This window comes from Muscardinus avellanarius (assembly GCF_963383645.1).
Source record: "Muscardinus avellanarius genome assembly, chromosome: 1".
Taxonomy (NCBI): domain Eukaryota; kingdom Metazoa; phylum Chordata; class Mammalia; order Rodentia; family Gliridae; genus Muscardinus; species Muscardinus avellanarius.
In genome coordinates this window covers 137,059-279,961 of record NC_137786.1, presented here as the reverse complement: position 1 = coordinate 279,961, position 142,903 = coordinate 137,059, and the positions used below count along the sequence as shown (strand labels likewise).

The window sequence follows — 142,903 nt, the reverse complement described above, 5'->3', positions numbered from 1 at the left end:
CCTGCATTCTGACTCCTACAGGTGTGTGGTGGTGTCTTGTCTTGACATGCAATTCCCTACTGATGCGTGAGGCAGAGCCCCTGTGCTATGCCCTCTGTGTACCTCTGGTGCAGTGCCTGTTTCAATATTTTTAGTTGTCTCTTTTATTAAGAGTTCTTTGTATATTTTGGCTATAAGCCTTATTAGATTCATGTTTTGCATGTATTTTCTGCCATTCCAAGTTGTCTTTTCAGTCCTTTAATAGTATCTTTTGTAGAGCAAAATATTTTATTTTTTAATGTAGTCCAACTTATCTTTTTTTTTTGAGTTAAGCTTTTGGTGTTATATCTAAAAGTCCACCCACCTCTCTTCTATGAATCTATGGTATTGTACTTTGTGCTTAGGTCTTCAGTCCATTTCAAGTCAGTGCCTCGTGAGGCTTAGCCTCTGTGCTGAGATTCACGCACTGTGTCCAGTTGTTTTAGCATCGTTTGTTGAAAACTCTTGGTTTGCTATTGAATTTCCTCGGTTCCTCTGACTCCTTTGGCTCCGAAGCTCAGTTGATTCTGTGTGTGGGGGTCTGTTTCTGGGCCCCTGTTCTGCTCCCCGGATGTTTGTTCTCTCACCAGCCCCACTGTCTTGTTTGCTGTAGCTGCACCAGAGGTCTTCAGATCCGCATATCAGTTCCTGACTGTGCCCTTATGTTTAAGACTTGGATTATCTATTATGGACTCTTGACCTCTTCATAAAAACTCTAGAGGCAGTTTCTTGATATCCACAGAGTCGTTTTCTTGGGATTTTGTTGGGATTACATTGGACTGAATGCATGTGAATCCAGTTGAGGAGAACTCACATTGAGACAATATTACGCCCTCTTATTCATGAACGTGGACTATCTCTGCATTTCTTTAGTTCTTGTCTTGCTTTGCACCTATGTACAAAGCAAGGTCCCACAGTGCTGCTGACACCTCAACTCCCAGAAAATGAGCTCAGACCTACTTGCCTGTCCTTTCCTAGGCTGTGTGTCCCCGGCCCAGGGGCAGGAGTCTTCAGTGAATGCCCATAATGCACCAGACACTTTGCCTGCTAAGGAGGGCACTGCTTACACATCAGCTAGTGGTGTTCCTCATTTCAGCCATTAGCATCACTGGATGGGGACTCAGCCGTTCTAGGGTTCATTTGCAAAGAGGTAGTCCCCCATCATTCCTGGTCCCCATTCTCTGCAGTGAGAGAGTGAGGTGCAGCTGTCCCCGTATCCGGGTGGGTCAAGACCAGCCCCTGATGTCTGGCCAAGACATACGCTCTGTAGGCCCCGGGGTTCCCACCAACATCCAGGACAGGACTCCACGGGCTCTCTCCACAGCCACTTGACAGTAGCTGCTTCTTCACTCCCACACAGCTTGGTTCGGCCTGACATGAACAACCATCTTTTGTTGTTGGCCTGGTTTTCTATATGCTTCCAAGAAATTCTCTCAAACCCTGCAGGCTGCAGAGCTGCTCAATGCGTGATCGTTTTTCTTTGAGATTCGAAGTCTCCTGAGCCACCCGGGTGGCCCAGCACTCCTCCCGAGGTGTCTGCCTTCTTGCAACCTGTGCTCTGTGTTGGGGTCCCTCTTCCCAGAGGACTTTGTCCAGAGGATTCCCTGTCCCTCTGAGGACGTGTGTTCATTCTCAGCAGCATTGTATAGTCCAGCCAGGCTAGCAGCCCTGGCAACCATTGGTGGTGCTGTGATGGGTCCTGTTGGCTCCCGAGGTATACAGACGTGCCAATGGGGTGATTTTCTTTCTCCCTGAGGGATGTTGCTCCTACTCCTGCAGTGTGGGTGCCCCGTGCCTGGGAGCCTTCCTCTAGGGCATCTTTGTATAGGGTCTCCTCCCTCTCCTGGTAATAGAGACTTTCTCTTTCTAGACAACATGTTGTGAGATAGGTCTAGCTTCCCTGTTGAGTAGGGTACGTGTGGGTCATCCTGAAGCATGTAATCATGGAGCCCAGGACTGTCCCCATGCCTCTTGCTCACCCGTCTGCAGGCCCCAGCCTTTCCCTCAAGTTCTCTCTTCTTTGTCTTTCCTTCTTTGTCTCTTTTTTAACGGTGGGAATTTTGTCTTCTGCCCTCATGCTGTTAACATCCAGGAGCTCTGGAGGTCTCAGGGCATGGTCCTGCCCAGGGACATACACCTTCTCTTCTGGAGCCTCCCCACTGGGGTCAGACTCCCCTCCTGAGAGGCTCATCCCTCGATGGTTTTGTTTGTGCCTCCTGCATGGGGGGGCAAAGCCATGCAGGAATCTGAGCACAGGGCTCATGGAGCTCCCGTGTCCATGGAGAACCCAGGACACCAGGGTTCTTAGCTCCCTCCTTCCTGTTGGCCCAGGCTGAAAACCTGAAGATAAAGATGAGTGAGCCTTTCCCTGTTGTTTTCTTGGTAAGAGAACAAAACCTCTCCACCTGCCCTGCAGGATCTGACCTTCATCTCCACAGCAGCCCAGAAAAGCTGAGATTATCATCTTACCAGGAGGAAACCAGGTCCAAGAGATAAAGTTTTATCTGCTTGCTGGGAAGTGGTGTGCTGGGATTGTGGACTTCTGGCTCTGTAGATAGGGGCCTTTTGTGTCCTTGGGTGGGGGTAGGGACAGCTTACTTAGAGGAGGTGGTGGCCCTGACCAGCCTGCATCAGGGGAGAAGCCGAGCCACGAGGTGAGCCCTCAACATCTGGAGCCCAGCCTTGCAGAGGGGGCCTCGGGCTCTGGGCCACCCATGGCACTTTCCATGCTGCCCTTGATCCTCCCCACTACTGCATGAGTATCAGGAATCGCTAGCCACATCACTTCCTGCTCTGTTCCCAGGAACTGGCTGGTGACAAAGTCCTGGCTGGGAGCTCTTGGCAGTGGTGGTGGAGTGGCGTGTCCAATCTGAGTAGACACAGGCTGGGCACAGCAGCCTTGGGATTCCACCCAGTTGATCTGCACAGACATCCTCAGAAATGGCCCTGCTGGAATTTCCACATGAAGTTATGAAGGTGGTGAGATTCACACCTGCTGCCCTGTGGAAAGCCCATGCTCAAACTCCTGTGGCTTTCAGGGCACCTGCCCTGTCTGGCACCCCAAAACAGTCCTTTGCCTTGGGGTTTTGCCTGACTGCCACTGGCTGGAGCTGCTGGCTGCAGATTTTCCTCTCCTGGTGGCTTCTGTGATGGAAGGACCCTCATGCTCCTAAGCACAGTGTTTAGTGGAGGGCTGCTCACGGCTGCCCAGCCACCGAGGCACTTCCCACAGCTTGAGCAGGGGAGGCGTGGGCAGTGTGGGAGTGCTTCAGTGCTGGGCCTTGTGGCTCTGAGGCAGCCTCCCTGCTCCTCCAGGCCCGCTGTTGCGAGCCGCGGTATCATGCTGAGCGCAGCAAGCCCTTCTGTCCCTCCCTCTCACCCTTGACCTCCAGGCCCAGTGCTGGCCTCCTGCCCAGGTTTCCTGCCCTGCCTTGACTCCGCCTTTCTTGCACCATATCTGTGGAGAAGCAGTTGCCAAGCCAAGACATGCAAGGCCCCCGCCAGGCCCCCTGTTTGTGGGCTCCTGCTCTCCAGTGGCTGAGAGCCCCCTGGCCCTCAGCACGAGGGTGGGGCCTGTGTGACAGAGGACCAGGGATGCTCCCCAAGGGCTCTTCTGAACAGAGGGATGCTGGGCAGCATCGCTCTGGCCACAGACTGCTACTGACCAGGAACTGGGTCATGGTCTCGCTAGGTTTTGAGTCTCACTTTCAGCAATAAAGCAGCCTCCTCAGAGTAGGGTGTGGAGGTCCAGATCCCTGTGGCTCCCAGAAGAGCACAGCCTTGGGGAGCTGGGGGCTTGTCTGCAGTCCCTGCCTGAGCCTGGGCTGTCCTGGCTACTTGCTGTCCCTGGGGGCCCAGTGTGAGGAGCAGTGGGGGCTGGGCTGTGGGCTCAGAAAGCACCAGGTCGGCCAGGATTGAGGGCTAGGCCTGCAGGCGACCAGTGCAGGTACTGCCCAGTGGCACCAGGCGCCCTCCCGTGTGGCCAGCCAGCACATGGGAAGGGGCTCTCTCCCTCTGGAAGGACTGAGTTTTGCTGTTATATTTTGTGGTTCTTGCTTTACCAGGCAAGCACCCGAGTGGACTGAGACTCCAAAAGCTGTTCCCTCTCGGCAGTGGCACTGAACTCTCTGGCCATTATTCTACCAGTGTGGGACCTGCCTCACTCCTGTGATTCACTCAGGGAGTTATGGGAATGGCTAGAGATTTGGAGTTTTGGGGTCCCTTCTGGCTGTTCTGTCCTGAGGTTCAACTCTTCCTTTTTGGTATTTGTGATCACTGGATCTGTGGCCTCTGGTTTTTCAGCCAGTGAGGCCAAAGGTGCTGCCCATCCTCCCTGAGACCTGCATTTTGACAGAGAGCTGGAAAAGTGGGCACATCTCTGGGCTACGCACACACACACACACACACACACACACACACACACACACACACACAAGTTCCCCTCCACCCTGTTTCTGCTTTGGTCTTTCTTAACTGTCTTGAGAGGTTTTTGCACACTTTCCAGCATTCACAGTTGTTCATTGTGGGTGAGTTGGAACAGGAGCTGCTCCTTTATGACCCAGCCATCACATGCATTCTCTTAATTTTAAGACATAAAAACGCAAACCTTAAAACCTGCCCTTCTCCAGAAGTAGGCTCAAGGAGTAGGATGACCACAGGGAGGCTAAGTGAGGTGCTGCCGCGCAGGAGCCCATGGCTCAGGGCTCTGGGCCACACCATAGGCCCAAGCCTGCACCTGTCAATGAGCAGTTGGCATGTAGTGTATAATTGTGAATACTATTAGGAAGTCCTGCCTGTGGTCTCTGCCTGCTCTGCTAGGTCTGAATACAGTGTGAAGGTTGTCCAGGATGAAGTGCCCAGGCCCCAGGGCTCGTGGAATCTGGAGCTCCAGGCTCTGTTTTACTGCGTTCCTCCGACACCATCGGGGTCATGGGCCCAGGAGTCACTGTAGTGACCTGGTGGCTGCGCAGTGCCCGCCCTGGGCACCCGGGCGCCATGTCTGGGTTTCCACCCCTGGAGCACACTTTCGTTGTAGCTACGTCGCAGGGAGACGGGGGCTTTATGGAGCTGCACTCAAGCCTGTCCAAGCAACATACTCCAGAGAAACATTGGTTGGCGGAGATGCAACAAGAGAAATAAATGGTAATGAGGATGTAAAATAATCAGAACAGTGACTTTGCAGTTTCCATGGTCAGTGAGGACCCCCACAAGCATGGCCAGGCACAGGAGCCTCAGGCTGGACTCCCTTCGGCTCAGACCTGAGGGCGCCCAGGCTACTCACCCTCTAGTGACCACAGGGGAGGGGCTTTCTGCCTGTCTGGACCAGAGGCCATGGCCGGCGCACAGAGGCCGTTCCCAGCTGCTGTGGCCTGGCTGGCTGCAGGAGGCTTGGTCTCCGCTCCGCCCTCCCTCCTACGCTTAGCTCATGGAGCTTGGGACTGGCTGGAGCAGCCGCTACCTCCTGGAGAAGTCATCAGCACTTTTCTTTCTTTCTTTTTTTTTTTTCCAATTTAAAAATTGACAAGGTCTGCTTGGGTTTTGTAAATGAACACTGTCCAAAATCTCTCGTGATGCGTGGGTAGTGGGACCAGTCCTGGAAAGCCATCTGGGCCAGGCAGGAGGCCCTTCCAAGAGAGGGGCTTCCCATGCCACCTGGACAGGCTGGCCTCGCCCTCCCAGTAAGCACAACCCTCGGGCACTCGCCCAGAGCAGGGCACCGCAGGGGCTGGGCTGGTTAGGTAACATCCGCTGGGGCTGCAGGTGGACTATAAATACCTTTACTTCCTGCTGGCCCGCGCCTGACACACTTTCTGCGATCCCCCCCCCCCCCGCCAGTCGGCACTGCAAGGAAGTGGAGCCATATTGAGGTCAGAGGAATGGGGGTGCTCTGTGGCCGGTGGCCCCCCCCCCAGGGGCACAGTGAGGACCTCGTGTGCATGGTGTGGCTCGTGTGTCCCTGTGCCCACATGCCAGGAGCTCCAGGAGCTTCCTGCGGCCACCTGTGGCCTGGTGCCTCCCACTCTTCTCTGCATGGCTTTCACTACTCGGTCTAGTTGTTTTGCTAAGCAGAGTTTAATTCACGGAGGCTTGTGCATGTTAAAGTAAAACCAGAGGATTTACTGTGCTGCTGCGTTTGCGTGGACTCAGCGAAACCTCCCATTACCTTGAAAGCTCCCTGGCAGGGGAGTGACTCCAGGCCTGACCGAGGCTGGCCCGCTGCTCACACTCCGAGAGGTGAGGAGGGGGCCCGTGCCGCCAGAGCCCCGGGTGGCCCACGAAGCCCTCTCCTGCGCTGAGCACGGAAGCGGCTGGTTATCTGCCCAGGGACCTTGTGCTCAGCCAGAGGGTTTGTAATTAGAACTAAAGCCTTTGTTGCCCGGTTGTTACCTGCTGGTGCTGTGGCATTGTGTGCCTAATTGGGTGTGACACTCTGGCTCTAGCAATAAGTTACTCGTGGGCTGGGATGTCCCCTGGCCTCATGTCCCCTGGCCTCGGCTAGTCCTTCGGAAGGCCGGCGGTATGGCGGAGGCCAGGTTCTTGCTCTGTGCTCGCAGCCGCCGGCCACTTGCTCCTGGTGTCTCCTTCGGTGCTCTGAAGGGCTCTCCTGCCCCGCCTCCTGCGGCCATGAGCACTGGTTTCTGCAAAGCTGCCTTATTTTTGGCTCTGGCAGTGGCACAGCTGAGCCCAGCCCAGCATGTCCCAATTGGCTCTGGCCCATTCCCTGCCCTGTGTGGAGTGTGCAGAGGGCTGTTAGCTCTGCTCTCTGTGTGCACTGAGGCCTCAGCCATGGTCTTCTGTCACAGCAAACACCTGAGATAATCAGCCACAAAGAAAGGACAGTTGATTTTGACCCACATCTTGGGGGGTCCACCATGGGCACCCAGCCCCCTGGCTTTGGGATGTGGTAGCTCATCATGGTGGGGACTGCGTGGGGAAGCAAAGCTGATCACCTCCTGGTCAGGAACAAAAAGAAAATAAGAAGAGACAGGAGTCCCACAATCCCCTTCAAGGGCATAGCCCCAATAACCTAAATACCTCCCGACAGGCCTCACCTGCCAAAGTTTCCACCACTTCCAGTAGTGCCACCCTGGGACCATGCCTTCGCCATGTGGCCTTGGAGTACATTATGATCCCAACCACAGCCTCTGTCCTCTCAACCTACAGACCAGGATTCTCCACCTGAACACAGTGGACTTGAGTGTTTTGATGCATAAGTCTGAGCCGCACTCTGGCGCCCAGTCCCACATGTGGGGCTGAGGCAACCTCCCCATGGGGTAAGCACACTCCTTCCACACTGCGCCACATCCCTGTGGCCAGGCTGGCTTGGGCATTGGCCCTGTGCCTGCCCCCCTGACACGTTAAGGAGGTGCCATGTGCAACTGCAGACAGAAGCCAAGAGCCCCCTCTGCCACCCTCTCACAGGCTCCACCAGCTCACTCCTTTTCTGCTTTCCGACAAGGCCCAGGCTGCCCAGGAGCAGAAGCACTGGTCCTCAGACTGGAGAACGCCACATAAGTCCTCAGGCAGCCAGGCAGTGTCTATGCTAGGGATTCAGGGTATAGGGAGCAAGGAAGGCCTGAGGTGTGAGCTGCTTCACACAGCCACCTGGGCTCAGACCTCAGCCTGTGGCAGAAGAACTAGCCCCACAGCAGAAGGAGCAGCCCCTGGGCCAGATCGAGCCACGCGGGTGTGAGCACCCTACCAGGTCCGGCCTACAGCCATTACGGATGCTTACACTGTCTAGTAGCACTGGGCAATAACGGCTGGCGGTGTGAGCCCTGGCTGACTGACTCCTAAAACACCCATTATGCTCATAATTGCTGAGCCACTAGCAAGTTGCCACTTCAATCAACCAAGTCTTTAGTTTAAGTAGCTAATTAAAATGCAGACTGTGGCTTGAGAAGTGGTCATGGGTTCCTGGCAAGAGCCGGTGCAGGCCGGATCGACCCAGGCTGGCAAACACACCAGGAACTCCCATCCACTAGACACACAGCTTCCACACGAAGGTGGCCCAGCCTGGCCGCAGACTGCCACTGCAACATGGTCCAGCCAGAGGCTGGGGCCAGACCCTGACCATAGGAGAACAGGCAGGAGGTAACAGCTGGCCTGGAGCCCAGCTCAAGTGAGGACACTTGGGCCCAGGGAAGGCGGGTGGGAGAGAGCCCCGCTGCAGGTGCCGGGCAGGAACGGGACTCAGAAGCAGTTCAGCAGTATTGGGTGACGCCATGGAACCCAGGAAAGGGGGTAAGCTGCGGGGAGAGGAGCCAAGCCCCTGGATGCTTCGCTACAGAAACAGGGTCAGCACCCAGGGCCAGGGAGCAGAGCTCCAGCCAGGCACAAGACCCATAATACAAAAAATTTCATCAGCTAAGGAAAGAGAAGAAGACGCCGAGCAGCATCAGCCCTAGGACAGAAGCTAGGAACTGCGGGCGCTGGGCAGGCAGCCGAGGGACCCCAGTGAAGGCCGAGGAGGGGGGGGGAGAGTGTGCGAGCCGGGGAGCCACATGGCAGAGACCGGGACTCCCCCAGGCCAGGCACAAGCCCTAGAGATTCCCTGGCAGGACCAACTACGTAGGTGTGGGGCCCGGGGAGACGGGGCTTCAGGATGGGTCCAGGAAATGGAGAAGAATGGAAGCCGAAAGCAGAATGTCAGGCTAAGATCCGACCTTGTCACCAGGACCACCTGAGGGGTGGGAATTCTGACAAGAGAAAAAGCAGGGGTAGCCCCACAGTGGGACCAGTAAACAGGCTGGCCTGGTCCCTCCTGCTGCCCCCAGTGCCAGAGATCATGTGCTTGCAGCGTCCCAAAGCCCAGAATGCCATCCACCAAGCCCTGGTTGGGACAAAGAGGCCTCTGGCCCACCTTCCAAAATGAGAGAAAAGGCACACCAGCAGTCAAGGAGTCAGGGTTTCACAACTCAGAACAGAGAGGCCAAGATCAGCGGGTGGCAGAGAGCGTCAGGTTTCTGCACTCAAGGAAACGGGTTTGCTGGACAGACTCATCCATGTGAGAGGAATGAGGATGCTGGACATCAGCAGGCTCAAGGAGGCCTGGGCACGGCACCACCCTGCTGCCAGGCCTGCTTTTAGGCCTTGGTGGGCAGAAGTTCCAGGGACTCTGTGAGGTGGGGCTCTTCATCCACCTGTGCCTAAGCAGGTGACTGATGCCAGTAGAGAAAGCAGCCAGTGCAAGTCAGCAGCTCACAGGAAAGGGAAGAGATGCCTGTCGACCTCACTCACAGGAAGAAAGCTAGGTTGGCCTACCACCCGGTGCCCGGCTGTGAGGCAGGCAGGGGCAGCGGAGGGCATGGGCAGCCCATAGCACTGGGGATGCGGGCACCACACACGGGCAGCACCCCTTCCTGCAGGAAAGGAAAGCTCTGCCAAGACCTTCCTTCTAGTGTTGAGACAGCAAAGAGTCTGAAACAACCCACACTCTGGTCTACACTGCACATGGGTCTCTACTGCCCGTGGGTCTACACTGCCCATGGACATACATTCTCAGTGAGGAAGGAGGTCAGGTTGCTTTGTCTGTGGTTTCAGGGCATACTTCTGAGCAAGAGGGCTTGGTCTGAAGCCAGCCTACCCCAGCCCATCTATGCTCCAGATCAATAAGGTTTATAGTCACCAGCTGCCACGTGGGAATGCACGGGGAATGAGCCAATCGCACCATGTGTTCACCAAGTGCGGACTTCTGCTACTGTTGTCTTAGAGATAAGCCTGGCTCTGCTGCCTCGTTGACCCGCGCTGTCAGAGGTAGCATCAGGAAGGTGCAATCTGTGATTTCCAATTTGGGAGAAGGTTGTAGTGAAAGAACAAAGTCCTGGGCAGAGGTGGCCAGGGCCCGTGGGGCCTGCAAGGCCAGCCCAGAGGCCCCGCCCGTCCTTCTAGAGTCTGACCTGTGACCACTGTGCAGCCTCTCAGAGAGGCCCGCACAGGGTACCAAGGCGCCTGGGCATCATCCCCCCGGCCGTGTGGCCTTCAACAGGAGAGTTGTGCAAATGAGGTCCAGTTGGGGCCAGCCCAAGACCTGAGGAAGGCAGGAAATGCACACCTGCAGAAGAGCTTGCTGTCGGGCAGCATGCCACACAGCCTCCAAGAGGAGATGATGTGCTTGGCGCTCAGGGGATTTGGAGACAGGAGCTACCTCATAACTTCATCATGGGAGCATGGGGGCCACTGTCAGAGCAGCCGCTGGCCAGCCTGCTTCAGGCAGGCTGCAGGTGGGGGCTCCAGGCCTTTCTAAACCCGGTTCCTGGACACCAAGCCCAGCTGGATAGAAGACTTTATAGTCGCCAGCTGCCATGTGGGAATGTGCGAGCAATGAGCCAAAGAGACAACCTCAGCTTTTCTCTGGACATTGTCAAGGACTCTGGAGGCTTGGTGCAGAGAGCCCCACCACTTCCCCCAGCTGCACAGCCCCACAGTGGACTCCAGAGCCTTCAGAATGCAGGTTCCTGGACGGCCCAGGCCCTGCTGGTCTTGGAATGGGGCCTCAGGAACTGCCGGGGCACTCAGGCTGCCTTAACCTATCACTGTGGGGACCAGTGCAAGGACCTGGCTTCCTCTGCCAGGCTAAAGAACACCTCCCAGGTCCTTTGCCAGATCTCCAGGAGCGCAGGTTCCCCAGCTGCCTCAGGGCCCAGGACAGCCCACAGGAAGAGGCACTGCTGGGCTCGGGCTCTCCGGGTGGCTGTGGCAGGTGAGCAGGGCTCTGTGGAGGAACCTATTTTCCTAGCGTGGAGAGACAACCTTCCAGAGGGTCAGAGCCTATGATCCCCACTAGGCCAACCCCTCTAGAGATTTCCCTGCTGGTGGCTCTGGACCTCACCTCACCTCAAGGGCCCTGCTCTCTGGGACACAGGATGTGTGGCCCGGACAGGGCTTGGCACTTTGCAGGTCCTCAGCTCCTGAAAGCATTGTCCCTCTGCCTCGGCAGGCCCTCCCTGGAGCTGGCTTTTGGGATTTTGCAGTGGGGACTGCAGGCCCATGGCCCAGGAATGGCAGGTGGGCCTCCGTCCTGGCGATGGGACCAGAGGGCTACAGAGTGGTACTCATGCTGAGCGGCATCTCACTCACCTGCCTCTCGCCAGGCCTGCAGGTGAGGGCCACAGAAGGGCTCTTCCGTCCCCTGGGCACATGCCTAATCCCTGCAGTGTCTCCACATGGGGACAGAACAGGGAACCCAGGCAAGCCCACCTGGCTAGGAAGGGCGGGTTCTGGCCACAAGCCGCCGCCCACCCAGCCTCACTTCAAACCCTTCTCTAGGATGGGCCCGGTGTGAGGGGCTTTTTCTATTCCTCTGCTCTGCTCTGTGGCTCTGTGCTGAGGTGGGCTCTTGGATGTCTAGGGGAGGGGCTTCCTTTGAATATCAAATAAGTCATTTTGATAAACCAAACTGAGTGCATGAAAGATACACACACCAACCTTTATTAAGCTGAAGGGTCCACCGCATTTGTCAGCATTCTAGTATTGAGGTCCAGCTTAGGATAGGAATCCTGGTCCTTACTGCTGAATCCAGATGGAACAGAGGAGATGTACCTGCATGGGTCTGGTGGCAGGGCAGGGCAGGATGCTCTCTAAGACTCCAGCAGGGCTGCTGATTGCTCGGGGCCCATGAAGCAGAAACGCAGCTTCAGCAACTCCAGCATGGAGAATGAGCCACCTCCTACTGGGGTGGCATGGGGCCCACCTTACAGGCAGCTGCTCCTGGAGACTGAGCCTGAGGGGGGCCGCTAAGTGTTCCCCTCGGTGACTAAAGTGGATTAGCCATGGGGCTCAGGAACATCTGGGGTCAGGTGGCCTCAGGTGTAGAGTGGGAATGGCTGCCCAGAGACTGCAGTCAGCCTGGCAGGGCCTGGGGACGTGGGAGGGACCATCCCCCTTGGCCACCTGGCAGCCTCCTCCTGCCCAGAGCCTGTGTGGGGTGCTACCCTCCTGGAGTTTCTTTCTTTCTTTTTTTCTTTTTTTCTTTTTTTCTTTTTTTCTTTTTACGGGTCTGGGAATGGAACCCAGAGGCATTTTACCTCCGAGCTACACCCCCTGCCCAATTTTTTATTCTTTATTTTGAAACAGGGTCTCACTGAGTTGAGGAGGGGCCTCCCTAATTAGCTGAGGCTGTCTGCGAACCACGATCCTCCTGTCTCAGCCTCCCAAATGCTGGGATTACAAGCGTGCGCCACCATGCCCGGCTACCCTCCTGGAGTTTCTGCCAGCCTTACCTCTGACCTGTGGCAAGAGATGTCAGGAGGTGGGGCCTGGCCTGCCCTGTTGCCCTCTTGCTAGCCTCAGACAGGACCAGCTTGGTCTTCAAAGGGACCACCCCTCTTCCAACCTGGCTTCTAGCTGGCTGCCATCCACTGTGGGTGGACAGAGGGGCAGGGAGGGTTCCGAATCTATCCCCTGGACTGGGCAGGGGCCTGGGATGGGGACCTGGTCCCATGGGTGCCTTGTGGGGAAGGTCGCATTCCCTGACCCCCTCCCCTCCCCATGGGCCCTTCCCTCGGCCCTGCTGACCCCTCCTCGAGGCCCCTTCCCTCTGCCCAGCTGACCCCTCTCCTCCTCGTAGTGTTCCACCTGTCCCACAAGGTCACCAGCGTGGTCCCCGAGAGCGCCCTGCTCATCGTCCTGGGCCTGGTGCTGGGTGGCATCGTCTGGGCGGCCGACCACATCGCCTCCTTCACGCTCACGCCCACGCTCTTCTTCTTCTACCTGCTCCCCCCGATTGTGCTGGACGCCGGCTACTTTATGCCCAACCGGCTCTTCTTTGGCAATCTGGGCACCATCCTGCTGTATGCCGTCATCGGCACTGTGTGGAACGCGGCCACCACGGGCCTGTCGCTCTACGGAGTCTTCCTCAGTGGCCTGATGGGTGAGTCCATGCTGCCCGGTAGTGCACAGGCGGCCTCCGTCTCAGGAGGGCAGGACACAGACCAGGGGAGGGCAGTGGGGCACAGTGCTGCTGGTGGGCTCACACACATCCACACTGAGAAGACGTGGCTTCCCCAGGCTGGGGCCTGTCGTGCCTGGGTTGGACTCTTGTCCACCTGCTATTCTGCTCAGCACGACCACCTCACTCCCTCCTTCACTTCCTGGTCCTCGCCTCAGATTGGAAGCTGAACAGGCAAAGCCTGTAGCCCTAGGGACTGGGAGATTCCGGGTCTGGTGATGGGGAGGCCACAAGAACCCCCGTATGCACCTGGGCCCAGGCTCTGCCTCCTGGGCAGCCTGCAGCCGGGCCTTTTACCCACGCCCGCTGCTCTGGCAGGGGAGCTGCAGATCGGGCTCCTGGACTTCCTGCTCTTCGGCAGTCTGATAGCTGCAGTGGACCCGGTAGCTGTCCTGGCTGTGTTTGAGGAAGTGCACGTCAATGAGGTCCTGTTCATCATCGTTTTTGGGGAGTCACTGCTGAATGACGCAGTCACCGTGGTAAGGACAGGCGGGGTCCCCGGAACTACAGAGCACGTCAGTTTCTGGGAGACACTGGGCAGCAGGCCTGGTGGGTGCACAATGCCTGGGCACGTGGCCATCACTCGCTGAAGTGACCTCGAGTGCCGGCCACACCCCTTTGCCCCACACACGAGGTCCTTGTCCCTGCTCCCGCCCACTCAGCACTGTGGTTTTATCTGACTTCTCTCACTGGTTTCACAATCTTGGGCCCACCCACTTCATGTCTTGGAGGTCAAGGCCATTGCTGAAACCCACAGCTACCATCCCCAGGACAGTGGCCTTTGACGTGAGACCCATGGTGCTGCCAGTCATCCCTTGTTTCCTAAAACATGGAGGAACAAACAAACCTAGGAGCTGTGCTGGCATCCTCGGGCCATCATAGCAGAGGCACCTGCGTGGACCTGAACAACAGGAGTCCCTCCGTCCTGGACGCTGCAGGTTGAGGCCCGCTGGGGCAGGCTGGCACCTGCCAGGAGCTCCCTCCATGACTGTTCCTATGTGTCTGTGTCTGGAGCTCTCTTCTCCGGAGGACCCCAGTCAGAGTGGGTCAGGAGCACCCCAGTGGCCCCATTTTACCTTGGCCTCCTCTTTGAAGGTCCAGTCGCTACATGTAGCCCCATGTTCAGAGCCCTGGAGTCAGGACTCAACATGCTAATTTAGGGAACACATTCAGCCCCTCAAGGAAGCCAGGACTCAGAAGCAGCCTGCTACTGGCAACTGCCCCAGGAGATGGCATTTGGGCTTCTCAGGCCAGGCCTGGTAGCATGGTGCCATGGTCACAGAGCCCTGCACCTGCCCAGCCGTAGTGGCCTGTGGCTCTGGAGCCCTGCAGAGCGTGGGCCTCGGTGAGCTTCACCACCACAGCGGTTGATATCTGTTCCTACCTACGTCTCCATACAGAAGCTCAACCTTACTGAGTCCCTGTGAGGGACTCAGGGTCCCCCACAGTTGTGCCCCGGGCTCCACATTACTCCAGGGTTCCCTGAACATGTTTCAGAGTGGGATGGGCGAGGTGGGCTGCATCCCTTAGCTTGAGTGCCCTGCCTCAGCCCGCGAGCCCGGGCACAGGGAACAGCCGCCTCCTCCAGCACTGTGCAGGGTAGGGCACTGGGCTTTACTGCAATCTTGTATAGCCTGAGGTTAGATGTAAACGATCCCTCAGCCCAGCGCCATGCCACCCAAAGCCACTGCCAGGACACTCTGGGTTTGCCTTGACAAATGAAATTGTCAAGAGAATTAAAACCTGGGGATTAGCTTTGCGGTTGCCCCATCTTGCCAAGGGTAGGAAAAGGCCAGTTTTGCCCCTGAAGCTTCTCTCTCCCTTATTTCCCTCCTGCTGGCTGCTGGTCCTCTGCTCCTGATCTCCTGTGTGGGCTTCCCTGTCCAGCGAGGCTGGGGCACTGAGGTGAGGAGAGGGTGGCTCTGGCCTCAGCCGACCGGAGTGCTGGTCTTCTGCCCCAGGTCCTGTACAACGTGTTTGAGTCTTTCGTGACGCTGGGTGGTGACAATGTGACCGGTGTGGACTGTGTGAAGGGCGTAGGTGCGTAGCCGTCCTGCCTGGGCCACCCAGGTCTGCCCCAGGAAGTGCGGCAGCCATCGGGGATCTGTGGTGGGGCCTGCCACCCCCATGGGGAGAGGCAGTCTGCTGGGGCGGGGGCAAGTCCCTGTGTGTGCCCCTCCCATGTACCTTGTGGACACTTCACATGGGCCCTAGGGAATCTGTGCATTTCTCTGGCCAGCAATGAAGATGGCAAATCTGGGCCTCCTAGGGAGGGAGCGGGGACAGTGTCTGAGGACACAGGGCTGCTCCTTGCTGCCAGACCAATCGCACAGAGCATTTGTCTGGGCAGTTTCCACAAAGGGGCTGGGCTGCTGTGGGCCGTGGCGCCATCCTTTATCCCCTCTCATGGAGGCTGGAGCCTGGGCTGACCCCTCGAGAGAGCAGAGACTTGGCCTCTTGTTTCCCGAGCTCTGGGCTCTCTGTGGGCAGGGTCCCAGGCAGCCTCCCTGAGGAATGGCCCAGAAGGCCAGTCACCAACTTCACCCACGCGCTGGCCACAAAGGGCCCTTCAGGCGGCCTCAGCCCAGCATGCCTTCCCCCCAGTGTCCTTCTTTGTGGTGAGCCTGGGGGGCACGCTCGTGGGGGTCGTCTTCGCCTTCCTGCTGTCCCTGGTGACCCGCTTCACCAAACACGTGCGCATCATTGAGCCCGGCTTCGTCTTCGTCATCTCCTACTTGTCCTACCTGACCTCTGAGATGCTGTCCCTGTCTGCCATCCTGGCGTGAGTTCCCTTGGGGACCTGCAGCACGGCCTAGGATCAGGGCGGGCACCCTTGAGTGGCCTGGTGGGAGGCCGGGGGCCTCAGTGGGCCCAGGAACAGCACATCCACACTGCCCAGGCTGTCAGCCCTGCCTGGCATCCGCGATCGGGGTGTGACCATTCAGGGCACATTCCCAGCTGCCCCACCCCCAGGCTGGATGGAAAGTCATTATGGGGGGCGGAGAATTTGACTCATTTAATTTTTAAATTGGGGTTGGCATGTCCACTGGTTGCCCATGGCTGGACGCAGCGCCTACTAAGTGGGGTTGGGCTTTGTGGCTAGGGTCCCAGGGAAATCTTTCCAGAAACCCCCTGCCAGCTGTCTCCCACCTGCACCAGCCCACGCTCAGGTGGAGGCCACTGGCACGTGTCTGCCCTCAGCTTCCCTCAAAGCCAGCTGGCCTAGCCGGTGGACCACCACCAGTGCCACAGCCTGTGGACAGACACAGAGGCGGTCCCCAAAGCTTGTGACAGAAATCCATCATGCATGTCCAGGCTGAGTGGGGGCAGATGGGCCAGGGCACCAAGCTTCAGAGGGAGCCGGTCCACACAGTGCGGGCTGGCCAACGGGGGACACGGTGCAGAGCCCTGAGGCACCGGCACCGTGGGGCCTGGGCCTCCACCCACCAGAGTCTTGACCTCACGGCTGCCCCGCCCACAGCATCACCTTCTGTGGCATCTGCTGCCAGAAGTATGTGAAGGCCAACATCTCGGAGCAGTCGGCCACCACAGTGCGCTACACTATGAAGATGCTGGCCAGCGGGGCTGAGACCATCATTTTCATGTTCCTCGGCATCTCGGCCGTGGACCCCCTCATCTGGACCTGGAACACAGCCTTTGTGCTCCTCACATTGGTCTTCATCTCTGTGTACCGGGCCATCGGTGAGGACCAGGCACCAAGCCTCCAGGCCTTCCCAGCCCAGTGACTGCAGACTCAGGGGCCCCAGGGCAGCGCTCCTGAGTCTGGCCTGGCCACCACACCCCGTGAAGGCTCAGGCTTCCTCAGGTCTTGGGACCAGAGCATGACCTGGAATCAGGTGGATGCCGTGGACCCCAGGGGGAGCTCACTTTATTCCCACTGACTTACTCTGGATGGGGCCCCCAGAGACAATCTGGGGTGACCGAGTGTAAGGCAAGAACCCTGGCATCTCAACCTACAGGGAGCATGAGCAGTAGGGGCCCTGGGGTGGACATGCCACCCCGGGCACCGGCAGTCAGCCAGAGACCCAAGGACAAGGCTGTGGGCAAAACCCATGGGTCACCAAAGGCCAGGGGCCAGTGGAGGAGACAGCCAGGGACAGCGGGGGCTAGCGGGGTACAGCAGGGGGCACCAGAGCGTGGGGACCATGGGGCCATGCCAGCTAGGTGTGCCTGTCTCCACAGGCGTTGTCCTGCAGACCTGGGTCCTGAACCGGTACCGCATGGTGCAGCTGGAGACCATCGACCAGGTGGTCATGTCTTACGGCGGCCTGCGTGGGGCTGTGGCCTACGCTCTGGTGGTACTTCTAGACGAGAACAAGGTCAAGGAGAAGAACCTGTTTGTCAGTACCACTATCATCGTCGTCTTCTTCACGGTCATCTTCCAGGTGCGGCTCAGCTTCCGAGGACCCTGGTCCTGAGCCCCACAAGCCAAGGCCGTACCCACCTCCCACCGCCCAGCACCGTGGGAATAGCCTTCCCACGTGCTAGACCCTAATTGGATTTGTAATTTTAGTAATTAGGAGCGTTTTGTAAGTTTTCATGTGGCCCCACGGGACGCAGCCCAGTTTGTCCTAAGAGTGTGGTTCCCAGGCCTGGCTGATGGGTGAAGCCCCAGTTAACGTTCCCTGGCTGCTCTGCTCAGCCAGGTGTTATTGAATTTGCAGGTTCTTTTCTTTTTCAGGACTATTCACAAACAAACAGCTCTGGGGGCAGGTGGGAAATTCAACTCCAAGGGGGGAAGGCCTGGGGCCGGGGCTACCAGGGCTAGACACGGGTGTTTGGTATGCATGAGTCACAGAGCTTTTCACCAGGGAGGAGAGCCCCGGCAATCAGGGCGCCACCTCTTTCTTTCCTCATTTGGGTGTAGTTGGATCTGTATGTGCCTAGGAATGTTTTTCATCATATTAATGAGATTATAATGAGCCACAGGCTGTCTGGGAGTGCCGACGTGGCGTCGGGACCAGATGGGGCTGGTCTGGAGCCACCGAGGTGGCTAGGAGTGTGTGGCTCTGGTCGCAGCTGGGAGTGTGTAGTTAGCAGCACCAGGTTCCCACCTTCTCAAGCACCAACACAGGCACCAAGTGGTTTCGGGTGCAGTCTGGTGGCAGGAACCACTCTGCCTCTGGGTTCAGCTGGTCAAAGGCACGATGGCCAGGTCTGGGCCTCTGTGTGAGCCCTATGGTGCAGAGGCTCACAGAACCCTGGGGCTCTCTGGTGTGGGGGAGGTCACATGTGGGTTCAGGGCCCAGGAGCATGGGGGCTGCCTGGCCCCGGGCTCAGGGAGGCTGGTCCTCCTCCAGGGCCTGACCATCAAGCCCCTGGTGCAGTGGTTGAAGGTGAAGAGGAGTGAGCAGCGGGAGCCCAAGCTCAACGAGAAGCTGCACGGCCGGGTAGGGGAGAAGGAGGGCCCAGACAGCCAATAGGGGTGGGAGGGCGGGAAGGGCGGGGCCTGGACAGCCAGTGGGGGTGGGAGGGCGAGAAGGGCGGGGCCCAGACAGCCAATGGGAGTGGGAGGGCGGGAAGGGCCGGCCTGGAAGCTGGGCCTTCCTGGGGACACTGAGGAGGGTCCTTTCCTCTGAAAGGCTTTCGACCACATCCTCTCGGCCATCGAGGACATCTCGGGACAAATTGGACACAATTATCTCAGAGATAAGTAAGTGGCTGGAGCTGCCTGGAGTGGACCGAGATGGCACTACTTGGAAGGCCCTGTTGGCTTTCTGCAGTTCCTCCTTCAGCCAGTGTCCCCAGATCTGGGGCTGTAGGACCCACTGGGACCAAGGGCCACCAGGGATACTTTATCCACCATGTCACCACGATCCATTGTGCATGGAGCTGTCTGGAGGCCAGAGACTGCTGGCTGGTGTCAGGTTCTGGGCCAGTTCTGGTGCTTGGGCGGGGGGGGGGGGGGGGGGGGGGGGGGGGGCACGGACACCTGGTCAGAGTCCACTTGCCCTATGAGGATGGGGTCCAGGCATGCACCAAGCCCACAGTTACCCACAGGTGAAACGTTCACACTGGCAAAGGGATGTAACTACATGCATTTGACACTTTAGCTATTATAAATCACATAACTATACCACCAAATATCCACATGGAGCTAGGGTAGGTGGTACCTACCTGCAAGCCCAGTACTTGGAGGCTGAAACAGGAGGATCACAGGTTTGAGGACAGCCTTGACAACTTAGCAAGACCCTGTTTAAAAAAAAAAAAAAAGCTGGAGCTGGGCGTGGTGGTGCATGCTTGTAATTCCCGCGCTTGGGAGGCTGAGACAGGAGAATCGCACATGTTCAAAGCCAGTCTCAGCTGGCGTAAGAGACCCTGTTTCCAAATAAAATATAAAATAGATTGGGAGTATAGCCTGGAGGTAGAAGGCCCCTGGGCTTCATCTCCAGTACCACCACCAAAAAAAAAAAAAAAAAAAAAAAAAGCTGGGCATGGTGGTGGAGGACATTTGTAATCCCAGTACTTGGGAGACTGAGACAGGATCTCACAGGGTTGTGTCACCTACTTAGTGAGGCCCTCCACAACTTATTGAGACCCTGTTTCAAAATAAAGAGTTTAAAAAAATAGGACTAGGGGTGTAGCTTGGAGGCAGAATGTCCCTAGGTTCCATCCCTATTAGCAAAAAAAAAATAAATAAATAAATAAAATAATTCAGGACTGGGCATGTAGCTTGGAGGTAGAATGCCTCTGGTTTCAATACCTAGCACCCTCCCACAAAAGTCCACACTAGTTGTTCCCTGCTTTGTGAAGAATTACCTATGTCCATATGAGGCTTCAAAGTAACCAGAGCCAAGTACTAGGGGAGTGGCCCCAGGGGTGGGAACTTGGCAGGCGGCACCCTGAAGCAGCCTTGTCCTCCTGCCACCTCTGAGGGTCAGGCAGGCACCTGGAACCCTTGCAGTGTCTCCCAGGATAAGCATGGAACCAGTATCTCAGGTGGTCTAGTGACCAGCTCCACCAACAGAGAAAGCACCAGAGCCCAGCACTCTGAGGCAGCAGGACTGTGGCCTTTCATTTTAAAGCCACCTCTAGGATGTTGCAGTAAATAAAGCCCAGGAGGAGAAGGAGCTGCCTATGCTGGGCCCAGATCTGGGAGACTTGTGGGCTCACCTGGCCAGGACCCACCCACCCCGGGTGCTGATGGCATTACCCTCTGCCCCCCAGGTGGTCCAATTTTGACAGGCAGTTCCTCAGCAAAGTCCTGATGAGAAGATCAGCCCAAAAATCTAGAGATCGGATTCTGAATGTCTTCCATGAGCTGAACTTGAAGGATGCCATTAGCTATGTGGCTGAGGTACTGGAATGTCCTGTATATTCATCTGCTATCCTTAGTGCTAAAGCAGGTCTCCAACACTGGATGCTGGCTGGGGCGAGTAGGAGGAGCAGGGAGGGGTCCCTGCACCCTGTGCATGAGGGTCCCACCCTAAAACCTCACAGGAGACTCAGGGTTCCTCCAATACTGGGAAGTGGGGTTTATCAGAGCTCCCTCTCACTCAGTGGAAACTGAGGCCCAGGCAAGGGGTGCCCGTGTGTCTGAGCACAGAGGCCAGGCCTCTGACCCTGAGCTCTTGAGATAAGGATGAGCCCTGTTGTGGCTCTCAGGTGCACAGCACCAGCCCCTTGCCATGCAGGATTTAGGATGTATCAGATGGGAGTGATGTGCAGGCCAGGGCAGGGCCCAGCCAGCCCCTCTCCCCCTGCAGGAAAACAGAACCTGGGCCACCCAGCCTCATAGCAGACATGTGACCGTTCCGTGGCCAGTACACTCGTGACCCACCTCCTGGCCCCAAATGTGTTCCATGGCATTTTCTCTCCTGGGCCTCATGGTTTCTGCCACCACGCACAGGCCTAGGTCCAGACACGCTCCATATGGCCCCTTGCAGCTGCTGCCCTCAGCAGTGTGGGCCGCAGGCCTCCGACACTGCCAGGCCTCCTCTAGGCAAAGCTCCTACAGAAGGCAAAACTCTAGCCTTGGGTAATCTTGGCTGCCCTGGGGACATGGCTGGATGCGTGTGGGTTAGGAGGGTGGGCTGGGCATGTCTCGGGCACTCAGTTGCTGTGTCCTCTCTAGGGCTCTTCACCTCCATGCAGGCAGCAGGTACCCTGCAGGGCACTGGGCCTCACCCTTCACCATAGCCAACATCCCTGCCCCATGTCCATGGCATGGGCTCTGCTCCCACCTCCTCCTCATTCTGCTGGGGAAATGGCCCAAAGGGGGTTTGGCCACAGGAACAGACCCACCTCCCTCAGTGCTCCGAGGGCGCATCTCCTGGACTGTGCGGTCCAGTGTGTGTTGAAGCTAGTTAAGAATGGAGGAGCATGCCCGCCGAGGCCACCCACCCTTCCTCCCCCAGCACGAGGTCCCCTGGGGACCCACCTTAGCCCTAGCCCACCATGACCTGTGCTCCTGCGGCCTTGTGCTCTCCTGACCCCGGCCCCAGCCTGGGACAGCTCCTCTGACCTCCAGAAGCTGCTGCTCTCTGCTGGACTGGTCTCTGTGTTTTTCTGACCTGAGGCCTGTGAGCTGGAGGCCCAGCAAGGCAGAGACCACCTCCTGATCTGCAAGTATACACGATGCTTCCCCAGGCTCTCCAGGAGGGCCTGTCTCCTCTGCACAGGGTGCAGTCCTCCCAAGCCCTTTACTCTGCTCGGCCTGACCAGTACTGGCCATGACCTCCCAGGAGCGAACCTCAGCTCCTGGTGTCTGTGGTCTCAGCTCCATGCCTTGACCTTCACAGGCTGCAGGTGTCCTGGGTCTTTGGTGAACACTGGGACAACACTCAGGGTCTTGGGCTCCCTGGTCACCATCTGCACCTTCTAGGGTCAAGGGGACCCTCCAAGCATGGGCAGCAGGACCTGCTGCCTTCTCAATGGGCAGTGTTGCCCAAGGCCCTCCCAGTCAACTGACTGGTCTTTTCCTTTTGCAGGGAGAGCGGCGCGGATCTCTGGCTTTCATCCGCTCCCCGAGTACTGACAACATAGTCAACGTGGACTTCAGCACACCACGCCCATCCACCGTGGAAGCCTCTGTCTCCTACCTCCTGTATGTGCCCATGTCCATACACTTCTCTGAGGAAGAGGCCACCCCTGGTCGGCACCTCCCAGGACCCTGGAGCAGCTGATGGGCAGGATTCTTCCCTGACCAGCTCCTCCCCTTGGCTCTCAGGCAACTGAGTCATAAATGGGCCAATGGGGCTTAGTGCCTGGACAGGGGTGGCAGGAGGAGGATGAAGAGGGCACAGGCGGGGAGGAGGATGAAGAGGGCACAGGCGGGGAGGAGGATGAAGAGGGCACAGGCGGGGAGGCCAGGGTTCCCACCTCCACAAAGCAGGCAGCAAGGCTGTATTCCTGAAGTGACACATCATGGGAAGGAGGAGGGCAAAGGGGCAGGTGCACACCTTGACCCTTTGCTCCTGGCCACCAGGCCTGTCCTGGTCCAGGATGTTGCACCGGCTGCTCTGGGAAGCTTATAGCCAGTCTTAGTGGAAGTGGATGACAAGGTGTCTGAGCACTGGGCTGGGGCAATGACCAGGCTTGCCCAGGGCCTCACAGCTGGGCTGTGGAGGGAGACAGATGGGGAAGGACTTCATGAGGAGCCAGTCTGACTAAAGCCCCAAGGAGAGGGGAGCTGGCCAGGTGTCCAGGCGTGTGGGCCTGGTCAGGAGACAGAGGGGCATCTGGCCTGGCCTCAGTTCCTCCTGGCTCAGCGCTGGCCCCTTGCAGGAGGGAGAATCTCAGTGCCGTGCGCCTGGACATGCAGTCCCTGGAGCAGAGGCGGAGGAGCATCCGGGACACGGAGGACATGGTCACCCACCACACGCTGCAGCAGTACCTGTACAAGCCCCGGCAGGAGGTGGGTGCACCTGCTGCCGGGTGGGGTCCCCAGACTCTCCCCGAGACCAAGTGGGGATCAGCCCAGAACCTTCCTGACACTGGGGTGGGGGCCTGCCCAGCCCCTTCCTGCTGCTGGGTCAGGGTCCACCCCAGCTCTCTCCTCAGCTGGCTGGCAGGGGTCCCACGCTGAGCCCTGGGGGCAGCACCCTCCTCTTCCCGAGGGCAGAGCAGGGGGGAGGCTGGGGGCACCCTGCCTGACCACCAGCTTCTCCCCCAGTACAAGCATCTCTACAGTCGGCACGAGCTAACTCCGAACGAAGCCGAGAAGCAGGACAAGGAGATCTTCCACAGGACGATGCGGAAACGCCTGGAGTCCTTCAAGTCCGCCAAGCTGGGGATAAACCAGAACAAGAAGGCAGCGAAGCTGTACAAGAGGGAGCGTGCACAGAAGCGGGTGAGGGGCAGGTCGGCCCAGCCCAGCAGGGCGGGGCAGGGCCAGGAGGGCAGGGCAGGGCCAGGAGGGCAGGGCAGGCAGGGCCAGGAGAGTCTGTGGATGCACCTGGGCCTCACTGGCCAGGCTCCCGGGATGGAGACCTCAGATGCTGGGGCTCTGATGATGGGGGGCTCGGGTCTGGATGTGGGTGCATCTGTAAGTACTCGCACTTGTCCGCAGAGGAACAGCAGCATCCCCAACGGGAAGCTGCCATTGGAGAACCCGACGCACAACTTCACCATCAAGGAGAAAGGTAAAGGGTGAACTTGTCACAGGTGGTAGGGTGCTGGGGCTGTCCCTGGCGCGCCACCCCTCTGCAGGTGGCTGCAGGAGACTGCTGCCAGGACAGCACTGCTCCTCACACCCCCTAACCACCCTCCAGTGGCCGAGCCACGGAGAGCGCCCCATGACCCCCATCCTGGCCCTGTGGCCCCAGCCCTTCCTCTCCAACAGAACCCCCTCCAAAGGCCAGGTATGGTTAGGGTCCTACCTGTGAACCGCAGCGGTGATTCTGCCTTTGTCCAGTCCCTGGAGTCCCTTGCCACTGGGCTGTCCGGGGCTGCCACCGAGGACACACACCACGCTACCCCAGCCTGTTTCCTCCTTCCTGTTTCCCCCCTGCTCCAGAGTTAGAACTTTCAGAACCTGAGGAGGCCCCAGACTACGAAGTGGAGGAGACCAGTGGGGGCATCGAGTTCCTGGCCAGTGTCACAAAGGATGTCACCTCTGACTCCCTGGCAGGTGAGGAAAGGCAGGAGAAGGGGCACCCCTGCTGCCCAGTGAACACAGTCATCGAGGAACCCAGCACCCGGGGAGCAGGGTGTGGGTCCTGGGATGTGCCTGCTGCCCAGACCCTCCCCTGGGTCGGAGGCTGGCTGGGGCTCCGTGTCTGGAGAGAAATGAGGAGTTCTCCACCTGTCTGCAGCATGTCGAGAAGATGTGGGCGAGGGCTGCAGACTAAATGTACAACTGACCTTCCAGGTGACCTTGCAGGTGGTGGCCACAGGACCAGCTGGCGTCTGCGCCCTGAGCAGCACCCTTCCCCACTACTTTGGCTGGGAATGCTCCTGCAAGACTGATCCACCTCTGCCCTCTCTCCTAGGAATTGACAACCCTGTGTTCTCCCCGGACGAGGACCTGGACCCCAGCATCCTTGCCAGGGTGCCACCCTGGCTGTCCCCTGGAGAGACCGTGGTGCCCTCCCAGAGGGCCCGCGTGCAGATCCCCCACTCTCCCAGCAACTTCCGCCGCCTGGCGCCCTTCCGTCTCAGCAACAAGTCGGTGGATTCTTTCCTGCTGGCCGATGGCTCTGAGGAGCAGCCCCCCCCTGCCCCCCCTGAGTCCACGCACATGTAACTGTCTCCCTGGCCCTAACACCTCTCTCTCCTCAGCTGCTCCCTTCAGGTCTCTCTCCTGAACCTGCACTCCACATTCTCTCCAGCAGCTTCCTTCCTCCTCTAGATCCTTTCCTGCAGGCACCTGTTCCCGTGCGCATTTCTTAGGAGATGCTGATGAGCAAGGCCCGCTTGAGTCTCTGCTTCTCCAGCCAAGACATAGGGGTTCAGAGGGGTGTGAGGATATGACTTCTAGTAGCCTGTGGTCTTACGAGAATATGTTTTTAGGTGGTTTGTTGGATCACAAGCTGTATCTGGGTGGTCAGCCCTGAATCTCAATCCTGGGCCCACTGGGCAAAGTGGTACAGGAAGGGGGTCCAAGAGGGCTGGCTAGCAGCCAGGGGCTCTGCCCATCAGATGGCTTACTGACAGCCTTGCTAGTCTCCTGCAGGAGGTGGGGTGCCCTCTAGGCTGGAGGGAGGGGTGAGGTGCCCCCACAGTGTCCTTAACCTTCAGCCAAGACATTAAACCCACCCTGGGCAGGGCCTTGGGTCATTCTGTCTCCATCAGGTGCTCAATGGGCTTAGTGGTGGAGACTGGTGCAGACTGGGTTCAGCTCCATATCCGATAGAGGACGTTTTTCTCCCAGGGGGACACTTGAAGACGGTATTATTTCTCTAGTTGGGGAAATGCAGACCATTTCACTGGGGACTTCATGCAAGAAGATGGCTCTCCCCTGAGACTAGAAATAACGCCCCCACGTGGCTGGAGACTATTCTACCTGCTGCTAGCTTCTGCTTCTCTCTGGACCTGTTTTTACTTCCTCTGCAGTGTTGCCCTTGAATCTTGTTTGTTCTTAGAGGCTTCTGGCTGGGTTTCCTGGGCAGGGTTGTAGTCCCGGGGTGGGCACGATGCTGAGTACCCTTCTGTAGAAGGGGCACAAAACACTGGGTGTTCCAGATGGGCTGGCCTTCTTGCAAGGGCTGCCTTCAGTGACACCTTACCCACCGTTTGAGCATTCAGCTCAAAAGGCCTCAGTAGTCAGTGGAGGTTAAAGGGCACTCTTGTACTTGACCCCTACAGTCCTCTGCCTACCCTCATGCATCTGCTGCGGGTGATAGAGGGTGAACAGAAAAGGCAGGGGAAGGGAATCCCGGGCTGTGCCCACGGCTTCGGCAGAAGGCCAGCGACTGGGCCGGGGGTGGGCGGAGGCCGCTGCCACTAACGCCCCTGTCCTCTTGCAGGTGACACTGGCTCTGACACGCCGCTGATCGGACGCTCATCTCCGCGCCGGGGCCCGCCCGCCGCAGCCCAGCAGCCCCCGCTGCCAGCGCGGCTCCCGCTCCCGCTCCCGCGCGCCCCGAGCCCCGCACCACCTGAGAGCGCCTCATCCCCGGCGCGGGACTCAGCGCAGGAGCGCAGGACGCTGCCCAATGCGCATGCGCGGGACCCAGCGCCCGAGCTCAGGGCGCTGCCCAATGCGCACGCGCGGGACCCAGCGCCCAAGCTCAGGGCGCTGCCCAATGCGCACGCGCGGGACCCAGCGCCCGAGCGTCGGGCGCTGCCTAGTGCGCACGCGCGGTCGGCGGCGGCGCGCCGCGTGCACAGCCGGCGATCGTTCCAGAGGCCCCGCGTGCGCCGCCGACCCGCTCTGCTCAAGATCGCTTCGCTGCCTTCGCCAGGCCCTGCAGAGCTGGAGCAGGAGGAGACGCCGCTGTGACCTCTGTGCCCTCAGCCCCGGCCTCCCCTTCGCGGCTGGGCCCTGGGACCTCCCGCCGCCAGGCGCTTGGCTCCCGGGATGGCCTGCGGCTGGCCGCCAGTCCTGGGAGGCCGGCAGGTGCTCAGCCGTTTCCAGCCGAGTGGCACTTCTGCGTTAGTATTTTGTTGTCGCCCTCAGGGATAGGGAGGGTCCCAGAGGCCTGGGGCCATCCCTCATCACTGCCAGGCAACTGAGTCCTGAACAAAGTGGAATTTGCCAAGCCAGACCCAGCTGACCAGCCCCTTCATAGCCAGCCTCAAAGCAATTCTTGGGAATAACTGAGGAAGCAGGAACTGGTTCTTCCACATCCCAGACCTACGTTCAGGCCCCCTGGCTGCTGGCAGGGATGTGGTCCTGAGACCCCGTCTGCGGCCCTAACACCTTCCTGTCCACCGGCCAGTTCTCCAAGCTGCTGGGGCTAGGTGGCACTGTGTCCTGAGTGTAACTGCAGAGGACATTGGTGTTGGGTGACATATGTTTCTGCTCCTCTAACCTGGACTGCAGCCCTTTGGGGCTGCCCTGTCCCCCACACACCAGAGATCTCTGGCCTGAGCTGTCCCTCCTGGCACTGGGATGGCCCAAGTTCACCAGGCTGGGTCAGGTGCTGAAGGAGGCCCCACAGGCCACCCTCAGATCACAGCCGTTTGCCTCTGGCCCTCGTGATCACTGCAAGTAAGAGCCCAGGGATGTGGAGGGACTCTTGGTTAGCCTGAGGCTCAGTGCCCCCAAGGAGGGTTTGGCTGAGTACCCTGAGCTGTCCTGGACCCCACCTACCCTCTTCAGGGCTCAGGGATGTGGCCTTGGACCTGGGGCACTTCCATTCCGCAGGCATGGCCTGAAGTTCACTCCCCCAAGATGGCCTGCACTACAGGCAGGGACTCACTTGAGGAAGCCCAGATGGACGCATGGGGCCCCTGGAAGCTTTTCTCAAACAAACCACTCAGCCATCTGCTCAGGAAAACTAAACCCCCGGTGTCTCAGGATCGAGGTTGAGATTCGTGTTCTCAGGGTGGCAGGAGGCAGCAGCAGGGTCCTAGGCTGAAAAGCACTGTCCACAGCTTTCCTGAGGAGAATAGGTGAGAGCAAAGCAAGTGTGCTCAACACGAAACCCTCTGTGGTTTTGTTTAGAGCAGCTTCCTGACTGAACTAGTGCTCAGCGCTGAGTCGCTTCTCAGCCTCAGCAGTCAGGTGCAGAGTGTCTGGCTTCAGCCATTTTAATGCACTCTGAGACTGAGTCCAGTACTGACCCCGCAGGCAGCCTGAGGCAGCCCTGCTGGGATTTGTTTAAGGCAGGCTGGGCCACCCAGGGGTGTGCTGAGAGGCACGAGCAACCCACTGGCCCTCAGCCAAGCCCCTGAGCCTGCCTGCTTGGGGAGCATACTTAGCAATCCACCTGGAATGCTGGACAAGGGGTCTGGTCCTACCGCAGCCTCAGATGTCACATCAGGAGAACAGCTCAGGAAGTGCTGCTTGCCCAGCACTGGACACTAGAGACACCAAAGCCAGCAGCCAGGCAGCGAGCCGCTAGACACCTTGACACTAGGCCCCAGTATGTGTGGCAAGCTGTGGTCTCTGGGCTCATGTGACCCACACAGCAGGGCCCAGAACACAATCGAGGAAGCATGGCTCACAAGCTCACCTTGTCTGCCCAGACAGTGCAGGACTTGGTCCAGAACACTGCTGTGACCCGCACTGGGGCTGCATTTCACAGGTGAAGTCCTGCTGTTCCTGTCCACTGTCATAAAGCAGAAGGTAAACAAAGTCCCGTGAATGTATTTCCTTAGGAAAACTGTTGTAAAAATTTTTATTAGGACTATCTATTTATTTAATACTGAACTTTGGCCTACTTTGTGGTACTACCAAGTACACACGTTTAGGAATTGGTATTTCGTATTTCTCTATTTTCTTGAAAATAATTTTGTTATGGTGTTCAAAATACTGTGTACTACTGATCCATTAAGAAAGGAAACAGAATTTCAACAAAACTAGAAATGTTTTTTGCAAGTGGTGAAAACTGTGTATGATGATGATGTGAATGTAATTGTAGTCAAGCTTGCTGGACCTCTGATCTGATCACAGAATGATGTGCCTTAAAGCACCTGCCTGCTGTGCTGCAGCACCCTGGCGGGGAGCCCGTCACAGAAACCCTGCGGTGACTGATTGCTTACCGATTCTATTAAAAGCATCTCAAGGCATGTTGGGTGCGAGCTGTTTATAAATGAAAGCCATATCCAAGAGACTCGGGGTGCAGTCTCCATAGGCAGGCACTGCGTCACATCAACCAGTGTGTGAATGCACGGGGGTTGTCATGCTGTCCTTTGAGATGGCCTACCTGACATGAGGAGGTTCTTGGACAGTTGTGAAGTGACCTTGCATGCTGGGCACAGTGGGGTTCTGAGCACTGGTCCTTCCCATGAAGAGTATGCCCAGCCAGGACCAGATGGGAAACGGGTCAGAGGGTTCCTATAGCTGGATAGGCAGTGGTGGGCTTACCAGCGTGGGTGGTCTGGGCTGAGGGAAGGTGCAGGGATAGCAGGGCCCGGAGCGAGTGGCCAAGGAGGGTCTCTGTAGGTCCAGGTGAGGAGCGTGGGGCAGAAGTTCTAGGCACTGAGAACCGCCCATGCACCTGCGAGCCACCACCAGGTCACACACAGTCAGTGTCACAGACACATTTTTTAATATTTATTTATTGGGTAATGAGGTTGAACCCAGAGACATTCTACTTCCAAGCTACATCCCTAGCCCTATTTTATTTTTTATTTTGGAACACGGTCTGCCAAGTTGCTGAGGCTGGCCTTGAATCTATGATACTCCTGTCTCAGCTTCCCAAGTACTGGGATTATAAGGCATTTACTATCATGCCCAGATCATCCTTTTATTTTAATAAATTTTAAAATATTTATTACTAAAAACCAGACACATAAGAGAAGTGTAACTAGTAAATTCACATCCATCTCAAACAAATGTAAATAACAAGTGGCCCGGAGTACCACTGAGGGCCACAGACTGGTCTGCTCCCAGATCACTGTCTCAGCCCCGAGGAAGAAGGCAGACCTGAATGCCTGCCAGCAGGGGCGTCCTTTCCGGTCTCTTCCTGGCTTGGACACCTCCCTGTCATCTCCATGTGCCCTCACTTGGACATGTCACGTGTGCAGCGATCCTATTTCCACATAGCTGTGTTCAAGGTAGTGGGAGTCAAAACCTCAACCTCTTTCCTTGGGGAGACATGGTTCCGCCCATCAGCGTTGTAGAGAGGTGAGCCAAGGTGGCTCTTCCCAGCCTTGCCTTGGCGCTGGGTGCGGAAAGCAGACACTAATCTCTGGTGTGGGCAGCTTCTCTGCCCCACTGGGCTGTAGCCTGCCCAGGCCGTGCGTAGGCATCCTCTACAGAGTGACTTGGAGAGGACCTTCACCCTGGTGTCAGGACAGACACTGCCCCCCACGGCTCCCTGCACTCCCTGGCCGAGGTCCTGCCTCCAGAGCCACTTACCTGTTGCTCAGGATGCGCTCATGCCTGGGGTCTGCTTGACCTGGCCAGAGCTCACTGGCCTGCACCATCACCAGAGCAAGGGCAGCACATGGCAGGTAGGCACACTGGACACTGATTGCAGGAGCCTGCAGCGAGACTTCTCAGTGGGAGGACAATGCACTTCCATTGCCATTAGGGCAACATGAGCAACTGCTGACCCCTGGCCTTAGCGCAGGATGTCCACTGCCCACTGCAGCCAGACACACACCCTGACAGGATGGACAGCGCAACCCTGGACACCCCTAGGAAGCCCAGGAGCTTCAGGAGAACTGTCTCCAAGTTGTTTAGGGGTACTGGACATAGGACACAGGGGCATTTTACCTCCAAGCTACACCTCCAGTCCTGTTTTATTTCAAAACGGCCTCACTAAGTTGCTGAGGCTGGCCTGGAACCTGTGGTCCTCCTCTCTCAGCCTTCCAAGTAGTGGGATTATAGGTGTGAGCCACCATGCCCAGCTCCAATGTTGTTACTTAATTTCACTTAGGTTTTGATTCTTTCAAGAAAAAGGTCTGAGAACTTTACATATCATGTGAAGAGAAGAGGAAGTAAAGGCAGCACGTTGACTCTGCCGTCTTGAAAGTAAAGAGAAATGCAGCGTTCGCCCACACTAGCCCGGATGCGAGGCCTCCAGGGATGGGTGGTCCTCCCAACCCACCTTCCTGCTGACTCCGCGATCCCCAGACTCTGGGGGAGGATGGGGACCCCGTGCATGTGGAAAGCCAGGGCAAAGGAACACGAACAGGCACGCAATCCTCTGAGGGTTGCTCGGGACTCAGCAAGGACACACAGCTTGCTGTTCATCCTGGGTGAGATCCTCTCAACAAGCTTAACTTAAAGATTAATGTGCAAAGAGTTGCCTTCTAAAGGCAGTTGCTATAGAGGGATGAATAATTTAAGGAAAAGGAATTTTAGATACTTTGTATAGGGAATAAGCAAGATTTATGGGTCTTAAAATGTACTCCAAATATTGGTTTTCATATACACTCACCATTTTCACCATAATTGACACAGTATTGCTGGTCCTTCTAGTGCCACTGCAGCTCTGCCCACTGGACAGGGATTACTGGGTCCAGCAGGCCAATTTCTCCTCCATTAAGAGGGCTGAGAACCAATCTAGGGAGAGTCAGAGGGTCAGGACAGAACCAGGAGCCCAGGCTGCACCCAGCTTCTGGGCACTGCAGCTCATCCACCAGGAGCCCTGCAGCTGGGAGGTGAGGCCACCTGCCTTCGCGCCCCAGTCAGGAGCCCTGAAGATGGAAATCAAGAGTGTCTGGCCTTCTGCCTCTTTGGTTGGAAGCAAAGGTGGAAAATGTACCTGGCAGACAGAGGGGACTAAGGGTTGCCCAGCACACATTCCACTACCAGTGCCAAAGGGCTTCACAGCAGGAAGGTCCTCACAAAGCACGTCCACAATGGCAAGAGAACCTGCAAAACCCCACACTTGGAAGCCATGCCTGGCACCTCATACCTCATGTTTTGGCGCCAGAAAAGATAGGCACGTGTAACTGAGAGCACTGAACATGGCCCTGGAGAGTAACATTTGCTTTAATACACTTGGGAGAGGGTAGGGCTGCAGAGCAGCACCTGCAAGCAGGGACAACGCGGCTACTTGAGGAGTTTTGTCACATTCAGACTGGGCACGGTGATCTCCTTGAAGATGGGCACATAGTTGGGGTTGGTCTGCGTGGCACCCTGCTCCAGTGTCTCGATGATGGTCTGCTTCATATCGCGGCTGGCATCTCCACGCATGGTCAGCAGGGCGCCGATGTGGTCGTCTCTGCGGGGTGGGGGGGGCAGGTCAGTGTCAGCAGGGCCCAGTCCCACCCTCCCTCAGGTGAGCCACCCACAGGGCACACAGTCAGCCTCTTCAGAGGAGAGCAGTCATCTTGCCGAGGCCTTCCTGGAGGACAGACTCAGGGCCAAGACCCTGGCTCCTCCTCCTCAAGGTAGCAGAAGGAGAAAAGCCTGGAGTCTGAGCCAGCCACAGGCAGCCCTCAAGGAGGCGGCCACAGGTGCCTGGGGAGAGGCCACACAGGCCAGGCCTGGGGCCAGAGCCTCCTGTGGGCAGAGGTGGAGATGCAGGTTCCTCTCCCTCAGCCTGACACTAGGGACCTGGGTCACATACGTGGGAGGTTTTCTGGCCGTGTGAGCCCTGGGCCCCCTTCAGCACAGATCTTCGAAGATCACCTTTCAGGCTATGCCCCTCAGAGCTGAGATGTGCCCGCCTTCCCCAGCATAGCTGAAATGTGCCGTGCCATCTGCTTAAATGCCCAGCGGCCCTCTACACGGTGCGTGTGCCTCCCAGGACATGTGGCACCAGGAGGGTGGGTGGTGCTACACAGAAGCCACTCCGCAGCACCCTCCTTCGCATCCTGACCCCTGCACACAACTTGTCTTCCTGGGATGCTGGCGTGGCTTGTGTCACCAGTTCTGACAGGAGAATGCACAGCTGTTACCTGATATCTGGATATTTGCTGACCAGGGTCGAGACTTCCAGGTAGAGCAGAGAAGGATCCGTCAGCTTGATAACCTCTGCCACGGCGACAATGGTGTCACAGTGACCATCCACATCTTCCCCAAACCCCTGGAAGACAGCCGCAGGGCCAGGGAGCACTGGCTCCTCAGGAACAGGAGGCCCGGCTGGGAGAACCCCCGAAAGTCTCTCCCAGGCGGGTGCCTTGCTCTTGCCACAGACACCTCGAGATTCTTTCCCAAAGCAAAGGGAGTGTGATTGCTCAATTTCCTGGGGGATGGGATACCCAGAACACCCAGTCACCGCTGCCCCGGGTTACTAGGTGACAACCAGCATCTCACAGAATGGCTGAGGGACAAGGAGGGGCCTTGCACCACAGAGCCAGGGGCGCAAAGAGCCCCTGGTGGTGCACTTCCCACAAGGAACCAGGAGGGATCAGGAGGGCTCTACCGACAGAGACCCAGCCAGCCTGAAGGTGGCTGGCTTCCACCTGCCAACACGTCCTGGGATGGAACCTGAGAAACAGCCACAGGACGCCAGGATTCTGTGCCCTTCACTGACACCCTGACCACTCACAGAAGCCAGCTTCCGGAAGAGGAACCGGAGCTGCTCGGCCTCCTTGACCATCTTCTCGGCTCCCTCCTTGCGCTCCTCTGCATTCCGGAAGGAGATGCGCTTCTGCATGACGGCCCGCAGGTACTCCACCACCACACGCCGGTGAGCTTCAGCCGTCATCCTCTGGAGGAAACAGGTGGTCAGATACAAGCTTTGCACTAAGGGCTTTCCCACTAAGCTTAGGTCACGCTGCAGACAGCAGGGCATGCTCTTCCTGTCTCCACTGACACAGCGGGCAGAATTCTACCATGAGTACACCGAACACATCTGAGACGTCCCATAAACCCAACACAGCCTTGCCAGCAGCATGAGCTCGTGCTCAGGGCAGGCAGGGTGCCCACTGCACCCTGCATGCCCGCCAAGGCTCATACTTCATTCTAGGAGGAGAGGGACTCAAGATCCTGAAGGAGCTGACCTCCAGTACCATGTGATGTCACCCCAAGCTGAGGGGTTCTGTGGGAATGAGCTTCCAAGCCGCATGAGGAGGCGAGCCAGTCCTCTGGGGACTCTAAGCCGCCTCTCTCCATCTTTGGGCATCTCACCCACAGCTGAGCATGTTCAGCAGGGCAGTGGTGGAACACACAGGCCCTGGCCTCCCAGGCTGGCAGGGCTCAGCACACTTTGTGCAGAGCCTATAACCAGCACCTCTGAGCAGAGCTGTGCCCTCCATTAACTACTGCAGACCCTGGAACCCTGCAGGCCCTTCCCAGGCAAGAGGAGCCACAGTCAAAACACCTGTGGAAGTGTTAGAAAGGGTGCGAATGGGTAAGGAAACCCTAGGGGCTGAAGAAAGAGGGAAAGGACTGAAGCCAATGTAGAAGAGGCTTATCAGAGGGGCCAGCTTCCCTCCAGGGGCAACAGAGCTCCAAAGAGGCACACAGATGCCATTTGCCCTCAACCATGCAACTATCATGATGGCTACTGGCCACACCAGGGCCTGGGAGCCATGCTGTTGGTATGTGGCACCTTAGGCCTGGCATCTCTGCTGTCCCTCAGGAACTCCAGCTGAGCTCAGGGAACTGTCTTGCATCCCTTCCCTGGCTGAGGACAGGAATTACAAACAAGAACCTGTGATGTCTTTGTGCTACCTGCAAATATATACCAGTCATTCTGGAAGATTGTGGCTTTCAATAACAATGGGCAGAGACTGGGGTTGGATAAAAAATCCTCACCAACTTCTAACGAAGACTTGCTAAGAGCCATGAATGACCAAATTAGCTCAGTCAGATTCAAACACACTGTTTCCATCAGGATCACTTTATACAAAGAGCCAGATTTTCTTTAGAATTAGGAACTGGATGAGGAAGAGGCACAAAAGGCGCCTCAGAAATGGAAACAGCACAGGTCATGAATCAGGTGCAGAAAGTATCAGCACACAGCTCTCAAAATGACCTGGGAACAGGTCAGTAGGAACGATCAGGAACCTGTACAAAGCACCAGATGCAAGATCAGTCCATCAACCACTTACACTCTGTAAACCAGCCTAATCCCGCCGGGCGTGGTGGCGCACGCTTGTAATCCCCACGCTTGGGAGGCAGAGACAGGAGGATCGCGCAGGTTCGAAGCCAGCCTCGCTGGCTTAAGAGACCCTGTTTGTAAAAAGTATAAAATAGTTCTGGGAGTGTAGCCCGGAGGTAGAAAGGCTTCCAGGAACCCCAGTACCACCAAAAAAAAAAAAAAAAAAAAACCCCAAAAAACAGCCTAATCCCCAAAAGCAACACCTCTGATAACAGCAGCAATCAAGGGTCTGGGACGTGGAAAAGGAGCCTGCAAGATGTGGAGAAGACTCAACTGGCCGGTAGGAGCCTGTGCCTCAGGCAGGCGGCAGGGAGGACGTGGCACACAGTGGGTGACCCGATACAGTCTTTCCCCTTGTGTGCAGTGAGCAGGCCTGCGCCACCACGCTAGGCATTCCCCTGGCTTCTGATGGATGGAGAAAGGCCGGAGGTCAAGTGTGGGCTCCCTCAGGCCCCACGCCTCACTCCCTCTTCTGGGTCTCTGATGCTGCCGAGAGCCTGTGGTGGGACACCCACAGGGGTCTTGGGTCTGTGGCCATGTCTTGCCCTTGCCCTCATCAGTAGGGCTTATTGGGGTTTCAAGAAGGGCCAAATACTCCGTCTTCACTCCACCTTCTTCCTTTAGGCCACGCAGACACTGGTGCTGCTTGCACCACCACTGAAACTTGACATGAGGCAGCCCCTGCTCCCCACATGCTTACCTTCTTATACGGCTTTTTAATTTTGGCAAAATCATTGAAGTAGTCTTCCACAGTGACACAGATGATGTCCACAGCATTTGACCCTAACAGCCACTTCTTGGTCATCAGCTCATTCAGATGTTGCTGAAAGAGAAATCATAGAAATCCTCACCTGGCTCCGTGCCGCAGGTGAGGTGCTCCCAGCCTGGCCCACATCACGGATTTTCTGATTACAACAGCAATACACACTCAGGTAAGAGTCTACTCTCACATAATCTGAAAATTTATATTTTATTTATTTATTTTTGGTGGTACTGGGGTTCCTGAAAACCCTTCTACCTCCGGGCTACACTCCCAGACACCTATTTTTTATATTTTTATTTGGAAACAGATCTCTTAAGCCAGCGCGGCTGGCTTAGAACCTGCGCAATCATCCAAGCGTGGGGATTATGAGCGTGCACTACCACGCCCGGCTGAAAATTTGTACTTTGAACACAGGAGATTCATATTACATACAACATTTGTGATGAGCTTCACAAAATGTGACAGTGAGGTATAAAAATATCTGTGCATATATGTAATCTGCCTTTAATGGCCACGTGTTTATTATATGGGTGCTTCATAATTTACTTAATTCTCTGATGGACATTTAAACTTTCTCATTTTGCAATTATAAGCAATGCTACAGTGAACTTGTAAATTTTTGTAGGGATATCAATTCCTTAAAGTAGAATTCTTCAGTCAAAAGTAGGCAAACTAAAACTCTGATAACTCTGTATTTCTCAACTACCCTTTAAAAACTAAAAACTAACGGTTCAGCTCTATGTGGAACACAAGAGAGCATCTCTTTTCGCATGCCTCAACACTGCGTGGCGTTTGTGCTTTTAATCCCTGCTGTCTGCTAAGCAACAAACAGTATTCAGCCTTACGCCACATTTCCTTGATGAGAAATACAATTGGGTGTTCTGCTTCATGTTAAGACATCGGTATTTCTTTTCCTATGAAGAGGTCATTTGTATCCTTTGTCTGTTTTTGCACTAGGTCTTTTGAAAATTTTAACATAATCTCAAAAGCAAACACTTCCTTCCACCCAAACCATTTTTTAGGTACCGCCAGGTGTCACACCTCTTTGTCCTTGACACTTGCAAGTGCACTTCCATTCCTGCACAGCAATGGGGCGATCGCTTCCAAAATGATCAGTTCCAGCAGGACACACAGGATGACCATGGGGTCATTTTTGGGGGGATGGAATTCAGGGACACTCTACTGCTGTACCTCCAGCCCTTTATTTATTTTTTGAAACAGGGTCTCACTAAGTCGCCGAGGCTGGCCTCAAACCTGCGATCCTCCTATCTCAGCCTCCCAAGTGATGGACTTACAGGCATGTGCCAAACACGCCTGGCCACAGGTTCATTTTTTAAATATATGCTGGTTTCTTCCAATGCCTCTAAGTAATGCCGACCTGTGTGTATCCTGAAGTGGACCCTACGCCTTCCATATGGGTAAGAGTCATCTTGTTAGTGACTTCATTTGTACCTGTGTGTCACATCTTTATCACAGTGATCCTGGTGTAGGTGACACATACATGTGCTATGTGATGGGTTTCTATATACTTGCTCTAGCGTACAACCCACCATGCAGCTTGATGACTTGTATTTAGTGGGAATTTCTCCCAAGTTGCTAATGAAGGCTCCGTGCCATACAAAGCGGGTACAGTGGAGGTCGTCCTTGACTCCAGCGTCACACACACAGGGTACAGCTCGGCTCGGGCAGGCATGCACAGGGGCAGGTGATGGTGTCCCGAGGGCAGCAGGGAGGGAAGAGCCGGGCTCACCTCCAGGTCCAGGAAGACCTCCTCTAGCAGGCTGCCACAGCCCTCCTTGGCAATGTCATCTAGCATCCCGTCCAGGTTCGGCTGGCTCAGACACATGCCCTCCTCCACTTCATGTTTTAAGTACTTCCGTTTCAGGCTGACGATGGATTCTCTGCAAGGAAGCGTTTGGGGCTAAGGACGCAGCTGTGGTGCTTGCACACCCCTCGCCCCACACGCCCACTCACTTGAAGGTCTGGCAGTTGTTGATGATGGCAATCGTGTACTGCACGTAGCAGTGCGGGAGCTGCCGGTTCTTCAAGTGCTCCTCTTTGTACAGCTGGGCTTCTTCCTTGTATCTGGGACCGTGTCAATGGTGTTAGCAAGGGCACCCGACAGCTCCTGCTGGGCCACGTGGCACCAGACCTCAGAGGGTCATACCACCAGCCCTAGAGCAGCTGAGTCTTCAGACATGAAACAGTTTCACTGGTCCACACCAATGAAAACATAGAGAAGATCTAGATGGTGTTAGAAAATAATTTCACCTAGGCATGGTGAAAGGAGGCTGAGATGGGAGAATGACACGTCTGAGGCCAGCCTCAGCAACTTAGCAAGAGCATTTAAAAAAAAAAAAGTCTATATTTGATGTGACTGCTAGCAGACGGCCCCGCCAGCTGCATACGCTAAGGCACTGTGCCACTGCAGAGCACAGGACATGGCTGGCCACCACGTCTGGGCCGCAGAGAGCAGGGAGGTGAGGGTGAGGCGGTTAGGGTGAGGGTGGCCTGGAAAGAATGGCTACTCCACCAGGATGATGGTGAACACGGTTCTCACGCCCTCTCTTCTTCTGTCTAGGGTGGAAATCTTCAGGAACAGCTTAGCGTTTGGCAGGAGGGCATGCTGGTTCTACCCTCCCTGCTGGATGCTGTCCCATGCAGGAAGTGCTGGTGACGGAACCCAACCCCACAATGCCAGCACTATTGACTACCATGTACACCTAGGATCCGAAGGGAATGGTGTGGCCCATTCCAAAGGGAGATAATAAGAAAACCTACTCTGCCTTTTTGCCTTTTTATAGGCATTTTCCAGGCTTAAGTTAGTTTTTCATAGCAGCACATTTATACCAATAATATTTTGCTTTTACTTTTTAAAAATATGTGATTTCTAAATTAGCATACTAACAAAAGTACGTACCTGCTCAGAAAAGAATTCATTTGCTGGAGACACAAAACGAGTACCTTTGTTTTCAAATCTTCACTTATCTGAGCAGCAACTTGAAGATTCTGTTCAAACATCTAAAATGGATAAGTCATGAACTGTGATGTCATCTTACAAGAGTAGAGTACAGTGTTCCCATTCATAAAGCCCGTCTGCTGGCAGTCAGGGTCATCCAAATTCAGAGAAAAGGCGAAACTACTTACAAAAAGAACAGTTACTCAAACAACTATTAGTGCATGGTTTCCTGGTGATCTGCAGACTGGCTTCCCTCCAGGGGAAACACGTGTCCCTTATTGCATCCCTGGAGCGTCAGGGTGTGGGAGAGGGCTGACAGGAAGATGGTCACCGGGTCACACGAGTGCCAGGGATTGGACTGGAACCTGGAGTCTGGACACCCTTCCTGCACCTCAAAGTGATTCATGTTCATCACTTTCAAGGGTGCTGGGATACGGATTTCTTAAGAATCAGGAGGCAGACAGGCTGAGCCGGGGAGCTAGGCTCTAAAAGACAGAGCAGCCCCAGGCGCCCAGAGAGCACTCAGGACTCTGGCCCCATGGTGTGGCAGGATGTCTATTTCCAAAGTGAAGGAGATGGAGGATCCCGCCACTAGAGAATGGGGTCATTCCAGGCATAACACCCAGCCACTCCCACTTGAGGCCAGACACCCACAGCTGCCCCAGCTTGAGCAGAGCTACACAGAGAAAGGAAGGAGACAGGGACACTGCAGGGCCAGGTATCTCAAGTGAGTTAAGGGCAAGAATGCACACGGCTCTAACACGTAGCCCTGTAACTACTGTACAGAAAAATACCTTTAGCATGCTAACAGACTCCCCCAAGTTCGCCAGACTAAACTCGATCATCTGGCATCGTGAAGACAAATCTCGGCCATTTCAAGAGCAAACTGAGAATGGGAGAAGCACAACTAACATATAATTAGGTTCCAATTCATCCAGAAAGATCTCCTATGGAAACAAAAGTGAGAGTGGAGCAAACTACTTGGTGAGTAGGACCCCTGGTCCTCAGCGTCTCCAACCCCAAGGAGCCAGGGAGAGGGCGGGAGTTCTCAAAGAGCTGTGAGTTCTGAAAGGAGAGCTTGATCAATGAAGATCAAGGAATTGTGTGTCTGTCTATAAAACAGAAAGACCTACTCACTGCCCAGGAAACAGGCCCTGGGCTCCGTGGCCTGTACCTGGAAGACGATGGCAGGAAGTGTTGTCTGGTAGTACCCATCCTGGTCGGCTTCAGGCTCTGTCTCTTTGCTCCAGTCTTTCTTGTCTGTCTCTAGTGCTTTCCGCAGCCAGGCAACGATGTTGAACTACAGGTTGGGCATCATGGGTAAGAGAAAGAAATACAAACATTGAGTTATGCCCGACACTCTTCCAGCAGCAATGCCCAGTTACACAGGGTAGACACGGCACATCATGGCGATCCCTGCTCCCAGAGAGAGGTCCTATGGAGGGCCGCGATGGCAAGTGTGCAGCGCCACACCAGTCCATGGGCGTGGTCCAAACCTTCACCTCAGGTAGAGGGAAAATGAACCAGGAGGCCTTGCAGATGAACACTGTGCTGGAGGAGGAGGGAAGAGGCTCCTGGTCAGGCCGAGGTCACCAGAGACCAGCCGTGGCAGCTGGTCAGCTCAGGCTCCCAGGGAAGCTCAGTGCTGTCAGAACAGCTTGTGTTGCGTGGCACACCCTGACATCCCATTTCATTGAGACTGACTGGTGTCATGAGGATGGGTCAGACTGGCTCCAAGGTCCCTGAACTGCCACCTCCCCCAGGGTTCAACACTAAGAGCCGGGCTGGTACTACCATCTGCAGCCTTGACTGGGATGCTGCAACCTGTGGGAATGGCACAGGCCCCACTCCAGCAGAGGGGGCTATCCCAGGTCACCCTTCCCCAACTGTAGACCATATGCAAGGCCTAGAGACAGCACTGGGCCCTGGAGCAGGCTGTCCTGAATGGCCCACGGCTTCTCTGCCCGCTGGTGCAATCACACCCAAGCAGCAGAGGTGGCCACTGCAGCAGTGTCGGCACTACAGGCAGTCTACTCACAGTAAGCGTTGACATGTACGCGTTGAGCAGCTGAGAGACCACACTGGGAGAGAGCAAGGGCTGCAGGGCATTGACATCCACTTCAGGGGCCAGCTCCGTGTTCCCCATCATCTCTGTACTACAGTGAAAACCGGAAAGATGAACCACAGCAACAAAGAAGGAACATTCTCAAGTAAGTTTACATGCTTGAATGGTACACAGATGCCCCACCACCCTACAGACCTCAGTGCTGTGTGTTCCACAACCTGGGGAAGGCAGAGTCCAGTGGAGAATGCTGGGCAGGCAGCTGAGAGACCAGGGTGCCTCTGTGACAGCACCTCACTGGCCATGAACCTCAGCTATAGCCCCGTCCCACTGTTCTAGCTGCACAGGGTGCCAGGGGCTCAGAGTGGGAAAGAGCCGTGAGGGTTAGCCTCCCTGCTTCACTTGCCAGGCCCCAGAGCTAAGCCCAGGCCCGGCAGGCAAGAGTGCCGATGGTGAGTTGAGAACGACAAATACTGACTCACTGACCTATGCAGGAGGGCACAACCAGGCGTGGATGCCCGCACTACCAACAAAACTCAGCAAGAGGCCACGAGGAAGGCAGGGAATACACGCTGGGTTTCAGGGAAGAAGTTTCATGAGAATGCCTTAGTACTTGTGTATGTGGTTGGGTTCCTAGATCTAAGGGTTATTCACTCAGAAAACACACACCTTAGCCGGGCGTGGTGGCGCACGCTTGTAATCCCAGAACTTGGGAGGCTGAGACAGGAGGATCGTGCAAGTTCAAAGTCAGCCTCAGCTACTTAGTGAGGCTCTCTGCAACTTAGCGAGACGCTGCTTCCAAATAAAATAAAAAATTGGTCTGGGAGTGTAGCCTAGAGGTAGAAGGCCCCTGGGTTCCACCCCCAGTACCACCAAAAAAAAAAAAAAGGGAAGAAACACAAACCTTGAGCTACATTCTCTACATATATATTTAGAATAGTGCTGAGCAGTATTATTCATATCTAGAAATCTAGGATCTTCCCAAGTAAAAAATGCTTCATGAAATCGTGCAAGCATTAAGAGACTGACTACCTGCTGAGCCTAGGTTATTTACATGACAAAACCTCACTGCAGTGTGTATTTCCAGAGGAGGGTACTAGACTTCAGGGGCGGTCTGGTCTGTGGCCAGGATAAATAGCATCCCCAAGTGGGAAATGCTGGAGTGCACAAGAACAGGGGAAAAACAGACCTGACACAAGCGGGCAAGTCCCACTCGCAGACACCCACACCTCAGTGCCAGAGCAAGGTGCAGACCCAGGGCCTGTTTTTGACTCCCACTCCCTGCTTGCTGGCCATGCACTGGAGCACATTCCTCCCTCTGCCCCTCAGTCTCATCTACCACACGGAGGTGGTCACACACCTCCTGCCTCATGGGCTCTTAGCACACTAATGTGCTGAGGGCAGGCCCAAGCACAGAGGGCATGGAGCAGGTACCCACAGTACTGCCGAGGACTGGGGAGATGCAAGGTCCAGGCCTGCAAGTACAGCTAAGAAGCAGGGATCACCACCCAGGGCTGGTACTTTCTTCCTCCTCACACCTTTCTGCATTAAAGTGTACAAACCCTCTACTACTGTAAGCAATTATCAATAAGCAACAGCAAAAACACACTAAAAACCTCACTGCTGAAGAGAGAGGCTTACTCAATTCCTCTAGAGCAGCGACAAGATAGCAAAAATCAGAACAGACTCTTTAACATGTTAACAAGATAGTTCTTTACCCATGAAACTAAGTGAAGTTAGAAATAAGTGATGGTTTCAGCTAGTCTAAGACTCTTTAAAGAGTTTCAGGATATACTTTCCATTGCCTCATTTTTTAAAATGCTACCTCAAACCACTAAATACACAAAGTGACTCACGTTCCCTCATAGCAAGTAAAGACTCCTGCTAAAACGCAAAAAGGGAGAGCTCTACCAAGGTGGCGGCAGCTGCCAGCATTTGGGAGAGGCAGACAGATCCAATCCAATTCACCTTGAATTTTTGAAGAAATCTCCAGAAATGTAGACTGCTCCTCCCTCACATGCTCAGGAATTCTGGACAACATACTATGTAAGAAAAATGTTCGGGGCATGTTGGAGGAAGGCCCGCATGACCGGGCTGGCCTGCCGCACCATGCATCCTGGAAGGCCTTGGCGCTTATGGCCACCGTACTCGATGCAGCGCTTGGAGCGTGGTGCACCTGGAGCAACAGATCCTGCTCTCAGTGGTGAAGCTGTGGACCTCCGTCTTTGGAAGGGAGACAAAATTCATTGCTGCTAGGTATTTGGGCTCCCAGCTTTTGCAAAAGACAGGTATTGTTTTCTCCTACTTAAAAAAAAAAAATATGGAAGAAAAAATGGGAACCTCCGTAGACGTCCTGCCCACAGTGACGGGAGCAATTAAGGTGTCCTATCTGAGGGGATGGGAGAGGGGAAGATGGGAACTCTTTAAAGCACATGATGTACTTAAACATATCAAAGTGACTTCCTGGAAGATGGCGACCGAGAAAAGCGGGGCTTAAGAGCCCCGCTAACAACCAATCTCCATTACCACAAAATCAGCGCCTTTCATAGCCAGAAAACACCATCACCAGAGAAACAAAAAAATCACCAGGCTCCAGAGAGAAAGCGGACTGAGAACAGAGCTCAGAGCCACAGAGGAGATACACCGGCTTCATGCCCGAGAACGCAGCGGCAGCGCCATACCGCCGGCGGCAGTGGCGAGTTCACCGGACGGCTACAGCAAGTGGAGGTGAGCCGCTATGGAACAGCCAGGCGGGATTTTTCAGCGCAGGGAGCATCTAAAGCTCCCAGTGGCTGAGCTCAGCACACGCTGCAGGGACTCAGAGTGGAACTCAAAACCAAGAAGAAATAAGCCAGCCTCACGACGAGGGCATAGCAGCGGCGCCATATTGCCACGGGTGGCAGCAGCAGCGAATTCACCGACCAGTACAGCTACATCTGCGAACTCAAGAACAGTGAGTCAAATTGCGGGCCACAGAGGAGAAATCCCAGTTCTGCATTCCCTGGGACTTGACCCAGTGGGGGAGTGGCGGTGGCAGAGATATCACACCATAGGAGAACGTGCAACCTGGCACCCCCCATAGTTTAAAGCAGCCTCTATCGACTCCCTGGGTCGGAGACTCTGTGATACAACCCAGTAAAGGAGTAGTGGGGTCTGAGATACTACAGACTCGAGATCCAGAGCCCCTTAAGTGAAGTCATAGTGACCCAAGGGAAGAACCCAGAGAAGGCACAAACTTCTGAAATCATGGGAAAGAGGAATAACACTGGAGCAATGAATGCCCACAACCCCACAACATCAGAACCCGATAAAACAGAAAATCAGAGATTTCTAGAAGATCAAATCAGGAAAATAACTGTAGAAATAATAGAGGTGCTTCGAAAAGAACTCAGAGAGAGCCAAAAAGAGATAAAGGATGCAATTAATGAAGTAAAGGCCTCAATTCAAAGCACAAACAACCGATTAGACCACATGGAGAACAGAATCTCGCTCTTAGAAGATGATCATTCCAAAAATGAACGCATAGTTGCTAATCTAGAAAAAAAAATATCCAACAGCAGGAATCTGACATTGAAGAAATATGGGCCCATTTTAAGAGAGCTAACCTAAGAATAATTGGAATAGAGGAGGGAAAAGAAAGTGAAACCAAAGGGATCAACAATCTCTTCAAGGAAATAATAGCAGAAAATTTTCCAAACATAGAGCAAGAGGTTGATACACAGATCCAGTAAACTTATAGAATTCCCTTTAGACAGGATCGGAGAAGAGGATCCCCATGCCACATAATTGTCAAAATGACCAATGTGGAAGCCAAGCAGAGAATCTTAAAGGCAACAAAAACAAAGGGCCAAGTGACATTCAGAGGCAAACCAATTAGAATCACTCCAGACTTCCCAAACCAAGTTATGAGAGCCAGAAGGGCTTGGAGTAACATATTCCCAATTCTGAAAGAAAACAACTTCTAGCCAAAAATTTCCTACCCAGCAAAACTTTCTATCAAATTAGATGGAGAAATAAGAAGCTTCCATGACAAACAGAAACTGAAGGAATTTATGTCTTCAAAACCAGCGCTAGAGAAAATACTCAAAGAGATTAACTACAAAGAAGAAATAGGTAACACACACCAGAACCAGAGAAACAAGATTTTCCATCCAACAGACAACTAAGATTAGTTATCTGTGGAGATTCATTATTTATGTTAGTCTTTTACCTATCTCTAAATTGTATTGTTTGCCTTTATTGTTGTTAATTTTTAGGATTTCTAGTTGGAATATTAATATACCTTCAGATATAGCATTTGGAAATATTTTATCCCATTCTATTAGTAACTTTTAACTCTGTTTACATTGTCTTTGGATATACAATATTTTTATTTTTTAGGGAGTTTGTATACTCTTCTGTTGCCTGTGCCATTGAAATCATATCCAAGAAATCACTGCCAATTTCAATGTTGTGAGGTTTTATGACCCAGATTTTCTTCTAAAAGTTTATAGTCTTAAGATTTATATTTAGGTCTTTTATCTATTTTGAGTTAATACTTGTATATGGGATTAGGTAAGGGTCCAATTTTATTCTTTTCCATGTAATTATTATTTTTCAACAATATTTAGTTAAAAGATTATTATTTCCACCACCAAATGTTCGTGGAAACCTTGTCAAAAATAACTTGACAATATAGGGAAGAATTTAGCTCTAGGCTTGTATTTAACTCCAATGGTTTATATATCTGCCTTTAGAACAGTACTACACTGTTTCAATTATTGTAGCTTTATATGGTTTGAAATCAGGAAATATATATCTTCTAGCTTTGTTCTTTTTCAAGATCGTTTTGGGTATCTAGAATCCATATTCCATATTAGGATAGATTTTTTTCTGAAAAATAAATATATAAATATATGATAGTTTCACCTAAAAAAATAGAAAAAAAAATTCTCTGGTAAGAAAGAAAGCAAAAAGAAATATTGAAATGTTATCTTTAAGTCATCAAAAGCTTGGTATCAGACAAATGAAACTGTTATGTGAGATTATCATTTTTAATTTTAGATAAATTGCTATAATACTAGATGTCAACTACTAAGCCAAGCATGGGAAGGAGGGATGGGGAGAGAATGGGGTGGGGATCGGGTGGGGGCTGACTGGGTGATGTGTGCATGTATGTCTACAAAAGTTTGTATCGCACTATGATGTATGAATACAGTGCACCAATAAAAAAAAAAAAAAAAATAAACATATCAAAGTCAATCACTAAATCAAGCATGGGAAAGAGGGAGAGGGAGGGAATGGGATGGGGATTGGATAAGGGCTAATAAGGTGATGTGTACATGTATATCTCCACAAGTTTTTTTATTCCATTAAGATGTTTGGCTACAATGCACCAATAAAAATATATTTTAAAATAAAAATGAAAAAAGGAAGACTGATTTTTTAGAACTGTATATACTTGGGCTGTTTATTTATTTGTGGTGTTGGGGATGGAACCCAGGGGCATTCTACCTCCAAGCTACACCCCCAGCTCGATTTTTTATTTTATTTTATTTTTTTGCAGGTCTGGAGATGGAACCCAGGGACGGTTGACCTCCGAGATACATCCCCTGTCCTATATTTTATTCTTTATTTTGAAACAGGTCTCAGTGAGTTGCAAAGGGCCTCACTAAGCAGCTGAGGCTGTCCACAAACTGCGATCCTCCTCTCTCAGCCTCCCAGATGTTGGGATGACAAGCATGCCCCACCACGCCCAGCTTCTCTTTATTTTTGAAACAGGGGTCTCACCATGTTACCCTACCCTTAAACTCCTGGACTCAAGCTACCTTCCTGCCTTAGCCTTTGGAATACTAGGACCACAGGCATGTGCCATTTTGCCCAGCTTATAGCTGTTTACTTGTGAAAGATTAATTGTTACAGTATACTGGTGAGAAAAAACAAAACCAGATGGTCCCTCAACAGCTCAGTGACTCTGCAGGACATGGTACCCTCGAGGCTACCTGCTCCCGCCTGTAACACAGGGTAATACCACACATGCTTCAGGACATCACAGGGAGGAAACAAGTCCATACAAAGTGAGCAAGGAACACAGCCCCACACCAAAGTGCAAACCACGGTATTGATGCAGAGCAGAGAATCCCCAATACAACCACATCCTAACCAGAGGCAGGCCTCAGCAGTGGGCATGAGCACCTGCTTGGAGCAAAACAACCCAGAAGACTATCTGTGATGCCGGTTGGTGTGTTTTTACAGAGGTTTTTACACAAGAGGCAGGTAAGGCGTAAAGCTGGTCCTACCTTGTGTAGGTGTTCAGGACCCATGTCAAGAGGCTCACAATCTCATTGGCTTCAAGTTTCTCTGCCGCAAGCTCCTGCATCCGTGTGCTCAGGGCCTGGTGGTACATGCTCAGGAGGTTTGAGAAGATCTCGTAGTGGGGAGGAAAGCACTGCGCCAACAGGTTTTTGGCAACCCTGAGGTCATCCAGGACGTACTTCCTTATGATCTCCAGGTGGCGCACAAGCCACATCTTGTCAGACTCCCGGGTGTCTGCCTGTGTGCCTTCAATTCTAGTTGTCACTGTTCTGTCCAAGATGGTAAACATCTTCTCCTTCCAATTTTTGGGCCTCCCAGGAGGTACAAAGCCAGTTTGCTTTTTTCGGTCAAGTATACGCCTGTCAATTTTTTCCTCCCTTTCAATGATCCTGACAACAGAGACCAGCAGGGTGGGGTCCCGGCGGACAGTGACCAGTGACCTCTGCAGCACCATCCACAGCTGCTTGGCCAGCTCATCAGAAAGCCCCTGCGTGCTGCCAAAGTAGCCATGGATAAGGGTGGTGTCCCGCGTATTCCCGCTGTCCATGCGGTACTGCTCACACAGGAGTCCATCCCTGGAGCACTCCAGGTCCATCAGTTTCCGGTGGGCCTGCAGGAGCGCCCCTTGCTCAATCAGGTCCTGGGTCTCCTTCACAATCTCAGGCACTAGGGAAAAGGTACAAGTCAGCCCCATAAAAGCAGATAATAGGTGCATGCGGGATTCTGGGAAGGCGGCTACAGGAGACACAGGCTTCCCACTGGACAATGGTACTGGAAGAATCTAACGTAATTGTTTCAAACTTTGGAGTCTGTTAAAGTCCAGGGAGAAGGCTTGGATGGTAAACTTGATAAATTTTGGTTGACTTTGGCTCTGAGCATGGTAGCTACTGCCCACCCCTCACTTCTACCCCATGAGTGCTTGTGACAGTTCTCAGCAGCCAGGGTGTGCAGAAAAACCCTGTTACCCAAAAACAGGGGTCTCTCCTCTAATTGCTGATAGCAGAGTGGGCAGAGTACTGTTTCAGGCCTCTCCCCTGCTGCTGATGTGAGTTCTAGGGGATAGATAGGCGTGGCACCTTCTCCTTCCCTTGTGTTTTTTTCTCTTTTTGGAAGCCAGACATTTAAGAACAAGGACATTCAAAAGCAACTACACATGTGGGAGACATCCAAAAGGCACCGTGATGTCTGGGCAAAGATAAAATACTGAGAGGACCTTAGGCTGAAAGCATGTCTAGCCCTGCACAGAGACAGCCTACGCCAATCAATGAATAACACGCATTACTGGGGAAGGGGAAAATCTGACTATAAGATCACGATGTTCTTAGGTTCAAATGTCCAACTTTCAACAAAATAGCCACAAGGAACACTAAAGAGAAAAATGGGCCCCCATTCAAAGGAAAAATTAAAGCAATGGAAGCTGTCCCCGAGCATGGCCTGATGGCAGGCCACTGGACTAAGACTTAAAGCAGTGGCTGCAGATGCTCAAGGATGAAGCCAGGTTAGTGGCACATGCCTGTGATCCAGAACTTGGAGGCCTAGACCTCCGGAGGATAGCAGGTTTAAGACCAGCGTCAGCAATGTAGTGAGACTTGTAACAACTAGTGAGACCCTGTTTCAAAATAAAAAATACAAAGGGTTGGGGCTGTAGCTCTGAGGACGAATGCCCCTGGGTTTGATCCTCAGTACCACAGAACAAAACAACAGCAGCAAAACAAACAAAAGGCGAGCAAGGTCTTTATCTCCAAAGGCAATTCCATCCTAAATATTTTTGCTGTAAGTGGTCTGTTTTTCCTGTAATTACGAGGCATGTGCTGTTGAAAATTAAACTTATTTTATTCAACCTGAAAAAAAGTGAGGGAAGGCTAGGGGGGTAGCAATAGGAGAGTGCTTGCTTGATACGTGCAAGGCCCTGGGCTGATCCCCAACACCAAAAACAAACTTTTTAAATAAAGAAGGGAGAATTAAGACATTCCCAGATGAACAAAAGCCGAGGGGACTCCTTACCACTAGAACTGTCCTACAGGAAATGAAAGAGGGATTGTTTCTACAGGTGGAAATTACAATATGCTAGACAGCAACTCACAACTAAACAGTAACTGGAAGTCATAAAAAGAAATAAAGATCTCAACAAAGGCAAATACAAGGGCAATTACAAAATCCAATATGACTATAACTTTGGGTGCATGTGTGTGTGTGTGTGCTCACGTGGTGCTGGGGATTGAACCCAGGGACATTCAATCTCCAAGCTACACTTCCAGCCCTAGTTTAGTTTTTATTTGGAAATAAGGCCTCACTAAGCTGCTGAGGCTTGCTTTGAACCTGCGACCTTCTATCTCAGCCTCCCGAGTACTGGGATTCCAGGCACGCATCACAACACCCAGCTTAGCTTCATTTTTTACCTCAAATTTTTGTTTTTTATATGATTTAAGAGACTAATGTACACACATGCGTGCGTGTGTGTGTGTGTGTGTGTGTGTGTGCGTGCGTGTGTGTTTACTGGGAATGGAACCCAGAGGCATTCTAACTTTGAGCTCCATCCCCAGCCTTTTTAAAAATTTTTTGTTTGAAACAGGTTCTCGCTAGGTTACTGAGAGTCTCACTAAGTAAGTTGTTAAAGCTGGTCTTGAACCTGCTATCAATCCTCCTGTCTCAGCCTCCCAAGTACTGGGATTACAAGTGTGTGCCACCATGCCCTGCTGAGACTAATACATTCTTTTAAAATAATCTAAATGCTAGCCGGGAGTGGTGGCGCACGCTTGTAATCCCCACACTTGGGAGGCAGAGACAGGAGGATCACGTAGGTTTGAAGCCAGCCGCGCTGGCTTAAGAGACCCTGTTTCCAAATAAAAAAGTATAAAATAGGTCTGGGAGTGGAGTCCGGAGGTAGAAGGGCTTCCAGAAACCCCAGTACCATCAAAAAAAAAAAAAAAAAAAAAAAAAAAAAAAAAATCTAAATGCTAGCAATACCATTGCCTTACCTTAGAACTCTACATTTTCCTATATATTTTAAGAAATCCATATAGTTAAAAATAATAAACAATTATTGGCTATGCTTTTGAACATTCAATATATAAACATGTAGTTTTGTGATATCAACCAAAAGGGGGTTAGAATGCTAAACATATCATCTCCATGGAAACCACAAAAACTGCTACAAACATACACAAAAGAAATGAAAAGGGAATTAAAATGTTTCACTACAAAAATAAAAAACCAAAAACACAAGACTGTAATGCAAGAAATGTAGACCAAAAAAGTTATAAAGTATATGGAAAAAGAAATAGAAAAGTGACAGAAATCCTTCCATGTTAATAATCACTTTAAATGTAAATAAACTCTCTAATCAAGACAAAGAGATGATGGAATAAATTTTTTAAAATATGATCCAACAATATGTGTCTACAAGGGACTACCCTGAGAGCCAAAGTCACAAACAGGCCGAGAGAGTGGGAGAAGACACCAAATGCCAATAGCCAGCATGAGCAAGGGGCCTCTTCTACCAGACAAAACGGACTCTGAGCCAAAAGCTGTCACAAGACAAAGAAGGTCAGTGCATCTAACACAAGACTGAACCGCCACGAGACTTTAACAATTATAGACATTTCTGCACTTATGAACCGATGTGGTCAGAATACATGAAGCACACACTGACAGAGCTGAAGGGAGAAACAGAGTCCTGTGGTAATGTACGGAGACTTCACTATCTCCTTCCCACAATAAAACAAGCAGCAGAAGATGGGCAGGAAACAGAGGACTGGAGTGACACACCAACCAGCAGATGAGGAGCACAAGCGGCAACACATTAACCCGCTCCCCACCTCCCAGGCACGCGGACACCGAGCCACTTCTGCACTCCATCTGGGCACAGAACTGTGTGCCCTCCCTGCTCTCACTTGTGTGACTGCTCATTTCCACGCACGTGCAAACAAAGAAGCAAGCTGAGCACACAGGGCAAGCTCGCCGTCCCCTCTAGAACGGCCTCGGAAGCACATGGCGCTGAAATGCCGGGCCTAGTGCTACCCTGCCCAGAGCTTCCGGTGTCTGGAGAGGAGACGGTGAGCTGTGGACGTGCTGGGTGCTCCGGCAGCCTCCGGCCCGCCACCTGCCGCTCACCAGAGAAGATGCTCTTCAGGTTTTCCACCGCCGCGGCCAGCTGGCTGTGCTGTGCCACCGCCTCCTTCACGTCCTGGAGGCTCTCGATGGTGTTGATGCTCTGCCTCCAGTCCTTGCTGACGTTGGCCAGCGACTGCTGGATGTCTTTGACATCATTCAGTGCACTGTGGAGCTGGCTCAGGCCTGTGCGCACCCCGTCCAGCTGTGACTGGATTGCGGCCTGAGGGGAGACACATGTGGGTGAGTGGACCCAGTGACGGACACACACTGCCTCCCGATGGACAAGTCCTCCATGGGGGACAAGTCAGAAGAGCCATTTGAGGAACAAGAAACGTCAATACCATGAAGAGAATATAATTCACAGGGATCTAGATGACTCACATGGTAACTTTTTTCACTATGCTTAGGAACAGGACCATGAGGCAAAACTTCAGTGAGAAAACTTGCCACACTTGTCATCCAGTCTCATGGCCTGGTGTGCTGCAGGCCCCTGTGGCACACACGGCCTGGTGTACTAGAGGCTCCTCTGGCACACACAGTCTGGTGTACTGCAGGCTCCTGTGGCACACACGGCCTGGTGTACTGCGGGCCCCTGTGGCACACACGGCCTGGTGTACTGCAGGCCCCTGTGGCACACACGGCCTGGTGTACTTCAGGCCCTTGTGGCACACACGACCTGGTGTACTGCAGGCCCCTGTGGCACACACGGCCTGGTGTGCTGCAGGCCCTTGTGGCACACACGGCCTGGTGTGCTGCAGGCTCCTGTGGCACACACGGCCTGGTGTACTAGAGGCTCCTCTGGCACACACAGTCTGGTGTACTGCAGGCTCCTGTGGCACACACGGCCTGGTGTACTGCGGGCCCCTGTGGCACACACGGCCTGGTGTACTTCAGGCCCCTGTGGCACACACGGCCTGGTGTTCTTCAGGCCCTTGTGGCACACACGACCTGGTGTACTGCAGGCCCCTGTGGCACACACGGCCTGGTGTGCTGCAGGCCCTTGTGGCACACACGGCCTGGTGTGCTGCAGGCTCCTGTGGCACACACGGCCTGGTGTACTAGAGGCTCCTCTGGCACACACAGTCTGGTGTACTGCAGGCTCCTGTGGCACACACGGCCTGGTGTACTGCAGGCTCCTGTGGCACACACGGCCTGGTGTACTGTAGGCTCCTGTGGCACACACGGCCTGGTGTACTGCAGGGCCCTGTGGCACACACGGCCTGGTGTACTAGAGGCCCCTGTGGCATACAAGGCCTGGTGTACTAGAGGCCTCTCTGGCACACACAGTCTGGTGTACTGAAGGCCCCTGTGGCACACACGACCTGGTGTACTGCAGGTCACTGTGGCACACACGGCCTGGTGTACTAGAGGCCCCTGTGGCACACACGGCCTGGTGTACTAGAGGCCTCTGTGGCACACACGGCCTGGTGTACTAGAGGCCCCTGTGGCACACAGGGCCATGGCCGCCTGACCTCTACCTCCTTCCCTGGGTGTCCCTCAGTTTCCTAAGAGGCTTTACCTATGTAGAGAAAATGGTCAGGACATCCCCTCTAGCTCAGAGTGGGACTCCATCGGACCAAACAGGCTTGACTCGGCTGGAGGACAACAGCCCCACTTCACTCACCAGCACCTGTGAGGTTCAGAGCCACTGTGCTGGCCAGCCCAAACGCCAGTCCACAAGCTGCAGGGCACAGGGCAATGGAGGGAGAATGGCAGCAGGCACACAGGAAGCGAGGGAAAGTCTGGCAGCAGGGTCCATCCAGAATAGCTGCCACCATAAGCCTCAGCTGCGTTGAGAGGTCTGACTATAACCACAAGGACCACTCAAAGTTTCTAAGTCACTACTGACAATCATTAGTTAATCCCACAAGTTTATAGATCAGATAAAAATTCAAGCTAAAAATATAGTAGGGCCACGCTACTTTTTATATCAGTATGAAACTGCCATCTCCCTAGTGAGCAGTATCTGGATACACTGATCAGCTGAATGGCCTGCATGCTGCTCCATGAAGCCTGTTACAGGCACACTTACATGCCTCCCCCCCCCACCGCCCCGTGGTGCTGAGGATTGAACCCAAGGGCATTCTACCTCCAAGCTACAACCTCAGCCCAATTTTACTTTTTTATTTTGAAACAGGGTCTCACTAAGTTTCTATGGGCCTAAGATGCTGAGGCTGGCCTCAAACCTGTGATCCTCCTGTCTCAAGTACTGGGATTACAGGTGTGTACCACCATACTCAGCTTATCCAGTTCTCAATTAGAAAGAACATAATTGTCAGGTCAATGAGAGAATGAACTTTCCTCAAAGACATTCTCTAAATCCGTACAAACATCCTGCTGCATGTCAACTATAGCACATTGTGGTTTTAACATTTTATAATCAAACCTAATTGTGTATATTTTATTAAAATTCCACCTTCAGAGCAATAAAGGTGAAAGCCCTATGCAAATCATAAAGTAGTTTGAAGAAGAATAACTTTTTCCCTGACTCACTTTTTTTTTTTTTTTTTTTGCATGTTGGAGATGGATCAGGGCCTCATAATGCTAGGTAAGCACTCTGCCTCCCCCTTTTTGAGGCAGGGTCTCACTATGTTGCCCAGGCTGGCCCTGAACTTTGGCCAAGCAATCCTCCTGCCTTGGCCTCCCAGGTGCTGGGACTACAGGTGCCACCACAGCAAGCTATCTCTCACACACGCTAATAAAAAAGCCTGGCTCTCCTCCACCAGAACGTCCGGCACCTTGTTACCCCTCTATCACATGCACTAAAATAATCTAAACAAACACTCTGTGGTGGCACTCTGCAGAGAGCTTTAAATAAACAAGCAGTCACCATGCTCCAGGTTTAAAAAGTAAAATGTTCTCCTAGAATGTGTAGAAAGATCGTCCCTATAGTCGTCTTTGTAAAATTACTGCTTGAAAATATGTTGTTGGAAGGAATAGCTAAGCAAGATAAAGTCCAGCTCTGCTTCCTCCCACGTCACCACAAAATCTGACTTAGTCCCAGGACCATTATGATGTAAAGCAGGAAGCATGGCTCTTCCCTGAGAGTGAAGCGGACGTGTGACCTCTAGCTCCTACCTTCAACCTGGCCTCCACAGAGGCTTTCTTCCGAGCCTCCCTTCTGCGGTACTGCTCCACTTTGTCCAGCTGGTCCGGGCGCTGCAGCATCCCAGCAACCCTCTGGACCGCTGTTGCAACAGCCTCCTGGTCTGTCTCCTTCATGGTCAACGGGTAGGCAGAACCTTCACGAGTGTCATACCAGAGGCACCCTGTGTGCACAACGGGAAGGATGTTAGGAAGGGAAGCCTTTGCACAGACTCACCCACAACCACCAACAGCAGGGCAGTCACAGTGGAGCCAGAAGTGTCTGAGAATGGCAGATTGCCCCTGGGTTCAATCTCCAGTACCAAAAATAAATAAATAGGAAGGAAGGAAGGAAGGAAGGAAGGAAGGAAGGAAGGAAGGAGGAAGAAAAGTATCTGAGATGCTTGCTCCAGTCAACCTGAAACAAAGCTGAAGTCAGATCATGAGCTCCTTAAGAAAAGCTCAAACTCCTGGAACTCAGTGTGGGAAGATTCTGCCTTGGGGAGGAGCAGAGCATCTCATAGCATGAGATGCTGCCATATGAAGGATGTCTACAGGTGGACCCAGGCCACTGACCAATCATGTGTCATCACTCAGGCACTCCTCTGCCCTGGACAGGGCCCACCTCTCACCTAGAGGCCTCACCCACCCCTTGTTGATGCGCAGCTGCACCAAGCCCCTCAGTGAGGACAGCACATCTCACCTGCCCCGGCGGGTAAGGGCAAGTCTTATGACTTTCCTCATAAGTCGCCACTGATGCCATGTGTGGTGGCACAGGCCTGCAGTCCCAGTACTTGGGAGGCTGAGACAGGAGGATCACAGGTTCAAAGCCAGCCTCAGTGACTTAGACCTTGTTTCAAATTTTCAAATATATGTATTTGTTGTTAGGCCTTTTCCAAATATATATGTATATTTTTTCAAACATACATACATACATATATATATATACATACACACACACACATATATATATGTATGTATATGTATATATATGTATGTATATGTATATATATATATATATACTTACAAACAAACAAACACACACACACTTCACTGTCTTAAGTATCCAGAATTCTATTTCCGATTTGTTTGTGTTTGTGGAACTGGGGGTTGAGCTCAGTAGGGTTCTCCCAGAGCTGTACCCACAGCACTTTTTATTTTTGAAGCAGGGTCTTGCTAGGTTACCACATGCTGGCCCTCAAACCTCCAACTCTCCTGTCTCAAACTCCCAAGTACTGGGACTATAGGCATGAACCACTGTACCCAACTCCATTTCCTGTTTTTAACAGCCTTAAAAACAAAGGCGTGAGCTGAGACAGGAGGATGGCGGTTCATGGACAGCCTCGGCTACTTAGTGAGGCCCTTGCAACTCAGTGAGACCCTGTTTCAAAATAAAGAATAAAAAATAGGGCTGGGGATGTAATGCCCCTGGGTTCCATCCCCAGTACCGAAAAAAAAAAAAAAAAAAAAAAAAAGAAGGTGTGAAGGCAAAAGGCAGGTGTTCCTTAGCTCAGGCAGTGTGCAGCATTTATGCTCAGACACCAGGCACATTCCTGCCATCCCAGCTCAACCCTGTCCCCGTTATGAGCACACGGCTACTCACTGAGCACCTGGCAACGAGGGGACTCAAGTGCTTGCTGCTGCTGCCAGCTGCTCAGCTCCATCTCATGAACATGTAAAAGACCCCCTTCTAGAATTTCCAACTCCTCCATTCTCACATGCTCTCAGAGAAACAATGCAACCCATGGTGGATTTTTCTTTAAAAAAAAATAATTATTGGTGCATTATAATGTCAAATGAAACAATTCTTCAACTACTACTTTCCTTTATTTTCTCCGATTATGAAATATGTATACCAAGATACAAAATCTGGGCAGAACAGAAAAACGCAAAGATGCCAAAGGAAATTACTCTAACAGGACATTCCCTCCTGTTTGCCCCCACCTCAAATTTCTTTACAAGTTGAGGTTTCACTACATACACGACACTGTAATTGCATGCCCTGTGTTCTGGTTTTGCTTCGACTCACTATCCTCAGCATTTCCACGTTAAAACCTGCATGATCCTATTACAGGGCTGGTATCCAACTCAGAAAGCGGACACCCAGCCACTCTGCTGGGCCCAGTGCGGTCATCTGACCAGCTCAGGCTGGACTAAAGTCGGCCACTTCTCAGATCACCTTCTCTTGGTGAAGGACAGTCAGGGCAGAGGCATCAAGCAAGATGCTAAGAGGAAACTGGCAGCAACTACAAGAGAGAATCCTCCCATAAACGGGAAAACGGAAATCTGAAGGTAAGAAATGACACAGGGCTGCCCACCAGGAAGCACGGTTGCCATCGCAGCCTGGACTGTCAGATTCCAGGGACAAAAGCAAAAAAGCAAAGGGTACTCTGAGGCCAGAAACAGGCTGGGCTCTAACCTCGGCCTCAGATTTGCTGAGACCTTCCTCCTGGTGGCAGAGCCACGCATGGGGTCCCCCGAGGGCACCGCACTTAAGGATACCCCACGAGGAAGGACGCCCCGCCAAGGGGAAACCCAAAGGAGGACACCCCACTGAGCGAGCGGACGCCCCGCACCGAAGGACGCCCGCCAACCACGGGGGACATCAGCAACGGGGACACCTCCAAGGGGGCCACTCTACTGAGCGAGCGGCCGCCCCGCACAGGACGCCCGCCGACCACGGGGACACGCCGCGGAGCGCACCCGGGAAGGTGCCCGCCCAGCCCCGCGCCCGCCTCCGGCCACGCCCGCCCCGGAGCCGACCCCGCGGACGCGCGAAGGAGCGAGCGGCGGGGCGACCGGCCCGAAGCCCCGCACCTGCCGAGCCGACCCCGCCTCACCGCTTGCGCCGCCGCCTAGCGCGACCGGAAGTGCACTGCGCTTCCGCTTCCGGAGGGCGGGGCCTGGGGTGGCGGGAGGCTGGTCCGCGGGCCTGTGGTCGCCAGCGGGTGAGCATCTGGGACAGGGCCCCCGGGCCCGGGACCTTCGGGTGGGACGGGCTCTCGGGCCGGGCCGGGCCGGAGCCCTGCGCAGGGACGAGACTGCGCGGCGGGGACCGGGACTTTGCACGGGGACAGTACCTCACGGAGGGGACCCAGGGGTCGGGACCCGCGGCAGGCTGCAGCCTACCTTGGGGTGGGGTCGCCAGGGCCCTCTGCTGCTCTGGGGCTGCTCCATCACCACATGCGGATGTGCTGGAGGGCTTCTGGCCCTTCCCTCCCTTCCTGCCTCCGTCCCCTGTAGACCCCAGGCACTGGCCCGTCTCAGGATACCCGTCTAGCTTGCCCTCTCCTCCACCCTCCTGGTCTCACCCTGCGCTCCAGCTCTTTACCCTGTTGGTTTTCTGCAGCTTTCCACTAGAACTTCAAGTATTTGCGTCCTGCTGCTGCCCCCACCGCCGCGCCAGGGCTCTCTTTTGCTCTCGCCCAGCGTTTGCCTAGACCAATGGCTGGTGTAGGGCAGAGTGTGGCCCTGGGGTAACCTGTCTCATAGGTCATGGCTGCCACCCACGGACACATGGGCAGTTGCTTAGGGAGCCTCCTCTTCCCTGGAACCAAAAAAGAACTCAGCCCCTTTAGGAGTACAAACAGATCAGAAACCCACATGTAGGCTGGTGGTCTCAGGCTTCTGAGTTGCCTAGTAGGGGGACCCTTGGCAGGGTGCAGGGGTGGTGGGGCGGGCATTCCATGGTCAGCACACTGCCCGGAAGTTCTGCAGTCAGCATCATCTCCCAGCACCCACCGAGGCATGGCTGGGCAGTGACTGGGCCAGGGGGACCTGGAGATACCCCACAGGTTCATCTGCAGAGGCTGGGAAGGTGGAGTGAACACTTCTGACATGGGGAGGCAGGGCAGGGCTGGAACTGGCTGGGTTAGCCCAGCAGGCTTGGTCTGGGCTCCCCTGGGGATAATGGGGTGGAGACCCCCCACTAGTGACAGAGGCTCACAGGTGCACAAAGGAGACCTGGCCTGGGCGCCCCTCATGCCGCAGTGGCAGGTCTGGGAAATGCTGAGACCTATGGGTTTGCTGGACTTGGCAGTGCTCTTTAACTAGACAAAAGAAATGAAAGGCTACTCCCTTGCCCTCTGCCCCTTCCAGCATGCCTGTCATCCATGTCCTGTGACAGGGCCTCAGCTCTGCCTTCCTGGCAGGCCTGGGATCCCGAGGCCCCAGCCAGAGCACAGTGGCACTTCTTGTCCTGCGGAGATGGCGGGCTCTGTGTCTGCTTTACTCTCTGCACTGCCCTCTGCTTAGTGCTGATGAGCTGTCTTAGAATGTAAATTCATTACATGCTTTGAAGGAAATCAGGAGACTTCATTTGGAAAATCAAGTGGATGTTTCCATTTACACTAGACACATAGGAAAATATGATTTATATCAAATTTGCAAATTTAATACAAACTGCAGTAGAAAAAAGATATTTGAAAGCTCCTTTAAAGACACGAAGAAAACAGCACAGAAGTCTGTTATAGTGCATCAGTTTAAAAATTCAATAAGCCATTCTAGATACAGAGAACTTTTTTCTTCCAGTAGAAACTGCAAAATATAAAATATAATGTGTCTCTCTCCTCCCTCCAGCCCATTCCACGTTATATTTGATTTTGATATATTTTCAGCTATATAGGCAAAAGCTACATACTGCAAGAGCATAGAGCTGCTGACTGACATCCTAAAGCAATAGGGCCCCATCCCTCCCACAGTCTGCTGTCGCCTTCCCCAGGGCTTTTCCAGAGGTGCATGGTGAGTGATTCAGGGCACTTGCTGCAGCGGCCAGGTGCAGCACCGGCCCTGCTTGTCCAAGGCCTGCAGCACAACACAGTGTTCCCAGAGTGAAAACAGAGCTGAGTGCAGATGCTGAGCTCTGTGCGCACAGGGCCCAGGTGTCCAGCTACTCTCCCCCTGCACGTGGACAGGTCCCTCTGAAGAGCTGGGGTGGCCTTGTGGAGCAGGGCTGTCTGGGCTTCAGGGGGTCCACAGCTCTTCTTGGGTTACATGGTGCAGGAGGAAGTCTTGCTACCACTGACAAACATTCAGCACTCGTGAGTTCCATCTTGTTGGTCTAATTTTTCGGATTTCACCTGCTGGTTCCTGGATACTCGGAACATGCTGCAGGTTAGCAGGCTGCCAGTCTGCTGTGCCCTGACCCTCATCAGCCACCCGGGAGGCAGGCAAGGCTTCCGGTGGAGCATGAGAGCATGCCAAGGCCCGTTGAGAACTGGGACACTTTTGAGCCCTCCGAAGAGAGCCTGCAGGCCTGCCGTAGGCATTTGACGTGAGCTTTAATGGAGATGCGGTAGGTCTCATGAACAGGGATTTCTGGGTCAGGAGCTGGGTACTCGGTCAAAGCAGAAAAAAAAAGGTCTATAATCCCACCCCTGTCTCAGGACTAGGAATAAACTATGTTGGCAGAACTGAGCCAAAAGGGGACACGGGGCAGCTGGGTCTAGGAGGCAAACTTGTGCTGCCTGGGGGCGGGACCACTGCCCTGACTCCAGAGCCAGGACATGCCCCATGGGAGCTTGGGCAGCACAGTAAACCAGCTTTCTACCGTGGAGCAGAGACCAACAGGCTCTGGCTTGGGCAAGTGAGGAGACCCCCAGCCATTCCCAATCTGCGGTCCTCCTGAGAACCAGCAGCTTACCCAGGCCTTCCCACCAAACCTGAGCCCAGCAAGGCGAGGCACATTGAGCTAGTCCTGCTGGAGAGAACTCTCAAGGGCAGCCCCTCCTCCACAGGCAGTGGGCAGAGGGCGCAATCAGTCTCCGAGGGCTGGGATCCTGGGCTAACCAGTGGCTGTGTTCTGAGCCCCACCCGGGAGGGGCCCAACTGCACCACCGGTCAGAAGTCACTTTGTGGTGTAAGCTCTGGCCGCCCTCTCTGACTTATGCTCTGTATCCAAATTTCCCACAACCACAGTGGATTACCCTTACCCCCCCCAAAAAAAAAAAAAAAAAAACTACTGTCTGCCTGTGTCTAAGTCTTCCTGGGACAATGCTGGGACCCTTGCCTGAAAGTCTTCTTTCTAGACAGCCGGCCAGTGAAAAATGCCTTCCTTCCATAGCACAGCCTTTGAGTGGCACTCTCCACCACACACTGTCCTCAGATGCCCACGGAAATACTGGGAGGAGCGTAGTATCACCCTGCCCACCTCCAGGCCAGGGGTAGCCCCAAGCTCTGCTTCTGAGTGGAGTAACACCTGCTGCATGCCATGGAGAGGGACCTCACAGGACAGCTCTGCCACCTGGCACCCCAGGTGCCGCCCGTGGGCAGACTCCTCTACCCTCCCCACAGTGGGGTCTGTGCCCCTTGCTTTTCCCACAGCACAGGCTGGGAGGGGAAGGTCACCTGGAAGCTCCTGACAGAGGGCTGGAGGTGCCTCTTGGGGTATGGGACGCTGTTGACATGTGCTTCAAACATTCTAATTCCTCAAAGAGAATTGCCATCCTAGTTGAATAGACTTGTGTCTGCATATAAGGACTCCTGAGATGTTTATAAGATTCAGCACCACTGCCTGTTCCACATGTGGTTCCAGGGCAGCATATGCAACTCTGCCACGGTGTCCCCAAGAAAGCTCCAGGCACCTGACTCTGGGGCAGGGGATGACCAGGTGGAGGTCCTGAAGAGCCACAGTGCTAGGGCAAGAAAGCACCTTCAGAGGCTCTGGGGGGGAGGAGAGTTGCAGAAGCACTTTTGGGGAACATCCCCAGCACAGCCCCCTGGCCAGGAGTGGTCCACGGTGGCGTGTCCAGAGGCTCTCGCTTGACCACTGGGGCAGCTCTGGTAGCTCTGCAGTCACACCCCAGAGCAGGCTGCTGGTGCTCATTGTGGCTCAGTGTGCAGAAGTGCTGAGGAAGCTCTGGCTCCAGGCAGGTGCAGTGTGCAGGGCAGAACGGAGCCAGCTCCCTGCAAGGTCCAGCACTGGCCCTGCTGTGAGGGTGAGCCCCTGGCACACTGTGCCCCAGGTGTGGAGTATAGACCTGGTGCCCACAGTCTGGCTCTGTCTTCAGATGCGTCCTGGTGGGGAAAGTGACCAAATGTCTCTTGGCCACATCACTGGCTCCTAGCCACACCTGGCTGGAAGTGCAGCCATCTGCCGCATCCTCAGAACCAGAATCATCTTCCATCTTGATCGGTACTTCCAGCGACAGCACCGGATTGCACGCCCCCCTGGGGGGCATTGGCAGGCTAGCCAACTTTGCATCCTCAGGGGAGTAGCCCCCAGCTGGGAAGCGCTGAGCTCCAGGCAGAGGGGGCCGGTTGTCCAGGCTGCCCTGGGGGACGTGGCAGGTAGGAGGGGACCCCTGGTCCTGGGGGACATCCCGCAAGGGTCTGCTCAGCTGGCTCCAGTAGGCACTGGGGGGAGGGCCTGGCGGGTGTGAGAGGGGTGAAGTTCTGAAGGTAGCCATGCTGCGGGCATTGAGCATGCCCTGGGCTTCTGGGTAGGGCATGCAGGAGCTGTGGGGCATGGTACACATGGGGAACAGCTCGCTCTTACTGGGCTGCAGCTTCAGCTTGGTGCCAACAGCCGGATTTCGCTTTTCTGCCATCCAGCTCGGGTGCCTGGCGGGCTCTGGAGTCTCTGAGCAGCAGTTGTACATGTGTGTCTCCCTCCTCCTCCTTCCTCCTACAGCGCCACTGGATGGCCTCTCCTGCCCTGCTTCTGTCCTGTCCCTGCAGAGACAAGAGAAAGCTGTGGAAGCCATGGGCCTTGTCCTGGGGACCTTGCATCTGTGGAAGGGTCTTGTGTGAGGGGCACAGTGCTAATTCTAACTCAGGGGCAGCTACATGCCAGGTCCTTCCAGCCACCCACGAGGCCGGGTGGCTCTTCCAATGCTGCTCTCAACTCCCTCTGCCCTTGGCCCCAGACAGGCGCAGAGGGGCAGGCCACCCACTGCTGTGGGGCCATCTCTGGACATCCAGCATCAGCCACATGGGTCTCGAATGCGGTGGGGGTCTGTCAAGCTGAAGGGCAGTTTCTGTGGCTAGGTCCTAAGGCTGACTCCAGGATGCAGTGTGGCATCACATCTGAACTGAGTGCTGGCAGGCAGTGAGCAGAGGGCGGCTTGAAGCAGCTGGTCGAGAAGGACAAGGCAGCAGGCACAGCTTGAGTCAGGCAGGTGGCTGTGGGAGGCGGGGAGTGGACAGGGTTCCAGCAAAGTCCACTCCTCTGTCTCTACATGGACGCCACCCAGGCTGGGTGGCTGTCTGGACTGCACAGCCCACCACCACTTACCCTGCAGCCCCCTCGGGGTCCAAGACGAGGTCAGGGCCGACCCTCAGGCACAGGCATGAGGCCCTGGATGGGACCCGGGCCCAGTGGCCAGTGTCCGTTTGCGCCCTGAACACGGAAATGCCATTTTCTCCATTGCCCCTTCCTGTCAGGGTTTAGAGAGGAAAAGCTGTCACTCTGGGAACCGCAGAGGCACTTTATTCTGGGACGACATGGCTCCTTGAGGCCCTAAGATGCAAGGCTGGGAGCCCATGGGAATGGGAGCCCATGGGAGCCCGGTGCGACCACCCCACAGGCATCTCCATGGGGTATGCACAGGACCAGCTTCCCAAGGGACAGGGACGCAGCTAGCCACTCAGAAAGGATGAGGTAGAGAACTGGAGAAAGTACCTGCCACGGAACTGAGCTTTCCATGCAATTCGTATCCACATAGGGCTGTGGTAGCTTTGGCCCTGTGAAGCACAGATAACAGCAGAATGACGTGCAGGTTGGACACACATTCAGGGGGAATTTGAAGGGGCAGGCCTCGCCATCCTGCCTCAGGTGAGAGCAGAAAGAGCCCACCCTGGCCCAGCCCTTCACATCCTAAAGGCTTTCTTAGCTGCGATTCCTGAAACTTCTGGATTATGACACCTCTTGAGATGCTCAAGAGCTGGAGAGTTTGCTTGGGGTATCCTTAAGAGCAAGTTTTAGAGCTGTGCTTTTTCCTGGAAGGCCAAGGTGAGAACGGAATTGGCTTATCCTTGAGATCCAAGGTCCCCAGGGACGAGGAATGCCAACCACAGCTCTGTTCACAGGGGCTGGTGTGCTGTGCCTTGCGTCAGACTCTGGAATCCTAGCAGCTGCACTCTTTAACTCTCCAAGGAGGAGTACGGTAACTTGCCTGGAGCTTCCCAGTAGCAGGTGCCAGAGGAGGTTCAAGCCCTTTAGGACACAGGCTCTCCATTGCGTCGGGGAACATGAGCCCATATTACTAACTGGACCTTGACTTGGGGTCAAAGTTAAATTTCAGAGAGAAGGGAAAAGCATACCATGAGCTCTGGGAATAAAGGGGACAGTGGAAAGGCTGTCAGACAGCCTCTGTCCAGCGACAACTGCATCTATTCCCAAACCAACCTTGCAGGGACGGAGGCCTTGGCATGCCTGCTGAAAGTGCAATTCAGAATTCCTCTGGGAGCAGGGTGGGGATTCCTGAACACAGGGGAGGGCCCATGTCCCTAAACACCGATGTGGCCGGAATCCCTATTAGGCAGCCTGTCATTTCCAGTGGTCACTCTCTGCGTCCTGACTACTAACAGTGTTCTGCACAGTACAGTGCCCACTTACTGTGGTGCTGCTCTCAAGCACCCTGCCAGTTGGCCTGGTCACCAGGACCCACATCTGCACCCCACCATGGACCTAAGGCAGGCAGGCAGAGTGTGGACACCAGGGGGCGCTGGTGGCTGCTCTCCAGGCCCAGCTTCAGAGGAGTTTGTCTCAGGCTTAAAGATGCACAGGAGAGAAAGAAAAGCTCACTGTGAGTCCCTGATAAAGACCAAAGCAAACCAGCTTTGCAAACTCTGAAGCCAGTGCAGGAAGCTGCAGAGCAGTTCAGGGTTAGCAGAGCCAGGTGGCTCCAAGGGCCAGGTGCCATGCATCCTGACCTCTTCCCTGAGCTCCACAGGGCATGGCCCCTCTCTGTGCTGACCCGGCCTCTGGCAAGGGCTATGTTGTATCTTTATACCTTTCCCAATTTTCAGTGTTTCTCCTCCCTTGTGTTTTCGATGTCGTGTCTTTGGGAAGCTACATACATTTGATTTTAGCATATCCCAGAAGTCTATTGTTTGCAGAATGCTCGCCTGCATTGGGTCCCAGTGTGCACCCCAGGCTCCAGCTTGTCCTGGAGCCACCTCCATGCCCTGCACACAGCAAGGCCAGAGGCAGAGGCCTGCCACCCAAGCAGACTGAAAATAACAAATGCAAGAAACCGTGACCCCAAACAAAACCTCAGGTGACCATGCTGCTGCCAGAGTTTTAACTGTCTCAAGGTCCAGGAGGGTCAAAGATGAGTCATGGCATTGAAGAGGGTGAAACCACACCCACACAGGGAGAGCCGGAGCACTGGGTGCTGGCCTGGGCAGCCACAGAAGATCCTGGGATAGCTGTGCACTCAGCCTCAGCTCCGGAAGCCATATTCCTTCTCACAGGCCTGCCCCGGATTTGTGGGATCAAGCAGGAAAACTGCTAAGCACCACATCCCTGGTGGCTGCGAGGTTTCCACAGATGAGGATGGAGGGCAGGAGGGTCACTGAAGGCAATAGTGAAGCCACTGGACGTGTGGAGTCCTCAGCCCTGGAAGGCCAATCAGGCTCAAAACCAAAGAAGGAGAGTTGATTTGAGTGAGAGTTAAAGAACAAAGATGTCTATCAACAAACCAAGCCAGAGCACAGCACAGCACAGATGTGTCTAAGCAGCAACAGCCACTGCCACTCAGAGATCAGGTAAAGGCACCCATCACTACAGGGGGAGCACACAGGGCAGAGGGGCCGCCTACACCAGTGTGCCCACACCAGTGGTCCTGGGCACTGTACTCATCCAGAGGAGAGTCAACTGGGCCAGGAGGAGTACGGTAACTTGCCTGGAGCTTACCAGTTGCAGGTGCCAGAGGAGGTTCAAGCCCTTTAGGACACAGGCTCTCCATTGTGTTTGGGAATATGAGCCCATATTACTAACTGGACCTTGACTTGGGGTCAAAATTAAATTTCAGAGAGAAGGGAAAAGCATACCATGAGCTCTGGGAATAAAGGGGACAGTGGTATGTTGCAGAATCCTTGTTAGGAAAGGCTGTCAGAAACATGTCAGAAACACTCTGGAAATCATGACGCAGGAAAAGGGAGAACAGACTGAGATGTTCAGCTAGGGGAAGAGAGGCAGAAAGGACAGGGCAGGGCTTCTATCCCTGTTGGGGAGAATTGCTAGTGAGGTTCCTGAGGGCTTGCTTGCTGTGTCGATGGCATCGCTGTGTCTTGGAGGGTTGTGTGGCCTTGGCAGGCTCAGACCCGGGTCAGGGTGCCCAGTTAGAGGTCTGCTGAGGTTTCCTTCCCACCTGGTATTTACTGTCCTAAGAAGGGGGAAAGATGAGCAGCAACTCTGGTCAAACGGGGACTCCAAGAATGACTGCAGGCTGAGGGACCAAGGACCAGGGCTGCGCCATAACTAGCCACAGTGCTCCATCACTGCAGGGTGGCCTAGACGGCAACTAAGGAGGGCGACTCCTCCCAGAGGAGGGCCTCACAGGCTCATGGACACAGTGTTTGGGTGGGCAAGGAGCAGAGATGAGTGGTAAGGGACAGGGCTAGGTGGGTTAGAGCCAGGCTTTGGTGGGTTGACATCAGGGTTTAGGTTGATTAGGGTTAGGGTCCAGATTAGGTGGCTTAGGGTCAGGGTTTTGCTACATTAAGGTCATGGTTTATGGGGGAATAGGTTAGATGGATTAGTGTCGTGGTTGGATGCCTTAGCGTCAGGGTTAGGTGGTTTAGGGTCCAGGTTCTGATGAATTAGGATCAATGTTTAGGTGGGTTAGGGATATGTGGATTACTACCAGAGTTAGATGTATTAGGGCTAAGCAAGTTAGCTTCAGGGTTTGGGTGGGTTAGGGTCTGTGTTTGTTGGGTTAAAAATCAGGAGGTTTTTTTTTTTTTTTTGTGTGTGTGTGTGTGTGTGTGTGTGTTACAGCCATTGGGGTAGGGATCATGGGCTAGGGTTAGATCAGTTAGAGTCAGGTTTGGTGCTGGAAAACCATGCTGATTTGGTGTCTACCACACCCTGGGAGAAAGTCAAAGTCAGACTTGGGACAACCTGCTACCCCATCCCATCTTCTGGTCCTACGTGCAGGTGTCTCTCAGCCAGCTGGAAAACCTGTTTATATGCACAGCATTTTAAATCACTCCCAGAAGACACATATGTAGTTCATTCTGAGAAACTGTAGATACAAATATCCCAGTAAACTTAATCTGGAGTGTTTTCTACTTCTCAAAAGCTGAGGAAAACCTGGTAAGACTCTGCCTGACAGGGTCTAGGGTCTGGTGGCATCACGACCACATCACTGGCTGTCAAGTGCCCACAAGAAATCTCCCTCCACTCAACTCCCAGTAGGAGCCGTGCTTCACATGGATGGACCCAGTGAGGAGGCGGGACAGCAGGTAGAGGCTGCAGCCGACCTCCTGGCACTCAGAGCAGGACAGCTCTGTGACACAGGGCTTGGAGCATCGGCACAGCAGGGTTTGGTGCGGCAGTCTGCAAATGTGGGTTCAAAAGTCACTTTTTTCCTAAGAGTTGTCACCTACGTACTGGACTAGCTTTAAAAATACCAGTGTTTTCCTGTGTTACTAGCTGGAAATGAACACTGACACGGAGTACTGAGTGTGGTGGGCTCTGCCGACACCTCTCGTGGCCGTGATGTGGTGGTCCCTACTCACCTCGGGTCTGCCGTGGCCACAACGTCTGCCCTGTGCCTTGTCCTCAGAAACACACTCTTCATTTTCATCTCTGCCACAGAGGGCAGGAAGACTGGCACCACCGTGCAAAACAAGGAGAGCCGGGGGGGGAGGGCAGTTCCCGAAGGTGCCTTCTTCTTCTGTCCCAACAGGAATTTTAGTTTTCCTTGAAACTGCATTGTCTGGCATTTAAAAGCAGAAAGGAGGGTGTGTTCACAGAGCGATGCGGAAGACAGAGGTCCGGGGTGTAGGGCGACTGAAGCACCAATAGAAAGCAGGGAGGAGTGCTCAGAGCCCAGGGACACGCCGAGCTCACGCTGAAGTTGGTGAGCTCAGTCTCTGGGGGACCAGCCTCCCCAGGCCTTCCAGGACTGCAGTTTCCCTGCAGCCTCTTGCATGAGCAAGTGTATTCTCATGTGTGCATTCCTTGGTGTGTGCATGTGTGGGCATGAACATGCATCTGCTTGGGTTGCTATCAATTGGAGCCCGACCCATCGGTCAACTGGTAGGAATTTGCTAGAGATTATCTTTGAGGGAAATTTCAGCTTTAATGCTCCATTTCTAAATTATTCCTTCATTTATAATGAAAAGACTTATAACCAACTTGATTTTATTCATCTAGAATGTGCAGTGAGCTTTAAAAAATAGCAGTAGCTTAAAATTTGTGATAAAAACAAAAGATCCCTCAATAAAAGGAATGCATAATTGAGTTAGTTTCTAAGTAACTTTAAGGAATTCCTACCTTCAATGCAAGAATGACCTTACCATGTGGTCCCTCTCTCTCCATCTGACCATCTATCCATCCATCCATCCATCCACCCACCAATTCACACATACATACGAACACACACACACACACACACACATCTATCCACCCACCCACCCATCCATCCATTCACCCTTTCATTTGCCCACCTGCCCACACATCTATTCATCATCCATCTATCCATCCACCCACCAATTCACACATATATAAGAACACACACACATACCCATCTATCCATCCATCCATCCATTCACCCTTTCATTTGCCCACCTGCCCACACATCTATCCATCATCCATCCACCCATCCATCCATCCATCTTTCCTTTCTTCCACCCATCTATTCGTTCATCCCGCCATACATCCAAAGACTTAGTGAATGAACATTCAGTTATCCAGGGAGAAAAATCTACCCAGTTTTATACTGTTTGACAATTTCTTTGATATAAATACTCCCACCATGACTGATTTCAACTTAATATCAACCAAATCTCATAATCTCTGCAGTTCTAACAAGCTGCCCTGTGGGTAGCTCCCTGTCCAGCCTGCAGAGCAGGACTGGCCGCAGCCAGAGGGCCACTGGTGGCCAACTCGCCTGCTGCAGCCTCTGTGAGTGCTGCGGCTTGCACAGTGGTGTGGAGTGAGGGAGAGCTCTGGTGCTGAGTACAACCAAGGCTGGGTTTGCAGACGTCATTGTGACATGTTAGATTTAAAATGATTCCTCTGACTTGCTTCCTTTACTTGGTACTTTGTTTTACAGTTTTAATCTAAACCATGTTTTAATCTCTGCTCTATTGCCTCGTAACATCCTCCCCCAATTTTGTGTCATCTGAAAATAAAAGTTTTTAATTAACCAGAAATTGGTTAATTTTTAAAGATTATCAACATTCCTTATTAGCCAGTTTATAGTAACCCTCTTAACTGCTACAAAAATTAGAATAAAATATTGCCAAAATAAGAGCCTTTATTGCTTCCCAATTGCCTAGATAAAAGAGAGCTATTCTAAGCCAGGTGTGGTGGCACATGCTTGTAATCCCAGCATTTGGAAGGCTGAGACAGAAGGATTGTGCAGGTTTTAAGCCAGCCTCAGCTACTTAGTGAGGCCTTTGTAACTCAGTGAGACCCTGTTTCAAAATAAAGAAGAGCCGGGCGTGGTGGCGCATGCTAGTAATCCCAGCATTTGGGAGGCTGAGACCTGGAGGATCACGGTTCGCGGACAGCCTCAGCTACTTAGTGAGGACAGCCTCAGCTACTTAGTGAGGCCCTCTGCAATTCAGTGAGACCTGGTTTCAAAATAAAGAATAAAATATGGGGCAGGGGGTATAGCTCGGAGGTCAAATGCCCCTGGGTTCCATCCCCAGACCCGCAAAATAAATAAATAAATAAATAAATAAATAAAATAAAGAAGAAAAAATGGGGCTGAGGGTGTCACTCGGAGGTAGAATGCTCCTGGGTTCCATCCCCAGTACCGGGGAGAGAGAGAGAGAGAGAGAGAGAGAGAGAGAGAGAGAGAGAGAGAGAGAGAGAGAGAGAGAGGAAGAAGAAGAAGAAGAAGAAGAAGAAGAAGAAGAAGAAGAAGAAGAAGAAGAAGGAGGAGGAGGAGGAGGAGGAGGAGGAGGAGGGAGGGGAGAGAGAGAGAGAGAAGAAGAAGAAGAAGAAGAAGAAGAAGAAGAAGAAGAAGAAGAAGAAGAAGAAGAAGAAGAAGGGAGGGGAGAGAGAGAGAGAGAGAGAGAGAGAGAGAGAGAGAGAGAGGTTTTCTGTGCATAGTGGTGGTAGGCCTAGGGTTGTGGGCTGTTATAGTTAGATTCAGAACATCCCCTGCAAAGGTCACGCATTAATGATCAGAGCTGATATAATTAGGCTGTGAAAGTTATAATCTCATCAGTGGAAATCCATTATAATGGACTTATTGGGGTAGAGTGTGGCTGGAGGAGAGAGGTAGCTGAGGCTGGCATCGAACCTGTGCGATCCTCCTGCCTCAGCTCCCAAGTACTGGAATCACAGGGTGTGCCGCCACACCCAACAGTGAGTGCCATATTCACTCATTCACCTGTCCTCTCCCTCCGGACAGTTTTGAGGCCTTGTGCTGTTTCTGTGTATGTGTGAATTCCAGATGCAGGGCTCATTCCCCCTGCATGGAGGGAATGCCCAGCCCCTCTACAGCAGCAGGGCAGGGCTGGCATGTGGCCTGAGCTGAGTCCCTGCCCAGGCATGGGCCCACTCACCAGGAAGCCCGAGGTGCTGTCCAGCAGGCAGCGCACACGACAGACGAAGCATCGTGTCAAGAAGGCTGAGTACTCAGTGGGAGAGCCTGCGCCCCCTTCCTGGGCTCTGAGCAGCCTCCCCAGTATGGTGCCATCTCCTGCCAAGACAGTCAAGGTGTAGCACTAAGGCTGGGGGATGGTGACCAGCTGACCTTATCACAGACACAGGTGGGCACAGGTGGACAGTGTCACCACAACAGAGAAGCAAGCGACCTGCCCTCCGGGTTGAGAGCACGGGGCTGGTGACTTTCACCTTTCCGTGGTCCCTCCTGCCCCTGTGGCCCAGAGAAGGTACTCCTATATACTTTGCCTTCACTGTCTCCTGCTTTTAAAGACATCATTTGTTATGAACATCTTGAAATGGCGCTGTGTGTAAACCCTGGGGTCTGCGTTTTGCATTCTGCTCTGTAAGGTGAATTGTGTTGTTGCAGGAGACTGAGGCGGAAGATTTTCTTTGCATTATTTAGTCTGTGGATATGTATGAAAAGTCCAGGGAACCCCAAGTAGGCACCACCCCTGCTGAGCCCGGATGCATGTCCCCACCATGCCCAGAGCCACCTGTTACCTAAGGAGGAGGCAATGCCTGCCAAGTGTGTCTTTATTGGCCAGGGGCAGCAGGCTTGGTGAGGGAACCGCTCAGTGATGGTCTTGGGCACAAAGGGGCAGCTCATTCTGAAGAAGCTGCATTTCAGGGGCTTTTTCAGGTAAATCTAAGTTGGACCAAGGAACTTCCTGCCATTGTGAGCCTTGAGGGGGTCTGTGAGACGAAGGACCAGCTCTTGGAAGGCAGCAAGGGCAGGGCCCAGTGAGAGTCACCCAGTGGGGGTGCCTTGTCTCTGCAAAGGGACAGTGGGACCATATCCTTCCTCTTCCACATCCTGGCTGCCAGGTGAGCAGTTTTGCTCCATGGGCACTCCCAACATGAGGTATTCTCCCTACCCGGGCCCAAAGGCCAGGGTCCCCCAGTCACCCCAAATCACCCTTCCCCTTCATAGGTGGGCCATCTCTGGTTTTGTCATAGTGGTGGAGGGCTGACTGGCACAAGGGGCCCTGGCCTGGCACCTGGAACACCCAGGAATGTGGATGTCCTTGGGAGCTGCTCAGAGAGCCCACCTGGCCACCTGCTGGGTGGGAAGAGGTGGGGAGGAGGGCTGTGGAGAAAGTGAAGTCTAACATGGGAGTTGGCGTGGACGGCAGAGGAAAGCGAGGCACTCACGGTCTGCATGAGGGGCTAGAACTGCGGCTCGCCCACCTGCGTCAGGGTGTGGTGGCTGACCCGCCCCCTGGGGAGGGTCCATGGCCCAGTGCAGCTGCCGGCAGAAGTCCTGGCGGTCATCCACGTGGATGTAATCATAAATGTTTTGATGCATCACATCTGTCTGAAATATAGAAACACAGTTATTTTGGCCTTACCCTGAATTTCACACTCATTTTAGAGCTTAATAGCTGTAAATTTCCATGTCTATAGGTTAAACACAAATCACATTCATGAAGAGCAAGTCCCGCGGAGAAGATAGGCCTTTGGGTGTAAAGCCCGGCCATCCCTCCCTGGAAGGATGTGCTTCCGTAGCCAGGATTGCCTGCTCCTCAAAGGCCAACAGCTGCAAAGTCAGGCACTCTGGCAGCCTCGGCCCACCCAGTGGTGCCTGCTGTCCATCTTCAGAAGTGGACAGGGCTCAGGGCATGACAGCTTCAGGTCACACACACTTGGAGCCAAAGTGTCCATCTCTTTGGCCTCAGTTTCCCACCATGGTGTGTCCTGTGGCCAGTGATTTTCTACTTCCTGGCACCAGGCTTTGACATGCCCATGACTGATGCCTTGAGGCCCCAGCAGCTCAAAGGTCTCTCTCTGGTCCTCTGTCCTCCCACCTGCTCAGAAGCAAATCAGGCCCCAAGGCAAGGCTGACCCTAATAGTCACAGGGCCCTTGTGAAGCTAAGGTGTGGTGGACAGAGCCCAAACCACAGGCTGCAAAGACTGACTCTGCGAGACAAGACTGTGCTGTTCATGAAAACTTCCTCGTAATAAAGGCTAATCAGAGTCCCCCTGCTTGGAATGAAGAGTGTGGCTCGTTATCTTCTCAGAACCTGACTGTCAACATCCTGGCAGGCACTGCCAGATCTCTGTGGGACTGGGCTCTTTCAGAATGGGCCCACCTCTAGGCTCTAATAATTTCTGAATTGGATCATTGTTATAACCAGCAGCTTCCTAAATGGAGGAAAAGTCCCTCAGGAATCAAGACCTTAAAAATAAGGCTACCCATTAAGAATGTAACTAGGAAATGCCTGAAGGGATGAGGCCCACCATTTTTCCAGTAATCCTCACTGTTGCTGTAACTTCATGGCTAAGATCTGTGGGACCCTGAGGTCAAATAGTGCAGCACCTAAGGAGGTAGAAAAGGTCCATGACCAGAGCCAAGTGCTGGATTCAGTCACCTGTGCCCACAGTCTAAAAGAAGAAGCAGAAAGGAGATCCATCACGGCCATTTGCTGGGTCAGTGGAGCCCTGGATCAGGGCTCAGGGGGAGCATGGATCAATGAACAGTTCCCCTCGTGGCAGAGGTGGTCATGCCAGAAATCCCTGGTGGCTTTATACCCTCCTAATGAGCTCTAGGCATGAAGTTCAAGTGGAGGCACATGGCGCCCGGATGGCAAGCATGGTTCTGAGCTGAGAAGGCCCAGCGTAGCCAGATCAGAACAGGTTAGGGGGCCTCAAACTGCAAGCTTCTCCAGCCTGAGTCACCATGGGGCACTGCGTCCCTGGTGCACACCTGCCTGGCACCGCGGCTGTGGACTGTCCAGCCATGCAAGTTTCTTGTTTCCATGCTGTGCTGCTTGGCCACATGACCACACCACAGCAGAGTGGCATCTCCTGCAGTGGAGTCCAGGCCGCTTCACACTGTACACAGAAAGCAGTGCCACACGCCTCTGGGGACGCACTCTGGTGGCCATTGTTAAGGGCAGGAAGAAGGTCCACTGTGGGGTGTCCAGAGTGATCGTGAGAATGTTCTCACCAGTGCTCGGCATTCTTGATCTCCTCAGTGTAGCCATGGTGCTGGGTCTGTGGTGCTTCTTTCTGGTTCTGATTTGTGTCTGGAAGACTAACAAGAAGGAGCATCTTCTCATGTACTTACTGGTTTTCAGATGAACATGTGTGTGTGCAGCAAGTGTGCATGCGCATGTGTGTGCTGCATGCCGGTGAGTGTGCACCATGCATGTGTGTGCTGCCAGGCTACCTTTCCATGGGCGCCATCCAGGTAGCCTTGTCCTCCATCTGCAACCTCTGAGCTGTGAGCCTGTGGCTGGATTTGCCTAGCCGTCCCCACACCCAGCCGCCTGCCCACCCTATTCAGGGACTCTGCACATCTGACTCATGGTTTTTGGTCCTGTTTAAGAAATCTTTCCCCATATGTCTCCTAACGTTGCCTGCTATTTTCCAGAAACTTCTGTCATCGACCTGATATTTCCATTGGGTATGATGTGAGGTAGAAGATGAGATTTATTTTTCCCACTTGGTTCAGTTCACTAGGCATTATCTATTGAGCAGAGTGCCCTTCCATTCCCGCTCCTAGCAGCAGTGGTATTTACTGTGAGTGTGGCCAATCTGCCTCTGACCCATGCTGTGTGCAGGGCTGTCTGAGCTCACACAACCACACAGCCTTCACTACAGTCTTCTGTAAAGATGTGTCTCTGGGAAAACACATCCCCAACAGTCATCTGCTCCCCTTTCCCTTCTTTCGAATGGTCTTGGATATTCTTAGCCTCTGCATCTCTGTGAATATTTTAGAATTAGTGTATTGATGTGCACTAAAAAAAAAACTGTTCAGTTTGTTACAACTTTATTAACTCTTTATCTTGGCTTGGAGAGACCTGCCATCTTTATAATTATATTGAATCCCCCAGTTCATGAATATAGTATACCTCCTGATGTATCTGGATTGACCTTAATTTTCTTATTAAAATATTTTACATTTTCTGTGTCAAGGTGCTGTGTATCATTTGGTGGGATTGTTTCTTGGAATCTGGCATTTTTAATACTGTTGTAGACAATTTTTTCCCTCTATGGTTTTGATTAAAGGAAGTGTGGTGCTGACCCCCAGCAATGGCAGTCATAACTCCCAGAGTGAAGTAATAGAGGCACAGTGACTCATTCTCTATTCAGCTTCAAGGTTTTGTGGGTGAGCCTAAACGTCACAGCCCCACTGGAGGGTGGGAATTCCAGTGTCCCCAATCCTCCCCAAAGCTTTGGCCGTCATCCCCACAAAAGGGATGTGGGTTAACTCAAGGTGTGGGTCGGCAATTAACCATGACAGGGCCCAGGCAAGCCCAGGAGGGCTAACAAAACTGAAAAAGACACGTCTAAGACAAGTTCAAAGACAGCACAACATGGCGTTTTAGGTCAAGGAAACAAAGTTCTGTGCTTTAATAACTAGCACAGCACATCTGACTGCCTGGAGCCTATCTCCTGGAACCCGGTCCCAAAAGGAGAGGAAGAGAAACAAGTGGGGGAGGGTGCAAAGGGCAGGAAGACACACAGTTGCTCAGATGGTCCAGAACAAATCCTCCTTCAGCCTTTGTTTTAGCTTTGAACCGTCATTTATGGAGTTGATTCCCAACTTTAAGACGCTCTTTCTAACACTTAGCCAATTTTATCTTTTTATATAAAAGCTTGTGCACATCTGTTAGCCATGGTGTGGAACTGTAATTGCTCAGCACTGAGCCATGACCTCTGCTGGTTCACCCAGGGACGGCTTCCGCAGGTACTGTGGGGGTGGGTAGCATCCTGAATGGATGTGATGGGGCGGATAAAATGCCACCCATCTATCACAGGTAGGCAAAGCATGAGGAAGCTCATCAGGTGGCCCCAGGAAGGAGTCAGGCCCGACTCTAACGCATTTGGCACTACACACACAAGAGCACAAAGCTGCTGTAACACCTTTGTGAAACACTAAACATAAACTGAAAGCAATGGCTGATTTAACGGCATTAGGAAACAATTTCTTTACAATAAAGGCAAAACTGTTTATTTCTAACACTTGGAGGGAAATAATCAAGCTCCAAGAAACAGAAGACCCAGGCAGCCAGTTCTGACCCATAATAAAACTCTCACCTGCCCCTGTCCCAGAGCCAAATGCTACCATGAGAAGACTGATTTGGGCTGAAGGAGGTGGTTCTGGGTGTGCCTCACTCTGGGCTGCCACGGGACAGACACTGGAACTAACTCTGAACATGTAGAAGGTGGGCCAGACACTCTCTTCTAGATTAGGGCCTGCACGCACAACCAGAGGAGACTGGGTCCAGGGCTATGATGGGTGTAAAAGCTGTCTTGCCAGGCTGTGCCCCCCAGTCCATGTCCCCAAGCTCCTCATGTCAGGGGCACCAGGTGCCACAGCAAGAAGCCTCTTGGTCCCAGCTTAACTTTTATTCAATTCTCTCTGTTCTGCACTGTGTCAACAAAGTAGGTGGGCCTGAGGAAGGAGGGATGCAGCGTGGCCATCTCAGGCCCCTGAGATGGGCACTTCACCAGGAGGCTGACCGCAGGACAGCACTGGGCCCACCCCAGGTGTCACAGGCCACCCAGGGCTGCCAGGGAGAGGACAGCACCTCCTTCTGGGTGGGGTGTCCTCTGCCACCCCCAAGGGCAGCAGCCCGGGAGGCAGAGCTCTGCTGCCTACTGTGTGTGACAAGTAAATGAAGCTTGGAGTAGACAGGTGGCCGCTGTGATGGCAGAGGCCACACCCAGGGGGGCACTCGCTCTGCACATGCTGGCCCACTGGGTCCTCCTCAAAGCCAGAGGGCCAACCCAGGCTCAGTGATGTGGCCGGAGGACACCCAGGGAAGAGGCTGCCCCAGGGTGTCACTCACTGAGAGCATCAGCCCACTGGGTCCTCCTCAAGACTCTCGGTTAACCTAAGCCCAGTGATGTTCTGTGGCCAGGGGGGACCCCAGGGAGAGGCTGCCCCAGCGAGACACTCACTTGCACACATGTTCCCACTGGGTCCTCCTCGCAGCTGTGGGCTAGTCCAGGCCCAGTGATGGTGTATGGCCAGAGGGTCCTGGGAGGAGGCTCTTCCAGGGTGGAAGCCATACCCTGATGATGCCACAGTTTCCCAGGACTTAGGATGGGGAAGTAGCACCTCTGGGTAGGGCCTGGAGGCCGCTGGGTGCCCATAGCTCATGGGAAGACTGGCTTTGGGCTCAAGTGGGAGGAAGTTAAGAATTCCTGTAGCTATTTCAGTTCTGGGCAACAATTTCAAATTCTGGTTTTCTTGGGAATTAGATAAAAAGCTATGCCAGCTTTAGACTGACTAGAACTTTAACAGTGCGTCAAGGCCACACATGTTCAGATCCTGGCTCTCACTTGACTTTCCACCTAAACAGTGGACTTCAGTTAATTACTGTATGTATTGACTTGCCACTCAACACTTCCCTTCTGTGTCCCCCCAGTTCCCAGAACAGCTATTCTCTGCCAGCAGAGGCTGCGTCTTTGAGGCTCAGAGGCAGCAGCTCCTCCAGTGTCAGTACAGGCCCTGAACATGCTTGGAGGGCAGCTTCCCTGTGGCTCCCACCTGCGCTCCCAGCCAGCCGGCCTGCACCTCAGTGACCTCGCAGCCTGGGCTGGGGCTCCCCGTGCTGCAGGGTCTGGTTCTCACTCTGGGCAGGTCTCCAAGATGGGCTTCTGAGGGTCTCTGCTCTGCCCACAGCATGGTGCCTGTACCGCTAGATCAGTACTTTATACAGACTTACATCCATCCTGTATATTGCACAGTTAAGTGACTGCAGGGCTTTGCCTCCAGATGATCCTGTCTTCGTTTTACAAAGTTCCGTTTGTCCTTTTTTCTTTCTACCACCTCCCCAGCCTTCCTTATTCTAAACACACTCCCAGCTCCTTTTGGAGTGCTTGGTTAGCTCAGTCCTTCCGTCAGTGGACACTTGCTGTCCAAGGCTCCCAGTGGTTTAGCATTTTGTCCCCACCTTCAGAGGGGACATTTCCTTGGGGTGGCCTGTTTACGGTGGCCAAAGGGCCCCAATTCTGCATATCTGGGTACCCAGCGAGTTCATCACCGCTGGTTTAATTTCCAGATGGGGCTTCAGTGTGCAGCAGGAAAACATGGAATCTGCTCAGCCTTCGATTTCCTATCAGAATTTCCCTCCTAGAGGCCAAGCTGAAAAAAAAAAAGGCTTCCAGTCCGCTCTTGGCCTGGGGCGGATACCCTGTGGTGACTTCCTTTAGGGGATTCATCCTCTCAACTGATTTTGAGCTCCAAGGTCTGTGATCATCCAACCTGGGCTGGCCTGGAGCAGAAATTCCAAATGCTCTATTTGCACATCGATAGGGAATTTCCAGAACAAACTATGCCCCAAGTATCTGGTTTGGGACATGGAGTTGCGGAGTGGGGGGATGGTGCTTTCTGCCACTCCCAGGTGAGACTCCGAGGAGGAGGCCAGCCAGCATCAGGAGCACGCCACAGACATCTCAACGCCATGGCGCCTCCTACTGGTACATAGCCATGGACTCTGTCTGAGAGAGGCTCATGTAAATAGCTGGCCTCAGCTGCTTCCTTGGACAGTAAGCAAAGGTAGCAGAGCCTGACATTTACAGACAAAAAGGCTACTTAGCTTTTTACCTGGTGGAAGCCCAGATAGTCCACGATCGTCGCTGATGCATAGAATATCAGCCCGTCTGCACTCACAACCAGGGCAAAGCCATTGAGAGACTAGGAGAAAAGAATAAGAGACTGAGCTGGCGCACCAAAATGAAAAGACAAGCAACGTTCTGCAAAAGACGCCCCATCCTCTTTCCATGACCATGACCTCAGGGATACCTGCTTTAATTCTCACTTCAGCTCGAAGACTGGTTTGGGCACACTTGGGGGAGATGGTGGGTGAAAGGGAAGGATTTCAATGCCATGCCATTTTGTGTACTGGTCATGAATGTACTCAGCTTCTGCATTTTTCTTACATGAACTATTTTCTAGAAATGTATTCCTTCCATTTTTGATTTTATATTTATTAACGAATATTATTCACAATGTTTTATGAACATTAAGCCTCAGATATATTTAAAACTGTTGTGTGAAATCTTTTTTTATACTGGGGATTGAATCCAGGGGTACTCTACCATTGTGTTGCATTCCCAGCCCTTTTTATTTTTCATTTGAGATAGGGTCTCACTAAGTTGCCCAGACTGTCCTCAAACCTGCGATTCTCCTCTCTCAGCTGCCTGAATTACTGGGATTAAAAGTGTGTGCCACTATGCCTAGCTATTGGAATTTTAAGGTATATGGCTATGTTTCTCTTGACTTTTCAGTCCCCTTGTACTTGAAAATCAAGCCTTCTGCCTCATTGTACAGTGGCTTTCCAGAGTCATCACCAATAAAGATACAAAAGAGACCAGAGCCCCCAACTACATGGTCAATGAGTGTTCTACCAAGCATCTACACTCTACCATCCATCCATCCATCCATCCATCCATCCATCCATCCATCCATCCTTGTCATCTGTCCATCTATCCATCCTATCTACCTATCATCTGTCCATCATATATATAATCTGTCTCTATCTCTATCTATCTGTCTATATCTACCATCTAAATGTTGTGGTTTGGATCTGGAATTACCCTCAAAAGCTCCTGTGTAGAACACAGGGTCCCCAGTGCAGCAATGTCCAGAGGTGGGGTTTTTAGATAATGATTGGACCACGAGGACTCTGACCTCATCAGTAGATTAATCCATCAAATGGGTTAATTTGGTGGATTAATTCCTTGACAGCTGAATGGATTACTGGGAGGAGGAATGTAGCTAGGCTATGTCCTGAAGAGTCTGTCTTCTTTCTAGCCCCCTCTCTTTCCTTCTCTGCTTTTGGCTGCCATGAGATGATCAGTTTACCCCTCCATCCCCTCCCTCCACACCCTCCTCCCTCCACACCCTCCTCTCTCTACCTTTCCTCCCTCCATCCCCTCCCTCCATCCCCTCCTCCATCCCCTCCTCACTCCCTCCTCCCTCCATCCCCTCCCTCCACACCCTCCTCTCTCCACCTCTCCTCCCTCCATCCCCTCCCTTCATGCCCTCCTCATCCCTCCCTCCATCCCCTCCCCCATCCCCTCCTCCCTCCAAGCCCTCCCTCCACACCCTCCTTTCTCCACCTCTCCTCCCTCCATCCCCTCCTCCTTCCACATCCCCCTCCCTCCATGTCCTCCTCTCTCCGTGCCCTCTACTGCAATGTTTTTGCCTTGGATCCAGTTGACCATGGACTGAACCTCTGAAACTGAGACCCAAAGTGACTCTTTCCTTCTCTAAATTGTTCTTGTTGGTGTTTGGTCACAAAAAGCTGGTTAATCTATCACCTATCTGTCTGTCATCTATCCAGCCATCATACCTATCTGATGTATCATCTTCCTGTCTATCATCTGTTTAATCATCATCTAGCAACCAATCATATATCTTTACCTGTCCATCTTCTATCATCTATCCATCCATCACATCACCTGTCTATCTTCTCTATTATTTATTTGTCATCTTGCTACCTGTCTCTTTACCCATCATAAACCTGTCTATTCTCCATCTACCAATCAATCTATCATCCACCTCTATCTCTATCCAGCCATCCAGCCATCCCATATATCCATCCATCATCTCTGTCACAATTGCCTGAAGAGCTCTGAGGAACCTCACGAGTGAGGGTCATGCCAAGTGGTGGAAGAGCCTTTGCATCTCAAGTCACCAAGAAGGTGGAATGGTCATGACTCACTCCTCAGGCAGTGCAGAATCTGGGATGAGGAGATTCAGTAACCTGGACAGCAACATTCATAAACGTTTCTGTTTTTATCTTGGGAACACAGAAATTCAGTGGCCGTAACTTCCATGAAGTCTGTGGTGATGGCAGTGCATCGTGACACTCACTCCCCTTAGTTCTTGAACACACTCGGTGCTTTCTTCACTTTTTTTAACTTTGCCAATTTGCTAAGTGATAAAATACTTTACCATAAAAGTTTTCATTTCTTTGATTGCTAATGAGATTGAAAAACTTTTCATATATCCAATGGCAACCTGCATTTCTTCTTTGATAATTTGCCAATGTGAGTCATGTGCTAATTTCTTCATTAAGATTTTTTCATATCAATTTCCAAGAGGTTGTGAACACTGGTATTGAAGACTTCTAGGTTTCCCAGGATAAGGGCTGCACCTAAATCCAAATCCCCACTCACTCTGGAAGATGGTGGAGAAGGACAGCAGCACTGCACAGACTGTGCCCTGGTCATGATGGGGACAGAGAGGGCGGCATCTTTTACATCCCAGCCAAACAGAGAAGCCAACACCAAATTACAGAAAGCTGAAACAGTTGCCACAAAGGAAAAGGTGTAGAACCTTCCACAAGAAAGTACAGAAAAAGGAGTCAACTAAAGCCAATGAGGAGAAAAGTAAAAATTTAAATTAAAAAAAATCAATGGAAGCAGTTCACAACAGTAAAAAAAAAAAAAAAAAAAAAAAAAAAAAAAAAAAAAAAACAGATAGCCAGGCATGGTGGCGCATGCTTGTAATCCCCGCACTTGGGAGGCAGAGACAGGAGGATCACACAGGTTCGAAGCCAGCCACGCGCGCTGGCTTAGGAGACCCTGTTTCCAAATAAAAATGTAAAAATAGGTCTGGGAGTGTAGCCCGGATGTAGAAGGGCTTCCAGAAAAAAACAAAACAAAACAAAAAAAACAGAGATCATTAACAAGGTCAATTTTTTTTCTTTACAATTTTTAAAAAAGTGATAAACCACCAGTGGAGAATGGTGGATTATACCTGTAATTCCAGTACTTCAAAAGCTGAGATAGAAGGATTGCTAGTTGGCTGCCAGCCTCAGAAGCTTAGCAAGGCATTCAGAAACTTAGTGCAAATCCAGTTTCAAAATACAAATAATAAAATAAGGCTGGAGGTGTAGCTCAGAGGTAGAATGTTCCTGGGTTCAATCCCCAGTGACACACACACACACACACACACACACACACACACACACCAAAAATATTCCTCAATAAAAATACAAATTGACCACAGAGCTGTAGTTATTGGGACAAGGCACAAGATTAATCCAACAGGCAAAGGAGGGTCAGACAGATATGCTGGGATGATGATCAGCTGCACAGAAAAAATGAGCCTCAATTCCTGTTCTGCTCCATGTACAAACGTTGATTCAAGATGCATGATAAACCCAAACATCAGCCCAGAACCACAGAGCCTCTTCATGAGGTTGGGGCAAGCAGATTTGGATGGCACAGAAAATCTTGACTGGGAAAAAGTAGACACAGCACACTGACAAAGGACTTTTTCCAGAATATATAAAGAACTTCTACAATCAACAATAAGAAGATGAGCAGTGTAATTTTAAAAACTGTACAAAACATGTGAATGTACAAAAGGTGACACTTTACAAAAATGAAACAGAAATGCCCAATATACACATGAAAACGTGCTCAGGACCATTTGTCATCAAGAAAATGACCAATACCACAAAGAGACAGCCTCAGGAGGGAGGAAGTACTCATAAACTACTCATCAAATAAAGGACTAAAACCCAGAATATACAAGGAACTCAGAAAACTCAACAGCAATCAAAGTCAACCACTAAGCCGAGCATGAAAGGGGGGAGGGAGGAGACGGGGCGGGAACTGGGCAGGGGCTAATGGGTGATATGTACATGTATGTCCACACAAGTTTTTTACCCCAATATGATGTATGAATATAATACACCAGTAAAAATTTAAAAAAGAAAAGTCAACAGCAAAAAAACAAGTAATCCAGTTTAAAAATGGGCAAATGATCGAAATAGACACTGCTCAAAGAAAACATAGTGGCAGAAACCTATAACCCCAGTATTTGAGAGGCTAAAAAATGGAGATTATAGGTTCAAGGCCAGCCTCAGCAACTTAGTGAGAATGTCCCTAAATTCTATCCCCAGTACTCCTCCTCCCACCCACACACATGTGCATGTGCGCACACCCACAGACATGCAAATGGCTAACAGGTATATGAGACAAAGCTTAATATCATTAATCATCAAGGAAATGCAAGTCAGAACCACAATGAGATATCACCTCCTCCCAGTTAGAACGGCTCTTATCAAAAAGACAAAAGAAAAAGAATACTGGCAAGGACGTGGAGTAATGGGAGCTCGTACATTGGTGGGAATGAACTTTGGTGCAGTCACAGAAAACAGAATGGAGGATCCTCAAAACACTGAAAATACAAAATACAATCCCACTCCTGGGGGGTATCCAAAGGAAACGAACCAGCATCAGAGCAGTGTTCACAATGGCCAAGCCATGGACGCAACCTCAGAGCCCGTCGTCTGATGAATGGACAAGAAAATGTGGTGTGTGTACACATGGGATATTGCTCAGCCGCCCACAGGAGCCTGCCATTCACATCAGCATGGATGGAACTGGACGACATTGTTTTGAGTGAAATAAGCCAGGCACCGAAAGACACATACCACATGTTCTCATTTGTGAAAACTAAAAAGTCTTGCTTTCAGAGAATGAAAAAAGCAGAGAGAATGACAGTAGCTGGAGGTTGGGAGGGCAAGGGGGAGAAGAGAGCAAGGTTGGCTAGTTGGTACCAAAGCATGGTCACACTAATATAGTTATTATATATGTTATAAAACTCCAGGGAAGAGGAGTTCAAATGTTCCCAACACAAAAAAAAAAGATAAATGTTTAAAGAGATAGAAATGTTTGTTACCTTAATTCAATCAATGCACATTGTATTGGTGTATCACGTTATCACACTGGACCCCATAACATGTACAATTGTTATATGTCAATAAAACCCCCATTATTAGTATTTACTCAAGTATGTCTGAACAAGGATGTTCACAGCAGCCAATTCTAATAACTGAAAGCTGGAAACAAGCCTGGTGTGGTGGCGCACACCTGTAATCCCAGTACTTTGGGATGCTGAGACAGAAGGATCACAGGTTGGACTCAGTGACTTAGACTCTCAACAATCTAGTGAGACCCTGTTTCAAATTTTTTAAAAAAATAATAAAAATAAATAGGACTGGGGTGTAGCTCAGAGGTAGACTGATACATACTGCTGGTCACTCATAAACATGGATGGATTTCAAAAACAAAAGGAAACCACACACAAACACATATGTTCCTAGCTGGGTGTTGTGGCACATGCCTGTAATCCTAGTGGTTGGGAGACGGACACTGGAGGATCACAGGTTCAAAGACAGCCTCAGCAATTTAGTGAGGCTCTCAGCAGCCCAGTGAAACCCTGTTTCCAAATAAGAAATAAAATTGGTCTGGGGAATGTAGCTTGGAGGTAGAATGCTTCTGGGTTCAATTCTCAGTACCACAAAAACAAACAAAAGTATATGCTTCTTTGAATATTGATATAAATATGCTAAACAAAATATTAACTAACTCCAATTTCAAATTGGAAAACAATACACCTATGACCAAATATATTTATTCCAGGAATACAAGGTTAGTTTAATATTGGGAAGTCCATAAATATTCCTAAGGTAGCAATTTACTTAAATAGGGAAACATTCGAAGTGTTTCCAGAAAGATCAAGAAACCAGACAAGGCACCAGGGTGTACCAGCTGGACAAGTGTGCTGCCCACCATGGTTTCCCACACAGCCTTTAGCCAGGATGCACATCAGCGACCTCTCTTCTGTCAGCAGCTACCTTCACCCTGTGGTGGGAGAGCTGGGTGGACAGGACAGACAATGGGCCCCAAAGCCTGCGGCAGCCTCCACAGTCCGTAAAGAAGACATTTTCTGGCTGCTGTTCTGCAGTGCAGGACACCTATTAGAGGCACCAAATGGTGCCATCGGAATGAGGGATTGATGGGGCAGAAAACTGGGAAAAGTGTCAAACTACCTCTCTTTGCAGACACTATCATAGTTTATTTGGAAAACCCTGGAGAACCAACAGTGAAATAACCCACCTAAAAGAATCAGTGAGAAATGAGCAAAGTTATACAGATATATATAACCTCTATATACTGAAAAATGACTCAAAGCATTGATTATATTTGAGCAAAAGAAAAGAGCCGTAGTTTGTGTCAGACCCTCTCCAGCCACTGACTTCCTGGCTCTTCTCACACAAGACTGACCTGTGGTCATTACAGAAATGTCTGGAGACCGACTGCAGACCAGATGACCCAGCATCACAAGGCTGCCCTTATTGAGTGAGCTTATGTGCATATGGCAATTTTGACGTGCTGGCCCACTGCCATCATAGTGACAAAATACCTAAGGTGACCAGCTTTGAGGAGGAAAGGTGTACTTTGACTCAGCTGGGTCCATTGTTCCTGGGCCAGTGTTCAGGCAGAGCATCCTGGGAGAAGGGCAAGATGGAGCAAAGGTGTCACCTCATGGGGACTGGGAAGCAGAGAGAAGGAAGAAAAGAAGAATAGAAGGGACCAGGGGCAAGGCTCACACCCAGGACACACCCCAGTGACCAGCTCCTCCCACGAGGCCTCCACCACCTTCCAACAGCACCGCCAACTAGGACCACGTCTTTAGCACCTGAACCTTTGGGGGATGTTCCAGATCTAAGCCACAGCAACTGCTAAGCATGGCACCAGCCTCTAGGAGCTCTCAAGTTCATGTAAGTGTAGAAAATAAGTATGCAATGATGGCAACAAACCCCCACGAAAATAAAAGCTAGCTGAGGGGACCATATTGCTCAACATCCCAGCACACTGATACTTCTGCAGTGACCTCGGGTGAGTCTTGGATGTGATAGACAGCAAGTCAGTGATCTGGGGAGGTCCTGACACAAGCCCTGGCACAGATGAAAATCTGTAGGTATGAAAGGTGCCCCGTCACCTGGGGTCAGAGCCGGGCTTCCTGAATGGTATCCTGGGAAGACATTCATTATTGTAGCTTCTGATTAGTTCGTGTAATAAAAGCTGACTAATCCCTTATCCAGGGATTGTCTGGAGGAAGATGACTTCTTCCTCCTTCATACACTGAGTTACTCCACGCACAAGAGGTGTCCCTGAGCAGGGGAGCACCTCCTCGCTGACGGCCCGTACTGCTGGAGCAGCCGGTCACCGCTAGCACTTGGCCAGGTCTCTCCTTGAGCTGTATCCATCAAGTTTGGGCTCCAGAATCTTTCACGCCTGTCTACCCGGCTTCCCATAATTTCCCAAGCCTGCTGCCTTGTGTAGCTAGCTGGTCTATTTTATGTTTCTTAAAGGTTTCCCAAATTTGCTTCTAAAAACCAGATTTCTGCCTTCCCTCGGGTTTGAGATTCTTTCTGCTCTTCCTTCTAGCACAATGATGACTTTGTTCAGATAACACTGTACTTCAACGTCTCCATTCCAGGCTCCCACGCAGAACAATTTGGACATGGAGGCAGAGGCAGAGAAGGCTGGTGGCAGAATCTCTACTTCCTGATCCAGATGCCCCAGGATGCACCCCTCCTCATTTCTGCAGGAAATGCAAGAGAGGCTGTACAGAAAACAGGACACTTTCAGAAACAGTGGTGAGCCCCATGGTCAGGTGGAGACCCCAACCACAGTGAGCGCCCCTTGCACGCAGCGCCACTCACCCAAGCCAGGCAGGGCGGGTCTACACTCAGGAGGCTCCCCAGGCAGGGGCTTGTTGGGCTTCCTCCCTACTTCTTTTTCCCAGCTAACTGTGGTAGACTTTCTGCCTCCTTGTTAAATGCAGAAAGACACCCAGTTTCCAAGCACTCTCTTTTCTTTTTTCATATTCTTTTCTTTTTCCTCCTCCTCCTCCTCCTCTCCTCCTCCTCCTCCTCCTCCTCCTCCTCCTCCTCCTCCTCCTCCTCCTCCTCCTCCTCCTCCTCCTTCTTCTTTTTTGGTGGTACTGGGGCTCTTGGAAACCCTTCTACCTCCAGACTACACTCCCAGACCTATTTTATATTTTTATTTAGAAACACGGTCTCTTAAGCCAGCGAGGCTGGCTTCGAACCTGCGCGAGCCTCCTGTCTCCACCTCCCAAGCGCGGGGATTACAAGCGTGTGCCACCACAGCCGGCATCCGAGCACTTTTTTTGTTGCTGGGTGTCATAGGTGTGTGAGCTGGGTCCACTCCAGGGCCCAGGTCCTTCCAGAGGATCCTGTTCACATTTGATAACCTGCAGGAGGGTTATAGTGCTTCCTTCTGGAGGCAGATCTGCACCAGTACGAGCAGCGGAACAGGTGGGTGTGGGAAGCCTCCTCTCAGGTCTATCCCAGGGGATAGAGGCTCACTGGAGGCCATGAGGGCCTGAGCCAGCCAGAGAGTGAGTGGAGAATACCCAGACTCCTGCCCCGCTGCAGAGGTCTCTAGCCCCAACCCAAGACCTTCTCTCCAACCTGTTCCAACCCAGAGAACTTTTCTTTGGCGGGCTTTTCTAAAGTGCCTTTAGTTGCAACACTGAGGCTCAGACTTCTGCCACTCACATCAGTGACCAAGGCGAAACATACTTAATGACAGCTTTTTCTTGACTTTTAAAGTTGATAAAATACACACAACATATAACCATGTTCAGGGGTACAGTTCCGTGGAGTTGAGCACATTCACAGCACTGTGCAGCCATAACCAGCCACCTTGAGACTCTCCATCCTCCCAACAGGAGCCCGCAGCCCCTGAACACCAGGCCCACCGCGCCCAGCCCCAGCACCTCCGGGGCCCTCATGTGAGGGCAGCAGTGTGGGCCTGTCCTCTGTGGCTGGCTCACTCACCTGACACTGTCCTCAAGATCTGTCTGGACACATGTCAGAATGTCCTTCCTTCTGCTCTCAGCCTGGCCTGGCAGCCCCGTTCTACACCGCTTCTGAGTTCCACCTTTTCAGATCCCACATCTAAGTGGGATCGTGCAGTAGTTTTCTTTCTCTGCCTGGCTGATTTTACTAAGCATAATGTCCTCCAGTTCCATCTACGTTGCTGCAAGTGACAGGGTTTAACCCTTTTCATGGCTGAGTAACATTCCATGTGTATGTGGGTACACTTTCTTCATCTCTATCAGCGGGTGTACACTTAGGCTATTTCTATTTTGCCTGCTGTGAACAGTGCTGCATTACACATGGGGGTGCAGGTGTCTCTTCAACCACCGAACTACAGAGGCCCCGAGGCTGGCATGCAGGCTGCACCTACCTCCCACCTCAGGGCCCGCAGACCCCGCTCTGGAGCGTGGGTTGTGAAAGAGAACCAGGGAACAGGCGGGCAAGTGGGCAGGGGTGTGAGAGGGACCTCCTGGAGCTCGAGGCCGCTCCTGGGCTGAGGGCCGGGAAGGTGTGTGTGTGTAGGCCGGGATGAGCTGGCGCTCAGCACCTGGCTGCTCCGAGCTCTGCTGCGCTCTCCCCACCGCTTCTCCCAGTTCAGCGGCTGCCACATACGATGGTGTTCTACTAATAATAGTTCAAAGACCAAAGACATTTTCAAGGCTTGAGTATATAAAATGTCTTCTTAAAAAAGATTTTATGAGATTAGTCACAAGCAAAAACAATCTTAATTTTAACTCACGAGGCAGAAATTTTTTTAAAGACCATAAAATGCCATTTGTGGAATCGTATGGATTCAATATCAGATTGACTTTCTGGTCCAAAATCGTCATGCCAAATACTTTTACACATGTGGGACCATCTCTCAAATATGCATCGTGAACGTTTGTTTGTTTTCTTTCCCTCTCTTTTTAATCCTACAAGAGACTTTTTTAACATGGTACATGGAAAATGAGGTCACTTTTCCAAATGGAAAAAGGAATTGGCTCTAAAGTCAAGGCTGCGCTTTTTTAAGGAGAAAAAAAATCACATCGATTACTAAAAGTCACATGCAGCACCTGCCACCTAGGACAGTGGTTAGTGCAGGGGGGGTCAGCAGCCAAGCTGCCCCTGAGCTCTTCCCCCACTGGCCCTCTGCAGGGAGCAGGACTGTACTTAGAGGAGCTGGGGCTTCCTTTAACAAACTCTGAATATCCTGATTTCTTCCAGTCCCATGGCAGAAAAATAGCCAGCAAGTACTTCAAAGATTATTTTTGTCAAGGTCACACAGAGGAAAAAAAGAGGGAAAAAGAAACAAGTCTAAACAGCCCTTCTGGGGGCCCTCCTTGGCATGAGGGGAAGTTGGGAGCCTGCCTCTCCCCTGAGAGCTGTCGCCACAGCAACCAGCAGCAACAGGCAAGCCAGTCACGCGAGCGGGCGGCACTGGCCGGCGTCGGGCAGCTGGCTCAGCCTCCTGGAGCCAGATCACTCGCGGGGCCGCCACATGGGGTTTGCGTGCGTGCAAGCAGTGTTCTTGTTGGGGAGCGGAACAACTGGCTGTTTATAGATCCCACAAACAGTAAACTCAGCCTTGAATTTCTTCCATGAAGAAACTCCAGCTACAGCCCTTGAAAACAGCTCCCAAGAACTCTGGGCTCTCTGTGGCCACATAGGTGTGGGCCAGCCCAGCCCTGCGTCCGCTCCCTCTGGCAGCTCACCTGCCTCAGGCTCTCCTCCAGGTGAGCACCCAGGAGCAGGGCTGCCGGACACAGAGTCAGGCCTGATGGCAGGCATGAGCCAGACCAACAGTGACAGGGCTGGGCCACTAATGCCCTCCTTGCTGACAGGCAGTCACTCGAAACCCTGGAGTGGCAGGACCCCCAGCGTAAGGTCCAGACGGAGAGTCCCCCTGTATACACAGCCCTGAACAAATAAGTCACCCTCTCACCTCGGTTTCCTCACCACAACAGCAGCCCTGAGTGTGCCCAGCCGAGCAGGCGTGGGACAGGTATTGGTCATGATCAAAACCAGAATTTGAGCTCTGTGCTGGACAGGATGGGGACTCGACACTGAGAGCTGCCCTGTCTTCACAACTGTTCTCTGAACACAGACCTCTCCAGGTGAGATCAGTCTGGAAGAGCCCAGATACAGCTCGACAAGACAGAGGGTCTTGATGATAACCAGGTCCCTCTCGCAGGGCTGCAGCAGGTTGGAGGGCCACATCCCACTGACCCTGAAATCCAGGCCACCTCTCCAGGTGTGTCCTGGACAGCCAGCCTCAGCCTCAAAGGCATTCTGGATCGCATTTGCCCCAACAGCTTCCAGGCCTCTGCTGCCTGAGATCACTCCCCCAGGAGAGCCAGAGGGCCTTCTGCTGCAGCCAGGAGCACCCAGGAAAGGGAGGCTTGAGCTAACTGAACATGGCAGGGGGTCCTTCTGCCTCCTCGCAGTGTGCTGGGCCTGGGCTGCTGGGGGCTGGGGGCTGCTCCACTGTGGCACAGGCTGGTGTGGTCCCTGTGGGGCCAGTCACAGGTGTCCAGCTGTTGAGGGTCACTTTCCAGTCCCCTGGGAGCCCACATAGTCCAGTGCCGAGGCAGAAGTTCCTCCAAATGGCCAGCCCTTCTCGAGTTAATTATAGCACTACAGGGTGACCTGCTGCGTTTCGTCAGTGTCCACAGACAAAAGCAGCGTCAAGTGTAGTGATCAGATGGACACAGCATAGGTGCATGAGGCACAGCCCAGCCCACCTGCCCTGTCCACAGCAGGCCACCTGCAGTCACCCGCACGCCAGGAACCCAGGGCCCAGCAAGGCAAGGGCCTGGGCATAGAGCAGAGACCAAGTGACCACCACTGACTCTCAAGGCTAACAGTGGACAATAGGAGAATGGATGGTGGACAGGTCTAAGGTGGACAGTCAGAGGGCTGTTGATAGATGGCCAATGGCTAGTGGTGGACAGTCAGGACAGATGATGGACAGTCAGGTTGATGGTAGGCAGTCAAGGCTTCTGATGCATAGTCAGGGGCTGATGGTGGTAGATGGAGGTGGCCAGAGGCTTATTATGGACAGCCAGGGGTTTGATCCTGGGTGGCCAGGGGCTAAGGGTGGACATTCAGGCTGGTGATAGGTGGTCAGGGGTTGCTGATTGTTGATGGAGAGTCCTGAAGGTCTAAGCCCCACACCAGGAACCCAGGTCTGCACCTGGGGTGTTGGGGTCTGTGTTTCTAGGGCCCCTGGAGAGGGCTACCTGATGCCTGAGCCTGCTCTCTGACCAATTCTGCTCCTCCAAGACAGGCTGCAGACTTGGTCCCACCTCCTGGTCTGGGGCTTCCTGCACAGAGAAACCCATTGTATTGCTGTGGGCCGTGAGCACTGTGCCGATTGTTCTGAAATGCTTCTGATGTGGCTTTCCTCTCAGGGTTGACAGATATAAGTGAGCAATCAGAGGTTCCACCAGGGAGGAAGGGCACTGGCCCTGTGGCTGGCCTGTGAGTGGACATGGCCAGCCTGTGAGGCACAGGGTGTCCTGGGCCTGCTGAGGAGTGCCGCTGCCCCGTCATGTGCTGGCAAGGCTGTGCCACTTTACCATCCCCTGCCCTGCTGGTAGAGTGCACAGCTCCACCCAGATGGTGAGCAGGCCCTGCCCTGGAGCAGGACATGGGAAGGGCATATTCTAAGCCTGCCCATAGTGAGGGCATCCCCAGAATGAAGCAGGGAGCAGGCTCAGGTGTCATAGAGTCCCCTCCAGGCCTCCCAGAAACACAGACTCCAAACACTCCTAGCTGCAGGCCTGGGTTCCTGGCTATGGGGCTTTGTCCCTGACCTCCACCTTTAAAAATTCAGGGATAAGAGGGGTGATGGGATGCCCTCTCTCCACCCAGAGGCTCACCCACCCTTCCCAAAGCCCAAGGGCACCAGGCCCAGGAGGTGGCAGAAGCCGGTCTCCTGCCTTTGACCCAGCTAGAAAGGCAGACCTTTATACCCAGGGCCCCTGTCCCAGCCTCAGCCTTGAGGGGTCTCTACCCTGCTTCTGGGCTGTGAGGACCCTCCTGGTCCTGATGGCTCTGCTCTGCCTGCCTGGGACAGTTCCTACGGCACCCCTTTTCTGCACCCTGGAGCCCAGTGTGCTTGCTGTGATGGCCCTGGGGCTTATGCCTCTTCTCACCCCTGAGCTGCAGAAGCACCCAGCCTCCTCCTGCATTCAGGACCCGTAGAGCGCTCAGCACAGGAAGCAGAGGTGGGAGTGGGGCCTCCCCACACCCACCTACATCCCCAACCACTCCACCTCTTCCCAATCACCAGCAAGAGGACGCACACAGCACGTGGCCAGATGTCAGTCCAGCTCGTGGGCTCCAGGCAACTTCCTGTCCTGTGCCTTCCCAGCCGGGAAGGTGAGTTTCTAGGTCTCAGTTCCTGGAACTCCTCAGGAACATGTGGTGGGTTTTCCTGACACTGCTGTGGAGCAGCAGCTCCTGACTGCTGGGCTCCCAGACTTGCAGGGCTTTTCTCATGGCATCCACGAGGCCCTGTATGGGTGATGCCAGGCAGCTGTGTTAGCGGAGACCATCCTGTCCAGCAACTGGCAGGCTCCTTTCAGGGAACTGGAGAAAGTCCCTTCGTCTGGGCGTGACTCAGCAAATCATCCTGCTTGCACCCTACCCCACCCCCATAGGGCTTTTACTACCCTAATTCCAGGGCTGGCAGAGGGATCACCAGCAAATCTGTGGCCCCAGGGCCACTTGTCTTCACTAGCTCTGCTCGGTTAAATGCAGATGAGGCTGCTGGTATGAGCCTCTGGGTGAAGTGAAGCTAGGCCCTCAGGAGGGGGTAGGGACCCCAGGGTCTTCCTGGGCCGGGGATGGAGGAGACTGAGGGCTGTGGCTGGGGTGGGGCTTAGGGGGTAGTGTCCAGGAAAAAACTTCCACTTTCTGCTCTTGCTCTTCCCAAGGGCCTGGGGACTGTCCCCACCTGGCAGGCTCAGAGACACAGAAGCTGGGGTCCAGGGGTGAACCCCAGGGGTGGGGGAGCTGGTGCCACTGAGCTGCCACCCTGGCACTCATCTTCCCATGCAAAGTTAGAGACGTAGGGGCCCCCAGCATGCCGGCTCCTTCCCGAGGCCCTCTGCAGCCTCTCCAGAGGTGGCCTCACTGTGAAGGCCAGCTGCCCCTCTGGCACCCTCCAGCAGACCAGAGCACGCTGCCATAAGAACCCTGCCTGGTGCCCTAGGACAGAAACACAGGAACCCCAAGTGCAGGGCAGCGTGGGGCCAGAGCAATGAGCCGGACAAGCGTAACTGTAGGTAACTATTCCTAAAGAGACAGGGAGATATTAACAGAGTAAGAACAAGAAATGCAATGGACAGACCCTGCGATGCTGGACAGGAAGCAAGCTCTCTGCCAGCAGGTGGTGGGAAGGTCCCTGGCAGAGCCCAAGGGGAAGGAGGGCAGGCATGTGGGCAGTGGCCAGGGCTAGAAAATAACACCAGCCTTGAAAATAAGAACCAAGACAGATGAGGCACTGAGACTCTGGAATTTAAGAGGAAAGGTAGAAAGAACTTGGAGCACCAAGCCAGGATTAGACTGAAGATACCTCATGGTGGGACCTAAGAATACCGAAGCCAAAGGGAAAAGTTACAGAAACCGCCAGGGGGAGAGAACGACGCAAATGGATGGGGAGGTGTCAGAGACTCCTCTGAGACACAGGCACTCAAACGATGGGGTGAGGTTTCTGAAAAGTGGAGGAGAGACTTTACACTTTAAATTCTACATGCAGCTGGGCGTGGTGGCACACGCTTGTAATCCCCGCGTTTGGGAGGCGGAGACAGGAGGATCGCGCAGGTTCGAAGCCAGCCACGCTGGCTTAAGAGACCTTCTTTCCAAAATTAAAAAAGTATAAAATAGGTCTGGGAGTATAGCCCAGAGGTAGAAGGGCTTCCAGGAACCCCAGTATCACACACACACACACAAAAAAAATAATAATAATAAATAAATAAATAAATAAATTCTACATGCAGCTAAATTATTATCCAAACGTGAGGCATACAGTATTCTCCAGTGTGCAGCAAGACTCTGGAGGATTCCAGGGGAGAGAAGCCACTCCAGGTGAGCACAGAAAAGCTGCACAGAATGGGGAAGATGCCAGGCAACAAGGGACGGGACAGGTCTGGGCAGCAATCTCAGCTCCTGATGAGAGGGCCCACGAAGGGCTGTGGCACCCCTAAATCTGCCGTGTTGGTATCCTGGACATGCCATCCTCTGCCAGGGCCCCTGTCTACTGGGCACGCACGCTGTTCAGGCTGGTGACCCAGTCTCTCCTCCTGGTGGGACCTTGGACTCTAGGTCCCACCTGTCTCTTCTGTGTCCCGGACCTGCTGGAGAAGCCCATCCGCTTCCTGAATCCACACCCTCATCCCACGGGAGGGCGCGGGCACATGAGCTGCCCATGGAAATCACAGGCCTTTCCTTGAAGCCCTCTGGTTCCTGATCTTTGGCTCTTGGGAGCAGTTAGGACCCACTTGTCCCTGAGGAAGAGAAATTTCAGAGATCCTCCAGGGACCTTTCTGTCAGAGACTTAGCTCTGGAAGGCTCCAGGAGGCATCTGAACCTGGAGCTCCAATGGAACAGCATCTCAGGGGCTGGCGAGGGTCCCGATTCCCTCTAGACCCTCTTCCTGTCAAATATTTACTCCTAGAAAGACTTCTCCTTTCTTATGGAAGGACCCGCCACCCTCCACCCAATCTTCCACCAGAGTTCTTGGTCTTAATCTCAGCTTTTCCCTGTGGAGCTACTTGAGTCTCTGAACCCTCCTAGCGGCTCCCCACTTCCACCCTATCCTCGCCCCACCTCCCCACGTCCCTGTGGGTCCTGGCAATGGCTGTTCTTCTTTCCATTCTGTTCTGCGCAGCTTTGTTCCTCCAGCTGGAAAAGCTGCGGGCTGCTTTTCCACCAGCCTCCTTCCCCAGACACTTGGTCAATGCTCAGTCAGCACTGGGCAGCATGGGAGCCTCCATGTCAGAGCCTCCTGCCTTTCTAGGCAGTGGGACTCCGCAGAGCTGCCTGGAGGTGGGCGGGTCAGTGCCCCAGAAGGGGGAAGCGCCTGGGCTCAGTCCAGTGCTCCATCCACTTCCCGCTGGGTCAGGGCCCTACCCAGCTGCCATACCCTCCCACGCTGGGCAGGACAGCAGGGCCCATGGGGCTAACAATGCCTACCTTTTCAGCAGTATTTGAGCTGGGCTCCAAGTGCCTGTGTTGTCTCTTGGGCCTGTGGGTCCCTTATGTTGACTTGAGGCTGATCTGCATCCAGGCTCTGGTGCCCACAGCTGCCAAGCCTGATGACACCAGGGCCTGTCTCCTGGTGATGCTCCCTGATGTGCGGCCCTCACCGGCACCATCACCTGGCCCTGGGCAGCTGAGGGGAGGGGCCCCGCTGACCCGCATAGCTGCCTACAGGGCTGTGGCCGGTGGGCGCATCCTGTTGCAGCCCTGGGCAGCCAGCCTCCTCTTCGGGCAGGCAACTTGGCGCCCTTCACCTTTGGGCCTTGGCTGGGCTCCGCTCTGTCTGTGTGTAAAATGCCTAGAGGAAATCCTCTGTGGCTGCTGGTCAAGAGAAGGGGTGTCCCCAGTGTCCAGCCCAGGCCTCCATGCCCTCCCATCAGTCTGGCCTCCATGACTGTGGGCCCCAAAGCAGGCACGAACTGACACCAGCCCAGCCTCTCCAAGGACTCTGAGCCTTGAGTCCTCAAAGCTATGCTGTGGCCCGGGGCTCCAGCACAGACCACTGCCCCCAGGGGGCACCCATTCAGTCCTGGGCTCTGACAGCCCCACATCCTGGCAGCTCCAGAGCGTGCGCAGCCTTCCAGGGCCCAGCACGGATCTCTGGTTTGGAGAAGGTCCTGCAAGGCCAGCCCTCTCACCCTGCCTCCCCCAGAGTCCCCTGGGGGAGGCTCCAGCAAGGGCAGGTCTGGGCCTTCTCACTGGGGTGTGATAGAGCAACCTGGTGCCTCAGTCTCCCTATCTGTTAATATGTGATGGCAGTGTGCTCCCTGCAGGACTCTGGGAGTCCTGTGGGTCCTGACTGGCACCTGGCACAGTCAGCAAAGGGTTTCAGCTCCAACCCTTCATATGGATTTGAGGCTGCCTCTGCCCATCCTGAGCTTTTCTAACCTGTGCTGTCTGTCCTACACAGGAAGTAATGGGTCAGGATAGCTCTGCTGGCTGGCTATGTTCCCCAGATTCATATCCATGGGATCTGTAGATGTGCCCTTCTCCTCTGAGGGACCTGCTTCCAATCATACCCACCTCTGAGCACATCTGCCTCAGAGCATGATGTCTGTGGGGACGTTGTTATTTGTTTTTTTGTGTGGTAACAGGGATTGAGCCCAAGGCATTTTACTTAGAGCTATACCCCTAGCCCTATTTTATTTATTTATTTTTATTTTGGAAGGAGGATCTTGCTAAATTGCTGAGAGCCTCACTAAGTGGCTGAGGCTGTTTCTGAACCGTGATCTTTTTGACTCAGCCTCCCTAGTACTTGGATTGCAGGTGTGTGCCACCACATCTTGTTCTGATGTTAAATACAAACTATACCAGGAGGAAAAAGAGATGTTGGCATAAAAAGTTTAAGAAAAAAATGGCTGAACATTTTCCAAATTTGGTTAAAGACCTAAGAAACCAGAGAGAACATCAGACATGACAAATACTGGGCAATATAATAGGATATTTTCTTACATTCCTTAAAATATGTCTGATTATTGAAAGCAAAAATTATATTGACTGGAGGATTTTATGTATGTAGATATAATGATATGACAAACATTAGGGAAGGGGGCAAAAGTATATATATTATAACCCTTAGATAACTCTTTTTTGTTTTTTTCGGGTCTGGAGATGGAACCCAGGGGCATTTGACCTCCGAGCTACACCCCCTGCCCTATTTTTTTTATTATTCTTTATTTTGAAATAGTATCTCACTAAGTTGCAGAGGACCTCACTAAGTAGCTGGGGCTGTCTATGAACCACAATCCTCCAGTCTCAGCCTCCCGAATGCTGGGATTACAAGCGTGCGCCACCATGCTCAGCTCTTAGATAACTCTTAAAATAATAAAATATACATCCAAAAGCCAATAGGTAAATGAAAATAGAATACTAACAAATACTCCCACAATCAGAAAAAGAAAAGAAATTATGAAATAAGGAAATAAAAATAAAATGGTAGACTTAAGTTCAGTAGTATAATGGAACTCTAACAAAATTGTTCTGAACACAGCAATTAAAAAATAATCAAACTGGGCCGGGCGTGGTGGCGCACGCTTGTAATCCCCGCGCTTGGGAGGCAGAGACAGGAGGATCGCGCAGGTTCGAAGCCAGCCGCGCGCGCTGGCTTATGAGACCCTGTTTCCAAATAAAAAAAAAGTATAAAAAATAGGTCTGGGAGTGTAGCCCGGAGGTAGAAGGGCTTCCAGGAACCCCAGTACCACCAAAAAAAAAAAAAAAAAAAAAAAATCAAACTGGCCGGGCGTGGTGGTGCACACTTGTAATCCCCGCACTTGGGAGGCGGAGACAGGAGGATCACGCTGGTTCGGAGCCAGCCTTGCTGGCTTAAGAGACCCTGTTTCCACATAAAAAGTAAAAAAATAGGTCTGGGAGTATAGCCCGTGGGAGTGTATCCTGGAGATAGAAGGGCGTCCAGGAACCCCAGTACCACCACCAAAAAAAAAAAATAATAATAATAATAATAATAATAATAATCAAACTGGATTTAAAAAAAACGCCTAACTATATACTGCCAATAAGAAATGTACTTTAAACATAATGATATAGATGGTTTAAAAATAAAAATAGAGCAAGATATGCCAATCAAACATTAATTGAAAGAAATATGGAGTGGCTATATTAGTACCAAAGTAAACATCAGAATAAGAAAAACTACCAGACCTACAACAGAATTCCAAAATATATTCAGCAAAAACTGAAAGAGCCAAGAGGAAAAATATAAAGCCCCACTATTATACTTGACAATATCAACAGTCCTCTCTCAAGTTGGGAGTAGACAAAAAATCAATAGGGTACAAAAGACTTGAACACTATCAACCAACTTGATGTGGTCAATCTTTATAGAACATCTCACCCAAAGACAGCAGAATACCCCTTTTTCCCAAACCATATGTAACACTCAATAAGATAAAACTATGTCTTGGACCATAAAATCACCCTTAACAAATTTAAAATCATAAAAATCATTAAAATTACGTTCTCTAACTGTAATGGAATTAAACTATAATTCAGTAACATGAAGATACCTAGAAAATCTCCAAAAATTTGTAAATTAAGCAGTATCCTTCAAATAATCCATGAGTAGAAGATAGTGCTCCAAGAAAATTAGAAGTATTTTAAAATGCTAAGTAAAAATGAAAATACTATATATCAAAATTTGCATGATGCTGTTAAAGGCATGCTTAGGAGAAATTGTATAGCAGTAAATGCATATCCTATAGATTAAGAATGATGTAAAATGTCTCCTTCCAAGAAAGGACATATGTTTTCTCTAATATGCCCAAACTAGGGAGTATTAGGAATACCAGAGGGACTCGATAATGGAGCCTTCTTCATGGAGGAGCTACATTTGAATATGTGTAAAAGTATGAATGAAGCATGGTTAACCTGGACATGCATTGTTGGAGAGGGTGAGGGGAACTGGGGGGTTGGAGAGGGCACAAAGCACAGTCTGAATGTATGCCATTTTCAATATGATCCACATAAAAATTAAAAGATAAAAAGGCTCTTTCCTGTTCTAGCATCTGCACTGTCTGCAATGACGCCTCCTCTTTTGTTCCATTGCTAATCTGAATCTTTTTTTCTTGGTCAATTTTGTTGGAGGTTTATCAGTCTTTTTTTTCCAAAGAAGCAGCTATTGGTTCCATTGAGTGTTTTTATTTCATTGAACAAGAAAAAATGAAACGAGATACAAAGAGACATCACTACAGAAACTACAGACATCAGGAGATGAATGTAGGAATATCATGAAAAACTGTGTATCCACAGATTCATAAGATGGATGAAATGGAGCAATTCCTAGAAGAAATATAAACTAGTAAAATTCACACAAAATAAATTCAAGCTGCTCAGGGTGGTACATGCTTGTAATCCCAGTACATGGGATGCTGAGACAGGAGGGCTGCAGGTTCAAAGACAGCCTCAGCAATTTAGCAAGACTGTCAGCAACCTAGTGAGACCCTGTATCAAAACAGAAAATTTAAGACGTGGAAAGAGGCTATAGTTAAGAGGTAGAATGTCCCTGGGTTCAATTCTTAGTACCAAAAAAGAAAAAAAGAAAAGAAAATTCGACACCTTTTAAGTTAAATTCATAGTTTAAAAATCTTCTAACAAAGAAAACTCCTAGACCTGATGCTTTTAACTTGTGAATACTATAAACATTTCAGGAGGAAATAACACCAATTCCATACAATCTCATCCAGAAAATAGAAGAGAATAACTTCAACTAACTTTGTAAAGTAAGCATTTCCATGACACCAAAATCAAATAGATATTACATGAAAACTACAAAAGTATTTCTCATGAGCACAGACACAAAAATTTCCTCAATTAGCAAACTGAATCTAGCAACTATAAATGAGCTCAATGGCAGTAATGTAAGATTGGTTTAATAGTTAAAAATTAGTCTAATTCAGAACCTCAACAGACTAAAGAAGAAAATTCACAATCAGCTCAATTCAAAAATGCATACAAAGCATTTTTATAAAATTTAAGATGTATTCATAATAATAACTTTCAGAAAACAAGGAAAAGAAGAAAAAATTCTTAATCTAAGGCATGCACAAAAGTAAAACAAAAACAAACTAAGCTGTTATCATATTTAATGTTAAACAAATGAAGTTTTCCCCCTAAGATCAGGGGCAAGGTAAAGATGCCATCTTCATCATTCCTGTTCTTCACTGTGCTGGAAGCATAAGAGGAGCCATGTGGCAGGAGACACAAGGCACACCAATGGGAAAAGTAGGTACACCAATCGGAAAAGTAGGTACACCAGTAGGAAAAGTAGGTACACCAATCAGAAAAGTAGGTACACCAGTAGGAAAAGTAGGTACACCAATCGGAAAAGTAGGTACACCAATTGGAAAAGTACGTACACCAGTCGGAAAAGTAGGTACACCAATTGGAAAAGTAGGTACACCAGTCAGAAAAGTAGGTACACCAATCGGGAAAGTAGGTACACCAGCCGGAAAAGTAGGTACAGCTGTCTCCCTCAGACAATATGATAACCTACATAAGAAAATCCTCAGATTCTGTAAAAATGGCTCCAAGAACCACTATGAACTTATCAGTCATAGGACACAACAAGGCAGACCTAGAGAAATAACTTGTATTTCTGTATATTAGCAGTATACAACCAAAAAAAAATTTTGTGTGTGTGTGGTACTGGGGTTTCTGGAAGCCCTTCTACCTCCAGGCTATACTCCCAGACCTATTTTTTATATTTTTATTTGGAAACAGTGTCTCTTAAGCCAGCACGGCTGGCTTCAAACCTGCATAATCCTCTTATCTCCGCCTCCCAAGCGCGGGGATTACAAGCGTGTGCCACCACGCCCGGCTACAACCAAAAATTTTAAAAGTCCCATTTTTAGCAATAACAAAGCCACAAAATACTAACATAATTCTAACATAAACACGCAGGTTCTGTGTGCTAAAAACTACAAAGTGCTGGTGGCTGCCAGGTGTGCAGCTTCGTGATGTAGCATGTTCCTAGTATGTGTGAGGCCCTGGCTTCCATCCCTAGTGCCAAAACCAACCAACCAAACAAACAAACAAAAAACAAACAAACAAACAAACAAAACACAACACTCACCAAAGTAATCAGAGAACTCAGTAAATGTAGAGATGCACCATGCCCAGGGCCAGAGTCAGTATCATAAAGGGGGTCAATTCTCCCCAAATTGACTGACTGACTTTATTTAACAATCCTCAAAATTCCAACAGAATTTTCTATAGATATCAACAAGCTGGGAGGCTGAGACAGGAGGATCACAGGTTCAAGGACACTCATAGCAAGTAGTGAGATTCATCAACCTAGTGAGACCTTGTTTCCAAATAAGAAATAAAAAATTAAAAAATCAGGTTGGGGGTGGAGCTCAAAGGTAGAATTTCTCTGATTTCAATCCCCAATACCACAATAAATAAATAAATAAATAAATAAATAAATAAATAAATTTATGTGGAAAGACAAAGGAACTAGAATAGGCAAGACAACTTTGAAATATAACAAAATAGGAAGATTCACATTACCTGATGATGAAACTAATTCTACTTATTTTTATTTTGCTTATTTCTACAGTAGGCAGTGTGGTATTGGTGCAAGGTCAGCCATAAACAGAATACAGACTATGTAAAATGTAAAACCATAAACTCTGAAAGAAAACAAAAGAATCTTAGTAACCTTAGATTAGGTAGAGTTCTGAGATATGATACTGAAATCAAGATCTATAAAAAAAGAAGCTTGAAAATTGGACTTCTTCGAAATCCAATATTCTCGTCATCACTCAGACAAGGTTTCCCTGCTGGGCTGGGCATGGGGGAGTGCATGAAAGCCTGGAGGGTGGCACACTCCCTCAGGAGCATGAGCAGGAGTGGGTATTCAAGAGAGAAGGCGGGTCAGACACCTCACATGCTCTGGGCTATATGCATGCCTATGTGTTTTACAGTTTAGTATAGAAGTTTAAAAAGGACTTTATCATTATTGATTTTGAGAGAATATAAGAAAAAGGATCTAGGTAGGGTGGCACACACCTGTAATTCCAGTACTTAGGATGCTGAGACAGGAAGATCACAGGTTTGAGGCCAGCCTCAGTGACTTTGTGAAACCCTGTTTCAAACTAAAAAATCAATTGGGCTCTGGGATCTACTTCACAGGTAGAACGCCCTGGGTTCAATTCCCAGTACAAAAAAAAAAAAGAGTGAGAAAGAAAAGGAAAGAGGAAAGAGGAAAGAGGAAAGAGGAAGGAAGGAAGGAAGGAAGGAAGGAAGGAAGGAAGGAAGGAAGGGGAAAGAGCAAACAGCCTCAGTTATCCTTCACCAAGAACAAAATTTGCACTGGCCCAAGTATCTTGGCTATGATTTTATTAGCAGTGATAGAACAATTGCAAAGAAAACTGCTTATTAACACTTAAGAATCTGCTTTCCGACATATGGTAAGTGATGAAGTCTAGATAGATCCCCTCCCCTGAAGCACAGCACTCCTCGAAGGGAACCATCAGCCTGTGGTGCTCCTGGCTGGGGCTCTGGAGCAGGCGTTCAAGGTGAGCATGGCCATGTTCTACATGGGGGTGCTCCAGACACCCACGAATATCATCAGATCCCAAACCCCTCAGCAGAGGCCAGACACCTTGGAGAAGCCAACCCCCCAAGTCCCAGACTCTCCCCTTCCAGGGCCCCCGGGGGCTGCTGAAAGCTGAAGGACTTGATGTGATTGATGCCAAGTGGATCACTTAATCCATGGTCCACACCACCACTGATCTTCCTTTGTCCACACTACTCTTGATCCACACCACCCTTGATCCACGACATCCTTGATCCTCGACACCCTTGGTCCACGCCACCCTTGATCCTCCACACCACCCTTGATCCTCCACACCACCCTTGGTCCACGCCACCCTTGGTCCACGCCACCCTTGATCCTCGACACCCTTGATCCTCCACACCACCCTTGATCCTCGACACCCTTGGTCCTCGACACCCTTGATCCTCCACACCACCCTTGATCCTCCACACCACCCTTGGTCCACGCCACCCTTGGTCCACGCCACCCTTGATCCTCGACACCCTTGATCCTCGACACCCTTGATCCTCGACACCCTTGGTCCTCGACACCCTTGATCCACGCCACCCTTGATCCACGCCACCCTTGATCCTCAACACCCTTGATCCTCGACACCCTTGGTCCTCGACACCCTTGATCCACGCCACCCTTGATCCACGCCACCCTTGATCCTCGACACCCTTGATCCTCGACACCCTTGGTCCACGCCACCCTTGATCCACGCGACCCTTGATCCACGCCACCCTTGGTCCACGACACCCTTGATCCACGCGACCCTTGATCCTCAACACCCTTGATCCTCGACACCCTTGGTCCTCGACACCCTTGATCCACGCCACCCTTGATCCACGCCACCCTTGATCCACGCCACCCTTGGTCCACGCCACCCTTGGTCCTCGACACCCTTGATCCACGCCACCCTTGATCCTTGACACCCTTGATCCACACCACCCTTGATCCACACCACCACTGACCCATGCCACCCTCCGATGCACAGCAGATGGAACAGGAAGCTGCTGGAGTGTAAAGGGTTGCATCAAGGGAGGCCATGACTGAGCCACAGGACACAAAGAAAGGGAGTCAGGTCAGTTCAGCGGAGCCTGGCGAGTGAGTCCATGGGCCAGGATGCTGCTGGCTGGGCCTTGGGGCTGCCCGTGCTCTCCTCCATGGAGGACCCCTGTGGAACCTTGGTCCCCAGAGCCTGTTTTACTCTGGCATCCCCAACGTGTCACAAGCCCAGTGTGACTGGCTCAGAAAGCCCAGGACCCCCAAATCTCGGTGGTCCTCTCAGGTGGGGAGAACTCCCACCCAGTAGAGGACCCACCATGCCTAGCTCCTGGTGTGAGTCAATGTCCTGCCTGGTAGAGAGCAGCTCCTTGCTGGCTGTTTTGAATCCTTAACCTGGAAAGCAAAGGGCTGAATTCCTCCTTAGGTTTTCTCTCGTTGAGGAGTAACAACAGAGAACACGTACTGAAGAATGACCCTCAGATTTAGGGAGGTCACAGGCAGCTCTCCTTTGCAGCCTGTGGGCCTCATGTATAAGAGGCTAGCCACCACCCAGCAACCTCAGCCGAGGTGTCTGAACGGCTCGGTGCCATGCGTGACAGCAGACTTTGAGACTTAGTGACTTCATCCATTCATTCATTTTTGTGTATGTGGTACTAGGGATTGAATGTAGGGACATTCTACCTCCAAGCTATACTCCTACCCCTTTTTATTTTTGTTTTGAAGCAGGGTCTTGCTAGGTTGCTGACAGTCTCACAAGTTGCAAAGGCTGTCCTCAAACCTGCAATCCTCCTGTCTCAGCCTCCCAAGTACTGGGATTGCAGGCGTGTGCCACCAGGCCAATATGACTTAGGGCTCTTAACTGAAGATCCTCCCAGTAAGACCCAGAACATGTATGGTGCTACATGGAGTCAGGGCTGAGGTGGGCACTCACCTCCAGCAGCAGCCGTCCCTCCTGCACAGGACACCCTCCTTGTGGACCATCTCCAGGTGAGGGGGTCCCAGCCGGCTGTGCACAGGTCTCCTGCACCGCTGTCAGAGAAGAGAAGACAGGTGAGCCCTCCCTGGGACCCAGGCTGGGTCATGACAATTCTTAAACCACGTTCTGGTTTCCACAGCTCCCACCCCACGGTCCTTGATGGGCATAGGTCTGGGCCATGCTGCTGTCCTGCACAGGAAGTGCCTCACTCTGGCCCTGGGTGGCCCTGGGTGGGTCCATGGCAGAGCCAGGTCAGGCACAGGCCAGAACAGAAGTCATGGGCAGAATGGACAGGTGGGGTTAACCTCAGTCTGCTCCCTGCCATCCTGTCCAGTCATAGGACAAAGTCCAGCATCCTGCCAGGTCCTGTGTTCAATCAAATCAACAGGGCCCCCAGAGATCCCCCCAGACTCAAGCTCTGGTGGGTCCCAACACTGCACATTGGTTGCCTCTGAGCAAGCCCCACCCATCATCCCCTCCCAGGGGGGCCATGTCCCTGCAGCCCCTCCTGTGCCCTGCATTCTCATTGCCGGCCCCCCACATGGCCTCTGAGGCCTGCTGGGCCCTCACATGGTGGAAAGGAGGCCCCCATGGGCCACCTCCCTGGAGGCAGAGCAGATTCCTGTGCCCCTATCCTCACTCCAGGCTGCCCTCATGACTGGGGTGCAGATGGACAGACTTCCTTCACACCCCAGCCGGCACTGTGCTGCTCTGGGGACTCTAATCAGGCATCCAGCTCCTTGGTCACACCCTGCCTAGCATCAGCTTCCAGGGAGGCAGGACAAGAGGGGATCCCTGGAAGGGAGGCTCGGCTGGGCTGCTGTGGCTTTGCATGCCTCGCACGGGAAGGCTATGGGCAATGCTACTGCACCCCCTTTCAAAAGGGTCCTGTCTACTCGGGCAGATGTGACCTTGTCACTTGTTCTGGCTATGAGATAAAACTTAAACTGGCAGTGTGTGTGGATTGGATCGTTCGTGGATTCTTCTTCCAAAGGAGCAAGTTGCCCCCTTTCCCCTCAAGGCAGCCAGTCTGGCTCGGACTGTCTCATATAGGCACCTGATTCCAAAAGGCTTCCCAGGGACTGCACAGACCTCTGGGCTCCATCTTCCCCCAGCCCAGCAGGAAAGCAACCCTTAACAGTGTTCCTCGACTATTCACAGCCCCATCTAGAGAGGATGTGGGCTTATTATTAGGAAATTAAAAATGCGGCTCATTCTCACTCAGACTGGGCTTTCCCGCTCTCCTATCACCTGGGAGCCTCTGCAATGCCTCCACTCCTGGCAGGTCCTCCAGCCCCTGCCAACGTGCCCACATCAAACTGACTGGGGCCAGCCACAACAGCATCCCCTCCTCCAGCTGCTCAGAAGTGCAAGCCCCAGCTCCCAGCCCACACTGCACAGTCTGGGGCCCAAATGCTCCTAACCTTCCTCCCCATCAGACCTGGGCCTGCATCACCATGAGTGTTGACCCCTCACTCGCAGCCCCAAGCTGGACCAGTAGCCTCCACTCCCCAGGAGGCCACCCTGGGGTGAATATTCACACCCTCAGGTGCCCTGCGTAGTGCTGTAGTGCTGACAAAGATGCAGCAGGAGGCGGCCCTCCTCCAGCAGAGCCCAGAGTCAGAGGCCTCACTGCGTGCAACCTTTGGTCCCTGCCTGGTCCCTCCCGCTCTTGGAAGCCATCACCCCAGCACCCCGGTCTCCCATGGCTAATAAGCACTGATTTCTGTTCATTGCATCAAGAACCTAGGACCCCACTTCCCCTGTCAGAAAGCACCAACGGTCCACCTGTAGCCTCTCCCAGCAAAGGGGCCAAGCAGGGGCTCCCTCCCTAACTGGCAGCCTCAAACCTGGAAGGTCCCACAGCTTGGAGAGCGTGGTTCAGGCACTGAAGGTCTTCCCTTCATAGTTCACTCCTTTTCCTGGTCTGGTTTTGACATTCCCAAAGCTGAAAGCTCTGGGTGCACAGAAAAATCACAAACTCTCCCTTCCTCAGGGCAGCAGGGGCAACTGGGGGCCAGGAGAAGCCCAGCCAGGCTGGCCTGGTCTCCTGCTGCAGGGCAGAGGAAGCCTGTCTTCTAAGCTGTGCCCCAGGATGGGGAGGAAGGAGGCGGAGAGGGAGAGACAAAGGGGGAGGAGCAGGAAGACCCCTGGCCTCCCCTGAGCAACAGCCCACGTGGAGGGTCCTGCTGCCCCTGCTCCGGGGCTGGACAGCACTCCCGTGTCTCCCTGTAGACCTAGGCTCAGGGAAGCTGAGGATCCTGGACCTGCACTTCAGGGGCCGGGACCTCCAGTGCACGTACCCAGCCCACAACACAGCACAGCAGGTGCCCCCTCCCCAGCTCGAGCCTGGCTGACCACGTCCAGCCTCGACCACTAGGCCCACGCTCCTGGGATGCAGATGTCAGTTGGCGATGTTCTGCCCCATCGCGTGCGCTCCCATAGCGTGCCCCGGCGCCGCAGCTTCCTCTCTCGGCCACATCCGCAGCACGTGAAGGCAGCATTGCGTGAGAACCCAGCCCAGCAGAGAGTGAGCCTAGCAGAGCTGCCTGGCGGGTTGGGGCGGGACAGCCCACCGCGAGGCCCTGCCCCTCCCGCCTGCGCCTAGACCTTTGGCTATAGCCAGCCGCAGGAGCAGAGGACCTTTCTGGGAGCTGCTGGAAGGTGTGGAGCCTCCGCAGCCTCACAAGGCCCAGACCAGCTCGGGGCCCTGCACCTAGCCAGGCCTCCGCCAGCCCACCCACCGATTTAGGGGCAGTGAGGGTGCGGGGGGGGGGGGGTGTTCCCGAAGAGGAGGGGATGGAGCAGGAACCATGCATCCAACCTGAGTCCCAACCTAGGTGTGCACCCTGTCCTGCAAGTGCCCAGACAACCCCAAGCAGCCCCAGGAACTAGTGTTCTCTGACTTGGCTGATTCCTTGGTCCCTGAAGCCAGTCCTTTGGAACAGCAGGAACTGGAGGCATTACCATGGACACAACCGAAACTGCTGCACACAGCAGTGCAGGAAGAGCTGGGCCTGGGCTGAGCCACCTCCACCCCAGGCTTCCCACTGCACCTCCCTCCTTTCTTGGAGACCTTTCTCTACATGCAAGGGACTCAGCAAAGTGTCACTGGAGCAGGACCAGGCACACGCCACGGGGGCCATTCCTACCAGCCGCTGCTGAGGGAGCTTGTGCCTCTGACCAGCCCAGGGTTCCCAGGGAAGAAGTAGGAAGACGGACGTATCTCTGCCTTTGGATGGTGCTGGGAAGCCTGGGAAGTGGCAGCCTTTTTTCCCCAAGTGATAAGGGTTGGGAGGCATCTCTGAGCAACAGGAGTCCAGCAGCTCCATGGCCACCCTTCCCTCATCTCCAGTTAGGATGGACAAGCTGGTGCAGAGATGTTCCAGAATTGCACTAAAGTTTCCTGATTGTTTACAAGCTGAGTCATGTTTATGTTAGATCTTCTATAGATAGAGAGGAGGGTCCCAGGCAGAGCTGGGGAAGCTTGAAAGAGGATAGGAAAGAGTCAGGCCAAAAAGGGGAGATAGACAGAACAGGAGCAGAGGGCGAGGGAGAGAACTGACCCTTCCCCCATTTGTACCTGGGCTCCCTTGACTAGAGTTGGCCCATCCTCCCAGGCTGTCTCCTCCTCCACTGACCCATCCTTCAATTCAGGCAGGCTTCAGGCTCTAAGGGATTCTAGTGCCTCAGCCAGGAAGGGAGCCTGGGCTGCCACTGAAGTCACAGCCAGGCTCCGCTCCTCTCTGTGCAAAAGGCCTGCGGGGGCATGGTGCACAAACGGGGCAATCACAGGTCCTGGGGGTGAGCAGGCGCATGATTGGGGAGCGGACAAGCACAGGGGTGACCCCCACCCAGGTCCTGGGGGTGAGCAGGCGCATGATTGGGGGGCGGACAAGCACAGGGGTGACCCCCACCCAGGTCTAGGGGTGCCTCAGAGGCCTGTGTGGACAGGGAGTAGAGGTGAGAGGCCCCAAGGTGATTCAGGCGCATCACTCAGCCAGGTGAAGGGTGTTTGGCAGAGACCAGCATCTCACCTGGTGCCCCAGCAAGGCAGGTACAGCCTCCTAGTGCGGGTGACTATCAACTAAGGGAGAAGGCCTCAATAGAAGAACAGGTGGGGAAAGAGGAATTTTACCTTGGTCCTGCCCCACTGTCCCCCCAATCATGTACCTGCTAACCCCCACATCTCATGTCCTCCCTGCTCTTGGGCTGGGTTTGCCCCATTGGCCCCATAAGTCTAGGCCTTTGGGCTCAGGCTAGACCAAGCCATTGGCTCTATGGGGCCTCCACTTTGTGGGTTCTCAGCCTCCATCTCATTACACCACCGTACATTGGTCTATTTTTCTGCAGAGCCCTGAGAGATACACCCGCCAAAGCCTGGTTCAGGGCAAGACAACTCCAGTTTTCAGCATTTACCAAGAGCTGGGGGCTCCATACCATGTCTGGCCTCCAGGCTCCAGGCCACACCCTGGGCAAGCAGCCTCTAGGTCATTTCTACCTCCAGTGATGGGGAGGTTAGGCAGTGTAGTGGGAATGTGCCCCCCTCACTGAACCCGCCCACTGGCTGTGGTCTCCATGATGCCACTTGTCCAGGATCTGGCCCACAGCATGACTCGGGGATCCATGACCCCCGAGGGTGGGAGGGTGACCATTTGTGGGTACCTTGGCCCCATTCCAGAGTCTGAACATAAATATGAAGGCAGATGCCAAGGAGAATCTGGGTATGTGTGTGCACATGTGAGAGACTGTGTGTGCATGAATGGGGACTTGTGTAAATGCTATATGTGAGTAGGTGTGAGTGTGTGCACATGTGAGAGAGACTGTGTGTATGATGGGGATGTGTGTAAATGCTTTGTGTGAGTGGGTGTGAGTGTGTGTAGATGCTTTGTGTGAGTGGGTGTGAGTGTGTGTAGATGCTTTGTGTGAGTGGGTGCGAGTGTGTGCACATGTGAGAGAGACTGTGTGCATAATGGGGATGTGTGTAGATGCTTTGTGTGAGTGTGTGTACATGTGAATAACTGCTATGTGAGTATGTATGTGTGCATAAATGGGGATGTGTGTAAATTCTTTGTGTGAGTGGGTGTGAGTGTCTGCATGCACGTGTGAATGGGAGACTATATGCCATTTTCTATATGCGCATGAATGGGGATGTGTGTACATTCTATGTGTGAGAGTGGGTGTATGGATGCTATGAGTGTGAGGCTATGTGTGAACAGTGTGCATGTGAGTGCATGTGTGGATACTGTGTGTGAAGGAGTGTAAGCACTGTGAGGATATGTTTAAATACAGTGAGGGCATGTGTATAAACACTGTATGCATAAGGATGCATGTACAAATGCCATGAGTGTATGTGAACTCTGCATATGAGGGTGCGTGTGTCTACACAGTGTATATGTGAAATGTGAGTATGTATGGGTGTTGTGAACACTGTGTGAAAGCAATGAGTGTGTGAGGGATGTATGAACACTGTTAGTGTGTGTGAGGGCATATGTGAACAGTATATATGTGAGAATGTATATAAAGTTGAGTATGTACAGGTGTTGTGAACACTGTGTGTGTGTTTATATGTGTGAATGGTGTACATGTAAGTGACTGTTGAGTGTGTGAGGGTGTGTGAATGGTGTGTTGGGTATGAGTAGTGAGTAAGGAATGTGTGTGAATGCTATCTGAGTGTGTGCAAATACGCACATGCACACTGAGAGTGTGAGGCAGGTATTTAAACTCACATATGAAGATGTGAATAGTGTGTGTATGAACACTGAGAGAGAGTGTGTAAATACTGTGTGTAGAAACTGTGAGAAATACCATGTGTGAGGGTATATGTGAACAGTGTGTCCATGTGTTTGTGTGTGTTGTATGAGGTACACATGACAGTATGTGAGGTGTCCATGAGAATGCTGTGTGGTGTATGTAAAAAGTATGTAAAGTGTGTGTGAACTGTGTGTGTGGTCTGTGTGAACAGTCTGAGGTATCTCTGAGGTGTGTGTGTACAGATGTGTGTGAACAGTGTATGTGGTGTGTGCGAAGTGTGTGAGGGTATGTGAACACTGTGAGGTGTGTAAACTGTGTGTGAGGGTGTGTGAACAGTCTGAGATATATGTGTGAAGGTGTGTGTGAAGTATGTGAGGGTGTGTGAATACAGTGATTGTGCATATGAACTGTGTGTGAGGGTGTATGTGAACAGTCTGAGGTATGTGCGAAGTATATGTGAAGATGTGTGTGAACTGTGTGTGAGGGCGTGTGAACACTGTGAGTGCATGTAAACATGTGTGAGGATTGCATGAACAGTATGAGGTGTGTGAACTGTGTGTGGGTGTGTGTGAACAATCTAAGGTACATGTGAGGTGTGTGTGAAGATGTGAGAACAGTGTATGCGGTGTGTGTGAGGGTGTGCGAATGCTGTGTGTGTGTGAACCTCGTGCATGAAAACTGCATGAACAGTGTGTGTGGACACTGTGTGCTGGGGTCTAAGAATGAAGGAAGAAAGGTGAGGAGGGCTGCAGGGTGTGGCTGTGACTCGGTGGGTGTGTGTCTAACAAGGGTGAGTGTCGTGAAGAACTTGCAGGAGAGAGAAGGGAGCGTGCGGGGGTCCCGGCGGTGCGACCGGTGCCCCGTGAGTCCTTCCAGAGTCCTGAGCTACAGCTTTGGGCACACGGGTTCAAAATGCCACTCACAGCCTCAAGTTCCCTTCAGCAAGAAAAAAACCTAAGGAATAGAAACAAACACGTTCATTTCGCACAGATAGAAACTTGGAGGCCGGGCGTGGTGGCGCACGCTTGTAATCCCCGCGCTTGGGAGGCAGAAACAGGAGGATCGCACAGGTTCGAAGCCAGCCGCGCGCGCTGGTTTAGGAGACCCTGTTTCCAAAATGAAAATGTAAAAAATAGGTCTGGGAGTGTAGCCCGGAGGTAGAAGGGCTTCCAGGAACCCCAGTACCACCAAAAAAAAAAAAAAAGAAAAAAGAAACTTGGAGCAGGCTAGAGACGGACTGCATCAAGTTGTAGAAAGAATGTCCAGATTTTTCAAGAGGCACTAGCAAGCTCTAGAGATTCATACTTCTGATCAGTTCAAGAACGTGAAGCCTGTGTTTCCTCTGAGGTGGTAAGATGGGGGCCAGCGGCTGCAGCCCCCACGGCTTCTCTCCATATCTCCTTTCTGAGGTCACACCCCCCTGCCACAGGGATTCTGCGGTGACCCTGTCACATACTTGTGCCGTGAGGAAAATGCGCCCGGCCTCCAAGCCCATGCCATCATGGAGGACTTGACCAAAGTAGCCACGTGGCCAAGGGAGGGGCTGTCTGCAAACAAGGTGAAGCCACAGTCCCTTCCTGATGTGAAACATCTGGTAAAGCAAACTGCCCATCCCTGTTACGTTCCAACAAGAGCCATCAAGGGGAAGCACACCGACACCAGCAAAGGCCCAAGTGCTGTGACCCTGCTCCCTGAGGTGGGGGGTGACGGACCGTCCTGCAGGACAGCACAGCTCCTCTTGGTCACGGCCTAAAGCCCAGGCAGGGGGCTGCCTGCAGCACAAACAGCTTTGCTTCAGGGGAGGGGCTTGCCCCTTGTGCAGCAGCACACTGCCACCCAAGAAAGGGGCACTCTCAATCCCTCCTGCCCAGGGGCCTGGCCTCTGCCCACTCCACCCTGGGGCTCATAGGCATCACCACACTAGCATAAGACTTCAGCCTTGTAAACCCAGGCTCTGCAGTGCAGCTGTGAGCTGGCACCCAAGTCCAGGCAGTGCCCTGAACCAAGGGGATAGAGGTCCAGCACAGCAGGGGCGCAGCTCCCAAGATCAAAGTACTTGTTACTGGGTACTTGTTGCTGGCATACCACAGTGGGCCTGAGGATGTGCCTCCTGCCTGGCCCTGGATGCCAGTGGCACTCACCCCATCAGGGCCTAGAGCCACGTCCACTGCAATCCACACCCTGGCACAGGGCCTAATGGAGTGATGCTGCAGTCCACTCCCTTGCACAGGACCTAACATTTCCACTGCAGGCCACACCCCAGAAGCCATGAGAAGGCGCCATTAGCACTTGACCAGGTGGGGCCTAGGAGGATGGTCTCTTTGTCCCAAAACCTCAAGGCCATCACTGGTGTTACTGGAGGCCCATCCACCAGTGAAGCTCATCCCAGCGGGGCCCAAGGAATGTCCACCATGCTTCACACCTGTGACACCGCTACTACTAGTGCTGGAGGTCTATACTGCCAGAGGTACCAAATCCTGTAGGGTCTAAGAACCTGGCCCCCACGGGCCACATACCCCAGCACTGCCCCACCAGGAACAGAGGCCTGGTCAAATCAGTGATTAGAGGTTGGCCCCAGAGTCCTGAGGTCACACACCCTGCACAACCCACATCCACTGTACCTCTCTACTATCCACAAGCACCTGTAGTCTAAACCATGAGATACTTTCAGATAATGACACCACCTCTAGCTAAAGACCCACAGACACCCACTTCTGTGCACACTCACAACTGAGCACAAAGCCTCTTAGGAGACGACGCACGACCCAGCCATCACCCTACAGCTCATCTTCAGAGAGAAGTCTTTCCCTACAAGAGCTACTCTGCAGAATTAGAAAAGGCACTACATCACGTATGCAGAAATAAATCAGGGACACACAAAACATGAGGAAGCAAGGAGGAATGACACTTCCAAAGGACACTTTAGGTTCTCAGAATCAGTAGAGAACTGCTTGGAAATACCTGAAAAGGAATCCGGAATAATGATATGTGAGAACAGAGGCAGACAAGTCACAGGTGGGTAAAACAATCCATGATCTGAGCAGAAATGCTGCAAAGAGGAGAACATGGGAAGGACCAAACAGAAACACTGGAGCTCGAGGGTCCCACAAATGGAATAAATATGTAATTGAGAGCTTCAGTACAGCGCTAGATCAAGGCAGAGAGCTTTCTGAACTTGAAGACAAGTCTTTGAAATAACCCAATTGGACAAAAAAAGAAAAAGAAAAAGAAATTTTTGAAAAGAAATTAAGAAGGCCTATGAGACCAGTATCAAGTGAACAAACATTTGCATTGTGGGTACTCCACAAGGAGAAGAGAAGGTGAAAGGCATAAAAACACATTTAATTAAATAATAGCTAAAATTTTCCAAAATCTTGCGGAGGAAAATGGACACTTAGGTATGTGAAGCTAAAAAAAATCCCCAAATAGACAAGACCAAAAAGGTACTCTCTAAGCAAGCTACAGTTAAACTGCCAAACACCCGAGACACAGAGAATTCTAAAAATATCAAGAAAAAAGTGCCACCTTACATTTAAGGGAATCCCTCAAATTAATATGTTTTCTCATCAGAAACCTATAAGGCAGGAAGAATGGGATGATATGGAGAAAAGCGGGGCTTAAGAGCCCCGCTAACAACCAATCTCCATTACCACAAAAACCAGCGCCTTTCATAGCCAGAAAACACCAGCACCAGAAAAACAAAAAAACCACCAGGCTCCAGAGAGAAAGCGGACTGAGAACAGAGCTCAGGGCCACAGAGGAGACACACGCGCCCGAGGACGCGGGAGCAGCACCATACTGCCGGTGGCAGCGGCGAACTCAACGGACGGCTACAGCAAGCCGAGGTGAGCCGATGCGGAACAGCCAGGCGGGATCTTTCGGCGCAGACAGCATTTAAAGCTCCCAGTGGCTGAGCATAGCACACGCTGCAGGGATTCAGAGTGGAAATCAAAACCAGAGAAGAAAAAATACGCCAGCCTCACGGCCGAGGGCGTGGCAGAGGCGCCATATTGCCACCGGCGGCGGCAGCAGCAGTGAATTCACCGAGTCCAGTACAGCTACATCTGCGTACTCAAGAACAGTGAGTCAAATTGCGGGCCACAGAGGAGAAATCCCAGTACTGTACCTCCTGGGACTTGACCCAGTGAGGGAGTGGTGGTGGCAGAGATATCACACCATAGGAGAACGTGCAACCTGGCACCCCCCATAGTTTAAAGCAGCCTCTATCGACTCCCTGGGTCAGAAACTCTGTGATACAACCCAGTAAAGAAGTAGTGGGGTCTGAGATAATACAGACTCGAGATCCAGAGCACCTTAAGTGAAGCCATAGTGACCCAAGGGAAGAACCCAGAGAAGGCACAAACTTCCGAAATCATGGGAAAGAGGAATAACACTGGAGTAATGAATGCACACAACCCCACAACATCAGAACCCGATAAAACAGAAAATCAGAGATTTCTAGAAGATCAAATCAGGAAAATAACTGTAGAAATAATAGAGGTGCTTCGAAAAGAACTCAGAGAGAGCCAAAAAGAGATAAAGGATGCAATTAATGAAGTAAAGGCCTCAATTCAAAGCACAAACAACCGATTAGACCACATGGAGAACAGAATCTCGCTCTTAGAAGATGAGCAATCCAAAAATGAACGCATAGTTTCTAATCTAGAAAAAAATATCCAACAGCAGGAATCTGACATTGAAGAAATATGGGCCCATCTTAAGAGAGCTAACCTAAGAATAATTGGAATAGAGGAGGGAAAAGAAAGTGAAACCAAAGGGATCAACAATCTCTTCAAGGAAGTAATAGCAGAAAATTTTCCAAATATAGAGCAAGAGGTTGATACACAGATCCAGGAAACTTATAGAACTCCCGTTAGAGAGGATCAGAGAAGAGGATCCCCACGCCACATAATTGTCAAAATGACCAATGTGGAAGCCAAGCAGAGAATCTTAAAGGCAACAAAAACAAAGGGCCAAGTGACATTCAGAGGCAAACCAATTAGAATCACTCCAGACTTCCCAAACCAAGTCATGAGAGCCAGAAGGGCTTGGAGTAACATATTCCAAACTCTGAAAGAAAACAACTTCCAGCCAAAAATTTCCTATCCAGCAAAACTTTCTATCAAATTAGATGGAAAAATAAGAAGCTTCCATGACAAACAGAAACTGAAGGAATTTATGTCTTCAAAACCAGCACTAGAGAAAATACTCAAAGAGATTAACTACAAAGAAGAAATAGGTAACACTCACCAGAACCAGAGAAACAAGATTTTCCATCCAACAGACAACTAAGATTGGTTATCTGTGGAGATTCATTATTTATGTTAGTCTTTACCTATCTCTAAATTGTATTGTTTGCTTTTATTGTTGTTAATTTTTAGGATTTCTAGTTGGAATATTAATATACCTTCAGATATAGCATTTGGAAATATTTTATCCAATTCTGTTAGTAACTTTACACTCTGTTTACGTTGTCTTTGTATATACAATATTTTTTTTTATTTTTTAGGGAGTTTTTATATTCTTCTGTTGCCTGTGCCATTGAAATCATAACCAAGAAATCACTGCCAATTTCAATGTTGTGAGGTTTTATGACCCAGATTTTCTTCTAAAAGTTTATAGTCTTAAGATTTATATTTAGATCTTTTATCTATTTTGAGTTAATACTTGTATGTGGGATTAGGTAAGGGTCCAATTTTATTCTTTTCCATGTAAGTATTATTTTTCAACAATATTTAGTTAAAAGATTATTATTTCCACCACCAAATGTTCGTGGAAACCTTGTTAAAAATAACTTGACAATATAGGGAAGAATTTAGCTCTAGCTTGTATTTAACTCCAATGGTTTATATATCTGCCTTTAGAACAGTATTACACTGTTTCAATTTTTGTAGCTTTATATGGTTTGAAATCAGAAAATATATATCTGCTAGCTTTGTTCTTTTTCAAGATCGTTTTGGGTATCTAGAATTCATATTCCATATTAGGATAGATTTTTTTTCTGAAAAATAAATATATGAATATATGATAGTTTCACCTAAAAAAAAACAGAAAAAATATGCTCTGGTAGGAAAGAAAGCAAAAAGAAATATTGAAATGTTATCTTTAAGTTATCAAAAGCTTGGTATCAGACAAATGAAACTGTTATGTGAGATTAACATTTTTAATTTTGGATAAATTGCTATAATACTAGATGTCAACCACTAAGCCAAGCATGGGAAGGAGGGATGGGGAGGGAATGGGGTGGGGATCGGGTGGGGGCTGACTGGGCGATGTGTGCATGTATGTCTACAAAAGTTTGTATCCCACTATGATGTATGAATACAGTGCACCAATAAAATAAAATTAAAAAATTAAAAAAAAAGAAAAAAAAATAAAATGGCAGGAAAGTTTTTAAAAAAAAAAAAAAAGAATGGGATGATATATTTAAAGTTCTGTGGTGTGTGTGGGGCTGCTAGCCAAGAATATTATACCCAGAAAAGCTATCCTTCAGAAGCAAAGGAGAAATAAAGATTTCCTGAGGAAAAAAGAACTGAAGGAATCTATTAGCACTTTACCAGTCCTCCAAGAAATACCTAAAAGAGTCCTATATCTAAAAGTAAAAGGACAATAATTATTATCTTAAAAAAAGAACGAATAAAACTCTCTGGCAAAACAGATACACAAATGAAAAAGAGAAAATAATCAAAGCTCACAACTATCGGTGACATGTATATGTATGTACACACACGATTTTTACCCCAATATGATGTATGAATATAATGCACCAATAAAAAATTTTTAAAAACTCACAACTACAGAAAACCACAAAACCACAAAAATATACAATAAGAGAGATGAAAAAGAACAAAGAATATAAAAAACAACCAAAAACCAATTTAAAATGGCAGGAGTAAACTCATGCTTATCAATAATAGCCGTGAATGTAAACAGGTTAACCTTTTCATTTAAAAGGTAGAATGAACTGTCACAGAGACGCAGACATGAGTAGTTGAGAGGTGGAGACAAGATGATTGCAGGCTCATGGCCAGCCTTAGCAACTTAGTGATGTTCTCAGCAATTTATTGAGACTCTGTTTCAAAATAAAAGAGAAGCCTGGGTGGTGGCTCTCACTTGTAATCCCAGCATTTGGGAGGCTGAGACCAGAGCATCATGGTTCTGGACAGCCTCAGCTACTTATTGAGGCACTCTGTAACTTAGTGAGACCCTGTTTCGAAATAAAAAATAAAAGATAGGGCAGGAGGTATAGCTCGGAGGTTGAATGCCCCTAAGTTCCATCCCCAGACATGCAAAAAATAAAATAAAATAAAAATAATAAAATAGGGCTGGAGGTAGAGCTAATAAGTAGAACATCCCTGGGTTCAGTCCCCAGTACCGGGGGGTGGGGGGAGATAAAGTGTCTGAATAGATTAAGTCCCAGTGATATGCTGCCTATAAGAAACTCACTTCATTAGTAAAGACATACATAAGCTAAAAGTGAAGGGTTGGAAAAAGATACTCCAAACAAATGATAATCGAAGTAAGTAGAAGCAGCTATACTAGATAGGCAAAATAGACTTTGAGCCAGGCAAGTGTGTAATTCCAGCATTCTAGATGTGGAGACTGTAGGATTGTGGTTCACGGACACCCTCAGCTACTTAGCAAGGCCCTTTGCAATTCAGTGAGACCCTGTTTCAAAATAAAGAATAAAGCCGGGCATGATGGCACACGCTTGTAATCCCCTCGCTTGGGAGGTGGAGACAGGAGGATTGCGTAGGTTTGAAGCCAGCCACTCTGGCTTAAGAGACCCTGTTTCCAAGTAAAAATAGAAAATAGGTCTGGGAGTGTAGCCCGGAGGTAGAAGAGTTTTCAGGAACCCCAGTACCACCAAAAAAAAAAAGAATAAAAATTAGGGCTGGGGGTATAGCTTGGAGATAGAATGCCCCTGGGTTCCATCCCCAGTGCTACCACACACAAAAAAAAGACTTTGAGCCAAAAGGTATAAAAAAAGAAAAAGGCCACTACAAAATGATAAAGTGACCAATACAATAAGAGAATATAATAAATACATACCCAATATAAAAGGCAAACATTATTAGATCTAAAGAAAGATATAAGTTTCAATATGATCATAGTTGGGGACTTTAATGCCTCACTTTTATCAGTGAACAGATCATACAGATGGAAAATAAATAAGAAACAACAGGCTTAAACTACACTATGGGCCAAATGAACCCAACTATTTATATAACATTTCTTCCACCAGCTGAAGAATAGATATTCTTCTGATCAGCACATTTAACATTCTTCAGGATAGGTCATATGTTAAGCCACAAAACAAGCCTCAAAATTTTTTAAATCAAAATCATATATTATCTTCTCTGACCACAGTGGAATAAAACTAGAAATCAACAAGAGGAACTTTAGAAATTGTACAAATAAGCCGGGCGTGGTGGCACATGCTTGTAATCCCAACATTTGGGAGGCTGAGACAGGAGGATCATGGTTCGTGGACAGCCTCAGCTACTGCTGAGTGAGGCTCTTTGCAACTCAGTGAGACCCTGTTTCAAAAAATAAACAATAAAAAATAGGGCTGGGGTGTAGCTCGGAGGTAGAATGCCTCTGGGTTTTATCTCCAGTACAGAGAGAGAGAGAGAGAGAGAGAGAGAGAGAGGAGAAATTTTATAAATACATGAAAAATAAACAATAGAAAATGATCAATAGTCCAAGAAGAAATTGAAAGAAATATTTAAAAATCCATTGAAACAAACGAAAAGGAAATACCAAACCTATGTGTTATAGCAAAAATAGCACAACTAAGGAAGTTTATAGCCAAAAGCATCTACATAAAGAAATAGAAGGATCTCAAGGGACTTAATACTCAGCTAAAGGAACAAGAAAAAGAAGAATAACCCAAACCCAAAATTAATACAAGGAAAGAAATAACAAGTAGCAGAAATAGACTACAAAGAAAATAGAGATCCTCCCCTACACAACACAAATTAATAAACTGAAGGCGGGCATGGCAGCATACACCTGTAATCCCAGTATTTGGGAGACTGAGACAAAGGATTGCAGGTTCACGGCTAACCTTTGCAACCTCAGAAGGACCTCTGAAACTTAGTGAAACCCTGCTTCCAAATAAAAAATAAAGAGGAGGGCTGGGGACTCAGGTCAGAGGTAGAATGCCTCTGGATTCAATCCCTAGTATCACAAAAATTAATGAGTAAATAATAACTAAAATTAAATGAAGAACTGATTTTTTAAAATATAAATGCAATGAAGAAAATTTTAACAAGGCTAACCAAGAAAAAATGGAGTGGAGACCCAAATAAATAAAAACAAAGATGAAGAAGGAGACATTACAACTGAAAACACAGAAATGCAACAGGTCATCAGGGATTATTATGGACTACACTATACCAAAAAACTGGAAAACTAGAAGTGGATAAATTTCTGTAAACATTTAACTACCACAATTCAGCGATACAAGCATAGAAAACCTGAGCAGACCCATTATGAGCCACAAGACTGAATTAGTAATAAAGTGTCTCCCAAAAAGAAAAGTGCAAGACTGGATGGCTTCACTGCTGAACTTCACAAAATACTTAGAGAAACTCCAACACTAATTCTCCAAACAATTGAAAACGAGGGAACTCTGCCAAATTCATTCTACAAGGCTAGCACTAGCCTGGTACCAAAACTAGACAAAGACACAACAACAAACAAGAAACCACAGGCCTATATCTCTGATAAACAGATGTAGAAGTTCTTAACAAACCAGTAGCAAGCAGGATCTAATAGCATACCGAAAAGCTACAGTCCATGATCAAGCAGGACTTATCCCAGGGGTTCAAGGATCATTCAACATATGCAAATCAATAAGCAAAATACATCACATCAGCAGAATGTAGTAAAAAAAACAAAAACCCATAACCATCTAATAGACACAGAGAAATCATTTGATAAAATTCATCATCCCTCTTGATGAAGGAAAATCTCAACATTATACAAACTATAAGTGACAAACCCACAGAACAAAATAAGGATGTCAGCTCTCACCATTCTTATTCAGTACAGTCCCAGACATCTTAGCCAGAGCAATGAGGCAAGAGAAATAAATGAAGGGCATTCAGATTGGAAAGGAGGAGATCAAATTATCCCTGTTTGCAGATGACCTGTTTTTTCTTGTTTGTTTGTTTTTGTTCTGTTTTGGTGGTACTGGGGATGGAACCCTTCTACCTCCGGGCTACACTCCCAGACCCATTTTATATTTTATTTGGACACAGGGTCTCTTGAGCCAGAGAGGCTGGCTTTGGACGTGCGCGATCCTCCTGTCTCTGCTTCCCAAGCACAGGGATTACAAGTGTGCGCCACCATGCCCAGCTGACTTGTTCTTTTTTTGTAGATAACCCTAAAGATGCCACCAAGACGCCCTGATAAATCCAATAAAGCTGCAGGATCAAAATCAATGCACAAAAAACAGTAGCACTCTTACATACCGAATGACAAATAGGCTGACAGAGAAATCAAAAGAGCAATCTCATTCATAACACCCCCAATGAAATATATTTAATCAGGGAAGTGGAAGACATCTACATGGGAGAGGCTGTTGTTTTTTAACACTTAGTAAAAGCTGTTGGGCTCAGAGCGGTGTTACCCCTTTACCAGTACACAAGGTCCCCAGCCCAAGGCTCAGCCACACCCCTGTCACTGGTCAGAGCCCCTGTGCTGCTCCCGCTGCCTGGCTGCCTCTGGTTCTTAACTGGCAAACCTCCACAACTTGCTATGACTCAGCTTAAATGCTCCATGCTACTTTTTTCTTCTTCTTCTCCTTTTTTTTTTTTTTTTTTTTTTTTTTTTTTTTTTGTGGTACTGGGGGTGGAACCCAGGAGCTTTTCTACCTCTGGGCTGTACTCCCAGACCTATTTTATATTTTATTTGGAGACAGGGTCTCACTAAGTTGCTGAGAGCCTAAGTAGCTGAGGCTGGCTTCTAACCTGTGTGATCCTCCTGTCTCAGCCTCCCAAGCACTGGGATTACAAGCATGTGCCACCACGCCCGGCTCTACTTGGGAGTTTTAATAAGCTATTTCCTAGGAATTTATACACTTCAAATACATTTCAAAGTTCAAATGTATTACCACTAATTTGTTTATGATAACCTCAAATTATCTTTCAAAGCTCTTCAGAATCTATAATCATGTTCCCAATACTGTTTGCTCTTCCCTTGATCAGTCTCACCAGAATTTGTAAAGTTGATTATTTATTTATTCACTTGCTTGTCTATTTATTTATTTCGTGGTACTGGGGATTGAACCTAGGGGCATTCTATCTCTAAGCTATACCCTCAGCCCTCATTTAATTTAATTTTTGAAATAGTGTCTTGTTAGGTAGCTGGAAGTCTCACTAAGTTGTTGAGGCTGGTCTCAAAACCTGCAACCCTCCTGTCTCAGCATCCACCACGCCTGGCCAAAGTTGATCATTTAAAATAACCCTTTTGAATCTGTTTATATTCGTCAATATCTTCTCTTTTATTATTTCTTTTATTCTCTTTTTATTTTAATGTTATTTATTAACACTATTTATTTGAATACTTAGCTCACTAATTTTTATCCTTTATTCTTTTGTATATAAACCCTCAAGGCTACCTATTTCTTATTATTTTGACTAAATCATGTACATATTGACTTGTAAACATTTCTATGTTCCATCATGTTTTCTTCTTTGGTCTACAAATTATTCACAAGTGTTCAATTATTTCTAAATAAAAGAGTTTATGAGCTTTTTTTTTTTTTACCAATTTCAAGCTAATTTATATTTGAAGTCCCACTATAAGTTCTTTACGATTTCACTTTTGAAATTTATTGAGACTTGTTTTATTGACCAACATTTTTTCACTATGTTTACAAGATCCATGGAGGTTTGAAAAGACATAAATATTATAGATTTGGGGTGTGGTGCTTTATGTATATCCATTAGATTAACCATATGTTTTTCACACTTCAAATATTCTATCATTTTTGTTCTTTATTTGTTTGTTAAATACTGAGTTATATAAAATATTTTTCTCTAGGATGAATTTATACATTCTTCTTTATAGTTCTACAATATTTTTATAGATTTTAAGGTTATTAGAAGCACACAAATTTATTTATTTATTTATTTATTTATTTATTTATTTATTTATTTTTGGTGGCATTGGGGATAGAACCCAGAGGCTTTCTACCTCTGGGCTATACTCCCAGACCTATTTTATATTTTATTTGGAAACAGGGTCTCACTTAATTGCTGAGAGCCTCACTAAGTAGCTGAGGTTGGCTTTGAACCTGTGCGATCCTCCCATCTCAGCCTCCCAAGTGCGGGGATTATAAGCATGCACCACCATGCCCAGCTGAAGCACACAGATTTAAAGTTATTTTATCTACTTGAAATGAATTATAAATTGCTTAATAATTATGTAATGACTCTCTCTGTGTGTGTCTCTCCAAATATATGAAGATATGTGTGTGTTTGTGTCCAGTGGAGCTTTTTATCCTAAAATTGTGTGTGTGTGTGTGTGTGTGTGTGTGTGTGTGTGTGTGTGAGACTGGGGATTAACCCTAGGGGCCTTCTACCTCTGAGCTACATTCATAGCCCTATTTTATGTGTTTTTTTTATTTTTGAAACAGGGTCCCACTAAATTGCCAAAGCTGGCCTCAAACCTGCAATTTTCCTGTCTTAGCCTCCCAAGTACTGAGAATACAGGCATGTGCCACCATGCCCAGCCCAAATTGATTTTTTGACACAAATATAAATTCATAAGATTTCTTCTCCAGTATTTTTCCCTTTCATTCTTCCTACATACTTAGAGTTTAGTGTGCTGTTAGTGAACAGCATAAAGTAACCCACTCTAACGATCTTTACCTTTTAATTACCATTTTTGGTCCACTTTCATTCATTGTAATTATTGATATATTTGGACTTTGGTACATTCTATTTGTTCCACCTTTGTGTTTTTTCTTACTTTCTTGTCTCTTCCTTTGAATTGATTACATTTTCTCATTCTCTCTTTTTTCTTTCCATTAATTCGAAGTTAAACCCCAATTCTATTTTAAAGTTAGATATTCAGCCTTCAAAATCAATACAAAAATATTAGAATTCTCTAACCCAAATCTCTACCTTTAAAATCATGTGTTATTATGGCTCTGGCTCACTCGTGTGCGCGCTCTCTCCTCTCTCTCTCTCTCTCTCTCTCTCTCTCTCTCTCGTGTGTGTGTGTGTGTGTGTGTGTGTGTGTGTGTGTGTGTTGTGTGACTTGTTTTGAAATAGGGTCTTGTAAAGTTGCTGAGACTCTCACTACATTGCTGAGGCTGTCCTCAAACCTGCGCTTCTCCTGCCTCAGCCTCCCAAGGAATTATAGATGTGCACACAATACCCCCAAATTCTCTTTCGTTATTCCTACTATATGTTATCATTGTTTTATGTGATCAACAATCAGTTTGATTTACATATAGTCACTACCCTCTTGCTCCTCATTCTTTCTTGTATCTCAAATACTCACCCGGAACTACCTTCCTTCTGCATGAAGTATACCCCTTAATAATTCCCCTTAATAAAGTTATTGCTGGGTTCTCAGTTTTCTTCAGTATTTTGTATTTGAGTATTTCTTAATTTCCTGCAAGCTCATCAATCTGTATTTATTTATTTATTTATTTATTTATTTATTTATTTATTTTGCGGGTCTAGGGATGGAACCCAGGAGCATTCAACCTCCAAGCTCCACCCCCTGTCCTATTTTTTATTCTTTATTTTGAAACAGCGTCTCACTGAGTTGCAGAGAACCTCACTAAGTAGCTGAGGCTGGCCGCCAACCACAATCCTCCTGTCTCAGCCTCCCGAATGCTGGGATTCAAGCCTTCACCACCACGCCCGGCATCAATCATTTTTTAAAGGTTTAAAATATTTTATCTTGTACTTTTGACTGATCGTAAGGATAGATTGGTTATCTACTAGAACTGGAAGACTCTTTCCAGGAGCAGATACTCTTCTTCTAGACTCTGAATCCAGAAAGGCCTGGATGGTGACAGTTCTTTTTCACATTTGCATTACAAGGAATGCTAGTATGGAACACTTTCAGTCTGAATTTTAGCTGATGATCCAAGGCAATAGATGCCACCTGTTCCCCTGTTCCACAGTGGGATTCTGGATGACCTGGGCAGAGGGCAGCAGGGGTGATAATCCAGGGTCACTGAGGCGAGTCTATGGGTGACATGGGAAGAGAAAACCTGGGGTGAGATTCTGGGGGACCTGAGGTGAGTTGCTGGGTGACCCGGGCAGAGGGGATCTGAGGTAAGATTTTAAGGGTGCTGGGATAAGATTCTGGGGGATCTTGGCAGATAGGAGTTAGGGTGAGATTCTGGGTGACATGAGTCTAAGAGAAGATCTGGGGTGAGATTTGGGGGCCTCAGAGAGGAGCCTCTGGTGACCAGGACAGAGGGGAGCTGGTGTGACTTTGGTGACCTGGGTGAGACCTTCATGACCTGGGCAGAGGGGAGGTGGGCTGAAAGAAATTCAGGGTTTGCAGAGGGCTTCTTCAGAGGGGTCTCTCTTGGGTCCACCTTGCTCACTGCACCACAAAGGGGCCCTTTCCCTCCCCTGCACTCAGGGATGGGCCTGGAAGTACCCCTGGGGCTGCTGTGCCTCCTGGGGCTGGTGGTACATTTATGGCTTCTATGCCTGCTACTCTCCCGAGACCCGAGGGTCAAAAGGCTCCCGGAGCTCTGGCAGGCAATGGGACGGCAGGTGGAAAGGCCTGCCACCCCATGAGCAGAAGGCACACACTCCTGGCGTGGCCACACCTGCACACAGCCTGGGGTGCAAGTCCTGCCCAGGAGGCTCCTGAGATGTAAAGGCAGGGAGGTGCTAGGGACCAGCTGCAGAGAGAACTTCCACACTCACCCAGCAGAGATGCTCCAGGGTATGGTGGTCTCTTGAAAACTCCAGACACCCCAAGAGCCCCTTTGGGCCTCCCACATGCCTTCTGTGCAGCTCCCCACCACAGTAGCCATGGAGATGCTCATCCTTCCCTCTCTCCCCCTACTGCTACAGCCCAGAGGTCGGGAACCACAGCCGCTGTGCAGAGGACCCAGGGGATGAAGCCAACCTGGCCCAACCTCCACCTCTGCAACACCAGGTAAGGCCCCTTGAGGAGCATCTGAGTTTTAACTCATCACTGGACTTACACAGATGACCAGCTGCCTGCTGGGACCACATGACAGGGAGACACTGAGATACCTAGAAGAGACCAGTCAAGCCCTGAGGCTGTCCTAGACAACCCTAGACTGTTCAAGGGCAGGAGGAGAGCCAGCCACAGTGAGCCTGCTGGGTTGTGAGGGAAACTCAAACCATGGTCTGGCACCGTCCTGTGTCCCAGAGAGGCCGCAGCACAGGGGGGACAGGAGTGGTCAATCTCATGGCTGGATTTACCTTTTGGAAGCACATGAAAGTAGTAGAAAAAATAAAACCCATGAAGTAGCCAAGTGGCCTTTCCCTATAGTGAGGATGGTGTACAGGGAAACCACTCTATCCCAAGAGCCCCAAAAGTCTCAGCTTACACCAGTACCAACTCTCAAGCGCCAACACCTCATCTAAACATCAGGAAAGTCAGATACAGGTGAGACTTGAGGGAAACACCCTCCAGCCATGACCTTTGAAACCAGAGACTGCATGAGCTTCTGCAGCTCCGTGGAGGATAGACAGAGGAGAGATGTCTCACTCCAAAGCAAGAACTCAGAGGAGAAAGGGAGCTAGCATTTCACCACCTCATAAGGCAAAGGCCCCACACCTGTATCCCAGCTACTTGGGAGGTGGAAGCAGGATGACCACAAGTTTAAGGCCAGCCTGCACAATTTGGTGAGCCTCTATTGCAAACAAAGAAATCAAAGGGCTGGGGGTGTAGTTCACATAGCGCACTAGTAGAACGCCCTGAACCTAATCCCCAGTAACAACAACAACAACAAAAAGACAAGGGGTCTGCAGCCTTGGAATAGGCCCCTGGGCTGACACCTGCCTCAGATCTGCTGAGGGAGGCCTTTCCCGGGGCTCTCGGCCAGGTGCCCAGAATAGGAGAAGGTGCCCAGGGCCTGGGGTGGCAGAGGCCCCAGGTGGTCTCTGGTTGCTCTGGCCAGCTCCTGAAGGCTGGGCATGGGGGACATGGCTGGCTCTGGTGTCCAGCCCATCCCTCTGGTCCCAGGGCCACCAGGCTCTCCTCCTGGGTTCTGCAAAGGTGCTGGTAGATCAGTGGAGCAGGCCCACACACGACACTGGGGAGCTGCACCCTTTCTCTGTTTGCAATATGATAGGCTGGGAATTTTCCAAATCTTCAAGTTCTGGTTCCTCTCCTCTTACCAGCTCCTTCTGTGTACCCCTCTCTTCACATTTTATGAAAGGCAGTAAGGAGAAGTATGGGGCTCACATTCAACCCTGTGCTCAGGAATCCCCTCTGGTAAGTATCGGGCTTCATCACTTGTAAACTCCGCTCCCCACAGAACACTGAGCACAGTCAGGTTTGCCCCCAGCCTCCAGCCTCAGGCTCCTAGTCCCCATCCTGTCCTGGTGGCAGTCTGAGGCGACAGTGTGTTCTCTGGAACAACGGGAGATTTCTCTACAACACTCCTCTTTCTTTCTGAGATCTTACCAGAGCTACCTCAAAGGCTGCATTCCTAGCACTGACCCTCAGGCCACCCCAGCTGCTCCAGCCCACAGGGCTCCGCAGCCTCGCCCTCCCCTTCCAGAGCTCAGCCTACATTCCTAAGCCATCGCCACGCAGCACCTGCTTCTCAGTATCCAAACTGCAGATCACTCAGGCTCCACCACTGGGACTCAACACAGGGTTCCCCAGTCCTGGAGTCTGGAAGTAACTATCGAGTGCTGGTGATGTGAGCCTTGGCAGGGGCCACAGTCGGGGATATAGCGCTTGCAGATAGAATGGCTCTGGGTTCAATCCCTCGTATTGAAAAAAAAAATCACTAATGGTCTTGCCACTTGGTTTTTGACATACTAACAAATATGGGATCCCTGAGTTCAAGTCTGAGCCCTGGATGTGCATGCATGGGCAGGGGACCCAGGCAGAAGCCCAGACACCACTTGGGCAAGAGACGGATGAGGAGGCCTGCTCCATCTCACAGGAGGGACCTCCAGTCCTCCACAGAGGGTTGGAGCTGAGCCGCTGCTGCCTCTGCTTCAGCTGCTGCTCCTCCTCCTCTTCCTCCTCCCCTCCTCTCCCTTCCCTCCTCCTCCTTCTCTCCTCCTCTTCTCCTCCTTCCCCTTCTTCCTGTTACTCCTCCTTCTCCTATTGTGGTATTGGAGATCAAACCAGGGGCTACACTCTCTGAGCTACACCCAGCCCTATTTTTTAAATTCTGAAAAAGTGCCAGGCGTGGTGGCGCACGCTTGTAGTCCCCGTGCTTGGGAGGCTGAGACAGGAGGATCACACGGGTTCGAAGCCAGCCTCAGCTACTTAGTGAGGCTCTCAGCAACTTAGTGAGACCCTGTTTCCAAATAAAATATCAGAAAGGTCTGGGAGTATAGCCCGGAGGTAGAAAGCCTCTGGATTCCATCCCCAGTACCACCAAAAATAAATAAATAAATTTTGAAAAAGTATCTCGCTAAGCTCTGGAGGGCCTCACAGGGCTGATGCTGGCCTTGAACCTGTGATCTTCCTGTCACAGCTTCCCAAGTACTGGGATCAAGTGCTGGATTACAGGCATGAGTCACCATGCCCAGCTGCCTTTTTTTCTTCTCCTTTGTACTTGGTGTGTGCATGTGTATGTGTGCATGTGTGTGTGTGTGTGTGTGTGTGCGTGCGTGTGTGTGTGTGTGTGTGTGTGCGTGCGTGTGTGTGTGTGTGTGTGTGTGTGTGCTGACTGTTCCTCCTCTCTGGCACTTCTCCCCATAACAGGAACGCACATCTGATTCCTGGATCAATGCCTCAGGCCCATGAGTCATATGGACACAGTCCGCATGCCAGGCTTGATGAGGCATGGCCCTCCATCACCAGTACCCACCATCTTCCTGAGCCCTGGCCCACTGACCATAGGGAGTCCTGGGAAGGTAGGTGCCTCCAGCATGCAGACCTGTGGGTCTTCTGCTCTATCTGGTGACCTGGGTTTCAGCAGAGGGGCTGGGGTCTCTTGGACCCTCCTGGGCAGTGCTTGGGGTCACATGTCCTGGACATGGTCTATGCTGAGTCTGGAAAGAGCTAGACCCACTCCCTGCCCTGTGGCAGGATGTGAGGGTCTCCTCTACACCAACTCTCCCACTTTTCTCTTCACCCTGAAATTCCCCTTTTGTGGATAGTAAAATTTACAAGCATGGAAAATCCCAGCCCTGACCGTTACCCACAGAAAAAGTCAGAAGCAGAGTGTTGTGTAACTGAAAAGGGCTCCCCTCTGCTCTGCCCAGAAATCAAGTAAATAAAAACAAAATAACTCCACTGCCTTCTAACAATCCATGAATGTCAGCATTAAACATTGCAAGCAGATTTCCAGGCCATTGTCATCTTCTGAGTTTGAAATTTTCCAGTTCATGTTCTTCCCAAAGGTGACTTTTTAATGAAAGGTTTAACAAATTACCTCATTCATTTCTTAGTCAAGAAGCAGAGACTTGACTGGAGGACCTCGGTTGGCAGCCAGCCTCAGCTACTTAGTGAGGCCCTCCGCAACTTAGTGAAAACTTGTTTCAAAATAAAGAATAAAAATAGGGCAGGTGTAGCTCAGAGGTCGAATGCCCCTGGGTTCCATCCCCAGACCCACAAACACAATAAGAGAAAGATTAAAAAGAAGTATAGACTTAGCTGGGCGTGGTGGCGCACATTTGTAATCCCAATATTTGGGAGGCTGAGACAGGAGGATCGCAGATTTGAAGCCAGTCTCAACAATTTAGCGAGGCCTTCTGCAACTTAGTGAGACTCTGTTTCCAAAAAAGAAATAAAATCCGGCTAGGGTTTAGCTCAGATAGAATCCCCAATGACAAAAAGGGGTCCCAGTTCAGAATCCCTGGTAGAACGTGTGTGATAGAGAACTCTAGATGTGTTTTACTCCATCTGACTGTAAAAGCTGCAACACGCTCACCAGTGTGTGCACTGGGATGGTCCACTCTACCTCAGCACCTGCTTGGCGACCCAGGCTGACCTCCATGGACACTGAGATTCACACTACAAGCTCTGGAGCTGGGAAATTGCTCTGCTTGTAGGTTCAGGACTAGGCAGTTCAGTGACCACTGGGACAGCCATCAGAACTGGCTGGAAACAACAGAACTGGAGCTCTTCTGAGCTGCCAAGCCTTGGCCTGGCTGGGCATTGCGGTTCCCGTCCAAGAGGCAGTGACCTCCACCTCCAGGTTTCCTCCTGTAGGTCGGGTCTACATGAAGGTCAGTGCTAGGAAGGCAAACTGACCATACCTTCAGCCCAACTGCCGGAGTGCCTGGACCTACCCTGAGAAGTCCAGACATGGAGGCTGTCCCACCCCTCTTGAGGTGTGCTGATGTCCCGGGCAGCTGGCGTTGCCTGAGCCCATTGCTCCTTTATAACAAGGATGCCCCTGCAGAGAGCATATCTGGAGGACAGAGCTCCCCAAGTGTGGGCAACTTTGGGATCGCACACACATGCTGGAAGACTGTAGACTGTCTCCACTTCCCCATATGCTTAGCTGACCTGAAGCGCCCCTCTAAGGCAAACAGGGGAGGTGCAGCAAGTGGAGCCCACCAGCAGCCAGCAGCCAGTACAGGCCTGGGGTGCCCCAGACAGGATGGGGCCCAAGACGGGAGGGCCCTTGGGTGGGGGGGGGGTGTGTGGAGGAAAATGTATTAACCCAGTTTCCCTGGGAACTGGCAGGACTGAGGAGAGGCCCACAAGAGACCTCAGAGCAGTTCCCTCGGATACCATGCTGAGCTTCCAGGGCGCTCTCTCCCTGCCCCTTCCCCTGAGGATGCAGAGGCTGGTGGGCCAGGCCAGGGTTGCTGCACAGGCCGAGACAGGCCCCCTGCTGCCAACGGGACACGACAGGCCTTGAGAGCCTGTGCAGCTCTCCCCATCAGCACAGGTGGAGTGGAGGCCCAATCTGGACCAGCTGGTGGGTGACTAGCCTGCGTGATTCAAGCCCCTTACGCAGCACCTTCAGCTACCACACAGAACTCAGAAGCCAGCAGCCTCACTCTGTCTCCCAGGATGGCAAAGTCCACACAGTTTAGTCCGCAAGTTTTCTCGAGTCTATCAAGACCCAAGGTCCCAGGGCCACCCCAAAATTGGAAATTAAGGAGACACAGAGGCAAAGCAGGACATGGGCCACACGTGCTTCAGACCCAGTAAGGAGGACTCAGGTATAGTTCTTAGCTTGAACAAGGAGAAAGTGAAGGTCCTGGTGGACAGAGATGGGGTCTGTGTCTCCAGGGAACCTGGGGAACACCACAGGGGAGATGGGGGCAGGAGCTTGCCCACTCAGTCCTTCCTTCTCCCCCAGAACAGGAGCCCTGGATGCTGGGAGGGGAGCAAAGCCTGCCGCTGGAGGGAGCCTCAGAAGCCGGTGTCACTGGGGGCAGGGGATGGAACCCCTTGAGCCTGAGTGAAGGCTGGAGCTGCTTGACAGGCCAGGCCAGGCAAACAACACAGTCTCCAGGGAAACAACACAGTCACACACAGGTAATTGTGACCCGGCCTCCCAAACAGGGCTGGTCCTGCTACCTCCAGGGAAAGCAGACCCCCTCTTTGTTGTGGGAGCTCAGAGACACTAGGCAGGGCCGGGGAGGCGCACATGATCCAACACACCACGCCTGCCCCAGTCACAGCCTGGCCAGGTGGGCACAGGCGGAAGGTGAGCCCTACCTTGGAAGAAGCTCTTCACCCTGAGGTAGCTGACACTGAGGCGCAGGACGGAGAGCTTGTCCAGCTTGGAGATGATGTCCGGGGGGAACGGCAGCAGGCTGGCCAGGTGGTCCAGCTCTGCGTTGAGGCGGTCCCGGTGCCTCTTGGAAGGGTTTGACTTCTCTGCCCCCATGGTGGGTCTCCTGTGAGGAAAGACCCCAGTGAGACCAGCTCCTCACAGGCTCCAGGGGGTGGAAACCCATTCTCTGCGGTTACCTTACCAGGAGCATCTGAGCTGCTGCCAAATGAAAGTGCTGATGAGAACCAGACCCTGCCCATTCCAGAAGACAGACCCAAGAACTGAGAATGCACAGCAGCAAACTGTGACTCAGTATTGGATGAAATGTATAGAAAATGAAAGAACTACATGAGAACGGGGTGGGGGCAAAGAGAAAGGACGGCACTCTGGTGCGTTCTTGACCTCTCTGTGCCATCGTCCCTGAGGCAGGAGGAAGATGCTGGCCTGGGCTGTCTGGGTAAAACTGTAAATGTAAAAAAAAAAAAAAAAAACATGGAAATGTGCACTCATCCACCCGCCTGCAGGTCTCCTGGGCACCTGGAAAGACCTGATACATTCCAGGAAAAACCCAAGCTGCTCACACTGGAGGTGCTGAGAGCCCACGGAGCCCAGACTCCACCTGAGCATTTCAAACAGTTCTTGGGCCTTGTATCCCCCAAGCCTATGAGGCTGAGCTCAAGTGTGCCATGAGCATGCTTCTCTGCCCACTGAGACTGAAGAGGACACCTCAGGACCTCCATGGCAGCCCAGACCAGTGCCTGCTGCCTCAGAACCACGGGCATAGGCTGAGCCCCACCAAGGGCAAGAGGCCCCTCCCTCCCTTTTCAACAAGAGATTCTTGCTCTAACAAGAGGTCATTCTGCTGTAGCCATCTGTCCCCTGTATCTACCCTGTCAGATCACAGTGACTGTCCCTTCATCCGTCCCTTTAATAGCTGCACAGAAATAACCTCCACTAAGCCCTCACTCTAGATATCACCCACCTGTGAGCATCTAAAATATGTCAGCCAGAGCGGAGTCTTGTCCCTGGGATGCTGGGAGGTTGAAAAGAGACTCATAATTGGCAGAGTCCCAGGCACGGGGCCTCCTGGCTTCCCAGCCAACTCTTTCTAGGGTCTCAGCAAACCTCAGGGGTGAGTGGCGCTGTCTTCCAAAACTCAGGTGTCTTTTGTCCAGAATTTCCATATTTTGTCCATTCTGTTTGCACTTATTAGTAGCTGAGAGCATGCAAATTTTAAGTCTTACACATCTGTTGTACAGAAACTCCACAGCACAACCCCCTTCATTTTTATCATCTAATGACCTGAGCCACAATCCAAATAGAAGTGTCTGGTGGAACCAATCCCAGAAACTATTCCTTTTTTAAAAATTTGAGATATAAAAATCTGGGTGGGGTGGCGCATGCTTGTAATCCCATTACTTGGGAGGCTGAGACAGAAGGATAGCAGTTTTCTTAGCCAGCCTCAGTTACTTAGGGAGACCCTCCGCAACTTAGTGAGACCCTGTTTCATAATGAAGAATAAAAAATGGGCTGGGGGATGCCCCTGGGTTCAATCCCCAGTGCCACACACATGCAAATCTTGCGATATAATTCACATAACAGAAATTAACCCTTTTCGCCAGGCGTGGTGGCACATGCTTGTAATCCCCGCGCTTGGTAGGCAGAGACAGGAGGATTGTGGAGGTTTGCAGCCTCGCTGGCTTAAAAGACACTGTTTCCAAATAAAATATAAAAAATAGGTCTGGGAGTGTAGCCCAGAGGTAGAAGGGTTCCATCCCCAAGTACCACCAAAAATAAATAAATAAATAAATAAATAAATAAATAAATAAATAACCCTTTTAATAAGAGCAGCTCCGGGCATTCAGTACAGCCACAGACTAGGCAAGCACCACCTCTGTCCAGTTCCAGAGAGCTTTTACCTCTGCAGAGCAAAGCCCCCACAAACCAACATTCTCCCATACTCTCATCAAGACCATGGCAGCCTCCAATCTGCTTTCTGTTTCGGATGTCACATAAATAGACAGACACTGCATGACATCCTGTGCCTGGCTCCCTTCACTTGACAGAATGTCTCCAAGGTTCATGCATGCTATAGTGTGTACTGGTGCTTTATTTTTTTATGGCTAAACAATATTCCAGTGTATGTATGGTCCACATTGCATTACGCCATTCGCCAGCTGATAATATTGGGGTTGCTTCCTCTTTTTGGTTATTGTGGATTAAGCTGCTATGATCATTCATGTAGATTTTGTTTTGAACATGTGCTTTGAATTGTCTTGGGTATATATCCAGAAAAGGAACTGATGAGTCATATGGTAAATCTATGTTAATTTTTTGAAGAAACACCAAATTGCTTTCTGTGGCACCTTCACTATTTTACATTCCCTCCAGAAATGCACAAGGTTCTAACTTCCCCATACCGTTATCAGTATCGTTTGGCCCTGTCTTTACCTAGTTTTGCAGCCTCGTTAGGTTTTTGGGGGTGGTGCCCACCTGTGGCTCTGATCTGCCTCCCATGTGCCCTGTGATCTTTTATGCCTGCTGTCTGTACATTCACCTTCTCTGGAGAGATGTCTAGTCCAGTCCTTTGTCATTGTTAAGTTGGGTTGTTTGTCTTTTTGCTTTTGAGTTGTAAGAGATCTCTTTGGATTCTGGATATTAGACTCTCATCAGACATGATTTGTAAACATTTTCTCCCATTCTGTGAATTTATTTTTCCTTTTCTGAAACTTTTTCAATGTGGCACATATCCCACAATTACTTAGGTTGCCAGACAAAAGTTAAACAGGCTGGAGAGCCTGGGCATAAACTGGCCCAATACCAGTGTGAACTGGTATTCCCTGGCCAGAGGAGAGGACACCCTGTTGTCCACAGACACCCAAGGCTTTCTAATGAAACACAGGGAACACCTAGGGCAGGTGGGGATGGGAGGTGAAAGAGGCAACGAGAGCCAGGGAGATGGCCAGGGTGGTGGAGAGAGGGCAGCAGGGTGGGCCACAGGCACAGAACCACTGACATGCAGGTGCTAAAGACAGCGCCGTGTGGGCGGGGCAGCATGGCCTTGAGTGGCTGCGAGTCCATGGGAACCTGGTATCAGGGACCACAGCCGCGCGCTCAGGCATGGGCATTCCTACCCTCACACCTAGCCTCCCGCTGCCTAAGCATCCTGGGCAGTCCTCAGCTCACCTGTCCAGAGCTGCCTCCCCAGGTGCGTGACGCCGTTAACTCGCTGGGTTCCTCGACCTGCCCTCTCTAACAGGGCACAGGGGAAGGAAAATTGCCTGTGAAGAAGAGGGAGTCCCAAGAGCCCCCCCACACTTGGCTTCCCTCTCCAACTCTCAGCTCCTCCACCCTATCCCATGCCCAATCCTGGCCCCAGCCCATGAAGCAGGTGGGGAACCCCCACCCAGGTAGGTGAGGACAGACCTGTGGCCAGGGGTCAGGGCCATGTGGAAAGAAATAGTCCTCTGAGCTGGTCCAGGAGCAAGTGGGGAGGCACACGGTTCCAGCTGACTCCCGAGAAGAGAAGCAGCAGGAGGTAACAGGAGCAGGGTCCAACCCACACCCGTCAGTACAGAAGAAGCAAGTGCACAGGTGCCCAGGCTACTTCACTGGACAGAGAGTAAAGGAAGCCCTGAGACAGGAAAAACACAAACACCTGAGAATTAAGCCAGCAAAAGGCAGCAAGACATCTGCCCAGAAAGATTGCTGAAACATAAAAGACCTAAGTCAATTGTAAGATATGCCACCTTCTTGGGTTAGAAGACAGGATTGTTACGATGCAATTCTTGCCCAAAATCATCTACAAATTCAACATAATTTCAACTAAAATCCCAACAGGCTTCTTTACAGACACTGTAAAGCCAATTTTGAAATTTATATGGAAATATAAAGGACCCAGAATAGGTGGCTAAAAAGAGCAAAGCCCACACACTCTCCCCTGTGGCCTCTGAAGCCACAGCATTCAGGATGGCTGGTACAGCCAACAGAAATCCAGACCAGCAGGACAGAACAGAGATACTAGAAACAGACCCATGTGTTCTTCAGTGGGTCTATTAATTGGACAAAGAAACCAAGGCAACTCAAGAAGGAAAGAAGAGCTGTTCACAGATAGTGCTGGGTCCACTGGGCTCCAAGACAACAACTGAATGACCACGCTCTCCTCACAAAAAACCCAAAGCAACCCAACTGCTTGAGTGTAGCCACAGGCTCAAGGCAAAGCAAATACAAAACAAGTGATGTGCAGGAATCTTCCACACCCTGGGGTGGTCACAGCCCCTGAAACACACACCCAAAGATGAAACATTGATACACCTATCTTCACCAAACTTCTAAAAATGTCTTTTGAAAGTCAATATTAAGAAAATGAAAGGTAAGCCACACAGTGGAAGAAGATATTTACAAGGGCTTGTATCCAGATTATGATATGCAGAGCCCTCACAACTCGGGAATGAGAAGAAGAAATGACCCAAAAAGAAGGTAGGCAAGTTATATGAACAGACCCTTCACCAGAAGAGGTCCATGGATGCAAATAAGCACAGACACACGCTCAGCACCATTGTTCCTAGGGTATGCAAACCCTGATGACTCCTGCTGCCACTGAACAGCTGCAGCCAGTGAGACTGGGTGCTGGGGCAGGGGCTCACCCCAATGCTGCTCTGGAGGGCTGTCGATGGCGCCTGAGAGCTAAACACATGTGGATTCCATGGCTCAGCAACCATCCTCAGGAGGAATGGAAGCAGCTGTCCATGCGAAGGCTGTATGCAGATGCTTACAGCAGCAACAGCCTCAAACTGGAGTGACCCACGCGACCACCCAACATTATATGTCCATGCATATCATGGACATGGTGGAGCGCCACCATAAAGAGGAACCAACTGGTTCCGGGAAGATGGCGACCGAGAAAAGCGGGGCTTAAGAGCCCCGCTAACAACAAATCTCCATTACCACAAAATCAGCGCCTTTCAAAGCCAGAAAACAACATCACCAGAGAAACAAAAAAAATCACCAGGCTCCAGAGAGAAAGCGGACTGAGAACAGAGCCACAGAGGAGATCCTCACGCCCGAGGACGTGGCCTCATGCCTGAGGACGCGGCAGCAGCGCCATACTGCCCGCGGAACCGGAGAATTCACGGGACGGCCACAGCAAGCCGAGGGGAGCTGCTGCGGAACAGCCAGGCGGGATTTCTCAGCACAGAGAGCACCTAAAGCTCCCAGTGGCTGAGCTCAGCACACGCTGCAGGGATTCAGAGTGGAAATCAAAACCAAGAAAAAAAACGCCAGCCCCACAGCCGAGGGCATAGCAGCGGCGCCATATTGCCACAGGCGGCAACAGCACTGAATCCACCGAATTCAGTACAGCTACATCTGCGTACTCAAGAACAGTGAGTCAAATTACGGGCCACAGCGGAGAAATCCAGTACAGTACTCCCTGGGACTTGACCCAGTGGGAGAGGGGCGGTGGCAGAGATATCACACCATAGGAGAACGTGCAACCTGGCACCCCCCACAGTCTAAAGTAGCCTCTATCGACTGTCTGGGTCGGAGACTCTGTGATACAACCCAGTAAAGGAGTAGTGGGGTCTGAGATACTACTGACTCGAGATCCAGAGCACCTTAAGTGAAGTCATAGTGACCCAAGGGAAGAACCCAGAGAAGGCACAAACATCGGAAATCATGGGAAAGAGGAATAATACTGGAGCAATGAATGCTCACAACCCCACAACATCAGAACCCGATAAAACAGAAAATCAGAGATTTCTAGAAGATCAAATCAGGAAAATAACTGTAGAAATAATAGAGGTGCTTCGAAAAGAACTCAGAGAGAGCCAAAAAGAGATAAAGGATGCAATTAATGAAGTAAAGGCCTCAATTCAAAGCACAAACAACCGATTAGACCACATGGAGAACAGAATCTCGCTCTTAGAAGATGATCATTCCAAAAATGAACGCATAGTTGCTAATCTAGGAAAAGATATCCGACAGCAGGAATCTGATATTGAAGAAATATGGGCCCATTTTAAGAGAGCTAACCTAAGAATAATTGGAATAGAGGAGGGAAAAGAAAGTGAAACCAAAGGGATCAACAATCTCTTCAAGGAAGTAATAGCAGAAAATTTTCCAGACATAGAGCAAGAGGTCGATACGCAGGTCCAGGAAACTTATAGAACTCCCTTTAGACAAGATCGGAGAAGAGGATCCCCACGCCACATAATTGTCAAAATGACCAATGTGGAAGCCAAGCAGAGAATCTTAAAGGCAACAAAAGCAAAGGGCCAAGTGACATTCAGAGGCAAACCAATTAGAATCACTCCAGACTTCCCAAACCAAGTTATGAGAGCCAGAAGGGCTTGGAGTAACATATTCCAAACTCTGAAAGAAAACAACTTCCAGCCAAAAATTTCCTACCCAGAAAAACTTTCTATCAAATTAGATGGAAAAATAAGAAGCTTCCATGACAAACAGAAACTGAAGGAATTTATGTCTTCAAAACCAGCACTAGAGAAAATACTCAAAGAGATTAACTACAAAGAAGAAATAGGTAACACACATCAGAACTAGAGAAACAAGATTTTCCATCCAACAGACAACTAAGATTGGTTATCTGTGGAGATTCATTATTTATGTTAGTCTTTTACCTATCTCTAAAGGGTATTGTTAGCCTTTATTGTTGTTAATTTTTAGGATTTCTAGTTGGAATATTAATATACCTTCAGATATAGCATTTGGAAATATTTTATCCCATTCTATTAGTAACTGTTAACTCTGTTTACATTGTCTTTGGATATACAATATGTTTTTTATTTTTTAGGGAGTTTGTATACTCTTTTGTTGCCTGTGCCATTGAAATCATAACCAAGAAATCACTGCCAATTTCAATGTTGTGAGGTTTTATGACCCAGGTTTTCTCCTAAAAGTTTATAGTCTTAAGATTTATATTAAGGTCTTTTATCTATTTTGAGTTAATACTTGTATATGGGATTAGGTAAGGGTCCAATTTTATTCTTTTCCATGTAATTATTATTTTTCAACAATATTTAGTTAAAAGATTATTATTTCCACCACCAAATGTTCGTGGAAACCTTGTCAAAAATAACTTGACAATATAGGGAAGAATTTAGCTCTAGGTCTGTATTTAACTCCAATGGTTTATATATCTGCCTTTAGGATAGTACTACACTGTTTCAATTATTGTAGCTTTATATGTTTTGAAATCAGAAAATATATATCTTCTAACTTTGTTTTTTTTCAAGATCGTTGTGGGTACCTAGAGTCCATATTCCATATTAGGATAGTTTTTTTTTTCTGAAAAATAAATATATAAATATATGATAGTTTCACCTAAGAAATAGAAAAAATAGATTCTCTGGTAAGAAAGAAAGCAAAAAGAAATATTGAAATGTTATCTTTAAGTCATCAAAAGCTTGGTATCAGACAAATGAAACTGTTATGTGAGATTATCATTTTTAATTTTTGGTAAATTGCTATAATACTAGATGTCAATCACTAAGCCAAGCATGGGAGGGAGGGATAGGGAGAGAACGGGGTGGGGATCGGGTGGGGGCTGACTGGGCAATGTGTGCATGTATGTCTACAAAAGTATGTATCCCACTATGATGTATGAATACAGTGCACCAATTAATTTAATAAATAAAAAAGAAAAAAAAAGAGGAACCAACTGTGGACGCTCAGATGCTGATGAGCCTCAGAACCTTCACACCAGCAAAGACAGCCCCACAAAGTCCTGTGTGGTTCCACTTACACGAGATGCCAGGAAATGCAAACCCCCATGGCAGCAGGAAGCAGCCCAGAAGCTGCCTGGGGACAGAGGCAGGGTAGGAAGGGCACCAGGCAGCTGGAGTGGCATAAACGTGGATAATCTTGGTTTGGGCAATGGGTTTGTGAGCAGAACCCATGGAACTGTCCACTTTATCAGCTCAGTTGAAAGACATGTACTTCTGTTATCCCCCAATAAAAAGAAAAACCAGGGAAGCCCTACAGCTGGCACGCTGTGGTCATGCTGTCCTTGGTGAGAATGTGGGGACCTAGAGCCCCAGACATGGGGCACAGAACATGCTGCTGGGTGCAAGGCCCTTGCTCCTGGGAGGAGGCGTGACAGTGCCAGAGCATAGGAGGCCAGGACAGAGCTAGGGGTCAGGGGTGGCCCATCTCCCCACCCAGCCCTCCACGCCCAGGGCCCAAGAGCTCTTGGGAGCAGCTTCTGGCTGGGCACCTCCACTTGGGGCCTCCACAAGTCTGTCCATGATTGCTGACCCTGATGCTCCCCACCTGCCTCCTCTAGAGGGGAGACGCAGCACATAGACCCAGCCCGCCATCCACAAACAGAACGTGAGATACAGCAGAGGTGGGGGCAGCCAGAGCCAGCGGGGGCCTGCACCCCGGGGGCTCACGACAGGTGCCCATGCTCAAACCTCAAAACTTCCCAGAGCACGTCTCCCACAAGGATGCGCACAGCAGCCCCCATGGCCACAGCAGCCCAGCCTGCTGCTCACCGTGCCTCTAGGCAGTGTCTGCATACAACAGGGCAACTGCTAGAAGCCGTGAGTGGCTGCTGGGGTCTGAGTGTGTCTCCAGGATCACAGGAGCCAGAGGCACAACGTGGTGGGTACTGCCTCTGAAGGGGCTGCGCAGCTCTTACAGGACTCGAATGAAGTAGGCTCACACCCCACAACTACACCAGGAAGCTTCTCTTCTCAAAAGCTTGACATTTTAAAATATATAGAGATGTTTTTAAAACTCTACTAAAATTAAACTGAGAGAGGGCTGGGGATATGGCTAAGTGGTACAGCACTCACCCATCATGCATGAGGCCTGAGTTCTGATCCTCAGCATGAAAAAAAAAATGGAGGGAGAGAGAGAAAATTAAGAAAGTTCTCTTAACTAGAAGAGAGCTTGTAATTATCTTTAAAATTTTAAAAGCTACAAAGGTAACACTGATAATGAAAACACTGATAAATGAAAAAGTTTTCTATATGGCAAAGAATAGCAGTTGTGAAATTGAAACTGCAGGAAATTACTTGGAATCCACTCTGGAGGAAACTAGGATGCCCTGCCCAGCGAGTGCCTATAGTCTTGAAGTACAAATCGTGAATCAAAGGGACAGTTCAACCCAGAGGGTTCATGCAGAGAAGACACCAATAGCTCTTAAACTTTGCCAGTGATGAGAACAGAACTAAAAACTCCAAAGTCAGCTGGGCATGGTAGCATACACTTATAATCTGTACTTAGGAGGCTGAGACAGGAGAATCACAGATTCGAGGATAGCCTCCTTAACTTGGTAACGTAGGCCTTCTGCAACTTACTGAGACCCTGTTTCAAAATAAAGAATAAAACAGGGCTAGGGTTGTAGCTCAGAGGTTGAAGGCCCCTAGGTTTAATCTCCAGCACCACATACAAAAAAGAACCCCCCAAAGTCTGGAACACACTGTGGGAGCTTACACCACACTCCTCCGACACTGAGCACCAGTGACACCCTTCAGAACCACAAGTGCGGCACCAAGGCGAGCAATCCTAGGAGCTCGTCCTCCATGACTAGCCAGTCTGGGGTCTGCTTTGCCCCCTCATGCAAGCTCGTACCACATCTGGCTCCTGGATGCTGGCAGAGATGCAAGATCCCAGGTCCCACAGTGTGGTGGGCAGCAGCAGCAGCAGCAGCAGCAGCCCTGAGTCCTATGGGGACACAGTGGAGGGCCCAGGCTGGTGCCTCGTGTGCAGTGGTTTGCCTAGCAGCCGAGGAACACAGAGCCTGGAAGACAGTCGAGTCGAGCCCACTGCAACCGTGAATGGGCTGGCAGACACTAATCCAGACCACCCAGCAGGACAGGGCTGCTGGCACGGGCCTGGGAGGGGCCCAGGTGCAGGTGCTATGGCAGAATGGGAGGAAACGACCTCTTCTGCTCCTTTGCTCCCACGGCTTCTCAGGAAAGGCTCACAAGAACAGCTGTACACCACCGATAGAGGACTAATATCCAGAATATATAGAGAACTCAAGAAACTCGACACTAAGAAAACAAAGCATCCAATAACAAAATGGGCAAAGGAACTAAATAGACACTTCACAAAAGAAGAAATTCAAATGGCCAATAAATGCATGAAAAAATGCTCAACATCACTGGCAATCAGAGAGATGCAAATCAAAACTACCCTGAGATTCCACCTAACTCCAACTAGAATGGCCATCATTCAAAACACAAACAACAACAGATGCTGGCGAGGATGTGGAGAAGTGGGAACTCTAAGACATTGTTGGTGGGATTGCAAAGTAGTGCAACCACTTTGGAAAACAGTATGGAGAATCCTCAGAAGAATGGGAACAAATCTACCATTTGATCCAGCAATACCACTGTTGGGTATCTACCCAAAAGAAAAGAAACCAAACTACCAAACTAATGCATGTGTATCTATGTTCATAGCTGCACAATTCACCATAGCCAAACTATGGAACCAGCCAAGATGTCCATCAACAGATGAATGGATTACAAAACTGTGGGATATGTACACAATGGAATTTTACTCAGCCATCAAAAAAAAATCAATTACATCATTTTCAGGGAAATGGATGGAACTGGAGGACATTATGCTAAGTGAGATTAGTCAGTCACAAAAAATAAGAAATCAGATGCTTTCCCTAATATGTGAGAGTTAGGGAGAAATGGGTCATAGGAGGAACTCTTGAAAAAGGAAATCCTATAGAAGAGCAAACAAGACAACCTAAAGGAGGAGAAAGGAGGGGGAAAGAGGAAAATCTCTAAAACACACAATGTACTTAAACATATCGAAGTCAATCACTAAGCCAAGCAAGGGAAGGAGGGACGGGGAGAGAATGGGGTGGGAATTGGGTAGGGGTTAAATCAGCGATGAGTACATGTTTGTACACACAAGTTTTTTACCCCAATATGATGTTTGAATATAATGCACCAATAAAAAATTAAAAAAAAAAGAAAAGAAACAGCTGAGCTCAGAAGCCTGCAGGAGTGAACCAGGTGAACGCTCCACCTTTCCAGAACATGGATAAAAGAAGTGTCAGTGCAGATGCCACAAACACTCACAGCCTCAGGCCTTTGCCCTGGGATAAAAACAGTAATGCAGGCCACTTAGCTAGACCTCAGAGAGAGCCCACAGAGGCCACCGAGAGCACGCGTTGGAACCTAGGGGTCAAGCTATTTCCTTTGCTCATTTAATGTAAAAAAAATACATTTCCAAAACAAACCTCTGTCCACACTCAGGAGCACATTTCCACCACGCCCGGCCGCCCCTGCTCAGTGTGCCCAGCTTGCCCCCAGGATGTCACCCCTTCTCTATTGACCTGTTGCTAAGCCTACCTCCAGTCCTGCAGCCTGGGAGGTCCCAGTACCACACACCCTGGGCACCACAGCCTCCCAAAGGCCAGCCTCATGCCCTGCGTGGGCTGCTAGAGTCCACGGATCTGTGAACCCTCACAGGATGCTCGCCCAGGGACCTGGAGGGCAGCCTGTTGCCTACACAGAGTCGACACGTGGACCCACCACAGCCTCACACACATGCAGGCTCACATCCACTCACACGTCACACAGCCTCACATGCAGGCTCACAGAAAGTCATACAGAGTCGCATACATACTGTCACAGGCTCACACACAGCCTCGCACACACACACACAAGCTCACACACAGCCTTGCACACACGCAGGCTCACAGAAAGTCATACAGAGTCAGTCACATACACACTGTCACAAGCTCACACATGCAGGCTCACACACACAAACACAGGCTCACACAGCCTCACACACACACTGTCACAGGCTCACACACAGCCTCGCACACACATGCAGGCTCACATCCACTCACACGTCACACAGCCTTGCGCACACACACACACACACACACACAGGCTTACACACAGCCTTGCACACACGCAGGCTCACAGAAAGTCATACAGAGTCAGTCACATACACACTGTCACAGGCTCACACATGCAGGCTCACATACACAAACACAGGCTCACACACAGCCTTGCACACACATGCAGGCTCACACACACAAACACAGGCTCACACACAGCCTCGCACACGGCCACATCACACACAAAGGCATATCACACATACAGCCGTGTTGTACATCCAGAACATATCACACAGACACACAGAGCCCTCTGCTAGCTGACACACTTACAGAGCCCCAACAGAAACCGGGAGCACCACGCCCTGATGGGACCACTCCTCTTCTACTTCCAGGCTGGCAGTTCTGATTTCACGACTGCCGCCACATCTCATACCCTGCCACAGCTACAGAAGTGTCACATGGTCCAGTCAAGGTGGGAGAGGCTGTGAGTGGTGGCATTTGTATCCCAGGCACGGGCCCCATCTCTACCCCTCCCAGAGGTCCTTGAGCAAGGCATGAGCCCAGGGCACCCCTCCTGTAGTGCCACTTGCTAAACAACCTCGGGCATCTCCCAGACAGGGGCTCTCAGTCCTTGAAGTAGCACAAAAGGTCCAAAGAAGGTTGGTGGTGTGTCTCACCACTGGCTTCTGGCCCAGTAAGCCTCAAACAACCCAGTCTGCCGCTGTGGAAGGCAGGAAAACGTCCGGAGCCAGGAAAGCCGGCGGCAGGCCAGGAGAGCAGGTCCAGGCAGCTCCGGGAAGCCCCTCCACCACCTTGCTGCTGGATCCACTTTCTTCAGTGAAAACACGGGCGTCCCCCCACCCCAGGGACACAGCACGGGCAGAGGGCAGGACACCTACTGCTTCTGAACGGGCTTCCTCCTCTTCCTGCCTGCGTATGTGCACTCCCCTGGCGGGATCATCATCCTCAGCCCTAAAAAAGAAAGCAGGCAAATAGAGGTGGTCACATGAAGGACCGCACACGTCACCAGGGGCCCACCGCCATGTCCCAAACCACCGAAGGCAGGAAGGCCAGCCGAGGCACTGCACCTATTGAGTCTATGCTATCCTGATTCCTGACAGCTCAGCCTTGGTGTGTGGGCCCTACAATAGCCTGAAACAAAGCAGCCAGCAGTGAGATGCCCACCCAAGCAGGGCCACAGCCCCTCAGCCCTCTGAGCCGTGGTGGGTCCTCCCTGTCCTTCATGGTCCTGTGCCTCAGGCCAGCAGGCCACCCCTCTTTTGTGTGAAGTCCCCTCTCAGCCCTCCATGCCGGGTTCCCACTTTGACCACTACTTCTCAGCCATGCGGGGCCCAGAGGACCATGCTGGCAGTCCTGGGCACGGGCAGGGCCTCTAGGCGAGGTCCCGGGAGCAGCCAGGGACTGTACCTGAGATTGGTGGCTCCCTGTTCTCCTCCCTAAATGCTGACTTTTCCAAGCAGTGGGGACATCTGGCCTGTAAACGTCACCAACAGGCAAGAAAACACAGGAAAGACCACGCACACACTTGCCCAGCACACCTGGAGCTTCAGACCACGCGGACTCCAGAACAAGAGGCCACCAAGGATGGGCTCAGGCCTAACACAGCGGTCAGCTTTCAAGAAGACACGGTAATTCTAGTGTGTGCGTGCCCAAAAGAGAGCTTCAAAGTACGTGGACAAAGATGAGTAAAACAGAAAGGTGATCCCTCAGAGACCAGACATTCCTCCCAGTGACCAACAGGACATAGGACGGCCAAACAGCAGCAGGCTGGAGCTAGCGGGGACACACTGACCACGCCATCTAATAGCAGAGTGTGT

The 142,903-nt window shown here is 51.1% G+C and overlaps 3 protein-coding genes across 3 annotated transcripts in view; 1 reads left to right on the top strand and 2 right to left on the bottom strand.

The window, feature by feature from the left end:
• SLC9A3 (solute carrier family 9 member A3) overlaps window positions 1-24,674 on the top strand; it is a gene marked incomplete at both ends in the record, with an annotated part of 34,766 nt that extends 10,092 nt beyond the window's left edge. Inside the window, 15 exons of the mRNA XM_080719705.1 lie at window positions 12,587-12,889; window positions 13,286-13,446; window positions 14,929-15,007; window positions 15,572-15,749; window positions 16,449-16,669; window positions 17,171-17,373; window positions 18,289-18,378; window positions 18,571-18,641; window positions 20,156-20,285; window positions 21,919-22,034; window positions 22,715-22,844; window positions 23,103-23,279; window positions 23,499-23,571; window positions 23,946-24,059; window positions 24,421-24,674. Of these exons, the coding sequence (XP_080575831.1) occupies window positions 12,587-12,889; window positions 13,286-13,446; window positions 14,929-15,007; window positions 15,572-15,749; window positions 16,449-16,669; window positions 17,171-17,373; window positions 18,289-18,378; window positions 18,571-18,641; window positions 20,156-20,285; window positions 21,919-22,034; window positions 22,715-22,844; window positions 23,103-23,279; window positions 23,499-23,571; window positions 23,946-24,059; window positions 24,421-24,674 (2,300 nt within the window). The remainder of the gene's footprint in view (window positions 1-12,586; window positions 12,890-13,285; window positions 13,447-14,928; window positions 15,008-15,571; window positions 15,750-16,448; window positions 16,670-17,170; window positions 17,374-18,288; window positions 18,379-18,570; window positions 18,642-20,155; window positions 20,286-21,918; window positions 22,035-22,714; window positions 22,845-23,102; window positions 23,280-23,498; window positions 23,572-23,945; window positions 24,060-24,420) is intronic.
• Window positions 24,675-31,544: 6,870 nt separating this feature from the next.
• On the bottom strand, window positions 31,545-53,967 carry EXOC3 (exocyst complex component 3; the record flags this gene model as incomplete). The annotated part of the gene is made up of 12 exons (XM_080716449.1): window positions 53,815-53,967; window positions 50,737-50,956; window positions 46,608-47,289; window positions 40,306-40,423; window positions 39,442-39,567; window positions 38,229-38,329; window positions 37,283-37,393; window positions 37,059-37,209; window positions 35,246-35,368; window positions 32,989-33,150; window positions 32,396-32,523; window positions 31,545-31,716 (listed from the first exon to the last, which is right to left on the bottom strand). The coding sequence occupies exons 1-12, from the start codon at window positions 53,956-53,958 to the stop codon at window positions 31,545-31,547; spliced, it is 2,238 nt and encodes a 745-aa protein (XP_080572575.1). The 5' UTR covers window positions 53,959-53,967.
• A 6,485-nt stretch (window positions 53,968-60,452) lies between these two features.
• Window positions 60,453-142,029, bottom strand: AHRR (aryl hydrocarbon receptor repressor; the record flags this gene model as incomplete). Its single annotated transcript, XM_080710916.1, has 11 exons — window positions 60,453-61,491; window positions 61,821-61,892; window positions 62,054-62,195; window positions 62,441-62,502; window positions 66,508-66,707; window positions 69,514-69,650; window positions 70,805-70,931; window positions 77,179-77,268; window positions 102,532-102,629; window positions 129,169-129,350; window positions 141,965-142,029. The coding sequence occupies 11 exons, from the start codon at window positions 142,027-142,029 to the stop codon at window positions 60,453-60,455; spliced, it is 2,214 nt and encodes a 737-aa protein (XP_080567042.1).
• Window positions 142,030-142,903: the final 874 nt, after the last annotated feature.